The sequence below is a fragment of the Phyllostomus hastatus genome, unplaced genomic scaffold (assembly GCF_019186645.2).
Source record: "Phyllostomus hastatus isolate PE091 unplaced genomic scaffold, TTU_PhHast_1.1 phas_scaffold_1066, whole genome shotgun sequence".
Taxonomy (NCBI): domain Eukaryota; kingdom Metazoa; phylum Chordata; class Mammalia; order Chiroptera; family Phyllostomidae; genus Phyllostomus; species Phyllostomus hastatus.
In genome coordinates, this window is record NW_025334004.1 from 3,902,441 (window position 1) to 4,046,619 (window position 144,179).

Below are 144,179 nucleotides of genomic sequence, written 5' to 3' on the forward strand. Positions count from 1 at the left end.
TCAAGAATTGCTTGGTAGTGTGAGGAAAGTCCACAAACATTGAAACTGGGGTGCAGTTCCCTCACTCTGTCTTTGAATACTCTTTTGACTACTCAGAACATTTTGACTACTCAGAACATTTGTGAAGGAGGTAACTTTCTATTTACTATAAATTCAAATGTATAAAAAAGTTGGAAGAAACTCTTTTGACTACTCAGAACATTTGTGAAGGAGGTAACTTTCTATTTACTATAAATTCAAATGTATAAAAAAGTTGGAAGAATCATATAAGCAACTATGCTTTACCTATTCTGCTTACAGGTTTCTCCCTTCACTTTACCATCTCCTCACTATCTATTTATCTAAACTGCATCTACATGTGATAAAGAGACTCACTGTCTAGACAGCTTATTCAAATGGTTTAAGGAAAATTATCTAGATAATTTCTTTTTTCCCCATAGATAATTTCTTTTTTCCTTAAGCCATTTGAATAAGCTGGCTGGATATATTGCGTCTCTACCACTAAATGCTTCAGTATATATTTTCTAAGACAAAAGATTCTCTTAACCACAGTCAAGTTATCAAAATCAGGAATTTAAATTAATATAATACTATTATCTAATCCATAGTCCATACATAATTATCATCAGTTCTCTCAGTAATGTCCTTTGTTGCTTTTTCTTTCTGCCTAAAATCCAATCTGGAATCATATATCACAGTTAGTTTTCATATCCCTTTAGCTTTCTCTCATCCTCTCATTTTTCTTCAGTTTGACATTTCTAAGGAGTATAGGACGTTTATTTTGTAGAATTATTCTTAATTTGTGGTAAGCTCATGCTTCCTCATGATTATTATGGTTACACAGTTGTGGCAGAAATGCCACAGGAGGATTGTTGTAACCTTCTGTATGCATCAAATAAGTGGCATGTAATGTTGATTTTTCCTAATTTTGGTGGCCTTATCTTATTGGGTTGGCTAAAAAGTTTGTTTGTTTTTTTTTCTATATGATGGCTGTAGTAGCCATTAGTTGTCTTTAACTTCATTTGAAGCAGATTTGTTAGATTGTATTGTGACAGCTGTCACATCAACGTGCATTAAAGAAAAACTTATCAAAATTGGCGAATTTTTGTGTGACATTTTAATGTTGAAGATGTAGAAATATGCAACATTTTCAGCATATAATGCTTTATTATTTCTAGAAAGTTGTAAAAATGCAACTGCAATGCCAAACAAGATTTGTTCAGTGGACAGAGAAGGTGCTGTGACTGATGGAACGTGTCAAAAGTGGTTTGCGAAGTTTCATGCTGGATTTCTCGCTGGACGATGCTCCATGGTCCAGTAGACCAGTTGAGGTTGATAGTGATCCAGTCGAGACATTAATTGACAACAGTCAATGTTATACCATGTGGGAAATAGCCAACAAACTCAAAATATCCAAATCAATAAAGTTATTGGTGAAAAAGAAATATGTCTTTCATTTTACAGAAAAAACTATATGAACTTTTTGGCCAACCCAATAGATTATTGGTGAAAGTAGCATCGACAGATTTCTCTTGTATAAAGTTACTATTCTCCTTTGTAAGTAATAAATAATCTGAGGGGAGACATTTTGAGAATATGTAAATATTTGTCAGGAAACTGAATGCTGGTTCTCCAGGCACACCCTCAGCCCAGCAGAAATCATTGCTGGGCGCCTCAAAAAATCCTGAGCTGGCCATCCTTTTCTTCTTGACCAACAGGCTTCTATCACCTCTCAGTCTCTACTCATCCTTCAGGGTCTCACCTTATTCCAACCCACCTTTCTTCTCTCTTGTCAATGTTTGCATTTTCTTCTCCAGCCGTTTTTCCCTGCTGTATCTCCAGTTTTTCCCTTGACAGTGTCAACAAACCTCATCTAACTTCCTCTCTTCCTGAGGTCTTATGGGCCGACCACAGCTTTCCCAGACTTTGCTTCCCAGTTTTACACCTGAGTTGCCTAAGTGATGTTGTTTGCATGTATTAGCATCCACTAAAAAGTGCAGTGATTTCTGCACATTATAAAGAGGGGTATACCCTGTTCTCCATGCAGAGATGAGGTAACATTCTTCCCTCACTGGTTTATTCCCCCCTATTGGAACTGTGCCACCCAGATTGTACTCTCCTTCTCATACATGCCGAGCCTACTGTGGGTAGCTCAGTGGCTTATTTCTGCCTTAGGACAACATGTAGGCTCGGAAAGTTCAGATCCTGGATTAGAGAAGTAGAGCTCGGCTTACCCTGGGCATGGGGGCCTGAGTCTCCATCACCACCAGCTACGGGCACATTAACTCTGCACATCTGGCTCCACAGACAACCCACTGTTCCCTGAGTGGTGCTGTCCTCAACGTCTTAGCCTCTGAAGACACTGTGATACTCTGACATGCTCAATCAAAGCAAAACATTATACAGTTTATTCGAGTAACAGTGACTGTTGGGGCTAGGGATAGTTGAGAAGTGAGTGACATCATCAGCACAGAAATCAAAAACACAGTAGTAGACCAAGAGGATGTAAAATGAAAGGTGTCTGGTGAAAAACTATTTGACCATTTGAATGGTGCCTAGAGATGCAAAGGGCTTAATTAAAAGCCAAGAACATAGTGTCTTAGATTTGTGCAAAGAATAGTACGAGTGGCTATGAGTGTGCAAAGCCTATTATATCCCTTCTGAATAGCAAATTAGAAGTAATCCAGTTTTTACAAATACACACACACACACACTCTAAAGAGTTGCTGGGGGTGGGGGGGTGGGCATTCTCGACATTTGCATTTCCTTTCAAGGAGAAGTAAAACCTCAGGCATGAGGTGAACTTTGAAAAGTTGTTCATGAAGGGGATGTGGTTTTCTTATTGCCAAGTACAAACCCAATTAACCAGACTTCCCAGGAGGACCTCGTCACAGGGTGGAAGGACTGCCTCTTGCAGGCAGCAAACCAGTGACATGCTGTCACCTGGCAGAATGAGTGTTTGGTGCCTGAGGTTCTGTGTCTGAAAGAAGCAGCATCAGAAATGCAACCAGACCATTGAGGGATGGGCTGGCCAGGGAGTGGAGCCCTGTCAGCCATCCTGGAGGCCTATGTGAGTTGAGTGTGCACAGGTGTGTCTGGGTGAGTGTGCATGCGTGCATAGTGAGTGCATGACCACCAGTGTTCCCTGAATGAGCTTCCTCTGGAAGATCTCGTTCACAGTAGACTGGGCATCTCCTTCTTTTGAGTATGAATCAGTTCTGGAGTCCCATTTACCACTCTCTCACCTCCTAAGCCACAGACAGTCCATTCCTGTTCAGATCTGTGTTTCTGTAGAAAGGAAAAAGGAAACCGTTGAGCCTGAGTGTCCTTTGTTTTTTGATGCTAGTCTGTATTCAGTGCCTGACACTTACAATGTCCTTGTTATGGGCTGATTTGTGTCTCCCCCTAAACATTTATGTTGAGGTCTCAACCTCTAGTACCTTAGAATGTGACGGTATTTGGAGAAAGAACTTTTAAAAAAGTAATTAGGTTAAAATGAGGCCACGGGAGTGGGCTCTAATCTGATATGACTGGTATCCTTATCAGAGGAAGGGATATGGACACAGGCAGAGGGAAGATCATGTGAAGACACAGGGATAAGACAGCCGTCTACAAAGAGAAGGGCCTAGGGAGAAGCCAAGTCTGCCGACACCCTGGTCTTGAACTTCTAGCCTCCAGAACTGTGAGACAATAAAGTTCTGTTGTTTAAGCCTATTGTTGGAGTCTGTGGTATTTTGTTACGACAGTCTGAGAGCAAACTAATACAAATGTTTAATAAGTACTTACTGAAGTTGTCAATTGTTTTCTTTTTTCTCAAGGACTGAATGGAAATGGAATTTCTTTGTTGTCATGCAGAAATCATGCTTTTCTCTACAGACCCTGTGAATTATGGAAGACAAAGCAGGATGTCTGTGGGTTATTCTCAGCTACTTAAATTGTTTCTAGATTCTTTTTAGTAGAATTTTGTTTGTGGAAAGCATGAGCATTTTATTTGAAGTACAACATCATTTAAGGCTACAGCCTGGAATTGGTTCACTACTCCCCCCACCACCCAGTTTGTTCAACACCGTGGTCTCGTGAGTCATGCTGAGACTTCATTATTACAGCGGTTTGGATTTAGAGTTAGGTTTCTGTTACGAAATCAGCTTCAGTGGTCCCCAAATGTGGAAAGCATATGTTCCTCTTGTAACATGTTTTGCAGAGTTTTCTATCAAGAGCATGTCTTCTTGTGAAAAGAATGCTTGAGAAATGTCATGTATATGGTTGTGATGGAGGGAGAAAGGTAAACTTACAGCTCCTTGATCGTACTAATTCTAGCTACATTCTTAGCTTGTTATTTATTGTGAAACAACAAATATGCAAAGAATTCATCTCTTTCTTTAAGAATCTCTTTCCTTTTCTAGAGCTCTTCCTGAGCTCTCCCTGAGGCAAGATATAGGAGACCGTTCTGTGTGGCGTGGGCCCAGCCCCCACTGGGAGATGTACAGGACCCACGCCCACGGATAGGGTCCCCTGTGGGGAATCAGGCCTGTATAGTACCTAGGCTACTTTGTGGCTTGCTTTTGCTAAAACTCCCCACCCTGAATTGAGGCATAAACATTTACTGCATATCTTTAAAGTAACTACCTAAAATCCATCCTAAATCTCAAGGGAGGTGAACTACATATCTGCATCAGATAAACAGTTCAACCGCTTTTCCCTTTGCATTTGCAAGTATCCTTCTTCTGTATTGTGATTAGTGGTGTCCTCTCCTTTGTTTTCTGTAAAAGGTAACCACCTAAAGCAAACCTGTGCATAGTAAATGAGGACCATCATGTGAAGTGCCCAGAAAAGCAATAAACGCCTGTCAAGGCAAGGGCCGAGCCAATCCTTTTCCTCCACAGGACTCGGTAGTTGTGTGAATTTGTCTTGTTTCGTCCATAATACCGCAGACCCCATGAGCCGGGGTTCACATCAGCAAAAGTGTATTTTCTTTGGGGACCACTGACAAGAACATTGTTTAGTGACTCTTAGAGATTCATCATACTAATATCAAAAACGACTTTCTAATTATCAAAAGACATGCCTTAGTTTGGGCTATTATGACAAAAATACTATAAACTGGGTGACTTAAATAACAAGTATTTTTCACAGTTCTGGAGGCTGGAAGTTCAGGTTGGAGCGCCAGCCTGGTTGGGTTCTGGATAAGGGTTCTTTTCCTGGTTTTCCAACAGCCCCCTTTTTGCTCTGTCCTCCCCTGGCGGAGAAAGGTCATTTCTCTCCTGTCTCTCCTTATGATGGTGCTAATCCCATCCTAAGGGCTTCACCTGTAGCACTGCATCAGCTCCCAAAGGCCCCCACCTCCAGATGCCATCACTTAGGGATTAGGCTTCAACATTAGAACGGAGGGGCGTGGGTACACGAAGATTCAGCCCACGGTAAGGCAGATGCCAAAAAACCTTTTTTGCTTGTGTGTAATGCTTTCTAGAAGCGCCGCTGTACCTCTGGGATCCCATAGTTATTATATAAAAAATTGTCATTCATATGAATATGTGAATACCTATTATATATAGTCCCTCTGATCTGGTGTTAAAATGCCTTCAAACAGATTTTAGAAATCACTCATTAAGAGAGTGTTCAAAAAGAATTGCCAATTGATTGAATCACACTAGGTATTAGATTCCAACTACGGCAGCTCAAACTTCTTGAAGAGAAAGAGTTTTTTTCAATTAAAGTAATATATTTTTATGTCAATAGTGTTCTGTAATTATGCTTTTAATTTCATAATTTTTAAAATTAAAGGAACTGAATAAAATCTATGTTGATTTGTATGTTTGAATAGTCGAGAAAGAGCTAGGGAAATGGGAAAAATGAAGACAACTGGGGGAGAGGACACTATTCAGAAAGGAAACGAAGATCTGAAGACTCTCACAGATCTGACACTGTGGTCTCCCGGAATTCAGGGTGCAGCTGGGGAGACGCAGAGGACGAGGGAGAGAAAACAGAAACAAGAGAAGGACCCGGGGGCAGGAGGGGAGAATGAGAGTGCCCCGGACAGGCTTTAATTTGTCTGTTTGAAGTAAATGTTTGGGGCATTCCCGGACCAAAAGACTTTCTAAAATCAAATGGAGATGATTAGGTTAGTTTTTTTTTCTCTCAAGGAAGGTTAACTACGTATCTGCATCAGATAAACAAGAGTTGACTGGGGAAAGGTAAAATGGTTTGTTCGTATCTGTCATTGTCTCAGTGGGCCCTGGATGCAGCAATGGGATGAGCAGTGAACCTGCCTTCTTGAGTCTGAAGAGGATGTTTAAAATTCCTCTCCACGCCTTTTGCAGAAGAAAAAGCACTTAAGGTTGTTCAGGAAGGAAGCTTCATTATGTTTCCTCCTAATATAAAGGCTGATGACCCAGAAAACGCAAACAAGTAACTAGACGACAATTGTCCTGCTCCTGACTTCCGGCCGGGTTCCCATGCAGAAACGAGGTGTGTGAGCACCGACTTAGCAGGCTGTTGGCAGCAAGAACATTTTTTGCCTATCAAAGTATTTTTTTTCCAGGGAAATACACTACTTTTAATTTGTTTTATTAAAAAAGGAACTTATTTAAGTGAAGTTTGCATAACATAAAAATTAACTATTTTGAAGTGGAATATTAGTGACATTTAGTTCATTCACGATGTTGTATAACCATCTCTTTACCCAGCAACTGGTAACCAATCTGCCTTCTGTCTACAGATTTATCTATCCTGGCGGTTTCAAACCACGGGATCATATAACTTCTGAAGTTTTGTGTCTAGCTTCTTGTACTGCACATACCTTTTTGTGAAGGTCCGTCCACATGGTGCCGTGTATCACCCATGCTGTGTTCCTTCTGTGGCTCAGTGATACTCCATTGTACACACGTACACAATTTGTCCGTTCAGCCAGCGACGGAGGTTTGGGCTGATTTCACTTCTTGGCTATTGTGAATAATGCTGCTTTGACCACGTGTCTAGTGCACTTGTTTGAGCATGTTTCCGGTTCTTTCTGGGCATGTATTTAGGGATAGAATGGCAGGGTCGTATAATTCTATGTTAACTTTTAAGGACTGCTGAAGTGTTTCCCACAGCAGCTGAACCATTTTACATAGCAATATACTAGGGTTCCAATTTCTTCATATCCCCACCAACACAATTTTTTAAAAATTATAGCCATCCGCCCTGGCTGGTGTGGCTCAGTGGATTCAGCGCTGGACTGCAAAACAAAGGGTCCGAGATTCCATTCCCAGTCAGTGCATGAGCTGGGTTGTGGCCAGGTCCCCAGCAGGGGGCGCATGAGAGGCACCACACATTGATGTTTCTCTCCCTCTTTCTCTCTCCCCTCCCCTTTCTCTAAAAAGAAATAAATAAAATCTTTAAAAAAAATTATAGCCATCCTAGTAGGTGTGAAGTGGTATCTCGTTGTGATTTAGAGCAATACATTATGAAGTTAATTATTTTAAAGTCAGTAAAAGTCTGATTTTATTTTGACAATAAAATCAGAGTTGACAAGGATGCCTGGGGCTTCTAGAACCCACTCTCAGCACACTCACTGTTTGGGACTCTAGTCTTCGGCTTTTATCCGGTTCGTTGGAACCACGTGAAGAAGCAGAATTTTATCAAGGATAGTCCGTTCTGACTGGGTAGGATTAGAGACACAAAAGAGAGAATGACCAACAAGAACCTCCAGCAATAACACTCAAAAATGCTACTTTGCTTTCTACTGAACTCAATGTTTTATGCATTCATTAGGGAGAAGACTGACTACTTTGGAGTACACATCTGAAACCACAAACTTCTCTTCTTAAGAACAGGCAGTTCTAAATTTGTAGAATAGGACTCAACTGCTTAACATATTTTTTGCCTGACTAAATGGTGCCAATTTTTGAAGAAAGACTAAATTAAATGATTGTAGGCCATTTCTTAAGGAGTTTTGGGTTGTGGCGCATGCAGAGAGATCTGAGGAGGGGAGAAAACAATTGATCCGATGAAAGGACAGAGGAATAAGTTTCAAAACTGATATGGAGGGGAAAAGTAGAAAACATGATCTAAGAAAGATAAGAAAAGAACGTCTTTTGGTTGGGTGTGTCCACAGTGTCACACATTTCTCTCCAAGGACAGGAAACCCACTTCAGGACACCCGAGCTTTGGGCCTCTGCAAAACGGTGTCATCAGCTGCCCTGTGCAGGAGCCTGGCCTGTCACCTGTTGTCTCTGAAGATAACATGTTTATAAACCCAATCGAGCAAATGGTTATCATTTATATTCCTTTCAGCCTTTAGGGGGCACAAATTACTACACAAAGGACATTCTGGAATAGCTCTAGCCATCAGAAACAAATTCGAGTGAGAGGTGGTAGTGTTTGGGTGTTCACTTCCCAGATACATTTCTGAAAATGAGATGGAGAATTTAGCCTGCCAACACAAAAAAGCCCAGGAACAGCAAATGAATCAGACGTACCAAATTTCTCACTCAAAATTTCCCTAATTGCTTATAATTAGTGTCTGATTGCAGGACAGACATTTCATAGAGAAAATGCTATGAGCTCTACTTTGGGAATTACAGTCAAGTCGGAGACCCACTTTCAAAGTCTATGTGTGGTCCAATTTTGGGGGTTCTCTTTTCAGTTCCACATCTGCAGCACTCTCTCCCACCTCTGGGCCTCTGCCCTGAACAGGGTCTTTACACCCCTACATCCTCCACCCCAACCTCAGCCCTTCGTGCCCCTCCTTTCTTTTCCTAGTCAATTCTTAGTCTTTTAAAAAATATTCATTATATATGTATTTTTACATTCAGTATTATTCTGTACTAGTTTCGGGTATATGGCATAGTGGTTAGACAATTGTAAACTTTACAGAGCAGTCCCCCTGCTATTTCAAGTACCCACCTGGCGTCATACATAGTTACCACAATAGTATTAACTATATGCCCCGTGCTGTAACCTCCATCTCCGTGACTGTTCTAGAACTACCAATTTGCACTTCCCAATCCCTTCTCCTTTACACCCAGCCCCCCAACTCCCCTCTCCTCTGCCAACAGTCAGCCTGCTCTCTGTGCCTGTGAGTCTGTTTCTATTTTGTTTATTTTTTTCTTTAGATTTCGCATATAAGTGAAATCACACAGTATTTGTCTTTCCCTGTCTGACTTACTTCACTTAGTATAATGCCCTCTAGGTTCATCCCTGTTGTCACAAATAAGATTTTGTTCTTTTTAATGGCTGAATAAATATTCCATTGTGTAAATAAACCACAGCTTTTCAACCCAATCATCTATTGATGGGCACTTGGGTTGCTTCCTTATCTTAGCTATTGTAAATAAGGCTGCAGTGAACACAGCAGTGCATATATATTCTTCCAAATTAGTGTTTTGGGTTTCTTCAGCTATATACCCAGAAGTAGAATCATTGGATCGTAATTGGCAAGAAATATTTAACTCTTACTCTTTAAGCCTCTGCTTATGCACCAACTCCTCAGGAAGGCTTCCCCTAATCCCCAGGCTATGTAAGACCTAGTATCACATTTATTTCCCCGTTTATAATCCTCACAGTACCCCCAAGCTACCATTCATATGTATCCATCTTCCTCACGAGATCGTGGGTTCTAGCCAGGCGGAACCGAGCCTCCTTCTCTTTGTGTCATTCACACATCCCTCTGCTAGCTCCTCAAATACTACTTGAATTGACTTGGCTCTCTCAGGAGGAAACATTATTTAAACATCTGCTTTGTATACTTTAATGTGGAAGAACCACATTCCACTTTTATTCCCCCCTTTTTTTTTTGTCCCTTTTTGAATAAGCTTAGGTGCAGCAATGGCTTCTGGTCGGACTGGGAGCTGTGTTTGCCCAGAGAGCCACACCCCCGCACCCCCACAATGGGAAGTGCTTCTTGAGGCTTCTCTGTGTTGTAAACCCTCCTAAAGAGACTCACACTCAGTCTGACTGCACAAATGATGTTGCATTGACAACTGAGAATTATTCACTTAAAAATAAGTCATGAAACTACTCGAACAATAATAAATAAAAATAAAAAATAAAAAAAGTCATGCTTTCTCCCACGCATCTGCTCACAACAAAAGCTGCACGATGTGGGTCAGTTTTACTATAAACCCATGTCGTCCTCGGGGGGTGCATTCGCCTGTTGTGGGAAAATTGGTGATCACAGAAGAAGGCTCGTAAGGGTCTGGTTTGCTATTGTTAGTGAAGAGAAGAGGATTCAGGAGGCAGCCAGGCCTATATGCTGCTGGTTTTAGCTCCCCTGGAGATTCACGTGTGGCTCGTCAATGGGACTCTGCGGCTTGTTCAGCCCTTCCAGTCTCTGGACACCTTGTGTCATCAAGGGAAGGAGTTACTGACTTATGACTGGGAGAAGGTGTGTAAGCACTGCAGCTGGGTGCTGGCAAGGAAAGAACATCAGGTTCTTAGAGACTAGGCCAAGCACCCATTCCTTTACCAGAGAGCTCGCGCCCTCTACTGGTAAACATCAAGTAAAGCAACACACAGACGTATTCCTTTAGTAAACACTGTACTGATAACGGAAATCGTTGGGGCTTTTTGCTTAAATTATGAAAGTGATTTGTTGCGAGTATCTATACACTAATCCTTCAGTTTAAGTCTTGTGGGTATGAAGTTTCCTTGAACAATCAGCTTACATTTGCAACTGGAAAGTTTCTCTCAATCATAGCATGTTATAATGGTTCTCAAATTTTGGTGTGCATAACAATCATCAAAGAAATCTGATTAAAACTCACGTTCTTAGGCTCAGTTCCAGAGGTTCCATTCAGCAGACTTTGAACGTGACCCAGGAATCTGGCCATTTAAAGTGAGCCCCTGATGAGGTTGAGCCCCTGTGCGGCTTGTTGTTTGAGAATGCTGGCCATGGCTGAGTATGGCATTAGGTATACTCCTTAACCACTCATAGCCTCAGCTGCTCTCTCTGTTAAAAGACAGCAAGAATGCCCACTCCATAGGGCTGCTTAGGATAGGAGGATATCCTAATCTACAGGGCTTGGTACAGGATCTGGTCATGACAGGTAGCCAGTACATGCCAGCTCTTATTATTTGTAATATTAATTCTAGTTTGCTCAAACTACAGGACCAGAGAAGACCAGGGGGTGCTTGCAATGCCTAGACCCCATAGGCATTAACCTTGGCCCCAAGGTCTTACAGGGAGCTGCTGCCCAGGGACAACCAGTGGCTGTTTACGCCACTTGGTCATTCACACCGGTTGTGAGCTGCCCAGGTGGCTAAACTGCCAGGGTAGAAAAGTGCTTTGAGACGAAGACCCATAAGCTCAGAGAAGGTGTTTTTACACATCTTTGTAAAGGTAAGATGGGTGAAAGAGAAGTTGAACTTGGCAGCTCCCTTATATAATAATATTAAGGGAACAACTTCTGTTTCTTCATATATAAAATGGGCATGATAATAATATTTTCACCACACAATTCTGAAGAGCAGGTGAGTGAGATTATGTGCAAAACCCTCAGTATGATGATTGACACCAGTGATCCTTGAAAAATATTGTTATCTGTTCCATCCCTTCTGGTGTAAATATATCTTTAGTATCCTTTTCAGAGACAGATATTGATCAGGAGAAGGGAAACATGATCCAGATGCATGATGAGATTTTAGAAGAGTACTTAATGATTTTTTAAAAAATCTGTTTCCTCTGATAAATGTCATACCTTCTATTAAAATACATTTATTAAGTTTAGTATGTTTATATATTAAAAGTCATATACATGTGTATATATAATACATGTATGAATGTATGTAAACACATACACTCCCATTAGGTAAACTGAGGTTTTAAGAGAGCAAATATGACTATTCAAATTGTGAAATCAGTGTGGATTATCCTATTGGTAGACTTGTATCTATGCTTATATTAATCTCCTGTGTATTTGCAATTCTTTTTTCCCACCAACAGCATTTACTTGGAACTTCCCATGTTTATGTGATTCCTCTACCCTGTGCTGAGAAACTTACACATACATTTTAGTCGTGTCATGTACTTGGCTTCACCACTAGAGGGAGCCACGGTGTAACGGGTGAGGTCAATCTAAGAAATATGTGATAGCTGGGTGTCGATCAGAGGCCAAGGCCACAGGTTAAAGGTAACATATTTCAGATTTATTAAAAAACACATAGGCAATGAGTCAGAGCTTTGGCTAGGAATGATATGGAGAAGAATTGAAGGTATTAGTCCACAAAACATTCACAGTTGTGTGCAAGAAACAAAGAGAGGAGGGAAGTATTTTAGAAGCATTTGCGGTGCACAATGGATGGCCCGGCCTCATCGTACTCCTGTTTGCTGATCCACATCTGCTGGAAGGTGGACAGAGAGGCCAGGATGGAGCCGCCAATCCAGACAGAGTATTTGCGTTCCGGAGGGGCAATGATCTGTTGGTCAAGATGAGAAAGAAGGGCCATTAGTGTACTAGGGCAGAGCCTGGGCTGCCACCAGGGTCCAGATTTGGTGGGTCTGGCTGAGGTGTCAGGGACACTGGGGACAGTCTGGACTGTCAGATGCCCAACCTTAACCCTAATCCAAGGGGGTGCTCATAGCTTGTGGATTTAGAGATTCTTCAAGGAGCGCACTTGCTTTTCTGGCTTCCTTTACTCAATCTATTGCAAAGCATTCATCCCACCTCCACCACATTCAGTCTGCTGTTGTGCACATTGGAAGTTGACCCCAAATCCTGCAAGGCCTCCACTTAAGAGCCCTGATGATGTCTTTGATTTCCGTAAGCTGTGCCTCAGAACTCGGCACAGCACACTTTGTACAGAAACAACCACCAGGGCCTTCAGTGAGAAGTTTGATTGTGCCAAACGTGCCGCGCAGGGTTTTCCCACCTGATCAAGTCCACTGAGGTGCACCGTTTCACAATGAGGAGCTCAGGGCTCCCTGTTGGGAGGGCCGTGTGCCTGGGATAGGTCCCAGTTACAGGCATTGCCTAGCCTTACCCATAGCACAGGCCCAACATGCAAGGGGATGCTAAAAACTTTTTTAAATGATTTTATTTGTTTATTTTTAGACAGAGGGGAAGGGAGGGGGAACGGGAGAGAAACATCAGTGTGTGGTTGTGTCTTATGCGTCCCCTACTGGGGTCCTGGCCTGCATCCCAGGCATGTGCCCTGACTGGGAATCAAACCAGCGACACTTTGGCTTGAAGACTGGTGCTCAGTCCACTGAGCCGGGGCTAAAACTTCCTAAATAATTGAATAATTCAGGCACAGAGAGCAGCAAATCAGGCCAGGGTTCTTGCCTACCTGCAGTAAATCCCAAAATGGCCACAGTTGAACAATTTTAAATTCCACCCCAGACTTGGATATTTGGGTAGAAATGAATATGGATATTTCAGTCAAACAGACAATTTGTTTCTGAAACCAGGATAAAAAGATTTAATTTCTGTTTATCCTCCAAGCTCTGGTTGCACATTTATTTTTAATTTATTTTTAGAGAGAGGGGAAGGGAAGGAGAAAGAGGGAGAAACATTGATGTGTGGTTGCTTCACATGTGCCCCCTACTGGGGACCTGGCCGGCAATGGCCTACTGGGGATTCCTGGACCTTCCCAGTCAGCATGTGCCCTGACTGGGAATCGAACCAGCGAACCTTTGGTCAATTCACTGAGCCACACCATCTAGGGCTGAACATTTATTTTGAATACAAGGAGTTAATATTTACTGAGCATGTTTTATGTGCCAGACACTATGTTAAGAATCTGTTTTAACATGCGTTATCTCATTTAATTTTCATAACCACTTCTAAGAGTATTAAATTACTCCCACAGTGCAGAGGAGGAAAGAGAGACTGAGAGAGGTTTAGGTAATTGGCTTGGCTATCACTGGTTGTGTGCGTGTTAAACCCAGTATTCAAACCCAGACCTCTCCCAGGTGTTTTCTGGTTTTGTTTTGTTAAGTTTTAGAGGTAACCTTTTGGGGGGATAATTTTAGATTTACAGAAAAGTTGTAAAGAGTATGCACAGAGTTCCTGTAAACCCCTCATCCAGTTTCAGTTTCCCTTAATGTTAGGACCTTACTGTCCTAGGCTTTTAATGATTTTCTCTTACCACACTGGAGCCCAAAGTTCCACATTCATTTCTATTCAAGAAGCCAAGTTTGGAGAACTAGGAACTCTCCACTTGAGCAAGCCACAGTCTCTCTCTGTAATTTACCTCCAGTCTAGGTTGGCTTTGTCAGTGAGCCCAGCAGCTGGCTTCATCCTCCTCCATCAGTGTAGGAGGGAAAAGAGGTCAGAGCAGATCAGAGGGGCACCCAAGGAGGCACCAGTTCTAAAAAAACAGTCCCTTCTCTCACTGTGAAGCCTTGCAAAACTGATACTGCAGAGAGATTATGTGCTTCGGTCTAGCACGCTTTTATGTGACCTGCATAGCCTTTCCAAAGAGAGAAAGAAGAGAGGGAGAGGGAGAGAGAGAGAGAGAGAGAGAGAGAGAGAGAGAGAGAGAGAGAGAGAGAGAAGTGCAAGTAATGGAACCTGTTAAAATACTTCTTATGTGTGTGAACTGCACCTGGGCTGCCCCCTCACAAAGCAATAACAGCTTCTGTGAAATCACTAGTCCCGTGCAAGGTTGCTTCCAAAGAATGATCTGTTTAATCTCTGGGCTCCCATAACTGGGACTCAAAACTCACACAATACAGGGGTCCTGGGTGGCTCTGGAGTCATCCTGTGCTTTTGAGCCCTTGTATCAAAAGGTGTGCAGAGAGATAAAGATCGAATTCTCCTTCCTGGCCACTGAGATGTGATCGTGTTTTGTAGTGGGAGAAGAGTATACGATATTGAGTCTACAGGGCTTAAACCTCTTCAGAAATATATCTGGATCCTCTGTAATTTTTTTTAAATGTTCTGCACTCAAGATGCACTATTTTGTGATGAGGAAACACAACAAACTATGTAGTTTAAAGAGATTGGGCACATGAGCAGCTCTGTCGACCTCTAGTGCAGCTGCTAAAATAGCATATAAACAAGGATGATTATAAATTAAATTTTGTACAAGATAATTTGACATCTTTTATGAACTGGATTGACTTATATCCCCTAAGGTATGAAACTTATGGTCTTGGACCCACTGCCTAGCCCTAAAACCTGTGAGCACAGGTAACCAAGATATGGTCTCTGAAGAGTCCTTCACATCTGGTGACAGGATCAGCATCACCAGCAGCATAGCCCTGGGGCCTGTCACTGAACTATACCTTGATCTTCATGGTGCTGGGTGCTAGGGCCGTGATCTCTTTCTGCATGCGGTCGGCAATGCCAGGGTACATGGTGGTGCCCCCAGAGAGGACGTTGTTGGCATAGAGGTCCTTCCTGATGTCAATATCACACTTCATGATGCTGTTGTAGGTGGTTTCATGGATGCCAGCAGACTCCATCCCTGGAAAAGAGACACAGGCCATGGTCCTTGGTTGGAGGGTAGAACCCACATGGGACATGGAAGACCTACATGGAAGATCTCACCCTGACCGGAACTAAGCAGACATAATGATCTAGGGACCACCCATCTCGGAGACCAAAAGGTCCTTGTAATGCTCAACGTCCTCCTACCTCTCATCTAGTGTGGGGGCCTCTAGCAACACCCCTGGGAGGGTGGGGGCTGCCACATCACATCACCTATTTTTAATAGACTCACTGCTGTCTATGGTTTAAATCAGGGAAATATCTTGAGTCTCCCTGTAGGAGGTTCCACACTGAGCCAGTGTCACAGCCATTGCTCAGAAGGCTCCCAAGTCTCTTAGGCTGCCACATCGTTGTCACTCATCAAAGCAACATGGAGCTGAACCATCAGAAAAGTGCTTCATCCTATTTGGACAAAGACTCATTTTTCTTCAGTCTTGATAATACTTTTTAATCTGAACTTTTTTGTTAATTCCTGATGTGTGTCTTTTGAAAAGAACCTCTAGATGGCCCTTCGTCTTTTGCTGTGCTGTGATGAATAATAAAAAAATAGTAACAGCAATAGTAGGAATAATAATTCCTAACTATTGGTTACTGGCAGTATCTAGCAACTGTTGTGTGCTTGTTCTGGTCAGCCCCTGGGCGAAGTGCTCCGCACACATCTCAGGTGGTGCTCGCAGCCACCCTCTGCCCTCAGCACAGCTACAGTCCACCCCTTAGCGACGAGGACACTGAGGCGTAGGGAAGTTATGCAACTTTCCTGAGAACCTGAAAGTGGAACCAGCACTCAAACCCAGGCTCACCGCTCCCAGAGCCTGCCCTCTGTAAACAGCTATGCTAACCTTTCTCTCAAGATCAATGCTAATTTAAGAAGAGGTTCTTCTGTTTTCCTCTCCTTCTACCATTTCCAAACTCGCAGCATTCAGCACACCGTTCCTACTCACCCGGTGGCTCCACTCTGTCCTAAGCACAAATAATACTCGCTTTCATCCTACACCAGACACCAAGAATGCTTCTGGCTTAACTGCAACATAGTGTTTTCTTGGAAAGAAAACTCCTTTCCTGGCCTTAAGTCTTCTCACTTGACAAATGTGACACTTTTAGCCTCACCCTGGTTCAGAAATGGTTTGGTCTTGTGGCCCCAGCACATGCAGAAAAGCGCTGATGGCCAAAGGCCAGCTGTGTAGGGGCGGGGAGGGTGATCCCCCCCTCCCAGGGCGGGACGCTGCTGCCTACCGATGAAGGAGGGCTGGAAGAGGGTCTCGGGGCAGCGGAAGCGCTCATTCCCAATGGTGATCACTTGCCCATCAGGCAGCTCGTAGCTCTTCTCCAGGGAGGAGGAGGACGCGGCCGTGGCCATCTCATTTTCGAAGTCCAGAGCTACGTAGCACAGTTTCTCCTTGATGTCTCGGACAATCTCACGCTCAGCTGTTGAGATGCAAATATCAGGGTTTGCACAGGTGGTAAAAATCCACCTCTCTTACCTGTCTCTCCCACAATAGTGGTTCCTTCAAAACAGTGTATAAGTTCAATATTCTGCAACCTCAAATCCCTGATAGTAATTAAATTATAGGTCCACCAGGGAACCACTTCTGTTCCTAGCAGAGTGCATCACGCATGGTAGACTCTTGGTAAATAACATCTGGCCAATGCATGATGGGAATGAAATAAGCTGGCTAGAGAAAGGCGCAGAGCAGGAAATCTTCTTGTATATTGTATTTTTGCAAGGTTAACTGATCACCCTGTGTTATAATTTTTTATAACAGTTAGTTATATTGGATTGCTTGGTTGACCTGGAAGTTATGCTGAAGCAGCCCCTCTGGGACCCCCACAGTTTTCAAAAAAGCTCTGGTGATCTATGTCACCTGGTCCAAGTAGGTTCCAGTTCTAATCCTTGGCATAGCCATCACCTTCTGGAGAGGGGCAGGCCCTGGCCAGGGGCCAGAGCCATCCAGGAGTCTGCAGTGGTGCATATAGAAGGAGGTATGAAGAGTGGACAGGTGACACCTCTCACACTCCCACACTCTGAAGTTCCCAGCTATTGGTTCCCTCTGGGAACCTTTTAGAGGTATCTGGGGGGTTCTTGGTGGGGACCAAAGTCAGCAACAGCATTAATTTAACTCTCTACTCCTAGAGGAAGCTTCAGCAACTTCAGGCTCAAACTTGGAGTCTAGAATAAGCCACAGGCATGTCGAGAAACATAAACATTTAGACGACACCAAACTGGTGAGGTGAAGGCAGGCAGCTAGGGCCAAGGGCACCGAGGAGGCCCAAATGTCTCTACAACCTCTGCCTCTGCCTCTGCCTCTGCCTCTGCCTCTGCCTCTGCCTCTCGTGGGTGGAGACCCGGCGGTTCCGGCTCAGAATCCAAAGCTGAACATCTCACTGCCTGCTGGGTTAGTGGTAACACTGGCTAATAACTCCTTCCTCATGCTTACTCTGTGCTGGGTGTTCCACGTGCATTATCTCACTCAGTACTCTGGACAGTCATGCCAGAGATGGGCCTCGACCATCTCCCTTTACAGATGAAGAGACTGTGGCCTAGTGAGGCTGTGACACTTGCTCGAGATCACACAGCGAGTGAGTGATAGAACTGGGCCCAGGCCCTGGCTGGGTGTCTCCAAAGACTGCCAGTCACCATGGCCTGCTCTCTCTGGTCCCTGCACTTTCTCTTTTCTATTTGTGAGTGGAGGGGATTTAAAAATGCTCAGAAAATACAACTCTATCATACTAGATGGTTATTACTATTCTTGTCAAGGAAACAGTATAATCATTTTGCAGTTTCACCCAATTTAAAGAAAAAAAAAGCCACACCTGGCTCTGGGTGGTGCAGTCAGTCCCGGCCACCTGCAGGACTCCCTCCCGCCTCTGCACCAGCCAGTCACTGGGGTCCTGTAGTGATGAGGAGGAGCACACTGCCCCTCCACCCTCCGCCTGCTGTTCCCACGGGCCTCACCTGTAGTCACGAAGGAATAGCCACGCTCTGTCAGGATCTTCATGAGGTAGTCAGTGAGATCTCGGCCAGCCAGGTCCAGACGCATGATGGCATGGGGCAGGGCGTAGCCCTCGTAGATGGGCACGTTGTGGGTGACACCATCTCCAGAGTCCAGCACAATGCCTGGGGGACATTAGGCACAATAAAAGTCACCACAGTGACTGGCAGGTGGCCACTGGCTGGCCTAGTAGAGGGGGAATTTCTAAGCCTCTTATTTGAAAGAAAGAAAGAAAGGAAAGCATTTGGAAGGTCAGGAAAGGGGGAGAAGACTTGGGGAAGAGAAAGAGTAAGAAGAGAGGAACAATAAAAGTGCTACTGGAAATAGAAGCTCAAGGGCTCATTTTTGTAGATGATGGGAAGACCTGTGAGGGCTGGGATTAGCCCTGTCAACTCTGAGTAACCCTCAGTGACCTCAGCACACGCAGGTATAACCATCCAATTCTGTAACTGCTGGTGTCTTCAGTGGAGGCTCCCCTTCCCCCCAGGCACCTACCAGTAGTACGTCCAGAGGCATAGAGGGACAGCACCGCCTGAATCGCCACATACATGGCCGGGACGTTGAAAGTCTCAAACATAATCTGCAAAGCCATCCAAAGAACTAAGTTAGTGATGCTGCCAGACTTACCAAGAATGTTCAAGAAAGTGCCTTCTTGTTGATAAATACAGATCTTAATTTCTCTGGTATAAGGAAAGAGGCCTTTTAAACCTGAAGCTCAGACTGGTTGTGACCAGCCTAGTTCTGTGGTTTGTCTGAGGTTTTACTTAATCAGTTCTACTTTTTCATGTAGGGGCTGGGTCACTGCCAGCCCTAGAATCTGAGGCCACTCTGGTTGCAGGGGAAGGAGCCCTATTTCCTGCCAGATGAGAATTGCTTGCTGGTAACAGAGGGACCGCATGTGACCAGAGCCCCTCCAAGTCACTCATCATGAGTTTGTGTACACTGAGATGCCCAGCCTCCATTTCTCCATCTGCAAAACCCTCCCAGCTCTGACTGTTCACTAGAATGTGTGAGATCATTTGCTGGAGAGCCATAATTCTCAACTAGTTTCCTGCCTTCACACCACGCACAGGAACAACAATGCCCATCAGAAACAGCATCTGGCTACGTGGAGCGATTCCCCAGCACGCAGGTGTTTCCCTGCGCCAGAGTAACTGCTGGTGTGTTGCTGTCAGCACCGGGAGCTCCTCCCAGGAAAGGGCCTTGCAGTCCTTAGGGTCCACTCCAGGCTCTGCCATTTCTAGCTGTGTGACCTTAGGGTATTCACCTAATGTATTTGAGCCTTGATTTCTTCATTTACATATTTGATAATAATAGATCTTGCTTCACACGTTGTTAACATTTAAAGAGACAATGCATGTAAAATACTTAGCCCAGCGCTTAACCACAAGTGAGTATGAAATTGACATTAGATGTTTTTATTGCAAAGCTCCTCCAAACCGGAAACTTTGTCTGGCTGGTGGAACGAATGGTTTTCTGCAGTAAGGCCTTTGGGGTTCAGACAAGTCACAATGAAGACAATAATAACTATTGCTTGTTAAGTATTTAGTACACCAAACACCAATATACATTTCACATTTTGCCTCACTAACCTTCAGATCAACCTTTTGAAGAATAATAGTATAACTTTCCCAACTGTTAAAGGAGGAATCTGAGGCTCTGAGAAGTTAAGTGGATTGCTTAAAGTCATATGGCTAACAAATGACAGATCCAGTTTTCAGACCTTGAATTCCAGAACCAAAATTCCCCACTTTGTGTCCTCCTACATTTTCAAGTGACTTCTCCTTAGATGTTTTTAACCTGAACTTGTCATTTTTTGAATTAAATCTTTTACATGTCTTATTGCTCTCGGAGGTCGAAGGGGTGTCATTTCTGCAGTAAGAACATGAGCACCGTTAGGATGGTCCTGTCCTTTGGAGTCCGCAAATGCCTGGGAAGTTGTCAGTCTCTGCTGCCCTGTGCAGTCCCTGCCACACGGACTTCCCCAAACCCAGTGTGCCGGGTCCGGGGGGTGGGCATTTACCTGGGTCATTTTCTCGCGGTTGGCCTTGGGGTTCAGGGGTGCCTCGGTGAGCAGGGTCGGATGCTCTTCAGGGGCCACACGAAGCTCATTGTAGAAGGAATGGTGCCAGATCTAGGGGGAAACAGGGCAGAAGCACAATGAGGGGATGCTGTGGGGGTACTGCAGACCCCAAAAAGGGACCAGAATGAGCTACACGAAACCAGGACAAAGTACTCATTGTGTGGCCACAGTTCTACCAAAGTAGAGACTGAAGCTGCAGACTCTGAGGAATTCGCCCAAGGATTTATGGCTCGTAGCTGAATGAACAAAAACCCAAACCCAGGTCTGCGAGGCGGGATGGAGTAGTGGTTAAGGGCGCAGGCTTTGGCATCAAATCTGAATTGAAGTCCCAGCTCAACCACTTGTGGATGGTGCGAGCTTAGGCAAATTTTAGCCCTTTTCAGCTCCAGTCTCACCATGGCTGATATAAAAATCATCAGCATGTCTTTGTGAGATTTAAATAAGCAAACCCCAGAGTTACTATTTCACCTAGCATCTGGCCCAGAATAAATGCTATTATTATTCAACTGTCTTCTTTACCCCTTACTTCTTCCATTTTAGTTAATGTTGACAGGGAAATGACTTAGTTTAGTCAAGTAAAAGGACAAATGAATGAAAACATAAATGGGTGGATGAAGCTGACCTGAAGACCTAGTTGCCATTTTTTAATACTTTCGGGAAATCTCCTTCTGCAGTGTATGCTAAGAGAAGACAGGTCACCCTGCCTCCAGTCTCCATCCCCTGCACCCCTTTTGCTCTCCGGGCCTGGGGAAAGCCTGCCTCCATTGGGACACTCTGGTTATTGCACTCATGGGTACAAGTCTGGCCTTCGGGTGTTTCCAAAGCCAGCACCTGTTTATAGTGTATTTGTGTGAATGTACTTTGGACACAAGTGTGCTTTTGCTTTCTCTTTAAGCCCTGCGTGCCATGAAGAACAAACCACTGTACAAAAGGGATAAATTGATTATTTTTTAAAGCATGAGAATTCTCCTCTAGCATCAGGAATATTACATTTATCTAGAATTAAGACAAAACAAGAACTGTGGTGAAAGATTATAAATTAACAAAAGCAAGATCAACTTGATACACTCTTTATCTTGTTCTAGTTTCTTCAGTTTTGAATTTGTGGTTCCTGGAAAGGAAATGAAAGACTTCTGAGAGTTCTTTGATGGAGCAAAAGTATCAGACAGAGTATTCGAGAAATCCTGCCAGTCATGTTGCTGTGGTTACTCTAAAACATCATTTAAAAAACGACCAATTCCCTGCAGCCACTTTGAATTTGAATATTAGAAATTATGAAATGCTTTATGCATTCTAAAGAACTTTCTCCAGGGGCACATATTCTGTCTTTTAAAAATCCTTGTCCAATGATACAAGGATATGTTTATTGTTTTAAAGGGGGTGGGAGGCAGAGAGAGAGAGAGAATGGATATGAGAGAGAAACATCAGTCAGTTGCCTCCTGTAGGCATCTTGCCCCAGGATTGAACGTGAAACCTAGGTATGTGCCCTGACAGAGAATTGAACCTGCAACCTTTTGGTGTACGGGATGATGCTCCCACCAACTGAGCAATATGGCCAGGGTTGGGTGTGGGGTGGGGGTGGGAGACATTCTGAAATGCTGGCAGCTCCATGGAGAAAATCTGAAAAAATATTTGCTCCCTGTTATTAATATCCTCTCCTCTGTGCAAACCACAGTGTTAACCAAGTCCAGTCTCTTAGAGCAAGCAAAGCTAACGAAATGCAATTTTTGTGGAGAGGCCAAGGTTCCAACATTATTATTAATAAATTCTAGCAACACTATTTCTCTTTTAAACTGCTAAGTGTGTGTGTGTGTGTGTGTGTGCACAGAGCTGATAAATAAAAATCCAGATGTTGTGGTTCTAATATATTTTGCTGCATTTAAAACATTTTATGTCACTTTCTCATTATTTCTTCCATTTTTTCTCTGACCACTTGTGTTTCTATGATGCCTAATAAAACATCAAAATCCCAGAATTTGACTCATCTCTTCATTAGCTCTTTTACATGAGCCTGGGAGATAAAGACTTTACTTAAATGTAACACAGAGAAACACTTTTAAAAATGTATCTACTTAAAACCATTGTCAGTTGTTGTGCCCCAACACCGTTGAGGGACAAACAGGAAGGTGCTGAGCCCACAATGTCACAGCCTTCTTTTCTGTAATGAAATTAAAATACTTAAAAAAATACTCAGGGTGAGTTCATGAAAAGCTTTCACGAATGAGTGGGGAGAGGTTACTCCCAGCACTTCCTGGGCTCTGTGGCTGCAGAGCACTGGGAGCCACGCAGCCTCTGAGGAGACAAGGGCCATCCTCTTGGCGGCCACTCAGCTCAGGCAGGTGCTAGGAGGTAACCCACGCAACTGAGCAATAGACCACTAGTTCCCACTGCTGGCAAAGGACGACTGTTCTCACCCACGGAACTGCCTTCCTCTGATTAGTTTATAAACCCTGTTAGGCAAGGAATTTTTTTTAAAGAAATGCTTCAGGATTTATTTTTCCCAGTCAGTGATCATCTAGAAAAAATATGAACAAGTAAAAGCACAGTTGGGCCTTGGTAGCACCGAGCTTTGAATCAGGGCCCGCAGGCATTACCCAGCCCGCAGGCTCAGCCCGCAGGGAAGCTCTAGTACCTTTTCCATGTCGTCCCAGTTGGTGATGATGCCGTGCTCTATCGGATACTTCAAGGTCAGGATGCCTCTTTTGCTCTGTGCTTCATCACCCACGTAGCTGTCTTTTTGTCCCATTCCCACCATCACTCCCTAAAAAGATTCAGTGCATTAAAGTCAGCCTTTCCCAGAACTGATGAATTGATGACAGTCACAAAGTTAAATTATTAAAAGATAAAGTTCCTCTTTTGGCACCAACAACAATATGCCAAGTCTTATGATCACTATGTTCTTTTTTTCCAAACTTTGTTTATTGTTTGGTTACAGCTGTCCCATTTTTCTCCCATTACTCTCTCCTGCCCTACGCACCCCTCACCTCCCACATTCAGTCCTCCCCCAGCCCCATTGTCTTCATCCGTGGGTGCTTCAAACCTGTTCTTTGACTGACCTTTCCCCTCCTTTCCCCTCTTATGCCCATCCCTCCTCCCCCCTGGTGATCACTGTGTTCTTGAGCAACATCCCTCAGTTGATTGGAAATTGACCTGAATTGGCCTCTAGATGACAGAGGGCCACATGGGTGATTTACGAGTGTGCTGTGGCTTGTGTTCCTTGTTGAGTTCTGGCAGAGATTGCATTTGTCTGCTTTGGCACTATAGCCTATTGCCTGGTATATATTTGTCCTGCAATAATGACTTGTTTAATGAATGTATGAAATTTTACATATAAGTTAAATGGCACTTCGCCTCTTATAAGGAGGCAACTTTTAAAGTTGTCACCTACTCAAGAGTATATGAGTGTTGTTTTTTAACCATTATGAGCAAAAGCACTAGATCTACAAATGACCATTCAGTGCTTGGTTTCTGATGGATAAATTCATACTGATCAACATTAAGACATCTGTCAGATGTATTGTTTTTCACCATGAAGGTGATGCTTAATAAAAGAAGAAAAGAAATAATTCTCCTCATTCCTGGAATTTTAAATTGCCCTAGAGTGACTGCCCTAGAATTACAAAACATTCACGGCCACTATAGATCCATAAAACATCTCTACAGCACCTTCAGCAAAGAAACAGAGTTTGTTCACTGAGCGAAGCATCTATCACTTGTTGTTGTGTATACACATAAAACTGAGAGCCGTAAATATCAGTCAGGTAAGCTCGACGTGCAAAATGCATTTCTGATGTGAAGGATGATTTCTGAGAAGAAATTCTCAGTTTTACCTTGTGGCTGTCACCAACATTTTGTTTATATATAACATTATGTAAAAATTTACCATATTGCTGTGCAGATATGTTTCATTGGCAGCTAACTGTAAAATTACAGTTGGTAAATCTTACGTTCGTCTAACCTCAAGCTCTTTGAGAATGAATGACCTGAGCTTTCAGTGCAGTTTCTCTCTGAAGAGTAAGTATGGTGTACATCAAGCAACCCATCAGTATTTCTGATGCTGGTGATGATAATGGCAATGATTATATTTAGACAAAAAAACTTATGAAGATGGGGCAGACTTATATCTGATAGACACTCACCAGATAAGTTATGTTGTATATAAAATTGGCACTTACTCCTTGACGTTAATCATCAAAGGTATATTTTTAGCAAGGTTACATAATTTGGGGGCAGCAAGCAATAGGCAATCTGTGCACACCGGCTGACACACAGACATAGAGGGACCTAACCCATAGTGCTGTTTCTCAAATGGAATTGACAGAATTGTGCTCACCTGATGTCTGGGACGTCCCACAATGGATGGGAAAACAGCCCTGGGAGCATCGTCCCCAGCAAAGCCGGCCTTACAGAGCCCAGAGCCATTGTCACACACCAGGGCGGTGCTGTCCTCTTCTTCACACATGTTGGCTGAAGCCGAGTCACAAGGTCCTGTAGGAACAGGGGGAAGTTGCCCCAGCTGTAACCTGGCAGCTGCAACACTTACCCGAGTTCTACCTTCCAGGCCAGGATTGGGGACCCCTCTCTACTCCTAGAGCACTCTTGGCTGACCTTTATCTAACACAGCATTTGTCTCAAAGTACTTTAATTAAATTTCTGGCCGTTTATAAGTCAAGAGTCAGACTTTCACATTCACACAGGTGGCCTCCAGCACAGTGGCTGGCATGTCTCTCGAGCTCGTAAACATTGACTGAACGCGCACATGAATGAACAGCTGTAAAGCACAGATGGGACTGTCAGACTGTGAGACCCAGTCCTCAAAGGGACAAGTCACTTGTCGTCTGTTAAAGAAGTATTTGAAATTTGCTGTCAGCATCCACCCAAATTCATATTTTTAAAGGTATAACTTAAACTTTTTTTAAATGTAGACTTTGAAGGATGGGCAAGCATGTAAAAATTTGGAAATGTTGAAAGGCTGAAATGTTTAATATAAAATGTCTAAAAGAAAAATCTCTTTTGAATCCCAGCAACTTTTATTTTGCCCTTGGAAAAACATTGGAAACAGCAAAAAATCTAATAACAAGGTGCTTTAAATCACAGGGGCTGAAGTTACTCTCCATTAATAAAAATCATAGCTAACTTAACAGTCCAACAAGATGGGGGAGAATCCAGTAAATTGCACATCATTCAGTAGGATGCTTTGCTGCCATTAAGAAGGATTAATAAACGGATAAGCACAGTTATATTCTATTATAAGAGTAATAGGTTAGAGAAAGTAAAATTGTATGACCCCATTGAAATATATTTTTATACATTGCCAAAAAATTAATCATATTCACCAAGATACTGATGGGAGTTATTTTGAAGTAGTGGGTTTTATAAGTGTTTTTAATTGTCTTCCCTGGGGTCTGTATATTTTCTAAATTAAACATGTATTCTTTAAGTAATAAAATAACATTTTAAATAACCTACTCTTAAGCTTGGATCCTACGACAAAGTCAGAAAGGCAAGGGCAAAAATAACAGCTTACCAATTTGGGATATTGAAGGCCTATCAGAGAACATTTTTACCAATGCCCTTATTTTTACAAATGAGAAAACCCAGGGGAAGTGATTTGCTCAAAAGCAAACGGTGTGAGGGGCAGAGTTGCACCAAGGCTACCACTACGCCTTGGCTTTCAATCCAGATTCCCTTCTGTTTTTGCCAAGCAGAATGAGGAGGGAACATCTGTAAAGACATGGACCCCCCTGACTTGGAGATCTTAGGATTTCAAGGCGAGGAAGATTCTTCTCAGTTGGTGAACTCACTGTACACCCAGACCTACATATAAAAGGCAACACTTTAAAGGAAATTTCTGGGAAGTAAGAAAAGAAAGACTAAAAGCATGAAATCAATGCGTCTTTTCAAATGCCTAGAACTTCCACAGGAAGGCCTCAGGTCACATGACCCTTTGCAAAGGGCAGGAACCTCAACTGAGACGTTATATTTTAACATGCAGGGCACACACTATTATCCCCAACTGACATGCAAGGAAGCCAGTAGCCAAGGAGTCCAGGTGACTTGTCCGAGATCCCCAAACCAGTCAAGTTAGGGCAGCAGAGGCCCCAGAACACGATGCCGACCAGCACGGACTCTGGAGTCAGACTGCCTACCTTTGCGTCCAGATTCCACCACTTAGAAGCTGTGGCTTAGTGAACTACATAACATCTCTAAATAACAGCATTTTTTAAAAAACCTCTAAAACAGCCATAAATCGGTATATATCACATAGTGGTTTTATGAGGACTAGATATTTTAAAAGCATTTAAAGTAATTTACAGTGTCTTATACATTATGAGTTCTCAATAAATATTTGTTTCCCTTTTTAGGAAATTAATACTTTTAAATATTTGTTTTAAATGATTGGTATAAATATCATTAGATGACTATGATTATTATTCAGATCTTTTTATTCCTAGTCTTTGCTTTCTTTCTACACTGCCTCCAGGCTTAGGATGGAAACCCCCATCTTTTGGGTTCCACTTGCAGGAATGGAAACTGGGCCTGGAGAAAGGATTGCCTTTCTTTTCTCACCCTTCCCTTCCCTCTCCAGACATTGCATTCGTGGGGTTCGGCATCTTTCCTAGCAAACTAAGAAGCTGGGAGAGAGGTGAGAAAAGAATATAAGGAGACAAATCTGAGAAGCACTTAGGGGCCCAAGGCATTTGTCAGAGGCATCAGGCCCGGGTCACAGGCCGTCTTTGGATGTGCTAAGCAGACTTTCCAAAGCAAAAGTAAGAGCTGAAAGCAGGATGAAATATATCAACAGGACACTTTAAAAATACAACAGGATGCTCAGCATGAATACCCGTTCTTAACAACCCTTTTCAACCCTTAACAACCCTTAACAACCCTTAGGGGCAGGGAGGATTGGGGGAGTGTTGGAACAGACTGCAGGAGTAGGCTGACCCTCAGCATCAGCTAGCATGTAGGAGAAAAGCTCAAAATTCACTAAATGTTCTTTTATTTAGTAAAAATGTCCCAGAAGTATTTTATCATCTCTGAAAGGAGCACTGTCATTACAGAAGAGGTCTGTGTGTCCCCGGAAAGGAGTTGCCTCAGTGGTTTACAACCTTTATCTAACCTGCCTGAGCAAAATGGTCTGGAGCGCAGCATTTCCTAATTAGGTAAAACACACTCGAATGTCTGCTTTTGGAACTGCACCCGGGTCAGAGGGTTTGCTCCGACCGACCGGGTGCATCTCATGCCAAAAATGAGTAGCTGGTGGGAGGGGAGGGGAGGGGGGAGAAGAATGTTGCTGTTCCCAGCTCATTGGTCTTGAAAAGCAAACCATATTTAGTCATGATCACAAAATGGAAGGAAAAATCTCAGCATGAAAACTCCCAATTTCGGGCTGAAGCTGCCAAGCCCTCATTTACAGCGAAGTTCAGCCTGGAGTGGCAGGGCTGGCTCCACCTTCCCTCTGGCCTCCTGAGGCCGACAGAAATGCAAACCAGACACCCAGAAGGCTGACACCAGAACAGCTGTCAGATGATCGCCCTGCTCCCTCCCTCTGATTTGCAGAAAAAGATTCAGTTGGTTTCCTGCTGCGCTCTGCTGCAAATGACCCAGCTACTGTGCTGCACATCCTAAACCATAGGCTCGCAGTTGCACACAAGAGACATAACCTTCTCACAGAAGACACTGCCAATTAGAACCAGAGGAACCCAGAAGCAAATGCAAACAGCCAATACCAAAGACTAACCAACTAAAATCCACTTCCGGACACTTTTGCTGCACTAAAAATCCAGTCCAGTGAAGACTCCCTTCACCAAATCTGAACCACAAATACTGGAGTTTCCAGTGCCCAACTATAAGTAAGTGTGTAACTTATGCAAATTATAAAAATGCAGACAGGTAGATTGCATCCCTGAAACATGTAACAAGATCTGGGCTTTTGGCTCAGTATAAATAGATCTTACAGGTGACACAGAGATTTCATTCCATCTTCCTCTCCCTCTCTTCCTTCTCACCAAGCTGCTTCTTAGCCTTCCTTTTAATGTCAGGTAATTAGAGCTAAAAGCTACAATCATTTTAGTAGTACAATTTTCATTCAAACATTTCAGAGGACATGAGCCCAGCCAAGTCCCTTTGGATGAGGTCCGGTGATCCTGGATAACATCAGAGCTGCTGGAATCTGTAAGTCACATCCCTGGGCTCTGCCACTTACCCTGACAGTGCTGGCTGGGCTTCCCGGCTCTGGGTGATGTTCAGGGAGGCTGAACGCCGAAGGGTTATATAGTCCCTTGGCCTGTTCTCCTCCCACTTGCTTCCCAAACAAGGAACAAAGACAGACTTGAGCCCGTTGTTCAGTCTAACACAGCCATATAGGGACCTCAGCACAAAACTCTCTAATCTGGGTGGCCAGAGGCCTGGGTCTCTTCCACTACATTCCACTGCACTGCTCATGAAACGGGAGGCAGCTCAGCTGCCTGTGGGAGATAAACACCCCAAGCCTTCAGAGCAACTGCTGAACCTTCCAGAGACACCGAGCTGGTGTAAGGGGACAGGCAGATGCAGGCATCGGCTTGTGGCACATTCCTCAGAATGTGCCAGCCTGCTGCCCCGCTGGCAGTTTCTAGTGAGCTGAGAACAGAAAGAAGTGGCCTTTTAAGAACTCTCCAACAAAGGTGGCCAGCAGTAAAGAAGGATATTGCTTCCACTGTTCATAAATAGATCGAGGGAACGGTGATTTTACGGTAGCCAATGCTGTGTTTGTAAATCAAGCCCATGACCAGTGTGAAGGGGGTAGGAACTGAAGTGGAGACAGGGCTGAAGGGCTGTGTTTCACGGAGGGACTTGGCAGCCTGCATTCCCATAATTACTTTAATTCTTTGCTACATTAGATATGTCTGCTAATTTGAGCAGTTTCGCAGCACGATTAGGGGATATCCTTCGAGTAGAATGTCCATGCAGGATTCTGTCACAGAAGCAGTTTGAGAGAAAAAAGAGCATGTTTAAGGGAAATCTCTCTGATCCTCCTCTCTCCCCGCTGGCCCATGTGACAGGTGATAGAAGAGCAGGTGACCCAGGGATTTCTCGAAGACAGACACTGAATGAACGTAAATGTGCATTTGAGCTCTCATTCCCAAATGTCAACCATCAGCTTCAATAATTTTACATTGGTCTGCTTTCCGCCTCCCAGCTGAAGCTCTAACTCAGTTTACGATAAAAATACTTTTGATGCATGCCCTGAGTATTTCTAGACTGCTGACGTCTGACATGTGAAAAAGAAAATCCCAGAATGAATGGCTTTATTTTACAGCTGTGGCCATCAATGCACTCATGCTCCTGTGCCTGGTCTGTCTAGTTTGTGGCGTGCATGCACACACACACCCACACACACACATATGTATATATATACATATATATATATATATATTTCTCTTTAAGAAATTGCACCGTTGGTTATTTACAATTTTCAAGTAGCTTAAGACTAAATGACAACAGATTTCTCTGCTTTTTTCAGAAAGTTGTCAACTGTGTCTAGTTTTTATCAACCAGAAAATAGAACTGTCCGAATGTTCAAATATGAAGATGACACAGTACAACATAAAGCCGAATATTTGGATTAAGCCTGTGGTTTTTCTAACAGGGATCATGTGAAGTAAAAATTCTATATTTTCCTGATTAAGGGACAATTTGAGTAGAGGTGGGATCCCACTCCCCTCGCCTCTGTCTCGAGCTGTGTCTGTGTAGTCCTTAGTAACTTAGTCCTTTGCAAAGTAAACGTTCCTTTAAACACCAGAGACAAGCGTTCGGGTGTTTACTTTTATGATTCTTATTCATTTTCTGCCTTGACTGTAGTGCACATCTACAGCCCTGACAGTACTCAGGCCACCATGACATGAACATGCTGGAAGATGCCTCAAGGCTTAGTTTTTCTTCCAAGCTTCTTTCCTTTTTCTTCCCTCTCCCCCTCCCCCTTCCCTTTCTCCTACCCTCCCTCCCTCCTTTTCTTCTTCCTCCTTTCCTTCCTCCCTTCCTTCCTTCCTCTTTCTTTCCTTCCTACTCTCTCTCCCGCAACCCTCTCTGAAAATAAATTTCTGAGCAGGAGATTAAATTGTCTCATTGTCTGAATATGAGATTTATGCTTTTATACCCCATCCAACTGTCTTCAGTGAAAGAAAGCAGCTCTGGGTGAGAATGTGCATGTGCAAAGAAATCTCTCTAGTGGCCAGATACTCTCTGGGGCTCTGGGCCATGTATCCAAGGAGTTACCCAGCAGTTAGAAAAACAGTAGTGTCTGATGACTTGGTTGAGTTCAGAAAAACTATAAAATAAATTCCAAACTATAAGCACATACTCAAGAATCATCTCCAGATGTGTTGTTCTTAAAACATCATACGCCATTTTGGTAGCATTATTCAGTGATGATTTATTGTAAATTCTTTGAGATCTGGGACAATTTTAAACCTTTTTGGGGCACAGTTCAGAGCTGAGTAAGCAGTGAGTACTCAACAATTGCCTGACAATTTCTTACTTTTTATCCCCAGTACCTTATAGATTAGGCCACAGCAATACTGGCAAACATCTCTATAATATGGATATCTATTAAGGAAAATGATTTTCCGTTGCTGTTGAAAATTTGAGCTGTAGGAGTTGTTTCCTCTAGCCTGGTCACACTCATTAGCTCATTTGCTCAGCTCATAAAATTCATTTTGTCTGAGAAGACAGTGAAAGCCAGGTACCCTTTCCTTCTCCCATGCTTGAAATTCTCGAGGTTCTGGAAATCTCAGAACCAAAGGCTGATTCTCCTAAGGGAGTCAGCCCACACAGATGAACTCGTCAAACCCATGCCTGCACGGTGCTGACTCTCACCGCATCTGCAGGGATTTGCCAGGCTCTGTTCCATCCTTCGCTGGAGCATAACCCAGATTCTTCACTGCAAATTTGATTTGATGCCTCCTGTGGGGATGTAAGGACTGGTACTTGGGGAATATGCTAATTCTCAGTAGATGGTGTTTATTTTCATAGTGTTCTCACTCATTTCAAAATCTGAGGAACTCAAAGGAACCCACATACGAGAAGACAGTATGCATACTAAAGGTGAGAGAAACATGCAACAGAAGGATGAGATGCAGCCAGTGGCCACTGGCTCTCAGACCTTATCTTGTATAAAGGCAACAGCGTTTGGATCCATACACAAAGGATTTTGATTCAGAGTTCAAATTCTAGGTCTGCCCCTTACTCTTCCTGTGCCCTCTCTCTGCCTTAGCTTTCTAGGAAAAATAGGGTTAATAATTATACCTTATTGCAAGGTGGCAGTGAGATGTGAAGAGTTAATGAATAAGACGTACCTAGATCCTGGCCTCGCCCCTGGGGAGCACTGTGTAATTATTACCTATTAGTGCTATGGGGTGTTCTGCAGGGGGAGGCGGAAGTAGACGTGAGAGACGCACTTTCTCAAACAGCCGGAGTGCAGGGAGGTAAACGCTGAACCGGGGAGGGTGACACCCTGTGCTAGTTTCCTGTTGCTGCTTCAACAAATTACAACAGACCTACTGGCTTCGAACAATAAAAGTTTATTATATTACAGTTCTTGTGGTCAGAAATCCAAAATAGGTTTCTCTGGGCTAAAATCAGGGTGGTGTCCTTCCTTCGGGAAGCTCTGGAAGAGACTCTGTTCCCTCGTCTTTTCCACTTTCTAGAGGCTGCCTGCCTTCTTGGGCTCCGGGCCTCCCTCCGTCTTCACAGCCTGCAGGCAGTGTGGCACCTTCCAACCCCTCTTCCAACTCCGGCCATCCTGCCCCGGCCTTAGAAAGGCCCTTGTGGTTGTATCAGACCCTGCTGAGCCATCAGGATAATCTTTGTACTTTAAGATCATTCACTTAATCACGTCTGTAAGTTCCTTTAAAAAAGAAATCTGTTTCAGATAACACGTGTACGGGCTTGGGGGAGGCCATTGTTCGCCGTAGCGCGGGTGCCCATCCCATCACACACACGTGTATTTCCTGTTGCATGCCACGCACTTACAACAGCTTCTTGGTTAAAAATTCTTTCACCAGTAGCATTGACATGAGATATATTACTAACATTTAATGGATAATTAAGAAAGAGCATACAAGTCCTGTCTTAAGAAAGGGATCGGAAAACTAAAACTGTTTGTCCATGATCTCAGAAAGGACAGACAGAGAAGCAGAGTAAGCTTGTTCACTTCTTTAATCTTTCAGAGTGTCTAGAATATGTAATGTATTTCAAGATTAAAAGGGCACCTTTAAGTGCCTTATTTTATTTTATTTCTGTATTTGTACAAGAACAAAATACATGTCGAATTGCAGAATAGCACCTTGTCAGATTTGGGAGCCAGAAAAACTTTTAACATTCTTGTTGTCACCAACAGATAACTTGTGAAATTAGATTAACCATAAAGAGAAGAGCACTTTAAAAACAGAGTTAAATTCCTGGAGGACGAGGGCACTGTTTACTGTCCCTTGCATTTTGCCTGAGAAGTAGTGTGCTCCAACATTTCTCCGAAAGTACTGAGCAGTGGACTTTGCCACTAACAAATCAGATTAACTCCCAGCTTGGACCTTTACCCATGCTGTTCCTGGCTGGAACCATCTTTCCCAATCACCTCTCTAACTCCGTCCCTCACTCAAGTTTTCTGGCACGTTTTACTCATCCTCAACTCAGTCAGGTGTCACCACACCCCAGTAAGCCTTCCCTGCCCACCTCCACCCCCAGTTTTGATTAAGCGGCCCCCCTCTGTTTGCCTGTACCACACCATGTCCATCTCTCATAAGACTTACTACATTGTTCTATAATAATGCTGCCAACTCCCAGTCCAGACTATAACGTGTTGCAAGGCAAAGACTAAGTTGAGTTCATCTTTGCCTCCCTAGAGCCTAGAACAGGCAGTAAGTGTTTCTTGAACTGAGCTGCATCAAACACAGAAGATGCTTAATAAATGGTTTTTAAACAAAGAGGTCAAGGGTACTCTGAGGAGAAGGTAAATAATAATAATACTAATTTGTGTTTATCAGATAGTACTATGAGCTATTTTCTCTACGTACATGAACTCATTTGATCTTCACGGCAACCATAAGGGACAATATTGTTCTTTTTTTACGGGTGAGGAAATAGAGGCTCAGATAAGCTAATGTCTTGCAAAAGGCTTCACACCTAGTAAATAGTGGAGCAGGGATTCAGACCCAGACATGCCTGAGTTCCACCAGACTGAATTCAAGCACATACACAGAGGTGTGGCTAGTGGCCTAGGTGTCAGCATTCGCCAAGCTAACAGGAAGCAAGCACTTAAGTCGTCATGCAAAGGCAGCTGACTTCACTATTCAGTATCCCGGCCTCCTGAAATTCTGGGCACACAGACAATGCTGGCACCAGCTGCCTTAAGTTACAAAAAACATCCCCAGCATCAGCTCCTCACTCCTAGGCGGACTGGACTCAAACCTCCCAGCTTCTGACTGGCTGGAGCTCTCCCTCACAAAGGCCTGGATCTCTAGTGACTGGCATGGTTTGCCCATGACTGAGGGGTATCCTGGGATATGAGACTTCCAGTGATTGAGGAAGTATTGGGCAAACCAGGATAAGATGGTTATTCTCCACCAATGATAAGAATGGCTCATCCTATGGATTTTTGATAGAAAATGTTTAGGGACTCTTCCTCTTGCACAAGACCCCAACTATCTCTTCTATACCAATGGTATAGACCAGCTTTGTCCAACAGAACTTTCTGCAATGATGAAAATGTTCAGTATCTGCACTGTCTCATACAGTAGCCACTAGTCACATGTGAATACAGATCACTACAGTGAAGGTAGGAATTGAAATTTTTATGTTATTTAACTTTAATTAAATTTATATAGCCCCATGTCACAAGTGGCTATCATATTGGACAGCACAGGTATAGAAAATTATTACTAAACTTGACTCCGACTCAAATCACCTAAGGGGATTTTAAAAATTCTAATGCTGCCTGACTGGCGTAGCTCAGTGGATTGAGCGCGGGCTGTGAACCAAAGGGTCGCCAGTTTGATTCCCAGTCAGGGCACATGCATGAGTTGAGGGCCAGGTCCCCAGTGAGGGCCATGTGAGAGCCAACCACACATTAATGTTTCTCTCTCTCTTTCTCCCTCCCTTCCCCTCTCTCTAAAAATAAATAAATAATTTAAAAAAAAATTCTAATGCCCAGGCCACACTTTAGACCAATTACACTTGAGCATCTGGGATGAGACACAGGCATCAAAAGCGCACCCAGCTATGAGCACCTTCAGAGCAGACCGGGCTTCTCAAAGCACCGTCTGCAAGTTGACGGCCCTGAAGTCAACAAGAGAGTGTGTTAATAATGCAGAAAACCGACCCCGCCCCCCAAACACACCTCCTAGGTCAAAATCCCTGGGGAAGATCCCAGGTTAATTTTTTTTAAATAAACTTTTCATTTTAGAACAGATTTGGGTTTACAGAAAAGTTGTAAAGATAATACAGTTTCATACACCCACACCCAGCTTCCTCTGTTATTAACATCTTACATTAGTGTGGTGCCTTTGCCACAGTTAATGAACTGACAGCGATACCTTGTTATTAACTGAAGTCTGTATTTTATTCAGATTTCCTTCTGTTTTTTTTTTTTTTGTTCTGGGATCCCACCCAGTTGACACCACATTACATTTAGTTGTCATGTCCCTTTAGGGTCATCTTGGCTGTCACAGCTTCTTAGACTTTTCTCATTTTTAACGACCTTTACAGTTTTGAGAAGTACTGGTCAGGTACCTTGCAAAATGGCCCCCAGTTGGGAATTGCCTGTGTTTCATGTGTGTAGGCTGAGGTTCTATGGTTTGGGGGGTAAAGCTCCATTCTCATCACTTCCTTTCAAGCGTCTGTGCCATCTAGATGAACCATCACCAGTCACCCGGCTGAGACTCATCGGGTTTCCCCTGCTGTAAAGTTACTCCTCACTCTACCCCTTCCGTGCTGCTCCTCCCCGATAGGAAGTCATGTGCACAGTCCACAGTTGAAGGATGGGGAGTTATACTCCATCTCCTCGGGGACAGAGAATCTACATAAATGATCCAGAAGAAAATCTATTTCTGCCAGGATCCTCCGTGATTCTTATCCATACTGAAATCTGGGAATCACTGGGCCAACTGGGCAGAATCACATGATGTCCCGGGGTTCTTTCCAACCTGATGACACTCCCATTCTGAGTGTGGATGGCATGGTAAATGGGTGGATTTGCTGGGTTTCTGTGGAGACTAACTGAGAGTCACTTATTTAGTCTGGAAACCAAGCCACAGATCTTCTAGACACAAATCAGTGAATAAATATAGAACTGTTGATATTACCACCATGCAGTGTTTTGGAATTGGAACCCAGCATGTCAGAGGAGGAAAAATATATACCCACGAGGATATATATATATATATATATAATGCTTTGGAGCAGAGTCATGGATACAGACAAAGAGTCAGCTAAAGAAGAGAAACTATCTGTCGTATTAACTAGAGAAATGGTGTTATGGTGGAGCAAAGGATCCTGGGATATGGAAGACTGTGTGAAGAGGTTCACATGGCTGTGAGCAGTACAGGGCACTTCAGAGCTACAATAGCATTACGAGCAACGACAAACATTTATTCATCTGTAAGCAGGTATTAGGCATCAGTTTTTGCGATTAATATACCCATTCTTGAAATTAGGAAACTGAAGGCGAGTTTAAGTAACTTACCCAAGGTCACACCGTTATTGACTAAAGGGTTTAGGATTCAAATTCAGGTCTGTATGACTTTGAGCTTGATGTTAAAACAAAGGATTAACCAGCTGAATTCTTAGAGGATGATGGCATTCCCAGAGGTGTCCAAAGGACGTGCTGCACACACAACAGCTGAGAAGCAACCCTGTTCCCGCTCAGGAAGGTGGAGCAATGAAGTATCTTTATTAAAGTCACTGACTTCAGTGAAACGACAGAGGAAAGGCAAACTGAAAATGAAACCAGCAGCAAGAGTTTTGGGACATGAACTGTGGAGAGAGTTCATAGTGTACACGATAATTCAGAAACTCTTTTTATCACTAACGAAAGCTTTGAACTAGTAACAAAGTTCCAGGAGGACAATGTTCTATTATTGCCATTGGTAAGCCATAGGTCTGGATCCCTAGTTGGCTTCAGCAAAGCTGCAGTTAGCAACTTGACCTCTTGGTTTCTTAAAGCATTGATCAGCAAAATGTTACATTTTAAATAACCGAGGAAATGGCCGCTGGTATGTGGCAAGGATGGGAGAGGCACAGAAGCCTGGCCACACACAGGAACCACTCTGAGTCACTGAGAAGGCTGAGTCAGAGGCAGGGGCCCGGGGGAGACACGAGGGCTGCCCGCTACACTGAAGCGATGAGGGGCAGAAAAATGGGTGTCCTGTGTGCTCCTTGTGAAAGTATAACCAGCACCATGGGTTACCTCTGCAAGGAAGCAGACTTCATTCACGTTCACCTAGAAACCTTGGTTAAAGTTTCTAACAACCCATTAACAGGGGACAAATTGCTTTATGGGACAGAGAGTGCCTTGTCCATTGAATTAATTAACTGAAAGCAATACGGTTTCAGGGCTGTGACAGAATGGCTTCCTGCACTATGTGGGAAGTTTGAAGAGACCTGTAAGTGCCCTTTAACTGTTTGACTCAGCGCAGTGACACTGCGCTGTGACACTGCGCTGTGCCTTGAATGCGTGCCACTGCCCATCAAGGGAGAGAGGTCAATCTTTGCTGTTAAAAACATGCAACATGCAGCTATAATGGTGTGACGCCTTTCCCAATCTGGCTGAGTTACACACATCAGAGGAAACCTGAATACGGGCATGCAGAGAGCTGCTGCAGTGTCTAAGAAAGACCCCTGGTGTGGGCATTGCTGTCCTGACTCTGCCACCAGAAAGCTATTGTGACTTGCACAAGATCTTTGCATCTTTGGTTTTCTAACTTATTTCTAAAATGAAAGTCTGAGCTATTTTGCCTCTCAGTTTTCTCCTAGTTCTGACATTCTGTGTGCTCTTCCCTTGTCCTTATCTTACAAACAGTGTTTGCTAAATCTCAGTGAGAAAGCATCGAGGGGTTGGGAGACTGAGTGAAAAAGGTGAAGGGATCGAGAAGTACAGGTTGGTAGTCACAGAACAGCCACAGGGATGCACAGTACAGCATAGGAAATACAGGCAGTAATACTGTAGCAACTATGTATGGTGTCAGGTGGGTACTGGAAATATCAGGGGGTACACCTGATAATGTATATGATTGTCTAACCACCCTGCTATATACCCGAAACAAATACAAAATAATATTGAAAGTAAAGAGTAATTTTAAAAAATAATAAAAGTACCAGTCTTTATCTCCTGACTTTAGTGAAAATCATGGTTCTTAGGATTAGGGTTTGCTGATAGAGTTTCAGAAAATATAAATGGCAGGATTACTACTACTGGGTTCATTGACCATTCTACTTCTTCATTTCTTTCAACGTGCATAGCCTGACTTTAATATTTTTGCCACATGTTGGTCATCTGTATCCAAAAATCTAGGGCAAGTTTTGCAAATCCATGTGTGTCTAGCAGTAGAAAGGCCAAGCGATACCTCTGATGAGCAGGGACCCAGGTATCCTGTAAAGGAGTCAACCACCACTCAGCTCCTGGCTATTGTTGATATGCTAGTTCAGAGTTGCTCCATATTCCACGTTTGAAGAGAAGGCAGAACTTGCAATTTTTATGTGCAATCCCCTCAATTTTAAATGGCAGCAATGAACACATTAAAAGAAACCTGAAGAGGTTATGTCAATTCTTTCCTGTGGGCCTTCACAGGAAAGGCCTTCCACAGGCCTTCCTGTGTAAATTCTGATGTACAAATGGTAATAATGACCGGTCCCATGGCAGCTCCAGAGGTTTGGGCTCTCCACTCCGCAGCAGTTCAGTGGGTCATCGTTATAGAGCAGGGGGAGTGAAGCATCAGCGCCATCAAGAGTTAGTTTTAAAAAATGCTTTCCATGGTATAATGGAATAGGGGCTACAAGAGCAACAAATTCAGGGAAGGGGCAGTCTCAGCCAAGAATATTTCACTAATATAAAATAATATTGGCTGTAAACATTAGTTCAAATATAAAATTAAAAAAATATTTCAGATGCCTCCTCCTGTCTGCTTTACTATCAGGTTTTAAAAAAATACTTATTTATTTATTTTAATTTATTGATGTGAGAGAGAGAAAAGGGGAGGGAGAGAAACATTGATTTGTTGTTCCACTTATTTTATACATTCACCGGTTGATTCTTGTATGTGCCCTGATCAAGTGTCAAACCTGCAACCTTGGTGTATCGGGACAATGCTCTAACCAACTAAGCTACCCAGCCAGGGCCTGTTATCAGCTTTTTAGCTGTGATTCTGCAACTTTCAGTTCGGAAGGAAGTAGTAACAAAAACTCTTAGGTCAGTGTCTTTGATAATAATACCATAGATGTAATACTCTGAGTGTGTGAACATAAACGTGTCAGACATTATTTCAGTGTCTAAAATAAGGAAACCAGAGAGTGAAATCAATTTCATAAGGAAATCTGGGCAAATATCCAGGAGGCCAATCCTTTAGGCAGTGTTTGAGGCTCACAGGATTTAAAGCAAATGCTCGATAATGTTTTATGTGGTCTGAATTTAATCCCAAGGATTCACAGGGGAACAGAACTTACATTTAGGACCTGTCATGTCCCCAAGGATAGCACTTATTACATAGATAATAAGATGCATGGAACAGTTTCTTATCCTTCTGAATTAAGGCATTAAACAACAAGTCTGGCTTACGAGGAAAAGTATGACTAGAATCTAATGAGAATTTTTATTTTTTAACACTCACGTGAGTTTATACAGGCAAGACATTTTTGCCCCTCTTCTAGAAGTCACCTTGGGTAGTTAAATTATTTCAGCAATGCCCAGCACTGCTCAGATCTCCCAGACCTAGGAATCAACCCAAGAAATGCTTTTGCATCACTATAGTATCGGCAAATCTCTGTCCTTTCAGGGTGGATTTGTTATTTGTCCACAGTTCAGTGCCTTTCTCATCAAAGAATGGTAAAGGTGTGAATGAGCAAGCTTACATATTACCACTTTTGGTCAAGATGGACATATGAGGGGGTCCCCCAAAACACAGAATTTATTTATAAAAAATTGTCTATTTATTCTTACATCTTTAAACTTCACTCACCTTCAAAGTACTCTCCATTTGATGCAATACACCTATCAAGATATTTTTTTCCACTGCTCAAAATAGTTTTTGAACTCATCAATTTTGATGTCTTGTAGTGCTTCTAGAATTTTTTGTTTCAACTCGTCCACATTGGCAAAATGTTTCCCTTTGAGGACTTTTTTTTATCTGGGGAAAGAGAAAAAAAGTAGCTCAGGATGAGTAGGGAGGGTGGGATATGAGGGTCATGCTGTTTTTTGGTCAAAAGTGTTGAACACTCAATGTGGTGTGGGCAAGTGTGCTTGTAAACCATCCATCACAAAATGGGCAAGTGTATTGAGTCTTAAAAAAAAATTTACTGAAGCCGAATGCAGCCTCTCACAACACCACCAGCTGGTACACTGATACAGACAGATTTCTAACACACTCACCTAGCAAGGGAAGCCTGTACTATAAGGGGCCTGCCTTCCAGAAGATAATTCCGGGTTTTTTGGATCTCCTCTCTTAGGTTCTGGAGTGATCAGACTGATATCCTTGCATAGCTTGTAAAGAACCAGCTACAATATACATTTAGCTATACATTTTTTGCAGGTTTTCTTAAAGGCCTCCTTTTTCTTCATGCTCATACTTTATTTCAATGCTATAGACTCTGATTACCTTCCAGCTACTCTTAAAGTTTCTTTCTTACTCTGCCATCTCACTTCTGATATCTGTTTTCCCCAATAGGCCCTCTCCAAGTCTAGAGTACAAATCATATATTTTCATATAATACCTACATAGTTTGTGCCAGCTGGCCTCTTTCCCTCTGTGTAGCTAGAACAATTCAACTGTTAGGAAATCCGGAACATCCAAAGGGAGCTCCCTTCCATGCCTCTCATTTGCTTCCCCCTTGCAGTTTCACTCTGAGCTTCACAAACATTTTTAATGTCACTTTTCCTTTCGCCATGGTCCACGAGCCCTCATGCATCCCACTTCCAGAGCCTGAGTTACTTCCCCACTTCTTGTCCTGCCAAGTCATGTTCTTGTCTTATTTCAAAATCCTGCTCAGATAGACCTTCTTAGGTTAATTTTTTCATGCACAGAAAGCTCCTTTACTCCAGTGACTTTTTTAAAATCACATTTCCTTGTTGTAAGGTGTTGCCTTTTTTCATATGTACCCTACACTCACCTTTAGGTTGCAAACTTGGGGAGGCAGAGAGTGTGACGGTATTTCCTTAGGGCGCACTGTCCTTCCACATAGAGTGGGAACTAAGGAGTGCTGTTAGTTCAGCAACTTCTTATTTCCCCCAAACTTTAAAAGAGTTGCAGTGACCATCCCAGACATTGTTATTTTCAGAAAGTTTCCCTAGCTTATTTAAAAAAAAAAGAACACATAAAATATGCCAGATAAGAAAGTAGTCTGGCTCTAGGCTTTCTTTATTTAGCACATTTTAGGATTGCTACAATATGACAGCTTCGCCCTCTTATCCTTGATCAGAGTGTATCCTGGCCTCGGAGGTCAGCAGGTCTGTCAATAGACACCCGCTACCACAAGCCAACACACAGAACATAGCCCTTGGCCAGCAGCCTAGACCCGGTTGGGAGAGAGGTGATCAGGCAAAGCAGCCTAGAGGGGCCATCACTCTTCTCTTGGCTCTTCCACAGAGGATAGATTTCCCTAGCAATTTATTTATTCATATTTAGTTTACATGAGTATTTATTTTTTTACTGAGTTCATTGGGGTGACATTGATTCACAAAAGCACACAGGTTTCAGGTGTACAACTCCATAAAACATCATCAGCGCACTGCATTGTGCACCCAATGCCCCAAAAGAAGTCTCTTTCTATCCCCCCATCTATCTTCCCCTTTCTGGTCTTCTCTTACCCTCCCCCACCCCTGTCCCTTTGGCTAGCACCATGCTGTTGCTGTGTGTATGGGTTATGTATATGTGTGTTTTGGTTAATCCCCTCACCTTCTTTCATCCAGTCCCCTAAGCCCCACACCCCAACAGCTGTCAGTCTGTTACATATGTCCATGACTTTTTCTATTTTGTTTGTCAGTTTATTTGGTTCATTAGACTATACATAAAAGTGAGATCATATTGTATTTGTCTTTCTCTGACTGGATGATTTCACTTATGAGCCTCTCTCTTACTATACGCTGCTGTTTGGGCTAATTTTCTGCTAACCAATTATCAATCACCATTATGGCTGGTCTCCAGCACAGACTTACAAAAAGTAAATTGTTTCTTAAATGTAATTAACTCATGTGTTTCCCACCCCAGTCCTTGAAAATAGTGAGTTACAGCAGAGTTTCTTAAAACTGGTGGCCTAAACTCACAGGACCATAGTCATGGGTTCACGAGAGCAATTTGTCAATGTGCATTCCAGGGACTCACCTGAGCCAGAGTCTCGTGGTGGGGGCAGGAGATGGGGTTTAAACAAAAGCCACCTGGAAACTCTAGAGATGAGGGTAAGAGGATAGTCTGACACAGAACTTTTAAAAGTATAGAAAAAGAGTGAGGGCCAGTTTATCATTAATATCATCATCTTCTTCTATTAGATTACAGGTCCGCAGCCTACGTCCTCAGAGAGCGGTGTGAGTAGCAGATACACAGGAAGGGGTTGGGGGCAATTGAACAAGAACAGAGGCTTTTATTCTATTTTAGGCTCTGCCACTAATTGTCTGTGTGGTTTTGAACCATCCACGTGCTCCTGTGGCCTTGGTTTTTCACTGTAACTGTCCGTGTGTGTGCCTATAGAGTTTATGCCCTTTTTACCTCTGTCTCTGACTAAAATAATAAATTTGAACATAACTCTCCTGATGGTATGGGGCCAAAGAGATTGATAGTTTTCACAAGAAGAAAGTGAGCCTCAGATACAGTGGTTGAAATTCTGCCCCAGGCGTCCGCATCTGATAACAGACAGGCTATGAGTGTGTGACTTGCACTTCACTTTCCTCATTTGCAAAATGACAACAGATGCCTGCCCAACTGCTTCACAGGGTTCCTGAGCTTGTGGGACTTACAGAAAGACAGAAACTTCTCAAGTGTCTTGAAAACTATAAAGTGCCAAAGGGGCACATTATTACTTATCATCTGAATTGATTCAGGTGAGTGTCAGGTGTCTGGGAGAGGCTTAAATGCTTCTTGTCCAGGGTGATGTGGGAAGTACTGGTGACTTAGTTCCCATTGGAAGATCCCGAGGCTTGAGTGAGAAGACTCCATAAAGAGCAAAGTGGCCTGAACGGAACTGAGGGAGGGCAGGCTGTGTGCCAAGATCAGCCCGGGAGTTTACACAACACTCTTTTTAGCATCAGACATACTTTAGGCCCTAGAAAAGAAGGGGCCTGTGAGATATCTGTGCATGCTTCAAGAATTCTAAAAGCTGCAACTCGGAATTTGAGGCATTCCCTTCCTTTTCCAGCAAAATTGAGACCCTATAGGGTAATTTCCTACTGAGGAGCTCCCTCTCTTTTCAAACCTGATGGGAATCTGAGACAGTTGGTGCAGGCCAAGACGACTCTTCTCTATGATGAAAGGCAGTATAAAGCAGGAGCAAGACTGTCAGCTTTGGAACCAGGTTGGAAGCAACTGCCAGTTCTTCAACAACTTATTTCGAGTCATTTGGCAAATCATCCAGCATCTCAGCTCCGCAATTTTCTCATCTGTCAAACGGGAATGAGGTCACATCCTCATCATCAGGTTGTGAGGACTGATGAGAAAACCCGGTGGAATACCTAATTCTGGCGACTTCCATGTTATGTTCCTCAGCGCCGCTCCATTCTCACATGCATCTTATCGTAACACACGTTTCCTAAACCCAAGCTGCTAAATGCAACACATTCTGGTAACCTGCAAACTAACACAAATGCCCACAAAAACCCTTATTTCCTAAACTTTCAAAGAAAGGTAAACACATAAAGTAGAGCATATTGTTTCCTTCTCTTCTCACTCCAAACCATGTCTCAAGGTCAAATAAAAAACAAACAAAACAAAACAAAACAGGCTGAATCTCTATGAGTCACTTCAGCCAGTCCAGAGCAGTGAAGGCTTACATAGCTGCACCCATTTTAACCATCACTGAATTAAAGACAGGAAGATGGTTGACAAAGATTTCTTTCCCCCATCCCCCACCTTGGGACACTACTTGGAACAAACATAAACTTAAGTTCTTAAATGAATGATATCTCAAGACTTTGTTGTCATGATCATCATATCATCATACCACGAGCTTATATTTTATCCAGAACTCAGACAACTATAGGGCCCCTATAACAATTGGTTTTCTGCTGTAATGTATAATGATAATTGAGGCGTTCCAGCTGTGACCTGAAGGTGTGTTGCGGTCCTGACATTTTCTCAGAAGTAAAATATTCAACTCAGTAGTGTAGTGTTTTTTTATACACAATTATTTGCATCTGACTTATATGCTATATATTACATTTGTATTTAAGTTTTTGAAAACTTATAAGTCAGATACGTTAAGTTTAACAACTCTCATTTACCCACAATATCTCACTAACCACAATATTTATGTTTGTGTGTGGTCACCTCTGTGCATTTCATGAACTTCCTTATTTTGCAGCAATTTCCTTCTACGTAATATAGGCGATTCCTTTCAGGTACAGAAACTCAGCAAAACTACATTTGGGGTTTTTGGTCACCTTGGGTTTAAAATTCATAACAGAATAATTGAAAACATGTTTGTTTTCCTGAATCCATGACAATGAGAACTCTATCCAAAAAACCAGCTGTGGATGCCGGTAGCCCGGGCACACCATGGACCTGAAAGAATGCAGGCAAGGCCTGCACTTCGCACACACATTTGTCCCTGGAGGACCGGAGGACTTTTTTGGTAGAGAGGAACAGAAAATTCTGGCATCTTAAGAGAACTGGATGCAGGCAATCCCTCCTCCAAAAGTAGTCAAAATACCACTCCAGAGAACCTTGACTTTATAAGGGAAGGCAGCTTCTGAGTCACAGAAAGTCTGTTCCTGTTTAATTCTCACTGGCTAGCCTGGAATGAGGCCCTGCTAAAAATGTTCCAGGCAACTGTTGATTTAGGAATTTCTGTCTTCTTTTCTAGTAACAGAATGTGTACATGTTGTGGACATCCTGAAGGTCCCTACACCTCACTCACCCCTTTTAAAGTCTTCTTGCACAGGGCATGTGGATGGAAGAATTCCCAGACTTAGAGAAGGAAAAGTTTCAGCCAGTCAGGACTTTGTAGAAGTTTGGTATTTTGGGTAAAGTATTACATTATTTTATTTTTCCCCAGACTACATACAGATGGATTCTGAGTAACTTCCTCTGAATCAAGAGAAACTTCCCAGAAAACATGAGGTGTTGAGGGTTTGGAAAGCTATTATCTGTGTTGTATTAGGATTTTATCTTTTCCTCCCACATTGGATGGCACTCAAGATAGTTTTGTGGATGAGATCTTGATCGTTGAACCAGAAAAGTACAATACTAAGTGGCAGGAGTGGGGGAAATGGAACACACTCTCTTCACCAGATTGAAATAGATTTTTCTAATGCCCTGTTCACCCTGCTCCTTCTCTCATCTCCCCTCCCACTAGCCCCCACCCCCAGATTTATTGACTTTAGTGTCAGTAGTCCATCTTAAAGAAATCTGCTTTGGAAGAACTGCATTGTTTCCACATTCTGGCACGTTTGGGGTGTCAGCTGCACCTGAACCCACATTGCGATCTGAGAAGTCACTCTGCCTCGGTGTGCCTTTGTTGTCTCTGTCTGGAAGGAAGAAACATGCTCAGAATGGCATATTGCTTGTCATGTAAAGGGGACTTTCAAAGTTTAGGCTTCATCTGTTGCGATCACTTTTTTTTTTGGCTGGTTTACTCCTACTCAGCTTTTCCAGATCAAGGAAGCTTTCCCTGGCTACCACACACCTTCTGAGCTAGATCTTGCTATAAATTTTAATGGCACTCAGCTTTCCCCTTGTAGTATTCATCAGTGCTTGTGACAGCGTGTTTACGTGTGGTTGTTTCATTACTGGCCGCCTTTCTCCCAAGCTAGGGAAGGGCTCTGATTGTACCTCCAGAGTCTACCACAGTGCCTAGGACATACAAGGGGCTCAGCAAATGTCTCTCGTGGGGATGTTGGTAAATTATAAACTCTGCCTAGGCCTTTATGGTGACTAATCGTTCAGGAAATAGGCACTTCTTGAAAAATATGCTATCAACTTCTATTCTACCCATAGGCAAAGTCACCACTCCATTCGAGTAGATCTTTCTCCAAAAAGCATCCCTCCAGTCTCTGCCTCCTATTCCACTCTCCAGAAACACCCTAAAAGTAGTTCTGTGGATGGGCTTGTTCTCTCCGCTGAGGTCCCTTTGACTTCCAACACTATTTTTATCGCGAGTTTCCTAGGAGCTCAGACCCCTGATCTTTGGAGGGGGCATTCAGTTAGCAATGCTGGGACCACTTGAACGGATCTAGCTCTAGCTATGCACAGCTCACCCCAGCAGGGAGTTCTAGCGGGTGGGAAGGACATAATAGCAGAACAATAAAAGTGAGTTTGTGTCTGTCATTAGGATTTCACCACCAAAGATAAATTTGTGTCTGTCATTAGGATTTCACCACGTAAAGACAAACTTTGTCTTTCTTTGGCCTTGTCCTTCAAGGGTATAACCATCATAAAACAGAGACCTTTCTGAGTAATGGAGTCTGATTTTCAATCACTTCCCAGACAATTGTGAGTTCTAGCAGGAAAGGGTTTTCCAGAACACCAAAGCTGGAGAAGGCAGACATTTTTTCTTACCCTCACTCTTCCTCAAGTTGAAGACTTCAGCTGCTTCAATGAACATCTCACTTCCAAGTATTTAAGATAATAGATTATGTATTTGTTTTAGACCCTCAAATTGTTAACTCAATGAAGTAAGTCCAGCTAAGTACACACACAAACACAAAATGAGCCAACCCCACACAGGATGTTTTGTGCCGGTGACAACGGAATGGAACCATGTAATTTTGTCTCAATCTTTGTCAACATGACCCGTTTCAATTCACGTTAGGGTCTGAATGTTTGGGCAAACAAATAAACTAAGAATGAATGGGAGACATATTTCCTTAAACTCCACCTGCTAAAAGTTTAGATCCAAATCCCGTTATTTGATTAACTCCTTCCTCTCTGGACTATTTGGGTTTGAATTTTTTTCTGATGGGTTTGCCAGATGCAGGAGGAACAATGCTAACCACTTGAAGAGTGTTTGTTGGTTGGTTTTTACTGGTAAGACATTTGTAAAAGCAGGGCTATAACACAGACAGAAACCACAGCATGCAGCACCTTCAGTAGTTTCTGCAATCTCTCTCTTCCTGTCCTGGCTGCACCATTTCTCCCTAGAGAACAGCCAAAAATGGATGTTCAGAGGAAGGCACTAATGGGGTGAGCTTATCTGTAGCTTCTCCAACCATTTATTTAAGGCAAACCTAAGGTTTCTGGAGAACTAGAAAGTTCCTGTTAATGGAACCACTTATTAATGATCTATTTCTAATGAAACAAAGCAAAGTTGTTTGTTGTTAATACTTAACAGGAGTTTAAATTCAGCTATTGGCTGGTCTTCAGGCAGCAGGAAAAAAAGGAATTGGCTATTGTTACTTTTAATAGTGACCGATGTCGTCATTATTTCTCTGGGGATTACAATACACATCCTTAAACTTCCAGTCAACTTAGATTTACTATTGTACTATTTCATGGAAAATTTGGAAACCTGACAAGTATATATTTACCCCTCCTTTTTTTGCAATATACACTGTAAATCCCATACAATGATGTGATTTGTGCTTTAGTAATTCTGTATTTCTATTTTAGTATATGTACTGTGCAAGTGAGTATCCCCTTACCTTTTGATCTATTTCTGATCTGTTTCCTTAATAACTATTTGAACTGAGAATCCTAAAAGCAACTTTGTAGCATTGCAGGTATTTTGGACAGCAGACAGGAAGACTGTGTGTGTATGTGTGTATACTGCACTGTTGAAAACAGCCATTGCAGAATACTAGAGCATATTGAACCCATATGGATTTTGTGGTTGTTTTATTTTAAAAGCTAACTTTGTAAGTCTCTAGTATTTCCAAAAATAAGTTGTAACTTTTCTAAGTTTCATTTTTCTATTTTCATTTTGCCTGGACCTTCCCTTCTGTTCCCCTCCTCCTTTCTTCTGTGCGACCCATAGAGTCAGAAATTCCTTAGTACTGGGTGGATGTCTAGAGCTGCTTTAAGATAGAGCCCATGGAGACTGACCTTGGAGATCCCTGCCTGGACCTAGTGGGTTGCCACCCTCAGGGACCTCCAGATCATCATCACCATCTGAACAGCTTTAAGGAACACAGGAAGTGGAATGTCCAGTTGAGGAGAGTGATAGGGCAGCCCCAGAGATTGACAGAGGGGAAATTAAGAAATCTTTTCATAGAGTTCACAGTGTTCTCCTTACTCTTAAACACTTAGAAACAGTGTCTTTCTGATTCGTCAATTTATGAAGCACTTGGGGATATAAGGCAATGGGCCCTGTATGCCCTTTTTGGGATGCAATGCTGTGCTTATCCCCCATTCCCTAGCCTCCAAAGCCTCATTAAAACAGGCCATTCTTTCCTCAGGTACAGTGTTTAATGGAACAAATCCCAATCCGTGTGAATTTACAGACATTTGAATAAAATTTATATTCATTTTGCAGCTGAACCAAAGTCACCTGGCAAACTAGTTTTTGTCAGGCTGTCAGGCCAAACATGAACAAGTATGTATACACATGCATGCATAATTACCTGTTTGTTTTTCATATTTACATTAACATACTTTTAGAGCTTTTTTTGTTCTATGTTAAAATTAAGACTAAACCAGGCATTGAGATGAACTGTAAATATAGCCTGACTAAAGTGATTCTTCATGTGGCTTGACTCTTTACTAAAGAAAACAGTCTCTCAAGGCCCTTATTTAGGAAACCAACAGCAAATAGAAAAATGTTCTTGGCATTTTGTCCAAAAATAGATGTCCAAAGAATCTGCACTTCAAATTGGATGTTTTACGTATTAAAAGTGAGACTGACGCTAAAGCCCTACCCAAGTAATTTGAATATATGAGAAAAGAAATTGCCATAGTATGTAATTTACTAAATGTTAGTGATCTTTTTCAAAATGAATTCCTCTGGTACCCAGATGGTTATTAAGTTAATAAAAATATTTTTGTTAATTCTACCTGACTATTGACCTTTGCATAGCTCACTTAAGACTCCATTTGTTTGGTAAAATAAATCTTTCTTTCTATTTAGGAAGCATTTTAGGGGATTTGACAAATGGTCTGTTGTTGTAGGGTCAAAAATACATGGAATGTGGCCCCTCTTTTAAATAATATCCTCAGTGAGAGGCAGGAGCAAGGCATCTTTCTGGGACAAAGCGTAGAGGGTCCAGAGCAGCAGTTCTCAACTGGTGTGTTGCAGAATTTTTAACCATGCAATACCTGACTATTTTCTCAAGGGCACTGACCTCTTTTCCATTAGATTGTCAAATAACAAAATAACAACAGTTAACACAATAATAGCTATCTGATAGGAATGGATCAAAATGATACTTATTTTTGGTTAGGTTGGCAAAAATCATATTTGTTGTTGCACTGCAAAATTATAATTATTAGTTTGTGTGTGCCATGTGATGAAGAAGGTTAAAAATCATTGGCATAAACATCAGTCTTGAAGTTAGCTGAGCCGGTTGCAAACCCCAGATCAGCGACGTGCCGGCTTTGTGGCCCTGAGCACTTTACTTCACCTCTCAAAATTGCATCTTTAATGTGGGGGAAATGATAAGGTGATTTTGGCCATTAAATAACATAATGCAAATTGTTCAGTGTATTTTCTACCATGTAATTAGTGCTCATGTACTTAACGATTTTTACAGATTGTATTAGTTGCACATTAAGTCACCAAGTGAAGTCAAAGTGAAACAGTGTTTTAAGTCACCAATTTAAAAAAAAGGACAACTCAAGCAAAAGCAAGCAATGGCATTGCCTCTACATTTTCCAAATCTTTGAACACCCGGGTATTTTAAGGTTTAGGAAGAAGATTTATAAAAAAAGAAAGTGGTGAATCAGAGGCAGAATAAAACTCCTGGACATCAGCACCTGTGCCTCAGTGAGGTGCTGGCCCTGTGAAGAGAAGTCAATTTAGAAGGACAAAAGTACTGTGATTTTTTTGGAAAAGGAAACTGATAATATCACCTGCTTGTGCTTTTCTTGTTACAAATTAAACATTAAAGAAATTTCCTGTCATTCTTAGTTTCCCAGAACTATGGTACGGTTACAGAGGGATGGGGCCAGACCACTGGGTAAAGGGAAGGGACCCCGAAGGTGGGTCAGGAAGCGCCCAAGGTGTAGAATTGAAACGGCATGTGGTACGTGATAGATTTCCATGCCCCTGACAGGGATGAACAAAGGAGCTTGCTCGTGACACAGCAGGAAGTAGCTTGCACAGAGTATGCACGACTGAACAGGTCACAACACAGGTACCATGGAGGTTATCATGGCGGCAGGAGAAGGGACCGAGACGCTGTGCAGTCTGGTGAGCATGATGGACGCTGGCCCGATGAGCTGGGAATTCGGACACTTCTGCTGCTCATTGGATTTTGGGGCCAGACTTTTAAACGGAGGGCGTGTGAAGACTCACTCCCTTTTTTCCTTGCCCTCACTCACCAGATCAGGGTGCCAGAGCACTCGTGCTCTTTTCCTTCCACTGCGCCTCGCTTGCCTGGTCAGGAGCTGACTTGCGCCCGAGGGAGGTCCCCGTGTGCAGCACCCCGGGGCCCCGTGCCTCACAAGTGGTGGCCCGTGAGATGCCGTGGCTTCCTGCCACACAGGTCCTGGACTGTGCCTCTTCACTTGCTCTGAGATCAACACACAGATGCTTGGGCTGGAGTCCTTGCCAGCCCTCATAGTGTCAGCAGCCTCAGGTGCTGAGGGTCTGGTGAAAGGAACCCCCCTGCACAACTGGCTGCAGTGGTCTAGAAGTGGCTCCAGGCTGCAGGAAGGGAAAGAAGCTGAGGGAAGGCAATAGCGATGCCAGCCCCACAAGTGTGCACTCCTGGCAGAGAGAACCTGAAACCAGAGACCCATTCACATACTAGCCTTGGGCCACAGAAAGACAGGTAAGAATGAGTGGGGTGCCTGGATACTGACTCTGGCTCTGAGGGTGGCTGGGTTCTCTGTTTTGTGGAAGAGATTGGCCTGGAGCCAGGGAGTCCCCATTGCCCCAAATTAGGCAACCTTTTAACATAGATCTTTTTCCTTCCCCATCAATCTTTGTGTTATGCCTGTGCTTGGCATCCCACTTTGTTTGGTAACAATATGTCAAGAATCTCAAATGGAAAGGCAGGGAGAACATAGACAGCAGCATGGAAAGGAAGAGAATGGAACCATTAGAAAACAAACGTGTGGGTTCTGGACTCTGTAAAACATGGGCCTGGCCTGCCTTCCCCCTGGATTGTAAGCTTCATAAAGGTAGGAGTTTTCTTTTTTCATTCCTGCATCTCTAGGACATAAACCAGTGGCTGGCACACAGTAGGCTTTCCATAAATATTCTAGGGTAAAAGCAAGGACATAAACAGAGAGATACTAAACCGCTTGGGCAGTGAAAGCCTGTCTTCTCCCCTTGGATGTGGACGATGTTTGGTGTAGTGTTAGTGTATACTGCTAATACTGCAATCCTATTGCTACGGTGTTACACCACAGTGCTGTACAGCTGCAATTCAATGAGTTTAATTTAGAATCGATGTTTGTGGCAGAGGCCTTATCTAGCTCCTAAAGGTTCTCCAGGTAATTGTTGCCAAAAGCTGTGGCACCACCTAAGCATGCAGCTGGGGCAGAATGACCCAGCCAATGAATCCTACATCCTTTCCAGAGTGGAACTCTATCACAGATTATTATTATGAATTTTATTAATAAATAATTCTATTAATTATATAATGGGCAAATGATAAAATGTAATTAATATGTTAATATATAACAGTGTTATCAAAATGCCAGGGCAAAGATGGGAGGGTAGTATTCAGTCTCAAACAAAGAGGCTGATGAGGTTGAGGTCAATATAGTGGCTCATTTTCAGAGCCGTGAAAAGTGGAAAGAAAATTAACCACATTTAAATATTTCTTCCATTGTACTGATCTAATTCAAGTTTTTTTGACTCTCAGTTTTTTTGTCATTCTATAGCTAAAATAGACTTCCTCTTCAGTGATTTGAAAATGGCTAACATATGTGTAAATAATCTTAAATATAATGAGAAATAATTTAGTGACATATTGTGTTATTTAAAAACATATGTTAAGTATTGAGATTGATTGTAATTTCAAATTAACACAATTGTATTCTATTGACATTTGAAATTGTGAATTTATAACTAAAAAGACCATGATAGTAAAAAATGTTGACCAGAATGGCTTAAAAGACTTTATGAAATAAAGTAAAATATAAATGTCCAGGCACTTGGTTAAAGTTGAGGCTTGAAAATTGAATAATTCTTTCTCTTATTAAATATTATTAGACCTTATGATGCCAGTGTTTGTGGAGTATGTTTCCCTTGTTTCAGGTGCTTCACTTGGGTTTACAGATTGTTGCCTAGGTCCCCAGATTCCTTTGGATAAACAGAAAAATTATTCCTATGGATCCCAAAGGAGAAACTTCATTCCTGCATAGTTGACATTTAATGAAGTAATACTTTCATGGATTGAATTTTTTTAAAATAGTTTTAAAAAGCCCCTGCTCTTCTTTTCACATAAGTAGCTGAAGCTGAGAAAACCTGTCAACACATCTGCAGTAACTGCACGAATCTTGCATAGTCCTGTTTCCTTGGACACTGGGAGAGCCTCCGTCATGCCTGCTCTGACCTGTCAGCAAGTGATGGGCGAGAGACAGGTTCTGTTCTGTTGGACCCAACCACAAAGGAGAGAAGAAATGGCCACGCCCAGTCTGCGCACTGGCCTGCCAGCTCGCCCTCCTTACCGCCAGTGAGCCTAGGGACCACGCCCAGAAGGGGATTTGTTAAAGTGAGTCTTCTCTCCCAATAATGCATGCTACATTGTTCACCTCTAGAGGCAGCTTCTCCATACAGCCTTCTGTGATACCCAGAGCTTGAAGTGACCCCTCATCCTCTTGTCTCTCTTAACAATTTTGCCTCTGCAACACCCTTGCCCTGAATTGCAGATACCCTCCTAACAAGCATATAAAATACATTCTGTTGTCATCACCTTCTTTATACAGATCAGGAAGCTAAAATACCAGAAAAACTAAGTAACTGCTCCATGCCCACATAACTAATGTGTGTGGAGGCAGGGTTTGATTTTCAGAGTCCGTGCTGTTAGCCCATAAATGATAGAGTAGCCTCCCTGTGTTCTCCTAGGAGACAGGACCCACATCCTATTCACATCTGTATCCTAAATCTTCCTTTTCTTCTGTCAGTGCAAAGACAGCAACTTGTCAAAAATGCAATAAATATTTTTGAAAGTAAAGCCTGGAAGTGAATTACGCTTCAGGTTCACTTCCAGGCCAGGACAGACTGGCTTGCTGCTGCTTCCTCACTGAGGGATATAAAAGTGGTGTGTAGCAATGTGAGCTATTTGGGTGCAAAATTGAGGATGAAAAAGTTGTCTCCATACACCATATACCTTCAGAGTTATAAACCAAGGGAAAACCAAACCATGATAACCTAGAATGTTCCTCTTTTCCCTTATCCTGTTTAATAAACCAAATCTGTTTTTACTTTTTCACTCTATTGTGTGTACCCAGAATCCCACCATCTTCCATAATAAGGTAACAGTAGAGAAAGGCGCTTTAATTCAAGCTAGCCTTTGAAGGCAGAGAGGGGAAAAGTGGCTCCTTCAGACAGAAGGTTCAGTCCTTAGAGGATGCCCACCCCGACAATCTCCCAGAGGAGACCCAGGCACACAGTCCTGATCTACACCCACGCCAAACTTGGCCCTTTGTCTTTTCTGTTTATTGGAGGGAAAGGTAGGATGACCAGAGGCAGGAGAACAAAGAAATAAAGAATAAATGTGCATAAAGATGGTCACCAGTGAGAAAAAAAATCAATGCCATGTTGTTTTATGTTTAAGAACAGGGTCCACTGTTATTAAGCTTGTTCTACTGAACGATACCTGTGTGCGTGCGTGGGGCAGTGGAAGGGAGGTGACAGCTGAGATAAAGAAAAGAGAAAAATGAGGCTAGCAAGTTTCCAAGCTCTGCAGAAGGGTGCTTTGGCAGCCTGGGCTCCTAAAGAAGCCAGGCCTTGTGATTCATCCTAGCCTAGATTCTTTCAGACTTCAAAGAGAGATGTTCACGAGGAGCAGATGCCAACATTCAGGAGAGATGAGAGTCTGGCCAAATAATTGTCAAGAACCCTTAAAACGCGGGCTACTCAACTTGGGATGGAATTAAACTCTGGTGCAGCAATGACCCTAAAAAGAAGGGAGAAAAGAATATCATGGTCACAAGCTAGGGCTGATTCGTATTCATTTTCATTCTCTCTCTCTCTCTCCCCTCTGACTTTCTATTATTGAAAATGACATTTTTATTGTTATTCTTAGTGTGTCTCCAAACTTTGCAAGATGGGAAGGGCAGCATAGATGTAATTGTTTTGGTCTTACAATCACAAATCAGGACAAAATCCAAACCCTATTCCATCATAAAAACTTAAAGGTGCTTGCCCTTATAATTTGCTAGCTATCTAGTCCTGACTCCACCATCAAATGCTGGGGAAGTCCATAAAGAAACGGTAAAGGTTGTTTCTGGTGTCTGTGTCCTCATCACACACCTGCTCATGGATGTATAAAGTGCCTGTAAGACTTTGGGGTAGACTCTGGCCATCTGGAATAGTTGAAAACACACCTTACTTTCAAGGAGTGTCCAATCAAGTTAAGGGGATTGGCAGACACAGAAGAAGCAAAGCACACTGAGAGGTCTGGGGCATTGGAAGAGGGCCAGGTGGGCCCAAAGACCAAAGTGGACTTCTCCCACTTAAAATGAAATTTTACCTTTTATTTCATTCACTGCATCCAATGTTCTGACCTTCTGCTGTGGATGGAAATCAAAGAGCTCAGTTTTAGACGCATGAAAGTTGGAGGTGGTGAGTGAAAAATCAGAAGGAATCAAGAACAGTGCACTGGAAAGGTAAACTGAAGTCAGAGCACGAGGCAGAGATCTGAAAGTCATCTGGGAAAAGGTGATGCTTGCAGCGTTAGGCGTCTTTGGAGAAGTGAGGGGAACAGAGGACTGAGAGACGCACTTGAGTAAGGATGCTGAGCATAACCAGCGTGGAGACCAGAACAGTGGTGTCTAGTGGACGAAGAAGGGAAGCCTTTCCCGAGGCAAGGAGAGGCTGGGGCTGACTATTACAATTGCTTTAATGTCTTGCCCCCCCTGGTTTTTCAAGTCTGTGAAGACAGGGACTGTGCTTGTCCTTCTCACTGTTATTCTCAGGGCCCGTTACGGCCCCTACCACAAAGTAAGTACTCATAAATATTCATTTAATTAAGAAGATTATTGGGATACAGACTTAAACTCAAAGCCTCCATTCAAAGACAGTGGAAAATAATGCCTTCCTCTCAAGCAAGTTGCTTTCTGATTAGCAGTGTTGTCTCTTGCCACCCAAAGTCAAGTACGGTGGCAGGACAAAGAGAAGTCAGAGAGGGCTAGCTCAACTCCAGGTTGATAGGGGTTTATCTGAAGTGTAAAATTTTTTTAATCTTCACCTGAGGATATTTTTTCATTGTTTTGTTTGTTTGTTTGTTTTGTGTTTTTAGAGAGAGAGGAGAGGAGAGGGGAAGGAGTGAGAAGAAACTTCGATGTGAGAGAGAAACATGGATCAGCTGCCTTCCACATGCACCCAGACCAGGGACCGAACTCACAACCCAGGCATGTGTCCCAACCGGCAATCGAACCCACAACCCTTTGGTTGCTGGACAACACTCCAACCAACTGAACCACACTGACCAGGGCTGAAGTGCAAATTCTTAAGGAGGGAGATAATTTTCACAGACTGCAAATACAAAATTAGACTCACTCCTCCAAAGTGCTGAGAAAGTTCTAAGTTTAGAATGGTGGCAATGGGGTGAAGCAAGTGAGGGAAGGCTCTGAGTTTTCAATTTTGCCTTAACGAAAGGGGGATTGGGATTGTTTCAGTGGAGGTGAGGGTCCTTCCTGAGGGGCAGTTTGGATGACAAGGCGAGGACAGGGTGTGTGGAAGCAGACGACAAGGAAGTCAGCCTAGGAAAGGGCACAGACACACCACCAAAGAGGGAGTGGGGTCAGTTGGCACAGGATTAAATTAGGAGCCACGAGACCTGTCTTTTATCCCAGCTCTTTCATATACTGGTCTCTGATCTCAGGCAAGTTACTTAAATTCACGAAACCTAAGGTTCTTAATCTGCAAGATGAGGATAATATGAAATACAAAGGTAAAGGGAGGGTCCAATGAGAGTGTGTGTGGGTAAAGCACTCGCCTAGTGCAGCTGCAGCCTTGATAAATGCTAGCAATGTGTTCCTCACTGGGCTAAGAGATGAACAGCTTTTCTTGAAGGAACTGGCCACTGCTTTATCCTTTATCATCGTGCTTCATGGACTTTTGCTATATTTACAAATGGAAAAAAAAGAACATTCTATTTTGGGTATGGGTCAGAGTAGCATGCAAGGAAAGAACAGCAAAATGGAGAAATGTGACATTAGGGCATTGGAGGATGCCCAGGGAAGGCAAGCGAGGGGCAGTTCCCAACTCCATCCGATGTCGACTGTGCTACGAGAGCCACACAGAGGTAGATGGGCAGGTAGAGGTAGAGGCAGTGGGAGACATGGGATCATAGGAAGAAGGTGGGAGAGGTGAGATGGGGAAAAGGGTGGCAGAAAGTTAGGCAAGGTGTTTTAGACCCTTCCAGAAAGTGTCCCCATCTTAGATTATATGACGTGTTCTAGGCTGTGCTCTGGTTTTTTAAAAAAGACCGGCACTCTATTAAAAAAAAATGAAATAAAACAACAAAACAGGAAAACTGTCTCATCCACCTAAAAAGGCAGGAGGAAAGGATATTGTGCAAAAACCCCTGGCTTTAGAGTCAGGCAGATCTAGCTTCCTTCACTTGCCTCAGGAATTTGATCAAGGTACCTGTTTACGTGAATAAGAAAAGTTATTCTTTCCTCATAGATGTGGGCATGGAAATCAAATGGGATAACATGTAACAGGGTCTAACTTATAGTGAATGTTTAATTAGCTCATACATGCTGGGTCAGAAAGAAGGTAGCACATTGTTAAAGGAAAGAAGCAATTGTCTGGTTCAAATCCTAGCTCTGCAACTCGCTCACTGTATGACTAAGGCAAGATCCTCAACTGCCTCAGTTATTGCACCTATGTAATGGGCATAAGAAGACCTACCTCACAGGATTTGTATGAGCATTAAATGGAATCCTATGTATAAAGCCTTTAAAATAATACCCAGCTCATATGAAGTGTTCTAAATGTGTTTGATATTATTAAAAGGTCATCAAAAGCTGCATGTGTACTAAGTTACCAGCTTTTAACATAAAAGACAATAGATTTTTAGAGAGATCCCACTGAGTTTTTTTTTTAAGGAGGGGAAATTTAGACATAAAAGGCAGAGTATGTGGCACAGAACTGCAAGGCACATGGCCCCACGACAGAAATAAAAGAAGCAGAGATTCACTGAGGGGGGAATTCATGGACATTTATGGTCACGTTTTTCTGATTGGCTGAGAGAATCAGCAAGCTTGTAGCCAGTTTTTTTTTTTTTCTGTTCACGGAAATAAAAGCTCAGTGTGTTTGCAAATGAACTAAGTTTCTTTTTTTTTTCTTGATGGGAAGAAATTATTTGTGCAGTCAAGGCAGGCTTGTTCCTGCTGTGTGAAAATTGGGCCTAAGTAGTAGAAAATAGTAGGCTAATGGACAGTGGATAAAAATGTGTTTGTTATGACATGATTTAATTTGTTGATTTTTCTACATTTCCTAACAATTACCACAAAAGAGATCCTTGAATAATAATGCAACTGGCCACTCTGTTCAAAGTACAGTCAGCTAGTTTTTATCTGTATGAGGTCCAACCAGACTGAAGGGTGGTGTCCCTGAGCTGGGTGAGCCTCGCCGACAGGTGTCCTTCCCAGGTGGTGCCCTCAGCATCACATGGGAGCTGGTGAAGAATACAGCATCTCATGCTCTCCTTCATACCCACTGAAACAGAATATGAATTTTAATAATGTCACCCAGTGATTTTTCTGCATATTAAAATCTGGGAAGCACTGAGTTAGAATGTGGGGTTATGACCACACAATCTTAATTATCACAGTCTTTATCTCAATCCAACCTGCATAAGCAAGATTGTCAGAAAGGAGAACAAAATTTCCTGCTCGATAGAATCACTCAGTGCAACAAGGAGTCCCTTAGCTCATGAAATTGTAATCTTAGGAAACAAAGCCTGACATTAAGAAAAATGATAAAAATATGATTTTAATCAATAATAGGACAGCATGTGTTCAACAGAACAACACAACAATTTGTACTTCCTTACTTAGGGAGTTTACGACTTAATCATAAGGCCACTGATGCAACTTTTTTTGAAGAGGAAGTGGATCAGCCCAGGCTTCAGAAATTCACTTCTGCCACCTAGTACCCACGTGACTTTGGGCAAGTCACTACGTGTTTCTCATCTGTCAAGTGAGAGGGAACAGGGCTTCCTCTTCCTGAGGGAGGTGAGAGGTTTAGATGAGTTAGCAGGCACACATAGCACTCACAAATTTCCCCAGCACTGCATCAGCATTAGATATCATTATTATTAATTAAACTTTATTTTTGTTTGACTCAACAATTCTATCTCCTTAAATGATTCCTCCCAACGTATTTTCATGGTTTAAGTGAAAATAAACTTGAAGAGCACTTAAAAAGAATCGTGATACATTCTTGGATAATTTAGAAATCCAAAGGGGATTTCACAGCCCGAAGGAGGCGGGGAATGCCTGCTCGTGTCTTTCCCTGGTGTGGAGGCTGCTAGAAAAGTCTCAATTCCCCTTAGTTTCCTATGACTAGGGAGTCAGGCTGACTCATTATCCTTGTTACCTGGATAAAAAAACAAACAAACAAACTCTTAAGACACAGGTTTGTGAAGGACTATGGGGAGGTTTTAGATTGAAAAATGCCCCTTCCAACCTGGGGTGGAGGGGAGATTCACCACTAACGCCTGCTCTTCCGCTTCTGTTTATAAGTGGGGTCCTTTGCATAGAGGATATTGAACAAACGCTTGTCAAACTACAGGAAGGAATGGCCTGGGGAGAACATCCAACCACTGGAGAGTGTTCTGCCAGAATGAATCGCCTTGGGAGGCAGGGTGGCCAGTGCTGGAAGGATCCAAGCTAAGGCTGGTGCTTGGGGCTGGTAAAACAGTCTGGTTTAGAGTGGGAGGCGTTGAGCTGGTGGTCCCAAAGGTGTGTCCCACCCATGGATTCTGTAGCTGGAGGTCAGAGGCTATGAAGCATGGGTCAAAATGGCCAGGCCTGACATCCCTAAAGGGCCTTAAATATAGATTTTGACACTAGCCCCACAGGAGATTTTGCATTGAAATCTAAAGTGTGAAAAGCACCAGTTTGCTAAATGGAAACACTTAAGACACCACAGTTTTTGCCAACCCATTTTGATGTTTGTGCTGATTTTTGTTTGGCTTCATTTAATGCACTAGAAGAACTTCAAGTTCTTCGAGCCAGATTGGGCCCATGTTCTCTGAGCAGCCAGGCCTTTCTCGAGCTGTGACAGGTCTTGTTCTAAGTGTGTATAGACCTCTGGATTCTGCTGTCCCCTGACTCCATGCTTCTGCTGGCCCCTTTCCCCCTGCCACAAGAAATCTAATCCAACCAAGTGTATTGTGATTGTCCACAGAGAGCAGACCCTTCGAGCAGGGCATAACAAAGAGCATTTCTTTGGGAAAAAATTCCATCATACATGTCTTTCCCCAAGTCATTTCTCCCGATCACATATTGATATCACCTCCCTGGCTCCTGTCTTGACTTACCCCCCTTACCACTCGCCCCTCTTACCACTCGCCCCTCCCCCCATATAGCTGCACTCCCACCCTAAGTCCCCCGCCCCTGTCTCATGCGAGGTCATTCTGTCACATCCAGCCACTCCGTACCCACTGTGACACTGAGGAGAATCTTCTAGAGAGAATGATCCTTCCTAGAAAGCATTGTGTATGTGAAGAAGGGGTGCTTAGAAACTTAAAACAATTTTTAAAATTGTATATCTGTGCCACCTTCCTTTATGGGGGCATTTCTCATTATGGTTTAGAACAATGCAGTTTGCATTTAGTTATTCGTGAGATCATTGGGCCAAGTCATGTATTTATACAGAGAGAGGTCTCTTCACCTTCAGACCACACATGATCAGAGTGGACACTGGGTAATCATGGGAATGAAGAGCCTGATCTAATGATCCCGTTTTAGTGCTTTCCAGAAAATTTCTGAAATTCTGTTTTCTTTGGGGAGAAGCCAAGATGGTGGGGCACAGGCAATGTTATACTCTCTCACCTGGCGAAGGAGGAGAGCAGCACAGGTAGCTAGAGGCACTGATGTTGGCAGTCATGGGCAGGCCCGCCTAAATGGTCACTTATAATAGGTGTTGATGGGCCACATGGCTTTGAAAAGGCCATTTGCAAATTGCAAAAATAAGATAAAATAAGATTATAAAATGCAAGGCCAATTCCCAGGCAAATCATTGTTGCTGAAAGGGCCTAATGTTGACCAGGTGAGAAAATTGAGTCTGAGGGAGGTTAAATATTATGCAAAGTTTCTCCCACCTAGGGAATTAACTGGACTAGGATTAAAACCCACGTGTCTGTCCTTCTCACTATTCTGTGTTAGTTGACCATGGTCATCTTCTGCAGAAAACCATCTACTTCTCCCTTCTGTCCAAGAACTATGTGCTCTAAACCAGCCTCCAGCTTCCCTGTCGTCCTTCCTCCAACATCCCACTCCAATTCTCCTCCTAGCTCTGCAGGAGTACTCTCCTCTTCCCCATGCATCATCTCCCTTAAGCTGTCACACAGCTTGTTTTAGTGGGGAAAGGCTGGTGTCATGGGAGAGGCCATCCCCACCCCCAATCTCACTCTTCCAGCACTACATGGGCATCAGAGACAGTGACTTCTCTGACAACTTCTCTTGCTCTTACACATCACCTCCCTTCCGGTCTCCTGGGGAGGATCTGAGGCCTGGGCTTGTTGGTCTTTTCTCTGGTGGTCATCTGGGAGCAGAGAAGAAGGCTAAAACAGAGAGCAAACTGCTATGGCCTTAAGTCAACCTTTCAGCAAGTATAGTGCCTTTAGCATTGGTGGTTTGGGAAGCACTGTTTAGAAGTATGCAGGCAAATACTTTGTTCAGTGGTTGTGTATTCATTTTTATGGATACTTTCTATCTTGGAATGCCGATCTTCCATTTAGAGTTATAGTGTAATATTTCATCTTAAACAGAACATTGGTTAGAAACAAAGTAGGCTGATTTAAATATATATATATATGTACATACTAATATACTAGTTAAATGAGAGTATGAGTGGACCACAGAAATAGCAAAAGGTGGGCTGATGTCTAAAAAACATTGCTTTAAGCAAAGCTTTGAATCTCAAGCACTTCTTGACAAGCAGTCTCTACCATTTCATGCATGGGTTTTAAACCCCTGCGGGTGGGTACACTCTTCTGTGTGGATTCTTAGGCTATTTGTGCTTTCAGGGTACTCAGGGGAGGAGTGCCTGACTGGATTACAAAACCAGGGCCTATGCATAAAGAAGGGTTTTATCTAAATGCTTGCTGCTCAGAACGCTCTCTGTGTCCTGGCTGCTCCATTCTAACAGTGCTCTGTAAGCAGTCATCTTCTTCAGGTTCTTGTTCAAGAGGGAGGTTGGTGTATCCGTTTAACCATGGGAGAAGTTGGGAGGTTGAATAACTTGCTCCACATCTCAGGGGCCAACATTTGCACCCCGGTCAGCCAGGTGCCAAGCCCATGCTGTGTGCAGCACCGCCGGGCCGGGAACACATGCACACAGAATATGGTACAGGAGGGGGTTGTAAACTACTTACCTTGGCTTTCATTCAAACTGTAACCCCAAATTAGCGAACTGGCCTGGGAAGGCACCTCATTTAGGGCAAGCAATGCAAAAGTAGTAGCTTGTATTTGAATGTGGTCGGTGCTTTGCATACAGTACATCATTTCTTTAACTCTGTTAGAAATATGTTCTCAGGGAAATGAAAATGTCTCTGTGAGCAGGGGCACAGGTTATCTGTCTCCTTTTTCTTCCCTTTCCTAAGAACCTAAATATAGGGGAAAAGGGTAAAGGGTTTGCAGGAACAATTATAAAGGACACATGGACAATAACGAGGGTGGGGGGAGTGGAAACAGGAGGGAGGGGGGACGGAGGGGGGCTTGTGCTGCTGGGGGGAAAGGCAGAAACTGTACCTGAACAACAATAAGAAAATAAAAATAAAAAATTGAAAAAGAATCTAAATATATTTCTAATAATTGACAGGAATTACATAATTTTCTTCCTCACTTGGCTGATGTGGTATCTGGCACCCTCTAGTGATAGAAAAAATTTTAGTAATGTCCCTCTGTATTTTAGGCAATTATTCTTACTTAAGGTGGAAACTGTAATAGATAACTTGTAACAACTAATTTTGGTAACAGAGGATTTCTTACGCTGATCATAAACTCTGGTGATGTATGTTAGGATTCTATTAGTTGTAAGAATCGGGCTTAAGCAAAAACTGAGAATGGATTGAATTGGGTAACTGTGGGGAGCCCAGGGTTTGATTTCACGATGAAGGTGGGACTTGGGTGACACTGTTAGGCTCTGCCTCTCAGCGAGGTCTCCTCTGAGCGTGGGGTGCCTCGGGCTCCAGGGCTGGCAGGTTCTCGAGTTTTCTTCACGACCACATGAGTCCCATACTTCACACATTCCCACTCCAAATCCAGTGGAGGAGGGATTGTGTCCTCCTGTTTCCAGCAAACACCACAAAGTTTACTCCAGTTGAATGTGATGTGCTGGCTGCCTCAACCAAATGGAGTTCCCTGTCCCCCTCTTCCTCTCACCTGCCTGCAAACAAAAGCCTTGGGATTGGTGTCCATGCTCCTGTGATGGTCAACTCGGCTAGGCCTCAGGACCCAAATATTTGGTGGTAGTTTAGATGTTTCAGTGAATGTATTTTTTGGTTGGGATTAGCAATTAAATCAATAGGCTGTGAGTAATGTAGTTGTCCTTCATACTGTGCATGGGCCTTATCCAGTGAGTGGAATGCCTTGCGAAAGAGCTTCCCTGAGAGAGAGGGACTTTGGACTCAAACTGTATTCTTCCCTGGATCTCCAGCCTACCAGCCTGCCTTGCAGTGTTGGACTTGCCAGGCTCTACAATGACAGAAACCAATTCCTTAAAATACATCTATCGGTCTATCTACCTGTCTAAGCATAAATAGAGATCTCGATATACATTGCAATTCATCTGTTCCCTTGGTTCTGTTTTTCTGAAACTGACTAATACAGTTACACACACTAAATAGTTCGTAAGAGGGAAGAGGGGCAATTTTTCCAAAGACAACTTGGAAGTGCCATTACCAGGAAGGAGGGGGAAAGATGTAGGAAAAACAGTCACACATGTTCACTACAGTTGGGAATTAATAAAGTCAACATATTGTTACAGCAATTTGGTTAACAAAAATATTTAAAACATGAGGTCCATGGGGAAGGGGAATAAAAATAAACTCGGCGGTAGAAAGGTGTTGAAGGTTTTTTCTCCCCAGTATTTTTACATATTCAGATGTGTTTAAATGTTACTCAAAATGAGATGTTCAATGGCAAGGATATCTTCAGAGGAAAAGGAAGCTTTCACTTATATGGTATGTTTTGGGTCCAAAATATCTCCCACATCTGGTAGAAGGCCTGACATTCTATTATTAAAATTGTATTTTTTCCTTTTGAAGGATTGGAGGCCTTAGGAATGTGTTATTAAAATAAAAATGACCTTTAAAGATGTCCAAACTGTTCTCCCCAGAACACCAGCATTCAAGAAGTGATCATTCAATAGGTCCTCTTCAAAGGACTTTATAAAGAAGACAAAAGTTTGGGGGGAAGTATATATCATAGGCACCTCTTAGCTATTCGCAGTGCATATCAGCATGCTAAGAGCTCTGAGAATTTTTGGATTAAGAGGTCTATTTGAATTAAATTAACCCCAAATTTCCTAAAATCATTTGACCATGAAATATTCCCCCCATCCCACAGCACCTATTACTGTCTCATTGAACTTGAAGGTAATTAGTTGTAGGAGTGGGGGTGGTTGGAAAGGCCAGGGCCTCAGGAGCAAGAATATCTACCTTTAATTCCTGGCTCTGCTATTTATTAACTAGCCAATGTTGCCAATGTTGCTTAAACTTTTTTTTTTGGCTACAATTCTTTACTTGTAAAGTGATTTTAATAGTCACTCAACTCACTGGGCTAAAATGATAAATATTAAGAAAGAACCACCTGTCAAAGTTGCTGACTTATAATTTACTCACAAGAGATGTTGATTTTGTTAATTGCCCTCTCTCTCTTCCCCCTTCCTTCCCCCCTTTCGTTCTTCTTATAGATGTCTTTTTCAATTTTCAGCGAACTGTTTATTTCACAATAGCTTCAGATGCACAGTAAAGCTGCAGAGATAACATTCCATCAGCCTTACCCCCATTCACTTCTTTTTGTGTTGTGTGCTGGGGGCTGCAGGAATAGGACTAGCACAGCGGGGTCTTCCTCACTCACGTCCGCTGGTAGAAGGGGCAGAGAGGGCAGATCAACATTTACTGGCCTAGCAAGATAAGTGCGGGGCGAAACCCAAGTCATCATCCAGACTTCCCTTTCTGTAAAATTCTTGCAAAACCACCCACACGGACAGATTCACATTTGCAAAACAATAGTGACTTTCAGCGATGTTACCCAGAGCACCAAAGAATCATATTAAAAAAAAAAAAAGAAAGAAAGAAAATCTACTAGGAAATAGTGAGTAACAAAGAAGGGGAAGTAATTGTGAACGTTCAGTACAGCTGGAGCTGTGTGCTTCGTCATAAGTGGTAAGAATTATTTCTCCTATGGAGAAATAAGAGCTAAAGGCTCCTCTCTTTTCAGAATCCCCATAGCACAATGTATGAATCTTCTTCGTTGAAAATTGTCACTGCATAAAGTAGTCAGGACTCCCGGGAGCCTCTCCTGAAGGCCAGGTCTTCCTCTGACGGTCCGCGGCAAAGAGCTAAAGTTCTTGCACCCCGGCAGAACATTTGAAGTTCAAGTTCTGCCCAGCCTTCCCGGTGAAAACTACAAAGGAGTAGGGATAGGACAGCAAGCCTCTCTCAGGGTCCTCCTCTGAACGCGACCGACCGGGCGACTGCGGAAATGCCCCGAATGGGGAATGCCCATTTGTGCAATAAAGCCTGACTCTTCACCCCAGGCTCCCCGCGACGCCCCCCGCCCTCCCCGCCCCGGCCGCCGCAGGGAGGTTCGTAGCTGAATCAAAGGCGCCGTCCCCAGCCCAGGAGTTCCCCCAGCAAAGCTTCCTTCCCGGCCTTCACCCGAGCCCCCGGGGCTGGGGGAGGGGCGCGTCTTGTTCTGCTGCCTGCGGCGTCTCGGAGGCGCGGCGAGCAGGTGCTCGGGCTCCTGCAGAGGAGAAAGGGACTTCCAGGGCCTGGCGTCAGCGCCCGGGGCGGGGCCTGGCTCCCGGAGCGACCGGCATCTGGAGCTACCCCGCGGGGTGTCATTCTCCCGACACCGCTGACCAGAGCTGCCGGGAATTTAAGAAGCCATGTTCCCGGTCCGGGTTCTCCTGACCCTGGTGAGTGTTCTCCCGCCCGAGGCGAGAGCTATCGGGCGGGTGGCAGCCGCGCTCCTGTTGGGGGCCTGGAGATGCGCGCGTGGGGGTCCGGGCTGTGCGGGCCAAGGCTGCCGGCGGTGGACAGACCGCCCCCGGGGCTGCCAGGGCTTTCCCTCTAGGGCCGGCCACGGGAAACCCAGAGGGAACTCGCTTTTCTTGGGGCTCGGTGCCAGGCAGACGGGGTAGACAGTGCTTCAGCTGGACGGCCGGGGGCCGCGCCCAGAGGTGCCGGCGGGGGGCGGCAGGGGCCTGGGAAGTTTCGGGTCGCGGGAGGGACAGCTGGGCTGCAAAGAAGAGGGGGTCTTCTGGACAGGTCCAGCTAAAGGTCCGCTCTGGGCGGGTGGGTGTGTCCGCGGCCGGGACGGGGCAGAACTGGCGCTCGCGGGAACTGACCTCGCGCACTTTTCCGCAGCAGTGAAGTTTAGGGTGTAAATCGCCCGAGGCAGTGGTCACACCCAAGGCTTTGGAACGCACCGCTTCTTTCTTGCAAAAGTCGTCCGGGCACTGCCTAGAGTCTCAGCAGCTTTGTTTACTCTGGTTGCGACGGAAAAAGAAAGTTTTTGTTTCCCTTCCGGGAATCCCTGTCTTTGAGACAGTCAGTCCGTCTCAATTTTTAAAAATTTCTTTCTGCTCCTCTTTTCTTCTTAGAATCTTTCTAAGCTTTGCACTCCTGTAGTTTGCGAACTTGGCGCCCGCCTCCCCCCCCCCCCACACCCCCCCGGCCCACACACACTCCTCACGCGCCCTGGTGTGTGTACTTGGCCTAGAAGCCTGAGCAGCACCCACGTCTTGGGGAGAGAGCCCCTGTCTCAGAAATGCCAGCTTGAGGATGGCTAACGCAAGAGTCTTGGCCTCAGGAGGGTCATTTTAGTCCCGAAGCCTCTGAAAGCCAATGGACTCATTTCACTGGTCTCACCGACGTTCCAGGCACCGTGTCCGGAGTGTCAGGAGTGTCAGTAAACGTCATCTCAGTCAATTCTACAGCGGCCGTGTAGCGAGGAAGGTGTCCTCATCTCCATTTTAGAGATGGCAAAGGGAGGTTCAGAGAGCTTCATTCATTCTAGTAAGATTCTACAGATAGTATGTGACAGGGCTGGGCTTTAATTCATATCAAATTCCAAAGGCAGTTTGTTGATTGCGCTCGTTCCCAGACTACACCAGGTTGAAAGGAAAATATGTGCACACAATAATGTCTGGCACCATCTTATGATGGGAAAAATATTCTCCCCGATCCCTTCAGAAATAAAGTGCAATATTTGGGTTCCTTCAGAAACTTCCTTAGAGAAAATTTAAGATTCAAAATGGAGACACCTTTTATAAAATCTCAAACTCCAAACTTCTCGCCTTGGCCAGGTAGTTCAGTTGGTTACATTGTCGAGATAGCCAAGGGTGTGGTCGGGGCACAGACAAGAGCCAATCAGTGAGTGCTTGAGTGAGTGAGCCAACAAATTGGTGTTTTTCTCTCTCTCTCTTCTTTTCCTCCCCTCCCCTCCCCGCCCCTTTCTCTTTTCCCTCCCTCCCTCCTTCCTTCCTGTCTTTTCTTTCTTTCTTTCTTTCTTTCTTTCTTTCTTTCTTTCTTTCTTTCTTTCTTTCTTTCTTTCTTTCTTTCTTTCTTTCTTTCTTTCTTTCTTTCTTTCTTTCTTTCTTTCTTTCTTTCTTTCTTTCTTTCTTTCTTTTCTCTTTCTTTCTTTCTTTTTCTTTCTTTCTTTCTTTCTTTCTTTCTTTCTTTCTTTCTTTCTTTCTTTCTTTCTTTCTCTCTTTCTCTCTCTTTCCTTCCCTCCCCCTTTCTTCCCTCCCCTTTTCTTTCTTTCTTTCCTTCTTTCTCTCTCCTTCCTTCCATTCTTTCTTCTCTCTCCCTCCCACCCCCCCTCTTTCTGTCATCAATAAATTAAAACACGTACACTCATATACCCTTCTCTTCCTTGTAGTTAATGACTGAGTTATTGCAGTGTTGTTTGCTTTGGAATCTCACCTTTTTCTTGGGGCAGCAACACTAATATGTGTAGCAAAATTATCAAAGCCAAGAGCTATGCTTATTTAACTTTTATAGTACAGCATCTTTAGTAGAGGTGCATATTTAAAGCAAAAAGGAAAGCTTGCTTTTCTAAAAAAATATATTAATGTACATTCATATACATGTACATTTATTAATATTTATATATTATAATACCTATAATTTAAATTAAATACAATTTCTTTATAATTTATGTAATGCATGGCCTAGGAAATTAAAGTTTATTAAATAAAATTTATAAGTGCAGATGAGTTAAAAGAAAAACAATCTGACATAACCCTATCATCTAGATAAACATTGTTTGTATTATGTAGTCTATCCTCTGTGTCTCCCTTCTAAATGGATGGACTCTTTTCAAGTTGAGTTACACAGAGTCCTGCCTTGCATCAACCACTTGCCCAATATCACACCTCTATGCTGAAAGCAGTTTCTTTCTTAAAAAATTAATTTATTGTGGTAACATTGACTAATACAATTATATAGGTTTCAGGTATACAATTCTATAATGCATCATCTGTGTATTGTACTGAGTGTTCACCACCCAAGTCAAGTCTCCTCCCATCACCATTCATCCCCCCATATCCTCTTCCACCTCCCCCTAAACCCCCTTTCCTCTGGTGATCACCATACTGTTGTCTGTGTCTGTAAGTTTTCGTTTATTTGTTTGTTTGGTTGGGTGGTTGGTTTTGCTTAATCCATTCACCTTTTTCACAAAGCCTTCCAAGCCCCATCCCCTCTGACAGCTGTCTGTTTCTTTTCTGTGTCTATGAGTCTGTTTCTATTTTGTTCCTTTATATTGTTCTTTAGGTTCCACATGTAAATGAAATAATATGGTACTTGTCTTCCTTTGACTGGCTTATTTCTCCAGGTCCATCCAGGCTGTTGCAAAAGATAAAATTTCCTTGTTTTTTTACGGTTGAGTAGTATTCCACTATGTAAATGAACACATTTTTTATCCATTCATCTACTGATGGGTGATTGGGCTGTTTCCAGATCTTGGCTATTGTTAATAATGCTGCAGTGCCCATGTTTAATTTTTTGAGGTATCTCCATGCTGCTTTTCACAGTGGCTGCACTAATCTGCATTCCCACCAACACTACATGAAGGTCTCCCTTTCTCCACATCCTTGCCAACAGCTGTTTGTTGATTTATTGATGATAGCCATCCTGACAAATGTGAGGTGATATCTCATCGTGGTTTTCATTTTTATTTCTGATGATTAGTGATGTTGAGCATCTTTTTTCATATGTCATTGACCATCAGTATGTTGTCTTTAGAGAAGTATCTATTCAGGTCCTTTGCCCATTTTTAAATTGGATTGTTTGTCTTTTTGGTGTTCAGTTATTTAAGTTCTTTATAAACTTTGGATATTAACCCCTTATCACATATATCATTGGCAAATATGTTCTCCCATTCAGTGGGTTGGCTGTCTTTTCATTTTGTTGATGGTCCTTTGATGTACACAAACTTTTGGTATGATGTAGTCCCACTTGTTTATTTTTTCTTTAGTTTTCCTTGCCTGAGGAGACAATCAGAAAAAAATATTACTATGAGAAATGACTGAGATTTTACTGCCTGTATTCTTCTAGGATTTTTATGGTTTTGAGTCTTACATTTAAGTCTTTAATCCATTTTGAATTTATTCTTCTGTATGGTGTAAGAAAATGGTCTAATTTTCATGTATCTGTCCAATTTTTTCAACACCAATTATTGAACAGACTATTTTATCCCATGGTATGTTCTTGCCTCCTTCATCAAAAGTTAAATGATATGAAGGCATAGGTTTATTTTTCAGTTCTCTACTATGTTCTATTGATCTGTATGTTTGTTTTTATGCCAGTACTGTGCTGTTTTGATTACTATGGCCTTGTGTATAGTTTGATCAGGAAGTGTGATTTTTCCCATTTTGTTATTCTTTACATTGTTGTGGCTTTTCAGGGTCTTTTGTGGTTCCATATAAACTTTTGAAATATCTATTTAAGTTCTGTGAAATATGCCATTGTTATCTTGAGTGAATTGCATTGAATCTACAGATTGCTTTGGGTAGCATGGACATTTTAATGATGTTAATTCTTCCTATCCATAAACATGGTATTGTGCTTCCAGTTATTTGTATTTTCTTCTATTTCTTTCTTCAGTGTGTGCTGTAATTTTTCAAGTACAAGTCTTTGCATCCTTGATTAAATTTAGTCCTAGGTATTTTGTTGTATTGTATTGTATTGTATTGTATTGTATTGTATTGCATTTATTTATTTTATTTTATTTTTTACTTTATTTTATTATTTTATTTTAATTTTATTTATTTAATTTTATTTTACTTGTTTGTTTGTTTGATGCAATGGTAAATGGGATTGTTCTCTTAGTTTCCCTTTCTGAGAGTTCATTAGTACTATGTAAAAAAGCTCTATGAAAATGATTTCTGGATATTTATTTTGTGTTTATCAGTTTTAGCAGTTTTATGTTGAAGTCTTTAGGGTTCTCTATATATGAGGAGAATCATGTCATCTGCAAATAATGACAGTTTCCAATTTGGATGCCTTTTATTTCTTCTTGTCTGTTTGCTATGGCTAGGACTTACAGTGCTGTGCTGAATAAGATTGGTGAAAGTGGACATCCTTGTATTTTTCCCAATCTTAGGGGGAATGCTTGTTGTTTTTGCCCACTGAGTATGAGATTGAGGGTTGGTGTTCATAATTGGCCTTTATTATGTTGAGGTGTGTTCCCTCTATTCCCACTTTGCTGAAAGTTTTTGTCATAAATGGGTGCTGGAATTTATCAAATGCTTTTTCTGCATCTATTTGTACGATCATGTGATTTTTATTCTTCATTTTGTTTGTGGAGTGTATCACATTTATTGATTTGCAGATATTGTACCAAACTTGCATCCCTGAAATAAATTCTACTTGATCATGGTCTATGATCTTTTGAATGTATTGCTGGATCTGGTTTGCTAATATTTTGTTAAGGATTTTAACATCTATGTTCATCAGGGATATTGGCCTATAGCATTCTTTCTTTGTAGTGTCTCTATCTGGCTTTGAAATTAGGATAATGCTGGTCTTGTAAAATGAGCTTGGAAGTTTTCCCTTCTCTCGAATTTTTGGAATAGTTTGATAAGGAAGGATAGATGTCAGTTCTTTAAATGTTTGGTAGAATTTACCTGTGAAGCCATCTGTTCCAGGACGTGTGTTTGTTGGGAGTTCATTATTGCTTTAATTAGTTGTAATCAGTCTATTCATATTTCCTGATTCCTCCTGATGTAGTTTTGGAAGATTGTATGTTTCTAGGAATTTACCCATTTTTTCCAGATTGTCTAATTTGTTGGCATATAGTTGTTTGTAATATTTTCTCATGATCCTTTGTACTTCTTTGGTGTCAGTTGTTACTTCTTTAATTCCTGATTTTGTCCATTTGGGTCTTCTCTCTTCTTTTTCTTAATTAGCCTGGTTAAAGTTTTGTCGATCTTATTTATTTTTTTAAAGAACCAGCCCTTTGTTTCATTGATCTTTAGTACTGTTTTTTTTTTAATACTCACTTTAATTTATTTCTGCTCTAATCTTTATTATGTCCTTTCTTCTACTCACATTGGGTTTTGTTTGTTGTTCTTTTTAAAAAAATTTTATTTATTTATTTTTAGAGAGAGGGGGATAGGGGAGGGAAAGAAAGAGAGAAACACCAATGTGTGGTTGCCTCTCCCGCAGCACCCTGGACTGGGGACCTGGCCCGCAACCCAGGCATGTGCCCTGACCGGGAATAGAACTGGTGACCCTTTGGTTTGTGGGCTGGCACACAATTCATGAGCCACACTAGCCAGGGCTGTTTGTTGTCCTTTTTCCAAGTTTCTTTAAGTGTGAAGTTAGATCGTTTGATATTTTTGCTGTTTCTGCAATTCTATGAATTTGCCTGTTAAGACTGCTTGCATTGTTCCATAGACTTTGGGTTATTGTGTTCTTATTTTCACTTGTTTCAAGTTATATTTTGATTTCTTCCTTGCTCTCATTATTAACCCATTCATTGTTTAGTAACATGTTATTTAGTCTCCATGTTTTTGTGTGTTTATCAGTTTTTTTTTCTTTTGATTGATTTCTAGTTTCATGCCGTTATGGTCAGAGAAGATGCTTGATGTGATTTCAATCTTCTTAAATTTATTGAGACTCATTTGGTGTCCTAACATGTGGTCTATCCTAGATACTGTTCCATGTGCACCTGAAAAGAATGCATATTCTGCTACTTTGATTTTCTGTCTAGAAGATCTATCTGCTGATATCAATGGGGTGTTAAAACTCCCTACTATAACTGTATTACTATTGATCTTTCCTGTTATGTCCGTCAAGATATGCATGATATATTCAGGTGTTCCTATGTTGGGTGCATGAATGTTTAGAAGGGTTACATCCTTCTGTTGGATTGCTCCCTTTATCGTTATGTAGTATCTCTCTTTATCTCTTACTATAGCCTTGATTTTAAAGTCTATTTTGTCAAATATAAGTATTGCTATCCCAGGTTTTTTCCCTTTCCATTTACATGAAATATCTTTTTTGATCCCTTTACTTTCAGTCTGTGAATGTCTTTTGTTCTGAGGTGGGTGTTTTGTAACAACATATATATGAGTCTTGTTTTCTTATCCATTCAGTTATCCTACGTCTTAGTTTTAATCCTCAACCAAGGATACATTTATTGATTTGAGAGAGAGAGAGATAGTGTGAGAAACATTGATCAGTTGCCTTCTGTGCAGGCCCTTACAGAGGACTGAACCTGCAACCTAGGTATGTGCCCTGACTGGGGATTGAACCCACATCCTTTCTGGTGTACAGGATAACACTCCAACCAACTGACCCACCTGCCAGGGCTACCCTATTCTTGTGATTAGAAAATTTAAGCCATTTGCATTTAAAGTGATGATTGATAAATATGTATTTACTGCAATTTCATTCTCGTAACTATCCCCACTGTTGTCTTCTTCTTTTTCTTCAAGAAGACCATTTAGCATTTATTATAATACTGGTTTGGTGGTAACAAACTCCTTTAATTTTTTTTGTTTGTTTTATTGCTTGGGAAGCTCTTTATTTCTCCTTCAATTTTAAATGATAACCTTTCTGGGTAAAGTAGTCTTGGTTCTAGGTTCTTGCTTTTCATCACTTTGAATATTTCATGCCAATCCCTCCTGGCCTGAAATGTTTCTGTTGAGAAATCAGCTGACAGTCTTAGTGAGCTTCCTTGTAGGTAACTGCTTTTCTTTTAAGATTCTTTTTGTCTTTAACTTTTGGCACTTTAATTATGATGTGTCTTGGTGTGGACCTCTTTGGGTTCATCTTGTATGGGACTCCCTATGTTTCTGGACTTGTGTGTCTTTTCCCTTCACCAGGTTTGGGAAGTTTTCAGTTATTATTTCTTCAAATTGCTTCTCAGTTCTCCTGGCTCTCTCTCTTCTCTTTCTTGTACTCCTATGATGCAAGTGTTGTTATGATTCATGTTGTCCCTTAAACAATCTTTATTTTTTCAAATTCTTTTTTTCTTTTTGCTGCTCTAGGTGTTTTTTGCTACCTTGTCTTCCAAATCACTGATTAATTCCCCTACTTCATCTAATCTACTGTTTATTTCTTCTAGTATATTGTTCATTTCAGATACTGTATTCTTAATTTTGACTGATTGCTTTTTGTGGTGTCTATGTCCTCTTTCATGCTTTTGAAGTTTTCAGTAAGTTTCTTAAGCATCCTTGTAACCATTTTTTGAACTCCATATCTGATAAATTGCTTGCCTTCATTTCATTTATCTTTTTATGTGGAGATTTCTCTTGTTCATTCATTTGGGTATGTTTCTTTGTCTCCCCATTTGGTTGCCTCTTTATGTTTGTTTCTATGTATTAGGTAGATGTGTTATGTCTCTCAGTATTGGTAGGGTGGCCTGATTCAGTAGGTGTCCTGTGGGACCCAGTGGTGCAGTCTCCTTGATCATCTGAGCTGGGTGCTTCACAAGTGTCCGTTGTGTCAGTTATGTGGGCTCTCCTGTTGTAATTGAGCCTTGATTGCTATTGCCCATTTATGTGTGGTGTTGATCCTCAGGCTGGTTGACAGTGAGGATTGACCCTGACCACAGTACAAGCTACTGTGCAGGTGTTGCCTGCATGAAGTGGATTTCGCCTCAGCAGGGTCTGGTGCTTGCCAAGATCTTCCTTTGGATACGCTACTCATGAAACAAATCGGATTCTGCTCTGGTGTTGTCTGAGTTATCCTCTGGGTGTGTCTGTTCTGGGGCTTCTTGGGAGGGCCTCTGGTGCAGGTCAATGTCAGACACTGACTGTGACTGGCCATGGATAATGTGTTTGGAACTATAAAGTGATGCACAACTTTTGGCTACCTCTACTGTGCCATGGCATATGTAGGAAGGACAAAGCTGCGCACCAAGTCCAGCTTCCACTAGCACCAAGCCCAGTGGCAGCTCAGCAAAACGGTCAAGTGTCCTTGAGATCTCTCTCTGCATGCCTCTGCCTACTACCTGCCTGTTAGGCTCAGCCACTGAGCCTCTAGTGATACTTGAGTTGCATGAGGTACGTTCTCGGTGAGTCACCAGGTAGGGTCGAGTGGTGTTCATCAAACTGATACAGGTTCAAACTCAGTGCCAGTGTTGGGTCTGAAGCCACTCAGGAAATGTCCCAGGGTATACTTAGTCTGGCCGCCATCCTTTGTGATGGCGCAGGGTCTCAGGCAGTTGTCAGAGTGAGGCCAGAAGAGTTAATCAGGCCCAAACAGATGAAGATTTGGCCGTGTGATGGGAGGGCTCTTCACTGGTAGGGTGAACAAGGGAAAAATGGCTCCTGTCCTAGAGACACACAACTTTGTCTGTTCCAAACTCTGTCAGGAGGTTAATCTCAGCAGGATGGGGCTGTCAGGTGTCAGGAGGATGGGACCAGTGAATCTCTTGTGAAGCAGAAGTATCAGTCAGGCTTGGGAGAAGGTTGGAGAAGTGACCCTTGCTCCTGAGCTGCACAACTCAGTCTTTCCCAGAATCTGCCCACAGATCCCAGAGATCAATGGGGAAGAGCCATTAAGAGTCCTGAGCATAGAGCTGTGGGGAGCCCCGGGGGTGGGGCTAGTGGATCTTTTGTGGTGGGAAGCACTACCGGTCAGTTTCATGGGAACATGGGTGGAATGGCTCCTGCTGCAAAGCTATACAGCTTAGTCACTGACACCCCGAGTCTGCCTAGACCAGTACACCATGACCCAGGCAGCTGACTCCTCAGTAGAGCATAAGTTCTTCGGAGTGGGGCAACAGATAGTCCAGAGTGTAGAGCTATTTCATTTCCTGATGACTGATGCCATATGGAGGGAAGCTATCTACCCGAGAAAGATGATGTCTGTAGTATGGGGGAATGACTCAGCATAAGAATCCTGGAGGCTATCCCTTCAGCTCTCTCTCCACAGCCACAAACCCCATTCCCTCCTCAATCAACTCTAGTCCCTTCTGACCTCCCTCTGCTGAGCCCAGGGTGAGTGGCTGTGAATGAGATTTTGTGCTTTGGCCCTTTAAGAGGGCGCCTGTGTCTCTAGCACTCTCATCTCTCCCTGGCAAACAGAATCCCTACTGATTTTTACACAGCCAGATGTTATGTGGATGCCTCTTCCCAGCTCTGGTGCTCCAGACTGGGGATCCTGACCTGAGGTGGAGAGCCAGTACTTCTCAGAGGGAACCTTTGCAGCTGAGACATCCCTCTGGAAAAGAGGACCTGGATTTGGATGCTGTTTCTGAGGAAATTTCTCTGGGACACTAGCCAAGTAATTTTCTTCTAAATACTTTTTGTTGTGGAAGCATCTGTATTTCAAAAGAATCTCTCCAAAGGCTACTAAAATGCTTTAGGGATGCCACCTCACTATAGTACAACTGCCAGTTAGACAGAGTAACTGTTTTCTAAGAAATAGTTCAAAACCTGCATAAGGAAATCCCCCACTTGAAAACCCCTAGTGAGTTAAATACCTTTTTGGCAAATTATCTTGGGTCCCAAAAGTCCCTTAATGAGCACATGTTTTCTAATAGGTACTAAAAACTTATGATAAAATACTTATGATGAAAAATAATAAAATGGCATAATTTAAAACGATTCACAAGATAAAAAACAAGTTAAACCAAATTAGGATGGTAGCTCTATCTTTTTTTAATAGTTAAATATAGAGACATTATCATCTGATGTGACACAAAAAATGTTTTTTCTTCTTTTTTTAAAGATTTTATTTATTTATTTTTAGAGAGAGGGGAAGGAAGGGAGAAAGAAATATTGATGTGTGAGAGGTACATTGATTGGTTGCCTCTCGCAATCCTCTTACTGGGGACCTGGCCTGCAACCCAGGCATGCGCCCTAACCTGGAATCAAATTGGCAGCCTCCTAGTTTGCAAGACAATGCCCAACCCACTGAGCCACACCAGTCAAGGCCAAAAAGTAATTCTTGAAAAAAAAAAGCTCAATATTTCACCATCTAATACAAGTCTTTTTGTTTTACTTATAGCTTCCTGGCCTTGTGTGCACACATACAAAGTTGCATGTTTACTCAGTGCTACTTATAGTCTGCCTTTTGTCACTTTGTGTACATATGTGTGTATATAATATACAATATATATTATATATTATATACATATAATATACAATATATATATTATTTATATAAATATTTTTCTATTCCTATATAACTTTCACCTCAGAATTTTTACTGGATGCCTTACAAAGAGGGCATCTATTAAATAAACTTAGATTACTATAATTCTTATCACATTATTTTATTACTTATAATTTATTACAAAAACATTTTTTAAAGATTTTATTTATTTTTAGAGAGGGGAAGGGAAGGAGAAAGAGAAGGAGAGAAACATCAATATGTGGTTGCCTCTCGCACAGACCCTGCTAGGGACCTGGCCTGCAACCCAGGCACATGCCCTGGCTGAGAATTGAAGAGGCGATCCTTTGGTTTGCAGACTGGCGCTCAGTCCACTGAGTCACACCATCCAGGACAAAAGAAACATTTCTTAAATGTACTGAGAGATGTATACATATAATGATTGTGTGTGTGTGTATTATATACATACACGCACACACGTAATCATTACCAAACGTTATAGATATTAATATGTATATATTAGTACTTAAAAATTATTTTAGAAATATTGTAAGCACCTTATAAAGAGCTTCTTGATCCTAATAGTCTGTTCTTTTGCCTGAGTGTCTATACAAATTGAAGCCTGATTTCAACCATCGGGCCTACACTGCCCTGGTCCGTACCTTGTTGGCCCACACAGTATTGGCACTTCCAGTGTGTACGTGTTGTCTTCTTTTTGCTGTGTGAGCGCATCCATTCACAACAGTGACAAAACAGCATTTAACTTTCTAATGAATTCTTTTCATTTTCTGGAAGATCCCTGCTTTGAAAAGAAAAATAAAGTCACTTGCTTTTTTATGTGGTTGGAATGCTAACACCAATTATCTTTAATTCAGTCTTAAACAGGAACAAATAACTCAACCTACTTGCATACTTTGTTTGCGTTGAAGTGAGGACATGAGTAGTAAAGCTGAAATTAGAAAGAAGTTGATCATAGTAAGATCGGTGACTTCATCCTCCCCAAAGGAAGTGAACAAGACATCCTCTTTGATCACTGCTCCCTTTCTGATTTGGAATGAACTTTTGTGCCACTCCCTCTAAGGGCATTTAGAATCAGCGGTCACAGCAATATTGGACAACTGGCACACATTCTACTAAGTGGGGATGATAGTGAACTAAGTGTGAAGTTATGCATTTTGAGCAAGGAAATCTTGTAAATTTGCAAATCTTACTGCACATTTCAATCAGCAGATAGCTGTACTCAGTCCAGCAGTAGAGCAAAAGACTACTGCAGGTTTTGTTAAGTTGTAAACTGGGATAAATTTGCATAATTACAATAAACTTGGCATTGGATTAATTAACAACAGACTGCCCTCTAGTTAAGACTTGCAGTATTATAGATTTGTGCACCTCTGTGTTCTGGGAGGCCATAAAGATATAAGATGTGATTAAAAAATGGGAGGACTGGGCCTACGTGCTGCACGGCCCCCCGGTCCTCTGGACCAGATGGCCGCCCCTTTTGTCCAGGGGCACCTCCCACTCATTCTTCTCTGTTCCCCCTGAGTGCTTTACTCCTGTGTTACCACTGTGGCTCCGCTGGGCATGAGGACTCCAGGGCACTAGTTGAGGATTTTGAAGCCCTTCCACTATCCTTTCCTTCCACCAAAGATAACTTGGGGTTTTTTGGTGTGTGTGGGGGGGGGGGGGTGGGCCGGGGGGTGGTTAGGCTTATTTTTGGAAGGGTCATTATTTCTCCATGAAAAGTCAAATTCTGATTTCCAAGTGCAGAACACAGATGTTATTAATCTGTAAAGCTCATGTCCCCTCTGATGTAAATGTAACCTGCTAACCTTTGATTTTGTTTTGCCAAACTGAGCCCAGTTTTTCTCCAACAGCAGCGCACATCACAGTAAGTGGGGTACTTGTTTAAGATAATCACAAGGAAAATTAACTCTCAACAATCTTGATTCTTTAGCTCTGTGGTGGGACCTACACATTTTTTTTAAAAAAGCATCATTACTTGATTTTGATGTTGTCAGGATTTTGAGAACAATGTTTCAAATGCTAAACTCAAAATCTAATCCCCAATGGAACTTTCAGGGTCCCTCATTTTATTTTATTTATTGCTTGATGAGTCAGAGGTTTAACCAGTCACTTCTCCACCTGCCTCAATTATCTTTCTCCTAGTCTTCACAGAAACTGATCTTAAGGAAGAAAGAAGACATTACTGAGATAAGATTCCTGTGTATCTTTATTTATACATTTAGAAAAAGAGAACATGGAATCTTCACTTATCTCTTTCGTGCGGAAAAATTTATTTAATTTATTTTTATATCAGTCTTTCAATAATGTACCTACTACAAAATGTCAGTTTTTACGCAAATATGTTAGAGATGCATTATTTAATTGGAAAGGTGAACTATTCATGGTATTTTTTGAACTTTTTCCTCTAGCGTTAATAAGTAACTAAAAGTCTAGAAAGCAAGTGAGCAGAATTAATCAGCTGAGCTTCTTGTATTTTTCCATTTGTGTTCTTGGCAGCAGAAGACAATGAGAATTCAACCCACCTCATGGGGCCTGGGAGGCTGATAAGAAACAGTTCAGGTTCCTATCAGCCCCTGATGATTCCTGATCTAGAAACCATTTGAAATCTTTTGTTTATTGAGATCAGAGATAGTGCAAGATGAGAAATGCTTGTGCTCCCGTAAGGAATTTCAAGTGCATATGCACCATGACATCCTTCAAATCCAGAATCCGAGTGAATCCAGAGGCTGTAGATCGGTCCTTGTATTAATTTTCTAGGACTGCCTAACTGAGTACCACAGACTGGGAGGCTTAAACTACAGAAACTCAGTTTCTCACGGTTCTGGAGGCCAGAAGTCTGCAATTATGCTGTTGGCAAGATTGAATCCTTCCAAGGACCATGAGGAAATGACCTGTTCCAAGCCTCCCTCTGTGGCTTGGGAATGCCCTTCTCCCTGTGTCTACACCATCTTCCCATTTGGTTGCGTCTGCAACCAAATTTCCTGAAACAGATTCTTTCTTACAGGGACACTAGTCATATGAGTTAGGGTGTACCCTAGAGACCTCATTTTTTACTTAATTACCTCTTCAAAGATCTTTAACTATGGTAATATTCTGGGGTACTGGGAATTAGGACTTCAACCTAAGAGTTTAGAGGTAGGGGAGACACAGTTCAGACCATAACAGTCCTGAGTGTCTTGAGTGAGCAGAATACCGCAGACCGGCTTCCTCTCTCAAATGACAGGCTTGGGTTGAGTCGTCTTTAAACCCCTTTCCGCTCTAAAATTGTAAATACAATGATATTAAATTTCAGGTTATATGTCTAAGATCTTAGGAATTAGCTGGAGATGACTAGTGTTAACACTAAAATATTTTCTCACTTTCTGTTTCTACCATCCAAGTAACCCATTGCCTTCTGTTAGCTCTTAGCTGAATTCTGAGAGAGTCTGCGTGATGGGGCAAGGGGAGCTCGTTTCCCTAGAACCCCATCATCCACCCATTCTCATCAATCTGTGTGAAGTTCTGAGTGAGGAGTGAAAATGTCCACTTTCACTTTGAAATATCTAATTTTAAGTCACTATTAACATGCAATTTTAAATGACTAAGAATTTTATTATACTTTTACATTGGGATAAGTACTAGACCTGTATTATAAGGTACAATTTTAAAAACAATGCATTAAAATATAAAATAATATTTCTGGTCTTTTAAAACATAGTTTTTGGAACTTACACATATAAATGAATGTACCCCACAATCCCCAAAGTAGTTAGTCTGTATGGGTGACTACACATCCCTGCTTTCCTCAGTTACCACAGTCAACCGTGGCCTGAAAAGGTTAAATGGAACATTCCAGAAATAAACAATATATAGCTTTTAAATTAAACACTGTTCTGAGTAATGTGATGAAATCTTGTGCCATTTCACTTCATCCGACCTGTGATGTGACTCATCTCTTTGTCATGTATATCTGTGTTGTACATACCTGCCTGTTAGTCACTTGGTAATGGCCTTGGTTATCAGACTGTTGTGGTGTCTCAGCGCGGTGTTCAAATAACCCTCATTTTATTTAACAATGGCCTGAAGGCACAAGCATAGCCTAGTGCTATGTCACAATGCCTGCATCATTCATCTCGTTACATAGGCAGTGTGTCACCCCACAGCACAAGACGAAGGGTGAGTACAGTACAAAGAGATACTTTGAGAAGTAGAAAGACCACATTTGCATAGTTTTTATTACCATATATTGTTGTAATTGTTCTACTTTATTCTTAGTTATTATTGTTCATCTTGTACTGTGCCTAATTTATAAATTAAACTTTATGGAGGAAAAGTCAGTATATATAGGGTTCAGTACTACCTGCAGTTTCAGGCAACAACTGGGGGACTTAGAATGTGTCCCCCTTTGGATAATCAAGGACTGCATTATTAGATTTTTTTTAAAAGATTTTATTATTTATTTTTAGAGAGAGAGGAAGGGAGGGAGAAAGAGAAGGAGAGAAACATGAATGTGTGATTCCCTCTCATGTGGCCCCCACTAGGGACCTGGCTCACAACCTAGGCATGTGCCCTGACTGGGAATTTAACTAGTGACCCTTTGGTCCATAGCCCATGCTCAGTCCACTGAGCCACATCAGCCAGGGCTGCATTATAAGATTTGTTTAAGTCAGTTTATCAGCCACACAAGAAAGTCAGCCCATGTTCTCTCAAGATGTGTAGAAATAGACATCATTCTGAGAAATATCTCTATTTATTCATAGTTCAGCAATAGCACAATGATGCTAAATTATGAGAGACTTTGGGTTAGTCTTTGTGTTTATCATCTCTTTGACAGTCCAGCAACTCATGATGCATTCCCACCTTAAGAATCCATCAGGGTGTGCTTAATAAGGTATTCTTCTCTGGCAGTGTTGCTTCAGGAAGTACACCAAGATTTAATCAGGGCGAGTATTTACTGCAAACTGTGGTCACCATTTTGTGGGGATATACAACCAAGTTTTCAATTTCATAAATTAAAAAATTAGGTTCTTTTAATGTGAGACCTCTTTATGTCCAATTTTATTTAAGAAAGAAGGCAAAATTTTCTTATCAAAGAACTCTGCCATTATAAGTGGTGATATATTTAGTCTCAGTTGAGCAAAGAGAAATAAAATAACCCTGATGACACTACTTTAATGAAGTATATCAAGTTAAAGGTGGACAGTTATGATGATGGATTTAGGAAAATTATAGTACTACTGTTGAAACCTAGAGTAGCAAAAGACAGAAGATTTATATGAAGGATTAAATGTTAATAATTCAAAGACTTAGCGCATTTTCCACCTTCCAAATTCTAGGCTGCTATTACAGATTCACCACTGTCATTACCCAGACTTTCTAATCTTATTGAGAAAGAACAGCACAAATGATAAATCAATAAAGATCTTTAAGTTTAACATAATCCGGCTGCCTCCTAGCTTTAATCCTAACTTTAAGTTGTCCCTTTTGATTTTTTTCATTATACAACTAACAGATGTCCAGTATGGGAAAAACAGATGAGTTAAGCAAAATAAAATAAAACAAAAAAATCAAAATAAAAAAATAACCCCACAAAACACAAAAAATAAGTCACTTATAGTCTCTCGAACTAGAAATGAACTCTTATTTGTTGTGTTAAAATAATTTCTTGCTGAAACATTTTTTTTCCATGAAATGTTCCCCCTTTCCCTGCTTCTTTCTGTTTTCTTAATCCCCGACCTGCAGCACCGAACCCTCTGGGTGACCATTATTCAGAGTACTCTGGCCCACACAGCATTTTTCTGCACCATCCAAGCACAGTGTATTCAATAAACTCCCTTCTGGGCTTCTGCCACTTCCCCCCAACTCTCTGCTACTTCTTAAAATCCTTTTCCAGTTTGCTTTGAACTTCACGAAGAATAAAAAAAGGTAATTTTTTACTTTCTTTTTTAAAACTGTTGTTCAATTATAATCGTCTCAATTTCCCCCCCACTGCTCTCCCCTGCCCTACCCCCCAGTGACCACCCCCCATGCCCCTGCTCCCTCAGTCAGTCCCCGTCCTGTTGGCCATTACCGTGGGTCCTTTGTACATGTTCCTTGATGACCCTTCCCTTCTTCCCCCCCATTATCCCCCTTCCCCCTCCCCTCTGGTCACTGTCAGCCTGTTCCTTATTTCTACTTCTCTGGTTCTATTTTGCTCACTTGTGTGTTTTATTCACTAGATTTCACTTATAGGTGAGATCATATGGTATTTGTCTTTCACCACCTGGTTTCTAGCTCATCTCTCAGGGCCAATTGCTTCACTGATTTTTTGGAATAATCCTAAATGAGAGTTTCAGTTTCTTCAAGTGGTTTGTTCAATTCAGTCTCTGAGATGGTACTGTATTTGTAACTGCCATGATAGATCTCGAGTGTGTGCAACTCCTGGGAAAGTGTAGAGAGCTTGTCAAACGAGTGATGTGCATAGGGGTTGCCATCAATTTCTGGGTCTGGCCATTCCTGCTTCATTCCTTCTACTTAGTAACCTTGTTTGCTATGAAAAGTGATTCATCACTGATGCAGATAATTAATGAATGTCCATTTGTTCTCTCAGTTTCTCATCATCTAAAACAAGCTGCAAACTCTCAGGCAGCCCTGTTTGTAAGTGTTTCCAAAGGAGAAAATTCAAAGATTCTAGTGCAGGAGGATTTCCGGTCTCTAAGTATTTGTACTTTTCAGGTCCCCACCCTTGCAAGGGACTGCACTCTCCGGGAACACCATCGCTGTTGTCGGACAGTCAGTGCCCAGATTGGTCAGAGGGAAACTCTTGCTTCCTCCCAGACTGCAGAGCAGGGCTGGAACGTTCTGCCCTCTTGCCAGCCAGAACCCCAGCCTTGGTGATCCTGCCACAGTTTTCCCAGACCAGAGGGCTTGGGACTGACTTCTGCCAGACCACCCTCACCGCCCCCACCCCACCATCCCTCCCTGCACCTACATCCAACATGCATTTGCTTTGAAGGTTCATTGTACACTAACACTTAGGCCCTGCCAACTCTGCCAACCACTGTCTAAAAACAAATTGAGTTGTCTGCGTGCCTACATGTAAGAAAAATAATTAGGAAACTAATTGTGAATCTGAAACAGAGCCCAGATTTGGGCTAGAAGTGCCAAATCCTCCCGTAACCACTCCTAATTATGGATTATTGGACAAGTTAATCTACTCTGTGCTCAGCTTTCTCAACTATAAAGTAAGACACTTAGAATTCTCATGCATAGTAGCTTATTGTAACTACCATGAAGCGATCCATATATGTCAATGGACTTTGTAAAAGGCCGGACAATGTCATGAGAGAATAGGTGAACAACTCTGTTAAGGATTGGTGCTCTTGGCATTTATTTTCATAAATGATTCAGGAGAGATAGAAGCACATTTTCTGGTTTGCAGAAAATATTAAAATCCTGCAGATAATGAAAAACTCAAGGAAATTCATTTTAAAAAAACCTATCTGGAAGTTGAACAAATGTTTATGGCCCCTTTCTGCTTTGACATGTCAAGATTCTATGCGATTGCAGCATCTGTGGTTATGGTTGGCCATATGATTCCACTACGGTGTCCAGTGTTAAAATGTTAATTACCTGTGTGGTTCCAGAGACACTAATGTTTAGTTATCCTGATAGCAAGCTGCTAATGATGTTTCTGCTGAGGACCTCAGATACTTCTCCACTTTGGCCAAGCCAAGTTCCTCTGAGTGTGAGCTGCCTAGAAATTCCTTCCTGGATATCCACCCCCACAGCTCACAACCTGCACTTCCATCATGTAGCTGCCCAAACATCCTCTTGTTTAGTGGCCTTCCCAGAGCACTCTTTCTGAAACAGCATTGCACCAGCCCTTGAACTCTCCAGGACATCACACTTGCTTTATGCTTTCAAATAGCACGATTCCTCTCTGACAAACTATGTATTTCTTCCCCTAGGGGATGTAATTTTATGTGTCAGTGTGATTTGACCATGGTACCCAGCTATTCAATCAAACATTATTTTGGATGTTTTGAAGGTATTTTTTAAAAAAGAAATTAACATTTAAATAGATAAACGAGTAAAGCAGCTTACCCTCCATAATATGGGTGGGCCTGATCCACTTAGTTAAAGGCTTTAAAAGGACAACTGAGGAAGGAATTTTGCCTCTGGACTGCTTTCTCTGAACCCCACTGGCTGGCCCACCCCATTGGATTTTGGATTTTCCAAGCCTCCAGGATTACAAAAGCCAGTTCCTTAAAATCTCACTCTCTGTCTCTTTGTCTCTCTCTCCATACACACATGAACCCCCTCAGTCCTGTTTCTCTGGAGAACACCGACTAATACATTTCACTCACAACACACTCTACGAGAACAGAGTCTTTATCTGTTCCCTGCTCTGTTCTGAGATATCTCTCTGACACGTAGTAAGTACTCAACTAGTTAATTGATTAATGGAATAGCTAATGTTTTTATTCCCAGCAGTATATACAATTGAGGTTTCTCTTTTTAATCTTTATTACCATGACTATTTAAAATTATTTTTATTTCTCATGTTTTACCCCATTTGGTTATCATTTACCTTAGTTTATTCACATTTCAGAGATTTGATTTAACCAATTTTCTGGCTTTTTCAAAAGCCTTTCTGATAAAAATGTTTCGAACATTCAGATCATTTAGTTCTTTGTGGGTTTCTGGCCTTGTCACAGCCCAAATGCCCCAGTTTCTGCCTGGACAGTTCGGGTTAAATGTTTGCATACTGCAATTTTGAGTTAATGCAAAAAAATAGTTAAGAATACAAGCTGTGTGGAGCACCGCTCACATCGTATAAGGAAGGCAGCAGTCACAATGTGTTCTTCAGGCCCATCTTTCTTTTTCATTCTTGACATAATTTTTGGATGCTGAACTAAATAAAAAATATTTCCAGAAATTTGACTCTGTGAGGCAGAGGTGAGCAAATATGAGAGGAGGTTGGTATCTGTGCTTCACAGTCCAGACGTTCGCAGCTCTTCCCTGCTCTGCTCCAGGTTTCGCGTGTCTCAAATTCTGATTGTATCTTGGTCAGTAGATTTTGATTTTCAATCAAAACCTTCAAAAATAAAACAGAATGAATTGGAAAGTACATTTCTTGTAGCCAGCCCCCAGAACGCTGAGTACATGCACAGTTTTTCAGAAATAGCATTAATGCAACACTCCGCAAATGTACACCGTGCTACTCCCCTGAGCACTTGATCATTTTAACCCGGGGGTTGTGGGCCTGCTCATGCTGTAGTCTCGTGAATAGTAGATGAAATTAGCACCCTCTGGCCAGAGGACACACACATTCACACACTGTTGGGTATCAAGTCTGAGTGCCTTTGACTTGTCAGTTTTGGCGAGCTCAAAACCTATAAACGTCTTGGAGTTTAAATCTGTGCCATTTTCTCCAGTTTCTGGAGAGAAAGGAGAATTGAAAGAGAAGTGATGTCTCACTGTTAACACCCTCTTCACAGCAGCTGAGGTGGCTGCTGACAGAAGAGAATTGCTCCTACTCAGCTCCGTTGCTTAGAGCCTCATTCCCTCTGACTACTGTAAACCAGACTCACAGACCTCTTCTAGCTACAGAATGACTTTTACAGTGAGTGGAGAATTTTCATGTGCTGTCAGTGTCCAGAGTGTTAAATGGTCAGTATATTTAATTTCAGGCTGTCAAATAGAACAATGAGGTAGTTGTGGAAAAAGTTCTTAAAAATTGGAATGATTTTCATTTGAAAGCCCTTCCCATTTTAGCGATTAAACAATTGGTATGCTTTCAATCACATTATTATTTTTTAGAGTGACCAATTTAATTATTATTCATTAGCTATACATTTTCTGATCTAGAAGAAGGGCTAACATTGTTAGAATGATAGGATGACCTGTAGAGAAAGTAAGAAGTAGCGAACTATGATCCTGAAAAGATAAATAGAGGCTAATAAAATTTTTTGTTCAAAGCTGCATGAAAAGATCATCGATTCAAACGTGTTTAATGAGTCATGCAAATGTAATGTGTAAAACATTCCCAAGTCATTAATCTATTACACATATCATGCCCATGTGCAAATCTACTTTTGGAAACTTAACGTTCGTTTTTGGTTACAATCTATGTTTTTAGTCCCAGAACGTGGCACATAGTAGGTGCTCAAGAAATGTCAGTTGGATTCAAGAGTTAGCTGTTTGAGAGGAAAGCCAGCATATTTCGGCATAATTCCTTAGATCTGTGTCTTAGTACCAGTTGTTCTCTACATGGAGTTGTTCACATACAGAAAGTGAGCTGTGTTCTGCAGAAAGTTCACCTGCCTCTTGGGTGCAGGGGTAACAACACTGTCATACTAGTTAGGAGACTTAGAAAAGCCCAGCTCTCTATCTGTTGCTAATGAGCGACCCCAAACAAGTCAGCTATTTTCTTGATATTTTGGTGGCATTTTCCATCTTGAAAGACTGGATTTTAGTATTGCATTTTGAAATACCTTCATCTCAGGAAGAAAAGTGGTCAGCCACATCTTCGTGGCTGTGTAATCTCTCCTTCTGTGTAAGTCCCATGGTATCCCGTAACGTGAAGGGAATACAGGCATTGATAACACAGGGCAAAGGGCTAAAATGGGAGAGGTAGGGACCCCTGTGGTAGTGACTTACATGTGTGGAACATTTAGTTCTCTTGACTCAGAAGATGTCAGTATTATTATGGTACCATAAGGTATGAAAACATATATACACGATGAAAACTATGAAAAATAACCTTGAGAAAAAAATCCTCAGAACTAATAGATTTTGTGGTACTTAGCAATATAATTTTCTTATTCCATATAAGATGAGAGATTATTTGAATTTATGTTTGGAGAGATAAAAAATAAATGCTAGGGAACCTGAGAAAAGAATCAACTGGAAATCACTCCCAAGTGCTTCCAAACATTTTTAGGGGCTGATTTTTCTAAGGAGCTCTAGTCTGTAACAGATAAATTTGACACAAATATCATTTAGACTTATGTGCATTTGTCTTCAGAAGAAGGGAATAAAAACAGATTAAAATTGGTTTTCTATTAAGTGAAGTTCATTTTTTTTTCTGAATAAAAGTGAAGAAAATTGTGTTGGCTTTATCGCATGATTTGGTAACTAGGAAGCATGAATTAAAACTGTTGGTTCTATGGCCATGTATAGAAAAAGGAAGAAACAGAACATGCTATAAACTAAGTACCAGGTTTGGAAGAAATGATCACTTTTTATCTTCACAAGAACCCTTTACCTTTCACATCTATAGATCAGGAAATTGAGCGTCAGTGAAGTTATATAACTTGCCTGAAGCAGCACTGTTGGTGGCAGAGCTGGGATTCAAACAGCATTCATACTGAAATTTCATGTTTTTCCCTACCCTACTATGATGCCCCTCAGCGGAACTTTATGATAATAATAACGATAATAATTAATAATAGTGCTTACCGGGCCCATGTGTATTATGAGCCAGAAATTGTGCTAAGACCTTTAAGTACATTATTCCATTCAATTAACAAACCTATGAAGAAGAGATTATTTCTACTTTACAGACTGAAAAAAAAAAAGAATTTAAGTGACTTTACCCACTGTCACCAGACCTCCTACCACTTATGATGCTGATTCTAGGGTAGCTTAGAGAACCCGAGATCTGGACTGCCATTCAATGGATCTATCTGCTCTGTTTTTGGAAGTGAGTGGGTAGGAGGATGGAGCCCCAACACTGATTTTGCCTGTGTACCACGGCAAACACAGCCATTTTGGGCGATGTGTCCTTGCTTACCAAGTTACTTAGTTCAGAACTCAATAACATTTTCTTCATGCTTTTTTTTTGCAGATACTTACTTCTGAGCTGTTGGAATCCAGTCAGAATGTTACTAAAAGGGAGGCTGGGTGCCCAGCCGGCCAACAGCGTGAGGGCGAATTCTGCTGTCAGCCATGTCTTCCTGGTATGTTACACATACATCCGGCAATCAGAGTGGCAACCGGGGTGGAAAATACCGTGTGGTAATAATGAAAAATATTTTTACAGTGTTTGGCTCTCCTGCATGATAGCATTACTGAAAAAATAGAAAACTATGAAATTATTTTCTTGAGACCAGTTCAATTCATCTTTATCACACCTGTTTGACGAGGGAATAAATAAATATACTTTACAAATGATACGTATGTCTGAAATGAGAAGATTTATCTACCTAGTTTCATTTTGCATTAACAAAAGGAGACTCATTTGTGAATATTAAGGCTGGTCACATCAGAAATGATGAGAATGCATCATAATTGTGGCACTCTGAAAGCAAGTATCTCAGTACTTCTCCTCAATTAGAAAACACTGAAGCCTGCAAAATACATTTGCATTTTGCAGCTTAATAACTAGCTGAGCTGGAAAAGCAACAGACAAAAACCGACGGTTTTTTAAAATCAGTATTTTGAAATGCAAACCAGTTTCAGATCGGAAATCCTTTAAACATCAGCAAAATGGAAGCTAAACGAAATGCAATTGCACAAGCTTTTTTCAACATGGAGTACATTGACCACTGTTTCATACAGATATGAATCTTTTCTTGCTGCTTTGTGAAGTGAGACAGGAAGGTAAAGGAAAACAATTCACGGATTTATGTGCCAGGCTGCTGGAACTATAAAGGGTTGTCATACGGGGCCATGGTTGGCCTCCCAGGATTTCAGCACTCAGGCTGCTGTACAGGCATGGGTCCTGTTTATAAGAAGATTCTGCCATTCTTCCTTGGCCTCCTGCCCAGGTTTTAATAACCCTAATGGAAGCTCTCTCTTATAATCCAATCCCTTTATACTTAAACTCATTTACTCTTCCATAACTAGGAACAAAAAATGTGGAATCTAATGAACAAACTGAACTAACAAGGAAAATGGGGGCAGACTCATAGATGGAGAGCAGGATGACAGCTAGACAAGATGGAGTAAAAATGGAAGAAGCACTCAAGGACATAAACAACAGTGTGGTGATTGCTGGGGGGACGGTGTATAAGGGGACTAAATGGTACTGGGAAAAAATACAAGAAGAAAGAAAGAGAGAGAGAGAGAGAGGGAGGGGCTTCTTGACTTTTTATAACTTGCTAACCACAATCAATTTGTTCTGTGAATTCAAATCTTTCATATTTTTTGAACCTAAAATGCAAATTAAAACAAAGATAACATGCTTCACATTTCAAACTGTTCAGGATTTTTGTCTGTTTGCTTTTTCTGTTTTGCTTTCTTTTACATTCATTTAAAGAGTGCTCTCAGCCCTGGTGAAGTTTGCTTTTGAGATAAGAACTCTCATATACCACCAGCTCTTTTTAAGAAAGAAATTTGGATATGTGGATCAAAAACATGAAAAGTTTTTACCTACTGATACAGTACTTGATTAACAAGAAAATGTCTTAGGAAAATAGTCAAAATAAAGGAAAATATTGAACAAGTGACATTTCCTTATGTCACCCCAATGATGTGCAACCCATCGATGTGCAACTAAGTAAATTTTGGAGTATTCAAAGGCTGGAATATTATGTTCAATCACAGTCTCATTTTCTGTTATATTTCTAATATAATTCTCAATGGACACAGATTCCCTTAAGGGATTTCTAACTGATCTGCTGGCTGAATTAACTAATTCTCTCTGCTCCATCTCTAAAACACCCTGGGTGGCACCCCACACCTGCTGAGCATGCCTTCTACTTCTATTCCCTCTTGTTCCATTTTAGGTTGTATCAGTATTCAAACTGCTTCCACATCTCTTTATGCTTATTGGTGTTGTGACACAAATATGTTATAATTAAATATTATATAACCAATGGTATATAAATACAAAGAAATACAGATTGTATTTCTGTGAAAACTAGTTGGAATGCTTTGGAGAACTTCACTAAAGTTGATAAACTGAGCTGATGAATTAAGTGAGGGCAAAATCAATGGAAAATCATAAAAATCTTGAAAGCCTTTCATACAGATTATTGGTGTCTTTAAATTTTATTTCCACCAATAAAGAAAGGGATGAAGAAGGGAGGAGAGAGGGTACGAGAGAGGAAGGAAGGGAAGGAGAGAGAGAAGAAGAAAGAAGGAAAGAAAGAAAGAAAAGTCATTCGTCAAAGAGGACAATTCATTTAGATACCAAGATAATACCACTGGCAAGCAAATAAAGTTGTGCTTTGGCTTGGTTTTCTTTTAAGTATTGCCACAATGTTATAAAGCCCCGATGCACTGTATTTGAATTCGGTTCCAGGTTTCCATGGCTTGCCTAATTTTTCTATTGATGGATATTATCTTTATTTACTAAAATATCATATGTGTCTAAATTAATTTGATTATGTAGTAAGTATTGTTTTGTTTTATCAAAACCAAGCCTCTGAGGTTGTTGAGAAATGGTGTACCTAGGAAAGATAGCATAAATTATTCCTGCTGCACATGTGAGAAGAGCAGATTGGACTTTGCTTATTCTTCTTAATTAGTTATGCCATTAGTAATTAGAGTCAGTAGTCCTGCTTTTCTCTTTGATTCCCCATTTTATTTTGTCTCCTTCTTTCTCATTCTCTATTTTTGTGACCTAATCTAGTTTTCCCCACAGCACTTATCACCACTTGATGTCATATATTTATTCGTGCGTGCCTTCTTCTCCCGTGAGAATACGAAGTCCTGGAAGACTAAGGCTTTGTTTACTTCCTGTAGTGCCTTCAGCTTCCAGGAAGTGCCTGGAACACAATAGGCCTTTAATAAACAGCTGTTAAATACATAAAATTTCCAGGAGGGGGCACTGTTGTATAATGCTCACTAATAGCAATATAATGACTTGTTTTATTTTTGAAGTAAATGAAAGCAAATATGAATATTATTTGAAATTGTGTGCTTTATGATAACAAATCTGATGATAGAGTTTGTTATACGTTCCTACCTGCCCATCACAACATACTCTGACCCTTACTGGCAAAGGAATAGAAAGAAAGGGGAGAAAAAAAGGGCTGTGAGCCTTTGCTAGGCAGGCCCTGTGCAGTTCTGGAAGCAGTGCAAGAGAGGGATTATTGTCTCCATCAAAGGCATGAAGAAATGTAGGCTCAGAGAGAGTAGGCACTTTGTTAGAGATCCTAGGGATACTAAAGATTAGGCTGAGGCCCTTAGAACCCAATGCCCTTTTCCCTGCACTGCACTGTCTCTCACCATAATCTGTGGACTTTGGAAAATAGAATGAGGAGCCAGAGTAAGGTGAATGCTTTAGGTCATGGCCATTGGCAACCGCCATGAATACATACCCATCAACCTCTCCTCTCCCCACCAAAATGTAAGTAAGGCATTCTTTTCCCCAGTGCATTTGGTCACTCTAGCCTCTTTTGTTCCCCTGTCCCATGTTCCTATTGTTAATCATCCTATTTCTGTGTCTATCTTCCTTCAGTCATTCCTTCAGCTGTTGTCTTTGGAGACTTTCTGTCCCTGGCATGATTTTTACAATGACCATCTCCTCTATTATATTCATAGATTAGCCAACTCCCCCTGTGTTAGCAGAGTTCTACTGCCATCCTTACATATTCCCCATGCTGTGGCGTCCAAACTTGCTCCATTCTATTCTGGGCAGGTGAACGGAAACGCAGTGACTGCAAGGCTGACGGGGACAAGCTATTCTGTGAGCCCTGCCCAGAAGGGCGGGAGTACACAGACACGAAACATTATTCTAACAAATGCAGACGATGCAAAACTTGTGATGGAGAACAAGGTAAGTGTCTTACAAAGCAATTGAAAGAGACCAGTTGTAGTACTCCATGTAGAATCATTTGTAATACAATTGGAAATGGGGACCTACTCTGGTGCTATGTTGGCATACAGGGAGGGACAGGATGGGGCCGACTGGGGTGAATGAAGCAGGACCAGGGACTGAGGTAACCGCTGGTCTAGACACTTAGGAGCCAAGCCTAGGCAATTCTCCCAGACGTAGCAGACTGATTAAATATGAACCCTGTGAACAAAGCTCCTTAGCTCCCATCAAAACTGCAGAAACCTTTCTTTTCTGCCTTGATTTATGTTTTTTATGTAATGGCTCTTGTTTATGGCCAGAAAGAGCTCAGAAACCTTCAAATCCAAGGACAGAGGATCCCGAGAAGAGGGTGGGATGCTTTACCTTCTTTGGGGATCTGGTTGTTCTGGTCATTCCAGTTGGGGCCCTGAATTTTCATGAATATCCCAATCTATTTTGATAGCCCCAGATTAAAATATAGTGGAAGTACTCTCAGTTCTGGTTGACATTAAGGACTCTCTGGGGATATGTTTTTCTTGTCTCAAGCTCTAAAGCAATATTTCTCCAGCTTGGCTATACATTAGAATCACATAGGAGCTATGAAAAATGCCAATGTTTAGGTCCCGCCTTAGATCAATTAAATCAGAATCTCTAAGTGAGAGCTTTGGCCTTGGTCTGCTTGAGTAGGTCCTGGGTGGGACCCAGCAATCTTCATTTCTAACAAGCTACCAGGTGGCGCTGATGCTGTTGGTCCACAAGCCATGCCTGAGTAACCTGGCTTTAGGCTGGAAGAGCAGGGGAGCTATTAAAGCAAAGGGGGGGCTGTCTTGGTTGCTGGATTGTCTATCCACTTAAAACTCTGCTAAATGTTTCAACCATTTCAACCTGGAGTTGCCTGTTGTGCATTTAAACACCAGTTGCGTCAGTAAAGGCACGATGGTGCGGCGGCTCTGGTAAGTGGCGGATCTCAGAAGTCTACGCAGCGCCTGCCCGTTATGTTCCTAGTGCATTTATAACTAGCTGCTGTGGTTAATAGTCTGCAAATCGGTCTTCTAGGCTTTGAAGTGGAAATAAACTGTACAACGACCCAGAATACCAAATGCAGATGTAAACCAAACTTTTTTTGTAACACTCTTCTATGCGAACACTGTGACCCTTGCAGCACGTAAGTTTTAATCTTTTTTGATGAAAACACTAGATATACCTTGAGAGATAATGCCTTGCTAGTGGGAAGCAACATGGGCTGAGAGCCAAGAATTTGGGATCTAGGCTTGCTTTGCCTCCAAACAACTAGATACCCATCTGCTCATTCAGACAGCCAGTCTCCAAACAGGTATTGAACCCCTCTTGTGTTCTTGACAACTGCTGGCTGCTTAAACTATCAATATGAGCAAGACACATTGCTGGCATCCAAGCTCTCAGACTAGGGCAGAGAGAACCAAAAAAGGCGTGGTTATTGAGTCAAGGCCATGTGGCAAGCATCAGGAGCGCCTAGGGTATTAGGAGTTATATAGAACCTTTCAGCCCTGCCTGGGGAGATGCAGTGAAGATATGACACATGGCTTGAGTCTTGAAGGAAGGTGCACCTGGATCCAAAGGACACCTCAGACAGGGAAACAGCAGCTACAAAGAGACAGAGGAAGGTCTGGAGAACACGGTACCCGTCTGGAGCATGGGACAGATAGCAAAGGAGCCAGGGCCTGATCATGAAGGGCCTTGTCTTTCATGCTGAAGAGCTTGGTTTTGACCCAAAGTTAGAAAACCTGATTTGTGCGCCTCACTTTTCTTCTGATTAACTGAGTGAGCTGACGCACATCACTAAACCTCTCTGAGGTTTCAGTTTCCTCATTCATTAGGACACAAGTAATGCTCACTTGTCTCATTGGTCTCATTTCTGTGAAGATCAGTTTGCGTAATATATTATAAAAACAGCTTTTACTTTGTTAAGACATCAGTGTGCCTCTTTTTCAACTTGTAATTCATCTTAGGAAATATGTAGGAGTTACCTAGTAGGCTTGAAATGTAGGGGCATCATGCCTGATGTCTGTTATTTACTGGAAAAAATGTAGGGCATGTGCACTTACCCTTGCCTCTCCTTTCTAGTGCCAAGTGTCTGAGACAGCCTTCATGATGCCAGAAAAATAAGTGGGGATTATGGGTAGGGATTAATATAAGTCCAATAATATTAGTTATTTCATAGTCTTGATTTAATTTTCTTCTCACCATAACCCCTTCAGAAGGTAATATTATCTCCATGTTATTGGTGAGCAACCAGGCTCACATTGGTTACGTAACTTGCTGAAGCTCACCTGGTTAGATAGTGGGCGGAGCCAAGCTTCAATTCAGACAATCTGACTGTCAGTGAAAAGGGAAACCTGTACAGGCCAGCTGAGTAGGCTCCCTCGGCAGCATTGTGGGCATTGATTATTGTCTGGCCATTTTTATTCTATGACACTTCTTTGAAATTGCTTTTGTAGTTTATGATTGCCTCCTGGTATTTTAAGAACACAGTTTATTGCCAATTTTATGTTAGGGTCTATTTCAGCCTTTTTCCTGTCAATTCTTTATTACCTTCCTTTAACTCTGAGTATTTTAAAACATAGTCTTTCTTTCTTCATCCAAACATCCATATTATGTTATAAATTTTTACCAGTGTTAGAGGCTGCTCTAGAAATATTTGAGGGAATGTGTTTGATGGAGATGCAAAAATGAGCGTAATGGCCCCTTATTTATAGTGTGTCATTGAAAATGATCAAGGACTCAGTCCGCCAGGCTTTTTGAATCTCTTCTATACTTTTTCTAGGTGTGAATATGGAGTCGATGAGAAATGCACACCAACCCACGACACCAAATGTAAAGAAGGTTGTTATTATGAGTATATTCTCCTTTCTCCTATTCCCATAGTAAAATACAAAGAAAACCCAACCCCTTTGGCTTCTTTGAGAGAACCTTGTTTGATCTTACAGACTGCTTATTTTCATGTAAAATGTCCAATGTTCCAATCTACAGGATCCAGAACCTACTTACTGTGGTTGTTACTCCCCCTGGGGATTCTAATATTCGGACTAATTTATTGGTGTAAGTTCTCATTTTGTTCAAATTGCACCTTGAAATAACTTGGGAAATACTTGTTCAAAGAATTCCTCTGTCTCCTACCTATAAGAAAGCTTCTACCAGGTAGGTAGCTAGCTCTGTTACATTGTTAACTCCTGACACTAAATGCACCCATGAGAGCTAATATGAATAGATTGTATTATCCCTCAGCTACTGTTTTTGAGCAGCCATCTGGGGACACTGGGTGGGTATTCCCGGTGTCCCTATGTTTTCATCCAGGCAGCAGCCGGGGTGTCCAAGAATCACCAGCAACCCTTCGCTGTTCACCGAGATTGCATTATGAGAACACGAGATGCAGGGGTGCTCCTGGGAAAGGCATTGCAGGGGACACTTGATACATCGTTTCTCTCAGTGCTTCCTCAGCCTTGTTCAAACTCCATGATCTTTTTATACGTTCTCCACCATAATTTAAAATACTGTGCAATACATTTTAGGCAAGTTAAATACCAAGTAAAATCAGCCAATAAGCCAAAACTGGATGTAATCATAATTCCTACAGAAAAATCCATATAAATCATTTGCAACACACAGGGCGGTGCAGTTTCAGTCACTCAGAAGCACCCCGTTTTTCCTTCTCTGTTTCTTCAGCTCCACTGAAGGTAAAGAGTGGCCTTTAGAGGCTGTTCAGCCAAAAACACACGTTCATTGTCTAAACACCACGAACATGCTCGCAGACCTGCAGATTCCCTTCTTCCAGCCCCTAGTGACTTCAGGACACGTATTTATTAAGTGTGCACACTTGAGTTGTTTGTGAGTGCATGTCCTTGAATTTCTGGGCATTAAATGCCACTTCATGGCAAGTTGATGTCAACTTCCCTGTCCTCTGCTTCTATGCCCTGCTGTAGCCATGACATCCAGCTCGGAGTTGAACAGAGGTAATGTTGATGTCATACAACACATGACATCAATGGTGAAGTCAAAAGCCAGCTTCAGGCTAGGCCATTGGGAGGTAACTGGACATGTCAACTAAGATGTGACATATCTCTAGGACACTTGACCTGGTGGGGTGGGATTATCCAGAATCAGGATAATGCTGTCTCTTGGGGACGTTTGGTCACTTTAAGCTTCAATGAACTTCTCCTTCTCTCTCACACTTCTCTAGTGTTAGAGTAGTGCTTCCTCCAAGGCTGAGTCGGGGTTTGATAGAAATTTCTTTGATCTTTTAGTTGTGAGAAAATGCCTCCGGAATAAAAATGGTCACCATGAATCTGTACCTCCAAATATTGTAAGTGTTGAAATGTGCATCAGCTTTCTTAGAAACACAGAGAAAATAGTAATTCAATTTTTTATATGTTACTTTTTAAAAGTAAACATTAATTGTGTTTGTGTGCTGGGGCATCAAACGTGATTAGGGGCATCAAATGTGATTAAGGTGTGAGGCCCAGTTTAGGAGCCAGCTCCACATGGCCTAAGAGTGAGCAAAGGCCTTCAGTGGGAGGGTGTTTGCAGTGAGTTGGTAAGGGGATGTGGCCAAGGACCATGTTCCACTCTGGTGTTATCCCTGCAGAGAGATTTCAGAAACACCCTTTCTCAGGGCATGAATTTGATATCCAAGCCCAGGCACAGAGAGAGCTCTCTTAAATCCCGTTATAAATGTGCAGCTTAACTTTATTCAGCCACTTGTTACCATCGCTCTTGCCATATTTTTTTCCAACATGGCATCAAAGCATTTCAAGTAGCAAAAGTTACACAGGGGAGAAAAACCAGGTCACTTTATGAATAATGAATTTCTTATTTGGGGCTAGGGCTCAGTATAGCTCCCTTAAATCTGTGTAGAACAAAACAATTTTAATTTAAACCATTTTCTGATGTCAAAAATAAGAACAGTTATAGTAAAGAGAGTTTTGGAATGAATGCGTTTATTGTGTTTGTTTTTGCGAGTCTCTATGAAACGTCACTGCATCACAACCCACGAATTCCCTGAGTTCCTTAGTGTATAAAAAATAAGCCAGTATTCTTTAGTTTCTGGCAATGCTGAGATCTTTCAGAATAAAAATTTGAGTGGTGAAAGAATCCTTAATCACTTAGTCTAGCTAATGTTATGTATATATCAAGCAATTGATTGAAGCAATTGATTGTACTTCAGTATTACGGAAGAATTGAAAGATTACATTTAGACTATTCTATTTTTATTTTTCTCTCTCTCCATCCCTATTTTTTTCTCCCCAGGAAATGATCCCAATAAATTCAACAGGTAAGGCTTTTATCATTTTATTTCACAGAGGTGGCTTCCAAGGGAGTAACAGGCTAATTTGAGAGTAAAATAAATGTTCCTAATTTCAGTGACATATTGTGGGGTCTGCTGTTCCTTAAGTTCACAGATCTTCCTGCTATCATCAAGGGTCTTTTCAGGTGGTTTAAGTTTATAACTCATATTCCTAGTTAAAGGTGAATCAGGTAGCAATAAGACACTAAATGCTGAGGCTTAGGAAAAATTTCCTTTAGAAACATTTAGGTGTGTTATAGAACTCCTTCTTATATTGACTTAGAGGTTACTCTGAATTGTATAGACTCAGTTACTGTTGGTGTATTCCAGCTCTGTAACAACATTTATGATTGTACTCAGCTCCCTTTTTTGAGCTGTGATTCAAAGATAAGATGATCACAAACTCTTTGGCTGCATCTTAGGTTTGTGGGCCATGGAACATCAGATCCACAGGGGATGTTAGAAGTGATCTTTTCCGACCTTGTTATGGATGAGAAAAGAAGATACAGAAATGCTATGTTTCTTGCTCAGGTCATAGAGCAAATTACTGGGGATATAGGAGGAGTCGGGTTAGAAGGCAAGGCTGTTTCTCTTTCCCTATCAGCTCTTTAGATCTACAGGACTAATCTGTATTCTTAAGTACTTACTGTAAGAGGAGAAATATACAAGGTTTTCAGTGACGGTAATTTCATTTAAAAAAACAAATTTTCAGAAGCTCTTCTCTTTCTTTCAGACATTAACTTGAATGACTATATTATCACTATTGCTGAAAAAATGACAATAAATCAAGTGAAAGAGTTTGTTCGGAAGAATGGTATCAACGAAGCCAAAATTGATGAAATCAAACATAACAACCCCACCGATACAGCTGAACAGAAGGTCCAGCTGCTGCGTAATTGGTATCAACTTCACGGGAAAAAAGATGCATATTCCACTTTGATTAAAGGTCTCCAAAAAGCTAATCTTCATGCTCTTGTAGAGGAAATTCAAGGCACAATCCAAAAGGACAATGCTGATAAACATGAAAATGCTAACTCCAATGAGGAAAACGAAAGCCAAATCTTGGTCTAAAGTGAAAAACAACTAACTCCATTCCGAGAATAATAATCAACAGCAAGGAAAATTAGTGTTCAAATATGTTTTCGACAAACAGAGGCTTCAAATATTGCTTGACTGTTTAGTGAATATGTTTTTTCCTCACTTACTGGACATGTACAGCTAATATATTTACAGGTCTAGAGGACCTCATGTTTGTGTCTTCAGGGATGTTTAAAATCTAAACAGACCTGGTGAAGAATAAATGCAGGGGTGTGTTAAGTATACAAATAGGAGTGTTTGCAAAGACAAAAGACTGGGATCGTGGTGTGGTATCTAATGTGTGTTCTGTAGATATGAACACCATTACTGTGCGTGATGACAAAGATCTGTCTACAGGCTGATCCCATCCATGAATCAATAGAAGCTATGACCTCCTGAAGCAATGTCACAATTACCGGAGAGACGACTTTGCCTCTGAATTGCCTCCCCAGCCCCGGGGTGAGGCTGGAGATTCTACTGTATAGGTAAACTTTGTTTATGACTCAGTATATTTAGGGAATGCTGGTGTATACCTCTGAGTGCGGAATTTCAGTAAGGTTCTACTTCGAAGATTTTTTCATAGATGATTGGCATTTCATTGTGAACTGTTTTAATTTCGCATTCACGTGGAAAATGCAGACTCGATTATCATGCTTGAAATTTTATATTTGTGTGGCATTTTACTGGCATACAAATATAATCAACTTCTTTCTCAAGTGCCAAAACATTTTGATCAGGGATGAGTTCCTGGAGCTCTACCACCTCCCCATTGTTTTCCCTGGATGTACATCTCGAATGCCTCTACCTCTCACACTTGGAAGCCTCATCTGTGAAACATGGACAGCCACTGAGATCTGTTGCTGCTCTTCGAAGCTTCTAGCCTGGGTTGGAGAGACTCAGAGTCTCTGCTTGCACGGAGGTCATTTTTTGGCACGTCATGAACCCGTGTTCTACCACCAAAGCTGGTAAAGTGGGCTCTTCTTTTGCTCTGTCCCCCACAAAATAGTCAGGACCTCCCCATATTTCTCTTGCTACAAGTGCAGCTTATGCATCAGGCTTTAGGGCTTGTTTTTGCTATGTCCTGCAACTTCTTAGACACATAAGCCCCTCTCCCCTTCTCAAGAACTCACAAAATGTGTGTTAATTTTCATAAAGACTATTTATATTTATATTGATATAAATGGAAGGGGATTAAAAACTAAGACAGATGCTTAGAACCACCTAAAGAATTTTCATTGATGGGAGATTTTTGCTCCTTATGTTTGAAAATGTAAAATAGATGTAAAAATATTTAATTAAAATTATGTTTTTGATATTTCTGGTTATTCTTTGTTGTTGTTGTTGTTGTTGTTGTTAGGGCCTTTGGTTTGTTTTTTTGTTTGTTTGCATTTTCTCTAACTACAGCTAAATATAACCTATTTATGAGTCTTCAGTGCTTTCTTTGGTCTCTCAGGAGGCATTTCCCTTTGAGACCCCTCTTAGTCGTGAAACTCCCTTCACAGGCCATCACTGCCAAGAACACGGCTCCCGAACAGCACGCTAGTATTCATTATGTGCGGATTTATTATAGCAGGATTATATGTCAGGCACTGGATAAGAAAGTAAATATTTCAAAAGAAATATATTCATAAGAAAGCTAAACAGGATTTTTGAAATATTCTTTCCTGCAGTCTTTCCATTGTGGCTGCTTGGTGGCTACTGGACTCTCTCCCTTTTTAAACACTTAATTTTAATAATATATTTTATTAACCCACTACCCCCAAAGTATTATCATTTTAAAAGGTAATCAATATAAAACTATTAATGAGATGGTTTACATTCTTTTTCTCATACTAAAGCCTTCTAGATCTGGTTTGTATTTTATTTATACTGAAAAGCACATTTCCGTTTGGACTGGACACTTTTCAAAGGTTCAATAGCTGCGTATGGCCAGTGGCTGCTGCACGCCAGATGCTTCAGGTCTGCATCTTTGTCGGGACGGGGTCAGCAGCCTTGACTCTGTGGGGGCTGGTTTAGCCCTGCCCTGCAAACCCAGCGTTTCTGCGTCTGTTCAATGACATCTCTTCGCTCTGGTTGGTCGGCCAGTCAGCGCCTCTCACCCCTATGTTAGCTTTGGGGATTGCTGTGCCTACAGCGCCTGGTAGTTCTCCTCCTGGCTCCTGGCCTCTTACCTCTGCACATCCAGAGACACCACAGAGTCTCCAGCCAAAGGCCCCAGAGACCCTCTGTACAGATGTCTGGAGCTCTCTTGCTGCACAGCTTCCTTCAGTACTTTTGCTCTGAAAGGCCTGCCAGCCTCTGTTTCTTCAGTTTGAACCTCTACTCCTCCCTCAACAAGATACCAATGCTCTGCTGAGGGTCCCCTCCTGGGCCAGGTCTGGAAAGTGCCTGCGGGCAGAAAGTCCAAGTGGTCGTAGGGTCACCTCCTCAGTCTCTCTTCCCCGAAGAGGCGCAGTCTGTGCCACCCGTGGCCCTGTTTTCAGGTGGCAGACGGCACTGCCTATGTTTCACAGCCAGGAGTGGAAGTCCTGCTTTGCAAGGTGAAGTCGAGTTAGAGAACGTGCTGCACCCACTCTGAGTTTCTGCCAGGAATTTGGGGTTCCTTTAGGAGGAGGACAGAAGTTGAGAAAGTCTTGGGACTTGGTGGTGTGGCTCTTTCCCTCATTGTTTCACCTGAGCAGGAAGGCTCCCACGTCAGCATGTTCCCGAGTCTGAGGTTTGTAACTGGTCCTCTTTCCTTCCCCTGGCCACTCCAAGCCATACTCCAGACAACAGCCACCAGGATCTTGCCAAGTGGCAAACTCCATTGTGTTGCTTCCCTGCTGAACATCCTCTGTGATTTCCCATTGCCCTTAGAATAGAGTCCAAGCTTGATTAAGGAGGCCCCATGCACCCAAGGGGTATGTGCCTTTCCAGCATCCTCTCTCAACGCTTTCCCCTCTCCCAGTCTAAAGCCACGGAAAACTACTCGATGCTGCTGTCCTGTTCTCCCTTGTCCCTGAGTTCTTCCTCTCTTGCTCCTTCGCCCATTTGACCTTGTTACTTCCAACTTACTCCTCAGATCTCGGCTTTCAGTGCCATTTCCTGGGGAACATCACCCCAGTGTCTCAACCACACACCTCTGATGTGCTCACGGATCATGCTGTCTTCTATATGGTTGTTTGTCTCTCCCTTTTGAGGCCACAGGCCACCTGAGCGTCGAAATCAGGGTTAATGTAGAGCAGGTGCTCATGCAGTCAGTATGTCTTGGATGACTCAGTTAATGACGGAATAAATACGTGCACCAGCGGTGTGTGTGGGTTTGTGACTGTGGGTAGGAAAGCTAGCGGTGAGTGCCTGGCCACTCACTGTATGGGGAGCCTCATCTTTTTCCTAAGAAATGATCATGTCATTAAATTTATCACATGTATCCAAGGCCTTTCAAGCTGCTTCCCCTCCCTCTGCATCATTCCAGCTCTATTTCCCACTGCTTCCTTGAGGCCGCACACTCCTTCTTTCTCACACCATTATCCTCAGTCCAGATCCTGTCCTGGACTATCCGTGCCCTGTGCTCCCTCTGCCAAGAAAATCATGTCGCCAAATCCCACCCCATCCCACTGGCTCCCCCAAGAAGCCACCACCAACTCTCTGACAGCCTCGAGTCTCTTCTGAAGTTATCGGCGACTGTCTCCAGGACCTCCCCTGGCACTTCAGCAAGTTCTCTGCACCATTTGACTTTGTGTGTGTGTGTGTTCCCCATATATACACTAAGGTCCTTCAAGGCAGGAAAGGAGCAATAAAGAAGTGGTTACAAGGGCTGGTTCCGAAAACAGTACATTTGGAGCTCTGCCATTCTGGGAGTTGAGACTTCCCCACCTCGGGCATATCACTTAACCTCCCTAGGTCTCAGTTTCCTTGCTTCTAGGACAGGGATAGGTATTAATAGCTGTTGTGTGGTGCTTGCTTCTCTGAGGTTAAATGAGCTATCTACCTACAGCACTTGGGGTAGTGCTAAATATAGCTTTTCTGTAATTACACTAACCTGCAGCATTCCACAGGTACAAGAGTGACACGGACAGGTCATCCATGAAGTTGGATTCTTGAGGAGACCACACAAAGAGCTGTAGCTGTTAGGAGATGTCTCATCTGCTTTAGAAATAAAAATGATTCTGTGGCACAATGCAGTGAAATGGCAACCAGAGGGCAGTCAAAGACTGACGGATGAAATGGTAACAAGGAAAAGGAGTTAGGACTGCCCCTCATCTCATGCTTTCCTTTCACTCTCTTCTCAATGATGCTGTGGCAACTGGAGCAAATGTGTTTGTGTATTAGTCAATGCTGCTCGAGCAGATAGTGAAGAAGCTATGAGAAAGGAAGGGCCATCAGTGTAAGAAACATTCTAGCTACCGGAATGAGGATGACCAGAAAGCATTTCTTTTCCCGTGTGCCATCCTCCCCGCACCCGCCACACACCACTGTATGAAGTATGCTGCCCAGACTAGTGGCTGCAAGAATTTAGACTTGCCTCCTAATGCTGGCACCCAAAGCTCTCATTTCAGTGGGCTCCCTGCCAAGCTCACCTCATTTGAAAATCTCCCCAAGGATTCTAACAAATGGTCCAGCCACCAGGCCTAATGGTTGCCTTCCCCTCTGCACCTTTTCTTGGACAGCTTTTGACATGGAACTCTCTTCTCACCATCTACAAAGGTCAAATGCCATCCCCTTTTCCAGGCTTAGCTGAAGGCCACCTCTTTATGAAGCCTTCTCTAGTATCTCGAGCCAAAGGCACCTTCCTAACTCTAGCATTTGTTGAGCTGGGGTCCCATCTGTGTACTAGGGCTCATGTGCCTGCTTCACTTTTTGTGGTGTGTGTTAGAGATGATTGTGCAAAGTGCCTAGCACAGTGCCTGGTTCACACACAGAATCTGCTACCGTATTATAATCACTCTCATTGTCATTAATAACGTGAAGTTTATCACCCTAAAAGGCAGGAGGGTAGGAGTTACATCTGACTCATCATGCATGTGTAAGCACTCACAAAAAGTTTGTTGCACAAACAACCACAGAAATTAGTGACCTGGTCAATTCTTAGCTCATTCCCGGAACAACATTACGAGCAAAGGACTCCTTGTGGTTTTGTGATTGTGACTCTGAAACACGGCCCAGCAAGTATATTCATTGTCTCTCCTCCCTAGTTATGAAGCCACACATAGTCATTTAGAAAATTCAGGCAATACAGAAAAGTTTATAGAAGAGACTGCAAATTCACCCAGTCTCACAGAGGAGAGGTAACCACTCTCATGCATTTCCATGAACACACACACACTCAGAGATAAATAAAAGTGATCACACTATATATACATATAATCTGCTTTTTACTCAATAATGGGTCATGGATGCTTATCCATATACAGATAATTTCTTTTTAATATTCCTTGACAATAAAATATCAATGTAGGATGCATAGTATTCCTCCAGTTTGAGGTATCATGCTTTATTAAAATATAAATGTTACCATTTATTTTGCTAAAATATAAATGGTACATAGGAATGTGAAGACATTTAGCCACTATGGCCATTAACACTTTAGTTCTTACTGGACTTGTTTAACCCTAAACTGAAGACTTGGTGGGCAAGTGCCAGAAGGCAATGCCTCAGAACTTGGGCACTGCTAGGGCGGCGGCCTAGGTAAGCACGGTGCCTCCAGGTGGCGGAGGAGTGGGGCAGCCCTGGACCAGGACTGAAGGACAGGTTGGCGCTGAGAATGCACTTTTCTAAGTAGACATACTCGGGCCAGCCCTGACAGATGTTTCAGGCCTCTTTCACTCCCAACCCCCAACACAACAAGGCTTAGCCATGTTCGAAGCTGCCAGAAGACATTTTTTTTTCATATTATGCAGTGCTGGCCAACCAGCTAATGAGGCAGTTACACGGAGGAGGGAAATGAAAGGTGGTTAGAGAGGGAGGAACTTGCTTGTTTGAGTGCTCACTGTCAGCCATGCTGCATGCTTATGTGACACAACATTTGACACTATTCAACATCTATTCTTGACACAATTTTCATGAAAGTAGGAATAGAAGAGAACTTCCTTCATTTGGCAAAAATGCCTGGGAAAAACCCACGACTAACAATAGCTAATGGGGAAGATTAAATGTATGTTATCTGGTGACTCCTTCAATGGCCCTGTTATCCCCAGTTTGTAGATGCAGGAGATCAGGGATTATAAGATCTGTAAACTCACCCGAAGTCACACAAGCAGCAGGAGCCAGAGTACTCAAACATCATCAGGCTGAAATGCAGAAATGTAATTTTTCAAGGTCTTGCTAGGACTCTAACATTCTGTCTAACCTTCCCCCTTCTTGAAGTTTGGATTTAGATAAATAGGGTTTAAGCAGCAACTTTGAGATATTTGGCACCAAATAATCTCACAAAGATAGTTTGGGAGATATGATTTGAGGGAGTGAGGCTGAGATTGTTAGACCAGGATTACCGTCACACCTATCTCTTCATTTATTTGTCCGTTCATTCATTCATTCATCCACGCATTCATTCATTCACTCCTTTATTCAACAAATGCTTGTCACACATCCACTCTGTGCCAGACACTGTGCTAGGCTCTGGCCTATCAACATGGTTTCCTCCTGGAACCCCCAGCAGAGAGGCGGACATCTATGGGGCAGTGACACAACCAAATGCTAAATCACAACTTTGACAGGTGCCATTAGATAAAAAACGGTAGAGGGGTGGCAGAGTTGGAGGATTTGACCCCGTGTGTGAGGTCAGGAAAATGACTGATGTTCTGAAATCTAAAGGAAGGCTCCCGTGGCAGGAGTGGGCAGGAGGAATGGGGAGGCAGGAGGAGGGGCAGTCTTGTAGAGCAGGGGAACTGAGAGAGGCAGGGAGCCCTGGAAGGGTGGGCAGGGGTCACCAAGTGTGGCTCTACTGGGTGGCACCTTGGGAAGTTCGCCCTTTGAGGCAGGGGAAGTGCATGTGAAGATTTCTGAGGCTGAGGGCTGAGTGGTACATGACAATTTGCACAGATGCCTCAGATAGTTGAAGTAGACTTTTGGTTATCTGGGAGGCTGAGTGTTTCATGTATCCTTGACCAGATACCAGGCTTTTTGGGGGGTTTCCAGATGGTTCTGTGGTCTGTATGCTGCACCTGCCCTGTGGCAGCTGCTGTGATGGTTTCCATGTGAACTTGCAGAGGTCAAGGTGCTGTGGCTGAAGAGAGGAGAAGATTGGGGGTGGGGGGTTCAAGTCACCAACACTGAGATCACACGTTGGTTCTGTCAGGAAGATTTTATCATCATGACAAAAAAAATCTTTTAAAATTAAAATTAAAAAATAAAAAAAGACTAAGGATCTAGACATATAAAATACACTGGTTCCAGAAAGTATTTCACCAGGGTTATTGTTTGGCACTAATCTTGTGGTCCCTGACCTAGATGAGTAAATTAAGTTCAGCTAGGAGAAAAAAATCTCAGCTACAAAACCAAAGGCCAAAGGCTAAAGGACTAGTCAGGTGCACCAGTGGAAAGTGAGGATGGCTCAATGCAAATCCATCAGTGAAAGAGGCAGAAGGTGAAGCAGAAGGAAATGACCCTGAACAATAACAGGGCTAGACTTTGCTTTCAGGTGGCCACAAGATGGCAGTGTTTCTCCTCCTACTAGCTTGGCCTTGCTTGTGTAAAGCTATCCCCATGGAAATATAATCTTGTCAAATACATTCATATTTTGAGTCTTTTAAAAAAGATTTAATTTATTTATTTTTAGAGAGAAGGGAAGAGAGGGAGAAAGGGAGGAAGAGAAACAGTGATGAAAGAGAGAAGCACCGATCAGTTGCTTCTTGTACTCGCCCCAACCAGAGACCCAACCTGTAACCCTGGCATGTGCCCTGACCAAGAATGGAGCCAGCAGCCTTTTGCTTTGCAAGATGACACCCAACCAATTGAGCCACACTGGTCAGGATTTGATTCTTTTATTTTCTAGCAAAAGAGCAACACAATGTGGGGTAGGTCAAGGGCTGCATCTGAAACCATGCAAATCCTGGTTCAAATTCTAACTCTGCTACAATGTTGAGCTGTATGACCTGGGATTTCACATTTCTAAGTTTTTGTTTTCCATCCATACAATGAAGTCCCGTCTTACCTGCCCCTTGTTATAATAGCAAGGCACAAAAAGAACACCTCTGCAAGTGTAATAAATCATAATGCATGACACTGTCCCTTAACCATTATTGTGTGTGAGAACCAACAGTGTAAATCTTTTAAATGCATGTTCCCAGGTCCTGCTTCTTGAGATGCTTCAGTAAGTCAAGCACTGTGCCTCGGAACCCACACGTGACCAGGCACCCTTAATCACTGTGATGCTAAAGGCCCTTGGACCATGATTTAAGAAACTGCGCTCTGCAAGTACATCTCAGTGGAAGGAGAGAGGTGAAGAAGGCACAGAAGCTATCCTTAGTTTCCCTTATAATGCGATCTATTCTCTTCCTTTCTGAATGAACATTTTACAGCATCTCCACTACTTGTGATTACCTAATGAGGAAGGACATCTGCGTCCTGGCCCTTCTCTTATATCCACAGCAAGTCTGTGGAAATGGGTGACAATCAGATGAGCAGAGCATTTCCAGACATTTCACCTCATCTGTGCGTATGTTTGGGTACTAGGACTTGGCGGACTCAACAGAATTGTCCTCGGCTTTGTCCTTGTACCCTGCCGGGCTAACTTTTGCTACAGAATAAGTGACCTGTGCCTTCTGGCAATGGCTGAAGCCCGGGCCTCTCCCTGCTGTGAACAGCCTCTTGTGCAGGGTCAGCCTCGGGAGCCCCCCACCACTATGGCTATCTCCAACCACCAGCACTTCTTTGACCAGTACTAGCAGGGGTTTTACCACTTCTAAGCAAAAATTCAGCCTCCCTACCCCTCAGAGGATGCTGCCCCAATGAGCTGTTTCCCGAGCAGAGAAGGCTTGTTTCAGTGAGTAACTAGAGCAGCAGAGATATGCAGTGTGGTCCCTTGGCTCATGGCCAGGGGAGGTGTAATGGCTTGGATGTGATAACCTCAGCACCTGGACATGGATGTCTGCTCTCCTCGGAGGTAGCAGCAGACTGGGCAGTTAGCAGAGTTTTCAGAAATGGCTGTAGAAACTTGCTTCCCTCGCACTGCGTTCAGACTTCGTAATAATAGAGAAGGTGCTCACATGGAATTGCAGGATTATTAGTCTTTCCACAAATATTTACTGAACAGCTGCTGTTTTTGAGCCAGGCACCACCCTAGGTATTTTTTTTACTGAAATATTAATAAAATATTCAAAAACCACCCTTATGAACCTGAGAGTCTAGCAGCAGGAAATGGACAATAAACAGTAAATGGATTTGATTGCACTCTGGAGGGCCTACAAACACCACTTGTTGAATGAGCTGAAACCCAAGGCAGCAAAGAAAAGAGTCTCAGTGCAGTGCCTTCTGAGCCCTGCATGGCCATGCCAGCCCTGCACTGAGGGCATGCTGCCTGCGGGCACTCCCCCCCGCCACACACACACAGCTCTGCCAGTGGTGGACTATGCATCACACCTTACTCAGCATTTCACTGAGAAAAAACTTTCTTAAGAGCTTGAAATTTGGAAAGTCCCTTTCTCCTCTGTCCCCTTTTTGGTCTGAATGAAGCTGAAATTTACATACCATAAAATAACCATTTTAAACTGCACAGTTCAGTGGTATGTGGTATACTCACAAGTTGTGCAATCACCACCTCTAGTTCCAAAACGTTTTCATCACTCCCCAAGCCCTGAAACCCATCAGTGGTCACTTCTCACTCTCCTCCTGCTCCAGCCCCTGGAAACCACCAACCTGCTTTCTGTCTCTGTGGGTTTAACTCTTTTAGATATTTCATATAGATGGAAACCACATGTAATACGTGGTTTTGTATGTCTGGCTTCTTTCATAAAAGTGCATTTGTTAGTGCTAATAAAAATACTCAAGTGAAGCTGCAGATTTTAATTACTGCAGAAAATAAAATGCTATCAAAGGCTTTTCTGATTTCTTGGCTTCCATAGGTGATATGAGGAAAATAAAACATATAATGATTGCTAGACTTCCATTTCTTAGGGCTGGTTTGCTTAGGATAAAGATCCAGAATAAGATGACAATAGTTATAGTTTTAATAGATTGTCTCAGAGCCTTACCTCAGTTTCTGCCTTTACTAGTCAATATGAGCCAGGTGTCTGAACAGAGAAGTTTACAGAGGTGGTTTCCTGCAGGCAGTGGGTACAGGGGTTCTCAGATGTGGAGAGGTTTGAAGTGGTCTGTCTTTTCCATTTACAGAGTATTATCATTGGTCCATGCAAGAACCCTCCTTAATTTTATTTTCATCAAAGCAGTTTATTCCCAGACTTTGAGATAGGTATTATTACCCTCATTTTAAAGATGATGAAACTGAGGCTCCAAAAAGATTAAGCTTCATGCAAATTCATACATCTTTCCACTGACAACTCACACTGAGTTTTTATACTCTTGAGAGAAGATTCCTAAAATAGTGAGCAATGGCATTTGCAGGAACCCATAATAATGCCACCACTAGATGCCCAATGAACTTGCAGTGAAAGCCTGTATGGATCTGCCAGGGGATCTAGAGTTAGACTGAGGGGGGCACCTGCCCCCATGTGGAGGAGGATCTGAGTTGACACCAGATAAGATGACCGGACCAGGCTCACGTCGGCCACGTACCTCCTATGCCTCATACTGCTTTTCATAAAGTGTCTGTATGTGTGTGTTTGTGAATTCTCTATTCTGTTTCAAGTTTACAAAATGTAACGGTTCCTAATGAGAGCTATCATGGCATTCTTTGTTTCCACATGATTCTTTCATGATTCCATTGGCTTTAGTATCACACAAACATATACACACACAGACCATTGAAATTACATTTTGTTAACTCAAGAAATATGTTTGGATATTTATCCAACTATATGTCTGCACTCAGTTAAGTGCCGGGGATATAGCAATGAATAAGATAGACAGTGTCCTTGCCTCACTGAGTTTATCTCATGGTGGAAATACAGAGCAGAGATTACAGTCATTAGATTATAGTCATTACATTACACCTATAGTAATGAACTAAATAATTCCGTCTCTGATAAGGGGTGTCAAGAAAAAGCAGAGTTCTGGCCAAGATGGAGGCATAGGTAGAAACCCTTCGCTTCCTTGCACAACCAAAAGGAGAAAAACAAGCAATCTAAAATCAGTAAACAACCAGAAGTGCCAGAAAATCGAACTACATGGAACTCTGACAACCAAGGAATTAAAGAAACAGTCAAACAAAACAACCAGACCGGTGAAGTGGCAGACCAGGCAGGTGGAGCTGGCTGCAGCCAGGTGGCAGGCTGCATGGGAGGGGCTGACTTAAGGGGAAACCGGGACTGAGAGGTGGCTGTGGACTACGGAAGATGCCAGGGTGGGAGAAACTCCCAGCCTCACTTGAGAGTTCATTGAAAAGTGTGCTACAGACGAGCAGCCATTGTTCCCTCTGGCCCCTTCCACAGGCAGTGCAGAGGCACAGCAAGGAGGGTTGCCCTGCCTGGGTGGACACCCAAGGCCCCGCCTCCTTACAACCTATCAGGGGCCCGAGACCAAGAAATATGGCCCAAATGAAAGAGCAAAACCTCAGGAAGAGAGCTAAACAATGAGAAGATAGCCAACTTATCTAATGGAGAATTTAAAGCTCTGGTAATCAAAATGCTCACAGAACTGATTGAGCTTGGTCAAAAAATAAAAGAACAAATGAAAGACACCCAAAATGAAGTAAAGCAAAATATTCAGGGAACCAATAGTGATAGGAAAGAAACCAGGACTCAAAGCAACAATTTGGAAGAAAAGGAAGAAATAAATGTCCCACCAGAGCAGAATGAAGAAACAAGAATACAAAGAAGAGAGGCTGAGGAATCTCTGAGACAGCCTGAAACATTCCAATATCTGACTTACAGGGGTGCCAGAAGGAGAACAACAGCAAGAAATTGAAAACTTATTTGAACAAATAATGAAGGAAAACTTTCCCAATCTGGCAAAGGAAATAGACTTCCAGGAAGTCCAGGAAGCCAAGGGAGTCCCAAAGAAGTTGGACCCAAGGAGGAACACACCAAGGCACATCATCATTAAGTTCCCCAAGATTAAAGACAAAGAGAGAATCCTAAAAGCAGCAAGAGGAAAGGAGAGAGTTACCTACAAAGGAATTCCCATGAGACTATCAGCTGATTTCTCAAAAGAGACCTTACAGGCAAGAGGCTGAAAAGAAGTATTCCAAGTCATGAAAGACAAAGACCTACATCCGAGATTACTCTATCCAGCAAAGCTATCATTTAGAATGGAAGGACAGATAAAGTGCTTCCCAGATAAGGTCAAGTTAAAGGAGTTCATCATCACCAAGCCCTTATTATATGAAGTGTTAAAAGGACTTATCTTAGAAATTGAAGAAGATCAAAAACTATAAACAATAAAATGACAATGAACTCACAACTATTAACAAATGAATCTAAAAAAAGAAAAACAATGAAAACAAAAACTAAGCAAACAACCAAAATAGGAACAGAATCAGAGAAATGAAAATCACATGGAGGGTTCTCAGTGGAAAGGAGGAGGTGAGGAATGGGGGTGGGGGGTGGGGAAAGGTACCAGGAAGAAGAAGCATAATTGGTACACATTAAATAGGCCAGGAAAGGTAAAAACTGGTATAGGAAACAGAGAACTCAAAGAACTTATATGTACAACCCATGGACATGAACAAAGCGGGGGGAATGCTGGAGGGTTGGGAGATGCAGGGTGGAAGGGGGATAAAGGGGGAAAATTGGGAAAACTGTAATAGCAAAATCAATAAAATATAATTTAAAAATAATAAAAGAAAAAAGTATAGGCGATATGAACTGATATAACAAGGAAATCTAATCTAGAGTGAGAAGGGGGAAGATAAGGGGCGAGGACATCAAACCGTGCATCCATCTGTATCTGAATGTATCTCTATATAGATATGCACAGATACTCATGAAAACTTAAACACGATTCTCTCCAGACGATGGAGATTGGAATTATGTGGGATTATTGATATACATGTATATGTACAAAAAGTTTTATATGTATGTGTGTACGTATATATATAATCTGCATTAAAGTTATTTTTATTTTATTTATTTATTTTTAGAGAGAGGGGAAGGGAAGGAGAGAATCATCACTGTGCCAGAGAAACACCAATCCATTTCCTTTCTCACGCCCCCAACCGGGGACCTGGCCAGAAACCCAGGACCCGGCCCTGACTGGGAACTGAACTGATGACCTTACTCTCTCCGGTAGGATGCTCATTCCACTGAGCCACACCAGTCAGGGCTAAAGTTATTTTTAAAAGGAATTTTCTATGCAGATAAGGTACATATGCACTTTTTGAAAGTTAGACTTGAACAAAATCAAGTCAAGGCTATTGTTGGGTTGAACCTTGCTGTCTTGTATCTTTGACGTTGTAGCTTTGACTTGATAAAGTCAAGCCTTGGCTTGATATTCACAGGAGACTGAGGAAAATCTCAGATATTTCACTTTTCCAAGGAACAGATTGCAAAATATTCATTACAAACTCAGAAGCAGGCAGCACCTGCTGGATCCTAATGGAAGCCATCTCCGGAGGTGAGGTTTCCTGTAACGCTAGTAGTGAACCTCCTTTACGAAGCTCCGTCTCTCAGGTCAGGGTCACTCTGCAGTGGAAGAGGCTGGGCGGACCTTCCGCTACTCGGGAGCTTGCTGGCTGGTAGGGAAGACCAGTCCAGCACAGAAACACACATTCTGCTGCACGTGGGCTGTGTTCTCTCATTCCTGTGCATAACCCAGAAAGTCAGGGAACTTTAATAGGTCATTTAACCTCTGCAGCATTGAACGAGCATGAATCACTCGGCAGCGTTAAGTTTACAGTGTGGAGGATTCATCTCGTGCCCAGAGATGCCATGCACAATGCAGAAACCAGAATTCCTAACATCTCTCTCTAGGAATAAATCCCAGTGACGCCCCCGGGAAACAGTGACCTAGAGGACCTGTAAATAGTCTTCAAGGAGCCTTGAATCCTCTAAAATTATGTATTAAATTGAGCTTGCATGTAAACTGGTTTAGGACACAGTCTATTCTGCTTAGCAGCTTCTCTGAATTCATGTTGAAAATGGGTTAAAACTCAATCTCCTTGGACAGTAAATGTTGCTGTACACTTCCCAGTGCCAGGCCCTCACCTGGGCACTTACGTGCCTTGTCATTCCAACAAAACCCTGTGGACTATGTCTTTTACAAATGATGATAAATCTGAAGCTCAGAGAAATTCAATATTAGCTCCTCTCCTTCAACACCCCACGCAATTCACCCATTTAAAGTGCATAGTACAATGTACCTTCACAGAATTGTGCAGTCATCACCATAAACCACATTTACAGTGCTGTCATCACCGTAACCATCAGCAGTGAGTCCTCATTTTCCACTTTCTGTTTCTGTGTCCTTGCAAATCTATAGAGTTGTGCAGTATGCTGCTTTTGTGGCTGGCTGTTTTCATTTAGCATGCTTTCAAGGCTCCTTCGTGTTCTACCATGAAACTGTACTTCAGGAGATGTGCAGGAAACCATTACAACACCCCCCGGGCGTGCTCTCTGGCTGCTGCTGCCACCCCCACCCTCACCTCTGGGACACGTTAAAGAGCCAACACCATGACGGACTCCAAGTCCTTCACAACCAACCAAAAGGGAGAAATCTTTGAATTAAAGGCTCAATTCAGCAGTGAAGAGAAAAAAAGAGAAAGGAGGCTGTGAGGAAAGTGATCACTGCTGTGACTCTGGGCAAGGACGTCGGCTCTCTCTGTCCCGATGCAGCGAATTACATGCAGACTGACACCCTGGAACTAAAGAAGTGTGTGTATCTCTGCTTGATGAACAATGCCAGGAATCAGTCAGACATGGTCATCCTGGCTGGCAACAGCTTTGTGCAGGACTGTGATGATCCCAATGCTCTGATTCGGGTCTTGGCAGTCAGAACCATGGGGTGCATCTGGGTGGGCTAGATGACAGAATGTGTCCATGAGCTCTTCCACAGTGCTTGAAGGATGAAGATCCCTCTGTCTGGAAAATAGCAGAGGTCTGTGTGGCAAAACTCCACGATATTAATGCTCAAATGGCGAAAGATCAGGGATTTCTGGATTCTCTGAGGGATCTCATAGCAGATTTCAGATCCAATGGTGGTGGCTAATGCTGTAGCAGCGTTATCTGAAATCAGTGACTCTCACCCAAACAGCAACTTACTCCATCTGAACCCACAGAACATTAATAAGTGCTGACAGGCCTGAATGAGTGCACTGAATGGGGCCAGACTTTCATCCCAGACTGCCTGCCCAGCCATGACCCTCGAGATCACTGAGAGGCTCAGAGCGCCTGTGAGAGGGAGACTCCCCGGCTGTCTCATGCCAACTCAGCAGTGGTGCTCTCAGCAGTAAAAGCTTTAACGAAATTTCTACAGTTGTTGCCCAAGGACTCTGACTACTACAACACGCTGTGGAAGAAGTTGGCCCCTCCACCCGTCACTTTGCTGTCTGGGGAGCCACAGGTACAGTAGGTTGCCTTGAGGAACATTAACCTAATTGTTCAGAAAAGGCCTGAAATCTTAATGCAGGAAATCAAAGTCTTCTCTGTGAAGTATAGTGATCCCATCTGTGTGAAACTGGAGAAGTTGGACGTCGTGATTTGTTTAGCATCTCAAGCCAACATTGCTGAGGTTCTGGCCTAATTGAAGGAACGTGCCACACAGGTGGGTGTTGACTTTGTTCACAAAGCTGTGCGGACATTTGGACGGCGTGTCATCAGGTAGAGCAATCAGCACAACATTGTGTAAGTACACTGCTTGATCTCATCCAGACCAGAGTAAATTATGTGGTCCAGAGGCTATTGTTGTCATCAGGGGCTTCTTCCATAAGTACCCTGACAAGTTCTGCTACTCTGTGCGAGAACTTAGACTTGCTGGATGAGACAGATGCTTGAGCAGCTACAATTTGGATCGTGGGAGAAGATGCTGAATGAGCTGACAGTGCACAAGGGAGCTACAAGAGAGCTTCCTGGAGGGTTTTCAGGATGAAAGCACCCAGATGCAGCTCACTGTGCTTGCTGCCACAGTGAAGCTGTTTCTTAAGAAACCATCAGAAACACAAGAGCTGGTACAGCAGATCTTATGTTTGGCAACACAGAATTCTGATAATCCCAACCTTTGAGACAGGGGTTATATTTATTGGCAGCTTCTCTCAATGGACCCTGTCACAACCAAAGATGTAGTCTTGTCTGAGAAGCCACTGATCTCTGAGGAGACAGATCTTATTGAGCCAGCTCTTCTGGATGAGCTAAGCTGCCACATTGGTTCTTTGACCTCTGTGTACCACAAGCCTCCCAAGGCCTTTGTGGAAGGAAGTCATGGAATTCATGAAATACATCATGGGATGCTGGTGACAGCCCTGTTGGCACCACCACTGCCACCAGCCTCCAGCAGCCTCAGGTTATTCCCTCTCAAGGTGACTTTTAAACCTTGACCTTGGTCCCCCAGTCAATGTGTCACAGGTATCCTCCATGCAGGTGGGAGCAGTGGATCTCTTGGGAGGAGGACTAGATAGTCTGCTTGGCAGTGACCTTGGCGGGGGGCATTGGAGGAAGTCTGACGGTGGGACAATCCTTCATCCCATCATCAGCGCCTACAACCTTTGCTCTTTCCCCTGCTCCTGCTGTGGTCAGCAGTGGTCTGAATGATCGATTTGAGCTCTCCATAGGAGTAGGCATGGCACATGGTGGGCATGTGGCTCCTAAGGCTGTCTGGCTGCCTGCAGTAAAGGCTAATGGATTGGGGATTTCTGGAAAGTTGACTCATTGTCAGGTGCACATTTATATGGAAATGAACTTCACCAAAAAAGCTCTGCAGCTCATGACAGAGTTTGCAGTCAAGTTTAACAAGAACAGCTTTGGTGTCATCCCCAGCACTCCTCTGGCCACCCACACACCACTGATGGATGCCAAGCCAGAGCACTGGTGTCTCCCTGCCTCTCAACACCGTGGGCCCAATCATGAAGATGGAGCCTCCGAATAACCTGCAGGTGGCTGTGAAAAGCAATATGGATGTCTTTTACTTCAGCTGCCTCATCCCATTCAATGTGCTTTTTATAGATGGCAAAATGGAGTGTCAGGTCTTCCCTGCAACGTGGAAGGGTATTCCCAATGAAAATGAACTTCAGTTCCAGATTAAGGAATGTCATTTAAATGTTGACACTGTTCCCAGCAAATTGCAAAACAACATTTGTACTATTGCCAAGAGAAATGTGGAAGGGCAGGACACACTGTACCAATCTCTGAAGCTCACCAATGGCATTTAGATATTGGCTGAGCTAGTATCCAGCCAGGAAACCCCAATTATACACTGTTGCTGAAGTGTAGACCTCCTGAAGTCTCTCAGTATGTCTGTTAGGTCTATGACAGCTGTTTGAAAAACTAATAGACTGGTCTGGTGCCCTCCAGCCACCCTGTGATTGGTGCAAGCCAGGGATTCTTAACTGGAAGAAATTATATTGCTGTATAGAATTTGAACCCAATTATACCAAGGTCACACACCAAGGTAGTGACCAGTGTAACCTAAATTAGTGTAACTAGTGCTAAATTAGGGCATGACCTGTTGGATAGTTTTAGCTTCCTGTGATCATTTGTTAACCACTGCTTCAATTACTTTCCTCCTCTTGCCACCTGCTGCTGCTATCTGTCCTCATTTGTGGGTTTCTCCATACTGTGCCAGTTGAGGGCATTTTTTAGTGTAGGTTGATATTTTATAATTGAGAGCTCATTTCAAAGTCAGGAAAAGACAAAAATATTAAAGCAAGGATAAGTGACACTGAAACAAAAAATAAACTGTACTTCAGTCCTTTTTGTGGGTGAATAATAGTCCATTGTATAAATACATCACATTTCATTTGTCAGTTGATGGACATGTGGGCTGTTTGTATGACTCGGTGTCATGAATAATGCCGTTATGAAGGTTTGTGTACTAGTTTTTGCACGGACACATGTTTTCATTTCTCTTGGGTATATACTGAGAAGTAAGCAGAATTGCCAGATCATATGACTCTATGTTTCACATTTTGATGAACTGTCAATATTTTGCCAAGTGACCTCATCATTTTACATTTCCAACAGTAATGAAGACAGGCTCCAATTTCTCCACATTCTCCCTAACACTTGTCTTTTTTATTATAACCATCCTAAGTGGATATGAAATGGTGGGTCATCGTGGTTTTGATTTGTAACTTCCTAATGACTAAAGATGCTGAACAGCTTTTTATGTGCTTTTTTGGCAATTTGTACATCTTCTTTGGGGAAATGTATATTCAAATCCAGTGCTCATATTTTAATTGACTTATTTGTCTTTTTATTATTGAAATGTAAGAGTTCTTTATGTATTCTGGATATAAGTCACTTACCAAATATATGATTTTCAATATTTCTCCTATTTTGTGGGTTGTCTTTTCACTTTCTTTTTAAAGTGTTTTATTTATCTATTTTAGACAGAGGGAAAGGGAGGGAGAAAGAGAGGGAGAGAAACATCAATGTGTTGTTGCCTTTTGCATGCCCCCTATTGGGGCATGTGCTCTGACTGGGAATTGAACTGGCAACCCTTTCGTTCATAGGCCCACGTTCAATCCACTGAGCCGCACCAGCCAGGACTCTTTACCTTTTCTTAATGGTATTATTTGCAGTGTTAAAGTTGTAAATTTTAATGTAGTTCACTTTATGTTTTTATTCTTGTCATGCTTTTGGTATTGGAGCTAATAGCCTATTGTTTAACTCAAGGTCACAGATATTTATTCGAAGTTTTCTTCTAAGAATTAATAGTTTTTTACTTAGTATTTAGCCCATGTTCAATTTTGAGTTAATTTTTCTGCATGGTATGAGATAGGAATTCAACTTAATTTGTTTGTATGTGGGTATCCAGTTGTCCCAGCACCATTTGTTGATGAGAGTATCTTTCCCCATTGCATTGCCTAAGCACCCTCATCAAAAACCAATCGTTGGTAACTGTAAAAGTTTGCATATGGACCCTTAATTCTGTTCCATCTATCAGTATATCTGTATTTATGCCAGTACTACACTGTCTTGGTTTCAGAATATTTTGAAATAGAAAAATGTAAGTCCACTAGTTTTACTCTTCCTTTTTAAAGATTATTTTGGCAATTTTGTGGTCTTTGTATTTCCATATAAATTTCTATAGGATCAGCTTGTCCATTTCTGTCAAAAAAAATGCATATAACTGTAAAGTACATTTTTATTCTTTCTCTTTCTCTCTTTTCTTGTTATTAGACTCAAAATATATGTCATTGGCAGACATTCATATTATTCAAGATGTTCTGTTGTTAAATAATGATTCCATATTCAATTCTCACCAAAGGAAAACATAGTTATAGCAGTCAAAATATCTGCAATATTATGGTTGGTTTTAAAGTTTCCAGAGCTTAAAAACTTACTAAGTGTTGTACTTCAAAGGCTTTTATACTGCCTTGCTGACTGATTACTGAATAGAATTAAGGTTACATGCTTGAGTCTAACATTTGATATTAAAAAGTCAGCTGGTTTATTGTTAGCATTTTAATGATTTCCTTTTAAATGATGAGACGAGGATGAGTTTCCTCTTAGTAAGCACCTTTTCACAATAATGTATTATAGATGATAAAAATATTGCTTCCAATGAAAAGTCAGGTTGTATATCATTGAGACTCCCTTTTTTCTCTTAAACTAACTTTTTTCAGCATTCAAAAGTTGCCCAGAGTCCTGTGGTTTTGAATAATCACACAGTAGAAAAACTGAGGAGAAAGAATTGCATTGATAACATTTTTTTTCAGTAATGAGTATTTTACTTATCAAATTAATTTAGACAACACTATCCAAAAACAAACAACGAGGCAGGCACTGTGCCTATCTCCAGGAATGGAGTGGGAGCAAAGCAGACAGACTCTGCTCCGTGACACTGGTCAACTGGAGACTTTCCTCTAAGCTTGCCAATTTAGTACTGTGACCTGCACGTTCCTTCCAAATCTCTCTGCATTCCTAGCTGTGTGGCCTTGGCCAACACATGTAACTTCTCCGAGTCTCACTTGCCTTGCATGTACAGTGTGTATGGGATTGTGAAGATTAGATGATGTGATTCAACCACCTGGTGTGCAGCAGTGACATAGAAACAGAGAATGGATTAAGTATAGGGCACAAATCTTATGCACCTCTTTAAATTCCTTCAACTCGACATATCTCCCAGGACCCCAGCTACTCCACCTATCAATATGGCACCCTAAACTCTGCTTAATCCTATCATTCTGCTGCCTAAGTCCACCCAGACTGTGTTATCTCTGCCTTGGCTGGCTACCTACACACTTGGAGTTTCTGGTTTTATTCACTATTTCTGATTTTAGGCAGAACACCACATACCAGGGCTTTAAATCTAACAAGAGGTCATGGAAGGGACTGGATGACACAGCCCAGGACTGTGGGGTTTTATTTTCTTGTGGGGAAAACTTGACCATTGGGAAACATCAGTTGGGAGGAATCTGGACAGAGAAATTCTCTCTCCTTCCTCTTTTCTCAAGAATAGTTTCTCCTTACCACTCAAATGGAAAAATACCCAAGTAGATATGCCTGCTGATCAACCCTCTGTGTCTTTTCATGACTTGTGATGAAGCAGTAGATAGTCATTTCAGATGACTTCACATTCTTCTTTGCCCAGAATTCTCAGACACATTTCAGCAGAGTTCACATCTAAATTGTATTGCCATTACATCCTTTCTTGGTTGAAGGATTTTTTTTGTGTGTGTGTAGACATTGGGTAAGAAATTGTTAAGATCTTTAAGACATTGAGCAATTAGTTGGTAAACTAATAAAAAAAACTCATGCCTCGAATATGTTTCTGGAAGCCTCTTTTGCACAAGATTGGGCTCTCTGAGAAGTAGGAAATGGTAACTCATGAAACATCCCAGCTGTTTGCTCCATCTCAGTGAGGAATCATTTAAGCTAGGAAACTCAGACATCCTCACCTTCTGTTTCTCCCTCATTTTCCAGATCCTATCTATCACCCATGCTGGTCCATGGAACTCATTATTTTTTATCCAGTACCTTGTTCTTTGTCCCATTATCAGTTTATTCAGACTCCACTTACTACTCTTCTAGACAAAAATCCTCAGAACTGTTCATCAGCTAGCATCCAGTCTCACCCTACTTGCATCCATTCTCCAAATGGCAACCAGATTAGTCTTTCTAAAACTTATAAGGTAGATTATTTTGCTCCTCTGGTCACATATCCTCAATACCTTTTAGAGAAAGTCTTCAGGTTAAACTCATTCTATGACCATCTGCCCCTCCTCTACCAGTAAGGTACTATAAGTCCTCACTTAACACCATGAATAATTCCCTGGAAACCATGGATAGTTCAGATGAAACCACATATACCAAAACCACGTTTGCCACAGGCTAATTAATATAAACAAGAGTTAAGTTCCTACAGCACATTTCTGGTCACAAAAACTTCAAACTTCCAAATAACCTCAAATATCTTTAGTATTAAACATTGAAATAAATGTGAACTCTACAGACATTTAAGAAAGAGGACGAGCCACCTGGACTGAAGGCTGAGGCAAATGCAGCGCCATATGGATGGCCTGAGGGTGCAGAGCCCACAGCCCGGCGCTCCTTGTCCGCGCTCCTTGTCCTGCTGTGGAGACTGTGCATTGGGAAAGTAGCCGCTGCTTTGTTCCAGCCTCACCTGCCACATGGCCTGCTGGGCCATCCAGTTGGGTCCTGGTGCCCGTGGGTCCTGTTGCCTGTGGAGATGGCTGCCCAGGGGCCTGGAGTGGGCTCAGGGGCAGTGCCAGGCAGCTGCCATGGGGAAGGACTGATGGAAGGCTCCAAAGGAAAGTGGAATCACTGCAGTGGAAGAGGATCCAAATATTTTAGAACATGCTCAGGAGGTGAGCATTGGACACTAGAGAGTTTGAGAACCTAGTTGAAAGTGATGAAGGGGAAAGCCCCGGGAGCAGTCATAGGCTTCTTACTGAGGAAGAAATTATTGACCTAAGAGACCTGAGGCATTATGATTCTACTGCCGAAAAACAGAAGGACCTTTTTTTCAGAGAGAGAGAGAGAAACATTGATTTGTGTTCCACTTAGTGTATGCATTCGTTGGTTGCTTCTTGTGCGTGCTCTGACCAGGGGTGGAACCCACAGTCTTGGTGCATGTGGATGATGTTTTAACCACCTGACCTACCCGACCATGGCCCAAAAAGATCTTGATATGAAAATTAGAAAAGAACTGACCTACAAGAAGAGAAGTGAAGACTACAAGAAGAAGCTTTACGGGCTGCACAGTGTGAAGCGGGCAGGGTAGCCAAGCAGCAGAAGCTCTGGGAGGAAAGGCCACGCGCTGTGCCTGGGACGCCCTCCAATGGTGCAGAACGTCAAAGCTCAGGACCTGAAGATCACTCTGAATCTTGTTTGATAAATATAAAGTCACAGTATGAAGTTTTTCTATGTAGCAGACTCTCATCACATACCGCAGTTTTGACACCAAATACAGAAACAATCGTGATTTAATGACCAAAACTAAAACAGGTAGTGGAAGTGATGATAGCACATCCTTAGATCTCGAGTGGGAGGGTGAAGAAGAATTGAATTGAATGTTTCCATTGAGAGAGAGTGTTCTAAGACAAGGAAGACACTCCTGCCAGGAAGTCATCCTGTGGCAGCCCCTGATGATGCCAAGAGGCTACAGTGGCAGAGTGATTTTGTGAGTGCTGACACGGGCAGTGACAGTTCCGAGTATTCTGGATTTGTAAATCCTGTACTAGCACCACCTGTTTCTACCATGAATCAGCTTGATGGAAATGAACAAAATGAGAGGGTAAAATTTGTGTCACCCTGCTTAGCAGTTAAGACCAAATGGTGCTAAAAATCAACGAGAATGTAGAAGCTGTGGTGAGCCTTCTCGTCGGGAGGTGGAAACCGTGTTGGAAGCGCTGTTAGAGAGGACTAGGAAAGACAGGATGCCTCTGAACCGCTTCTGTGTTCGGCGCAACATCGTCATCTGCCCCCCGTTTCAAAGGCAATTTAGTCATTCTGTCATGTTATCAATTACACTTGTTTTAACTCTTTTGTAGCATCCCTGTTCAATCTTCGTAGGTTTTCACTTTTTAGTTTTATTTAGTGTGTTTTCATGAGCTTATTTCAGCAGCTAACTATGAAAATGTTAAGGCATTCTGCGTTACTGCTCAGCACATGTGAGAGCACGTGACTGACTACCAGATGCAGATTTAGACAAGTGTTCCCTTTCCAACATTTTTTATTCCTACAACTGATATAAACTTTATTATCTAATAGCAATCAAAATTAATTTTAGTAGATGATTCTAAATCAATGCTCAAGTATCATTTTCTTTCTATATTTATTGCATATCCAAGTATGATAATGTTGATTCTGTCTGAAACAAATGATATGATATGGTAAAACACACTTTCAGAGTTTGGACACTTAATGTTGGTAATCAAAAGTAATATTGAAGAATTTCACTCCCTTTTACATGCACTATAAATGATTATTGACTTTAAATTCATTTATATATTACATTCCTACATGTCATTTTAAAATTTTTATATTTCCAGTTACTGAACTTAGGAAGATTTTACACTGAGCATATTCCCTGTGCATGATTTACTGAGAAAGGAAAATATAAAAAGGTAATATGGGTATTGCAAAGTAAATAAAATCCTTTCTGGTATGAAAAGATCTATAGATTTTTATTTAGTTTTCCTTTGCCTTGTAATATAAGGTGCATTTATGGGATAAAACTAAGTTTATCTACTTATATGTGTAAAACTACTTTTTGTGATGTACAATGAATCTTAGCTCTAAAATTTAGTTATCAATTTAAAAGGTCAAGAACATAAAACACTCCCTAACTGCTTCCTGATTTTGCTGAGGACTGATATGATTTCAGTAAGCAAACTCTTTTGAGTTTTTCCTTAGTGTTTTCTCTTTTCCTTACAAAAATGACAATGCATATTCTCAAAAATACAGGAAGTTCCAGATATAAGTAGCAATGGAAAGTTCTTGCTGTACTTAAAAAAATAATGTAGTCCTTTCAATATTTGTACTGCTAGGCAATGACACAGTTTCATCTTTTTTTTTAATCTCATAGAAATACATATGACACTTTAAGTAATATTTATTTTTGGTTTAACGTAATTTAAGTTGTAGCTAGATCATGGAAAATATTTTAAAGGTAATCTATATCCACACTGCCTGTGTTATGCTTTTTAAAGTTTATATACATCAGATGTATATTTTTGGTTTGGCATAAGCTACTATTGTATTTTCTTTGCATTTTGTTCATAAAGAATTTTTTGAAGGAATGGTAACTTCTTAAGGATTGTTAATAAACACAGTTTTACATTTAAAAACTAGAAAAAAGATGATATAAACCAAGTAAGATAATTATTTTCCAACCCACTTATTCCAGTTCAGGGTCATGGGGGCCAGAGCCTTTCCTGGAAGCTTAGGTAGGACCTGACCCTGGAAGGACCTGGAAGGCCCTTCCATGTCAAGGCCACTCACACACACATCCACTCACACCCATACCCACTCACACTTAGGAATGAGGAGTATCTGCAGCAACCTTCGCTGGAATTATTTTTCTGCACAGAAGACTTGTCTCCTTAACCTTATTTATTGCTTTCTTCCCTCATGTGTTTATATCAGTGTGAGCTGTGTATGGCAGCTTTCCTTCAAAGGGTAAGGCATGGAAGTGGCGGGCAGGAGTTACCTCACAGCGGAGAAACTGGGCAAACCCTTTCTAAGCCAGGTGACATGGTGAACATCCATTAAACATATTGATAGTATGTAGCCTTGATATCGTGTGATAAAAATGGCACTTTACCTACCTGGGATCTTCCTTCCCCAAACTCATAACCCCTGTTTGATCATGAGACAACCTCAGACAAATCCCATTTAAGAAGCATCCTACAAAATACCCGATGAGCACTCCTCAAAACTGTCAAGCTCACCAAAAAACGAAGAACTGCCGCAGCCGAGAGGAGTCAGTGGAGACATGTGACTCAGTGCGATGTGGTATCCTGATGGGATCCTGGAACAGAGTAAAGACATTCAGTAAACCTAAAGAAATCTGAATAAAGTATGGACTTCAGTTAATAATAATGTATAAATGTTGTTTCATTATCCTCATTTCAATTTTTCTGCAAAACTGTAAATTGTTCTAAAAAACAAAGTCTAGTCCTAGCCAGGTGATTTGGTTGGATGGAGCATCATCCATACACCAAGAGATTGCAGGTTTGATTCCCGGTCAGGGCACATACCTAGGTTGTAGGTTCAATCCCTGGTGAGTTCAATATGGGAGACAACCAACTGATGTTTCTGTCTCTCTCTCTCTTTCTTTCTCTACCTCTCTCTCTATCTCCCCCCTCCCTTTTTCTCCCTCTCTCCTACTCTCTTTCCTCTCTCTTTAAAATCAATACACATATTCTCAGGTAACATCAAAATAAAATAAAAAACAAAATCCAATTTTTTTTAAAAAAAGGTTTCATTGTCTTCCAAACACAAAAACAAAAATAGTTCATCAACTATTTGGATGAAAGTCTGGTTCCAGTGCTCAGAAAAGAGGACGAACTATGTGCTATGATCAGGGAGTGACTCCTGCAGAGTTCACACCCCAGTGAGCCAGCCACCTCATTTTGTGAGTTCCTAGAGGCTTCTCTGGGCTTGAGCTAATAAAAGCCTCCTTGAGGATCTAGGCCTTATGTGTTCGGAAGCCTTAAAAAGAGGGGCAGCAAAAAGTGTGGAATTATACTATTGCTTCTGTTTCTTCTCCGGGTGGTGCATTTAGTTGTAAAGCAATTTGATTATGTTGTACTGAAGTTAGAGCTTTGCCTTCCCTTTCATGGTAAAACCAGTTTTTCAAGCTGACAGGTTAGCTGGTCAGCCCAAGCTAATCTTTTTCTCCTTTTTCATTCTTGCTGGGTTGGATTTAAGTTATCTTGGAATTTGCATCATATGTTGATGGTGAATGTTGTGTCGTAACTGTGAGTAGTGTTCCTAGTGCCAACATTTGGAGTGCTAAAACTGGGCAAAAAGTTTGTTTTTACTTGAAATTTTTAAATATAATATAATTATATATGTATTATATACTGTATATATCTGATACATAGAAATATAATACAACATTATGGAATGCAACAGGGCAATATAGCATTCATATACTCATCTTCCGAGTATAACAAATACCCACAGTTTGTCATACGTGTTTCACATATTTTAAGAAGGGAAAAAATGTTAAATATATACCCCCCAAAAAGCACTACAAAAATAGTCACTACAAAAGCACTACAAAAATTCTATTCTAAGAATATTTCACTGTATCTTCAACCAAGTAGGAAATTAATATGCCCAGCCTTAAGGGAAGAAAAATAAAAATTGTAGTACAAAGCACGGAGCAATAGAAAATTACTAGAAATGTGTACTTTGAAGAGGAGGGGAAAATATCACACATTTCCTCTTATAGCATCAGGAAGTAATTTACTTGAAAAAATGTGGAAAGGCGAAGCCACACCTCGAGTCTATGTTTCCTGGAAGAGGACAATCGTGCACACACACACACACACACACACACACACACATACTGACCAGCCCCAGTGTTTTTTTCCCCACAGAATTTCCAAAATCACTCAGAGGCCAAACACACTTTGTTTCTGATTTCTTTGGCTCGTATATCTAAACAAACATCACCTTATCATTTACTATCATATTCCTTGATTTAGACGGTTGAATGGCCTATTATATAACTCCATAGTGCTGTTAATTCTTATCACTAATCACTTTATAATTTCATATCTTATACCCCCAAATGGGTTGCAAACCCTTTAGTAAGACTTTGGGCGTTAATATGATTTCAGAGCCCTAGCACTCAGGGAACTGAAAAGTTACACCCACTATAAATCTTCAGTGAATACATGTGGTGTGACTGAATAAACTGATATTTTTTATTTTTTTTTAGATTTTATTTATTTATTTTCAGAGAAAGGGAAAAGGAGGGAGAAAGAGAGGGAGAGAAACATTGATGTGAGAGAGATACATCAATTTGTTGCCTCTCACACACCCCCAACTGGGGATCTGGCCCACAACCCAGGCATGAGCCCTGACAAGGAATTGAACCAGCGACCCTTCTGTTTGTAGTCCAGTACTCAATCCACTGAGACACACTGGCCAGGTCTAAACTGTATTTTTAATGTATGTATTATAATTAGTGATTTGTTTGTATTTTTAAATTTTCTGTTAACTCAGAGTAAATGCCCTCTATTCCTGAGACCATCGCCAAATTCTATTAATTTTTAAAAGCCCATCCCAAGCCCATCCTTCTGAAAGAAGCCTTTCAAGCCCTCCCAACCGTAGACATTGACGTTTCTAACCCATACAGATCACTTGGAAAGTTTGGAAATAACTCATATTTTCCTTTAGGTAGTACATTGTGCTTACATTTCAGTTACATTGTAACTTATATTTTCACATTTGTACCTTTTGTAACCATACTACAGGGTGGGGCAAAAGTAGGTTTACAGTTCTTCATATGAAAAACCCCAATAATTAATAAATAAATAATACAAGAATAAACTCTGGGTTTCTCAAACTCACAATTGTGAACCTCTGGCTACATCAGCGTAGGCTGTGCTCCTGAGTCACTTGTGTTAGTCACCTCAGGACAATAGGAAACTATCTCAGCTCCCACTCCATCCCAACAGTGAGATTAGGGGAGTGAATCGTCCTTTCCTCTGAGGGGTGTTGGAGGTACAATGCCAGGAATAGATGGGAAATTCCTCCCATGGGCTGGGAAGTGCATTGGATCCTCAGGGAGGTCTATTAACTCCTTTAGGACAAAAGGGCCTATTTTATAAGGGCTTTCTTAAGCAGGAGTTTTCTAACATGTGAGTGCATAGATATCATGAGTTTGTTAAAAATGCATATTGCCTGGGTCCCACTTGCTTGGGGATTAATTTGTTGTGGATAGTGCCCAGGAATCCGCATTTAACAGTCACAATTCTCCTCCTTCCCACTAAGTTAATACAGATAATCCTCTGGCCCAAATTCTGGAAGGATTATTAGGCTACCAAGAATTTTTGTCTCTAAATGGGATAGCACCTTTCTTGGCAGAGACAGGTAAGTCCAAAGCCACATATAATACTGATTGAGCTAGTAGGATGATACCTTTACTGCTTTGGCAACATGAATTCTAGTAGAACCAGAAGCAATAAATAGATGTGGTAATTTAAATCCTCAGCGGTTTAAAAGATGAACTCATCAACCTTTTCTTGGTGTTGTGTGACCATCCAATGAGTGCATACTGAGGGCAGTACTGCTAATGCCTAAACAACACAATTGCATTAATAATAAAGTAAAATAAGAAATGAACTTAAGACTCCTGAATTCTGTCTAATTCTAGATGACACACATTTAGAGTGTTTCAGGATAAGTCCAGAAAAAGAAGATCAAGATGAAGAATTTAAAAACTATGGCATGTGTGGAGTGGCTGAAAGACCAGAAGCATCTGAAAGCCATGGGAAAGGACCCACCTTCACGGAGCGGCCGCAGAGCTTTCACAAGGTGGGGTGGGAAGGGGAGCATTCATTCTGTGTGGCTCCAAGAGGCGTAACGTACTCATCCCTGCAGAATGGAACCCTGGCCAACAATCCCTCATTGAGTGCATTTGGCACAATGGTTGACCTCACAAACATCACTGTGACCACAATGACATGAACAGTAGCATAAATAAATTTAAATGGTGATCAGAATTTGGTTAAATCTTTGAAGCATCAGAAAACACTTTACTCTGTAGGAACTCCAAATCATCCTTGTGCTTTTCCTTATTCTACCTCCATGTCTTCTTCATTCACTCAGTTTCCACTCTCTCAAGTACCTCCCCTCCCACTTCTCTGCCTGGTGCTCAATTTATTCTTAAAATTAGGCAATTCCTTTAGGAAGCTCTCCTCAATTTCCAGACAGAGCTCTTGTGATTCTGCATGTCTTGTGAGTGAAGCACTAACTATCCTCTTGTTTCTGCCTGTCTTTTCAAGGGCATTTATAGGAACAGCAGCCTTGGAAGATGAACACAGTGCCTCCTTCTGAGGGTCGTGGCAGATTTGTTTTCTGTGTAGTGTCAGAGACTCAGGTTCCCTAAACTCAGGGACCTCAGCTGTGACACATGCCCACCGCTTGTGCAGGCTTATGTGGCTCTCTCTGTGTCACCCTTGTGGGAATTGCTGGCTAATGGGAAGTAATGCAGACATTTGCTTATGTTTGTGTCATGAGTAATAGAGTCCTTTGCCATTGATCCAGGAGAATGGTATCTTCTGCCAGTATCCATGAAGCTGTGTTAGATAAACTCATTAGCTTACAAGGAGAGTAATATCTCAGATCCATCACAGCTCTTGATAAATGGTCTCCCTGATGACTCCTTTTATCATTGGAGTAGCCATCTCTTATATTAAAATTATTAGCTTATATTGTGAGACCCTCACAATATAATATTGTGAGACCCTAGGGAAATAAGTGATCATTCCTGATGCATCTTTGCTTTCCCTGTACCTAGCACATGGCGAGCACTTTTGTGATAAGAGTATCCATGTTTAAGAACATGTGAACTTTCAAAAGCCTATATATCTAAGTCTACTTGCTTCAAAGTTTAAACTGTTTACTGAATAATAGCAGTATGTGTTAGTGGTGGAAAGAGTTACTGTAATTTTGCTTTTTATCCCCACTTCTCACTGTAAACAAAGTTAATCCTAGATGGACAGATGCTATTACAGATAAAATAATAAAACTTCTATATTAAAATACAGAATTTCTTTATAACCTTGAAGCAGGCAAAGGTTATACAAGTAAAGTACACTCAAAAGTACTATCCATAAATAAAAACAAAGACGCATTGGACTACATTATAGTTTAAAATGTCAGTTCTAGTGAGGAGCAGGTGTGACAAATGACGGCCCCCACAGAAAGCTGCTGCCTGATGACACTTGGAAGAGTGTCTTCAACATCACAGGCCCAACACATTGAACATTGTAGAGATACACAAATAGTGGAACTTAAAAGAAGCTTTATTGGCTTTATGTGATAAAGGAAGCATTTTTAACTGAAAAAAATGAGAATGTCAGTTAATGAGAAGACATTGCTAAGGCAGTGAAAAGACAAGCTGTGCAATGGGAGAAGATATTTGCAAAAGAAATAGGTCAAAAGCACTTGTATGCAATATAAAATCATAGAAACGAATAGGAAACATCAGATGATACAATAAAAAAGGGTAAAAAACATGAAAAGATACTTTACAAAAGGAGATATTCAAATGCCAGATCAATATAGGAAAAGGTACTCAACTTTATAGGTTTTTACAGAAATGCCAATTAAAAACAATTTAAACACCATTTCACACTTACACAAATGGCTCAAATGAGATAAGCACTTGTGCAAGTGTTGTTGATATTGTAGATCAAGCTGCATTCCCCTACCTGCTCCTGGTGGGAGGGCGCACCGGGGCAAGGGCTTTGGCTCACTGCCTGGCAGCATCTGATAAGACTGAACATGAGCGTTCTCTATGACTCAGCAGTTTCTTTTGTGAAAATATACCCAGAAGTAATGCATACAGATAATCATCATAAAATACATACAAAAATGTATGCAGCAGAATTATCTGTAGTCTCAAATGAATACCAACTCAAATGTACATTAAGAGTAGAATAAATATATAAATTATGTTTTCACACAACAGCAGTGAATCATATGCAACAATGTGGATGATTTTCACAAATATAATATTGAACAAAAAAGCCAGTATATGCTGTATTATTCCATTTATGTAAAATTAAAAAACAAGAAGAGTAATCTCTGTTATACATCAGGATAGCAGACATTCTTAGAAGGGTAATTCCTGTTAAGGGGCATGAAGGTGTTAGTAATGTTTTATTTTCTGATTTGGGTGCTGGTTATGTGGTATATTCATTTGTAAAAAAGTTATTAAGCGGAACACTTGTATATGTGTTACATTTTAATAAAATGCATATTTAAAGAAATGTTGCTAAAGAAAATATTTACATGTTTTGTTACATTATCTGGTGGAAAGGTGAGTTAGAATAAGATTAAAAGTAAACTTAGGCTTCCAGTCAAGACGGAGGAGTAGGCAACCACTGTACTTACCTCCTTTCATGACCACATCAAAATTACAGCTAAACTACTAGAACAACCATCACTGAGAACTTCCTGAGACCTAGGTGAACAGAAGCTCCATAACTAAGAATATACAGACTCAAGATGGAGAGCAGGATACAGCTAGTGGGGGGCAGCAAGGGGGTGGAGGGATTGAACAAAAAGGAAAAAGGACTCATGGACATGGACAATAGTGTGATGATTGCTGGGGAGAAAGAGATATAAAGGGACTAAATGGTAATGAAAAAAAGTACAATAAAAATTAAATTTTAAAAAATATACAAAAGAATCAACATGGAGACTGGAAGTAAAGATGGAGACAAAAACAAGATGACCCAACACCCACTTGTAGCAGTTAATCTAGAAAGCTATCTTGGTTGTGGAGGTACCCCCTAAGTAGCATGGAGTCCCCGCCCCACACCAGTATTCCTAGTCTGGGGTTGCAGTGCTGGAAAGAGAAGTCCCCATAACTTCTGGCTGTGAAAACCAGTGGGGACTGTAGCTGAGTGAGATGTAGGGTTGTTAGAATCCCAAGCATTCCTCTTAAAGGACTTACTCATTGAGGAACTTATTTGCTCTGAGCTCTGGAGCTGGGGCAGCAATTTGAGAGGTGCTAGGGACATATAGGGAGGAACTTCATTGTCTGGTTTTGGGGTGAGGGCTTGAGAGGCATCATTCTCCCAGACAGAAGTACTAGCAGAAACCATTATTTCTTTGCTGAGCCTTCCCCTTGCAGGTGCAGGCAAGTGTTATATCTGAACCTCCACCAACCTAGCTAACACTGTGTCTATCCCCCCTACCCTGTGATTCCCTGAGATCCACCCCACTCAGCTTGTAGGCTCACCCAAGCTATTTCTGGTGGCTTTTCCATACAAATAGCCTATCTTGGTTCATGCTATGAACTCCTAAAATCTCTCAAAGTTCCAAACCCTAAATAAGCATTATCTGGTCTCAAAGTACCTTGTGCCTATGGATAGGCAGCTCTAGACTCAACACTAGTGGCAGCCAGCCAGCCTCTGTTTGAAGCTTGGCCTCTCTCAGACACCTCCAAGCCTAGCACAAATGGCAACCATTTGCAGATGATTTTGTAGCTCATGCTTGGTAACCATGGGCAGGGCACAGGCAGTGGCTGACCTTGGCCTGAATCTCCTGGGTGGGCCTCACAGCTAGCACACCCAGTGTGCAGCTTCAGACCACACTACAGTACCACCTAAACACCTCCACAAACAACACACTCAAGGGAAGGACTTGGCAGGCACCAGAGCCCTGCTGAAGCAAGTCCCGCTCTGTGAAGTTAACTCCTGCACAGAAGCTCCTCCACTGTGATCTCAACTGGTTCTTGCAGTTTGGGGGCAAATCCCTCCCACTGATATGCCAACAGTAATCTAGTTTTAACTACAACAGGAGGATGCACATAACTTATACAGCAAGGAGCACCTGGAGCACCTTGCTCAGGTGCCCTGGGATCTGTATCACTGAATCCCACAGGACACTTACTACCTGAGGCCACTCTGCCAAGACTAGAGAATGCAGCAACTCTACCTAATACATAGAAACAAACATAAGGAGGCAGCCAAAATGGGGAGTCAAGAAAACATGTCCCAAATGAAAGGACAGAATAAAAGCCCAGAAAAAAAGAACTAAACAAAATGGAGCCAAGCAATATATGAGATGCCAAGTTCAAAACAATGGCTATAAGGATGATTAACTAACTTAGGGAAAGAGTAGATCAATTCAGTGAGAACTTCAACAGAGAGATAGGAAACATAAAAAGGAGCCATCAGAAATGAAGTATACAATAACTGAAATAAAAAATACACTAGAAGAAACAAACAGGAGAATGTATAAAGCAGAGGATCAAAATATCAAATTGGAAGATAAGGTAGCATAAAACACTCAATCTGAACAGCAAAAAGAAAAAATATTAAGCTGAGATAGTTTAAGGGGCCTCTGGGACAACATAAGCCTACCAAAATTTACATCATAGGGACACCAGAAGAAGAGAGAGAGCAAAGAATTGAAAACCTATTTGAAGTAATAATGACAGAAAAGTTTCCTAACTTGGAGAAGAAAGTAGACACTCAGGCCCAGAAAGTTCAGAGACTTCCAAACAAGATAAATCCAAAGAGGCCCACACCAAAACACATCAAAATCAAAACACATCTTCTTTAAAAAGAAGAGGAAAAAGATAAAAAATATAAATAATACAATGGCAACAAATACATATCTATCAGTAATTACTTTAAATGCAAATGGATTAAGTGCTCCAATCTAAAGACACAGGGTGGCTGAATGGATAAGAAAACAAGACCATTACATATGCTGCCTACAAGAGACTCACTTCAGATCACAAGACATACAAAGACTGAAAGTAAAGGGATAGAAAAAGATATTTCATGAGAATGGACATGAAAAAAGAGTCAGGGTAACAATACTTATACCAGACAAAATAGACTTTAAAACAATGGCTATAACAAGAGAAAAAAATCCCACTTCTGCATATTTATCCAAAGAAACCCAAACCATATTTCTAAACATATTTCTAAAATATATTTCTAAAAGATATATGTATCCATGTGTTCATTGCAGCATTATTTACAATAGCCAAGATATAGAAGCAACATGAGTGCCCATAATAGATGAATGGATAAAGAGGTGGTACATATATACAAAGAAACACTACTCTGTCATAGAAAAGAATGTGCCCTGGCTGGTGTGGCTCAGTGGACTGAGCACCAGTCTGTGAACCAAAGGGTTGCCAGTTGATCCCCAGATAATAATAAATTTATTATTTAAAATAAATAAATAAAATCTTTAAAAAACTGTAGGATTATGAGCATCAGATAACCCTCTGAACAGACCTACTACGAAAAGCTGTGAATTACATCATTATGCACACTTTCATTACTCAGGCAGCTAAATTTTCTATTGTTCTATTCTGATTATCTATGCAGAAGATAAATTTCTTCTCTGTTTCTGTGACAATGGAAACATCACAAGCATTAGATGGTCAGTGTGGTAAACACAAACCAAACCAAGGGGGCTGACAGATACCCAACAAATACATCTTCAAACCCAAGTTAAGCCAAAATGTTTAACATATAAAAATCATGTTCCCAGCTAAAACAAAAATACTTTGTGCACGATAGTGGGCTAACTTCCACAACTGCATTTAATAGTATATCAAATGTCCCCTACATCAGCTATGATTAATTAGTATAAGGCAATAATTATACCAATGATGTGAAAACACCAAGATATTATCGGAATGAAGTAGTAATTATATCGGAAAGGATTTAAGAGATAATTCTGCCAGAAATCATGTCATCAGACTTGCTGGACAAATGATCATGACTGAAGCTGAGTGATACTTGGAGCTTCCAGTCTCTACTTTTGTGCATCTTTCAAAAGTGATAAGCATATACCTCAATAAAAGTGGTATTAATTTTTAAAAAGTGATAAGAAACAAGAAAATTATGGAAAAATCTAAATCATTCTTTTTACTTCCCTAGAAATAAGAATATAGTTTTAAGTAACAGCATATAGAAAAAAGTGAGTAATTCTTCACTGAGTATAACTGGCCTTTACCACAAATGCAGTTCATAATCATTGAAAAAATTTACAGTGAAAAATAAAAAGTAAACTTAGTTGCAAAAAAAAAAAAAACCCAGACAAACCCAACTTGTCCTCAAGCAGAGCGTGTGCTGAAGTCCTGAAACCTAGGCAGGACAGGAGCTCCAAACATGTTTTCCTCTTTGAGTTTCCTGAACTCTGACTTGGTCTTTACAGTAAATTATTGACTTGGCTCCTCTTGGTAGCTCCTCTTGGAGATCCAGCCCTCAGCTTCCTGCCCAGCTCCAGCTTGTCTCAGCCTCCTGTGTGATTTCAGATCCCCATCCCAGCACTGGTTCATGTGCAGTCTATGGCCTCATCTCCTTGATTTTTGCCTTCACATCAGCAGTCTCTAATTAATTAGCTTACAGTCTGAGTTGATGAAATCACTATTCAGATAAACCTTGGTAGGATACATAAAATTATTAAAGAAGTTTAGCCCTGGCTGGTGTGGCTCAGTGGATTGAGTGTGGGCTGTGAACCAAAGGGTCACCAGTTCAATTCCCAGTCAGGGCACATGCTTGGGTTGCAGGCCAGGTCCCTAGTGGGGGCCACATGAGAGGCAACCACACATTGATGTTTCTCTCCCTCTCTTTCTCCCTCCCTTCCCCTCTCTCTAAAAATAAATAAAATATTTTAAAAATAATTAAAGAAGTTTAACAACCAATGGAATTGAAGCAGTAATCAGAAAGTTCCCGACAAATAAAAGCCCTGGACTGAATGGCTTCACAGGTGAATTTTACCAAATATTCAAAGAAATAACACTTATCTTTCTTAGACTATTTCAAAAAATTCAAGAGGAGGGAAAACTCCTAAGCTCATTTTACCAGGCCAGCATTATCATAATTTAAAAGCCAGATAAGGACACTATACAGAAAGAAAATTACAGGCCAATATCACTGATGAACATAGATGCTAAAATCCTCAACAAAATATTAGCAAACAAGATCCAGCAATACATTCAAAAGATCATGCACCATGATTAAATGGGATTTATTCCAGGGGTGCAAGGTTGGTACAATATCTGCAAATCAATAAATGTGATCCATCATATAAACAAAATAAAGAATAAAAATCACATGATCATATCAATAGATGCAGAAGAAGCATTTAATAAAACCCAGTACCCATTTGTAATAAAAGAAAAAAGAACTCTCAACAAAGTGGGAATGGAGAGAACACACCACCACATAATGAAGGACATAGAAGATGAATGCACAGGCAACACCATACTCAGTCTACAAACGCTAAAAGTGTTTTCCCCCTAAATTTTGAAACAAGACAGGGATGTCTGCTTTCACTACTCTTATTCAACATAGTACTGGAAACCCTAACCATAGCAATCAAAACAAGAGGAAGAAATAGAAGGCATCCAAATTGGAAAACAAGAGGTAAAACTGTCATTATTTGCAGATGACATGATATTGTATATAGAGAACCCTCAAGATTCCACTAAAAAAAAAACCTACTAAAACTGATTAATGAATTCAGTAAAGTAGCAGGATACAAAAAAATAAAATCCTAAAAATCTGTTGCATTTTTATACACCAATAAGAAACTATCAGAAAGGGAAAGTAAGAAAACAATCCCATTTATAATCACATCAAAAATAAATAAATAAAATATCTAGGAATAAATTTAACCAAGGATGTAAAGACCTGTACTCAGAAAAATTATAAGACACTGAAGAAAGAATTTAAAGAAGATACAAATAAGTGGAAGTATGTACCATGTTCATTAAAATGTGCATACTACCCAAGGCAATATATACATTCAGTGTAACTCCTATCAATATACCAATGGGATATTTCACAGAACTAAAACAAATATTCCAAAAATGTATATAAAACCACAAAAGCCCTCAAATAGCCACAGTAATCTTGAGAAAGAAGAACAAAGTTGGAGGAGTCATGCTACCAGTTGTCAAAGCATACTACAAGGACATAGTAATCAAAAGAGTATGGTACTGCCATAAGAACAAATATATAAATCAATGGAACTGAATAGAGACCCCAAAAATAAACCCCAGACTTCCAGCTAAGATAGAAGTATAGGTAGATACACTGTGCCTCCTTGCACAACCAAAAGAAAGACAATAGCAAATTTAAAAACAAAAAACAACCAGAACTGACAGAAAATTGAACTGTATGGAAGACCGACAATCAAGGAGTTAAAGAAGAAACATTCATCCAGACCAGTAGGAGGGGTGGAGACAAGCAGCCGGGCAGAGAGGACTTGCAGCAATTCAGTGGCTAGAGGACCGGGGTGGGCAAGGTGGCAGCTGGCAAACAGGGTGGTCCCATATTTGAATGCTGGTAAACAGGGAGGAACAACTGGGAAGTTCCAGTGTGGGGAAATAAAGCCTCAAATCTCTGAGTGAAAAAACCTGTGAGGGTTAAGGCTGACAGGAGAAACTCCCAGCCTCACAGGAGAGTTCATTGGAGAGACCCACAGGATCCTAGAATATACACAAACCCATCCACCCAGGAATCAGCATCAGAAGGGCCCAATTTGCTCGTGGGTAGTGGGGAAGTGACTGAAAACCAGCAGAGGGCAGAATAAGCAGCATTGTTCCCTCTTGGACCCCACCCCCACACACAGCATCACAGCACAGCCACAGGGGTTGCCCCACCCTGGTGAACATCTAAGGCTCCACCCATTATAATGTAATAGGCCCTGGGAGACCAAAAAATAATAATAATAATAATAATAAGGCCCAAATGGTAGAACAGATCAAAGCTCCAGAAAAAATATAGCTAAGCAACAAAGAGATAGCTAACATATCAGATGCACAGTTCAAAACACTGGTAATCAGGATACTCATAGAATTGGTTGAGTATGGTTGCAAAATAGAGAAAAAGTGAAGGCTATGAAATGTGAAATAAAGGAAAATACACAGAACCAACAGCGAAGGGAAGGAAACCAGGACTCAAGTCAAGTTTGGAGCAGAAGGAAGAAATAAACATTCAACCAGAGCACAATGAAGAAACAAGATGCAAAAAAATGAGGAGGAGCTTAGGAAGCTCTTGGACAACTTTAAAGGTTCCAACATCTGAATTATAGAGGTGTCAGAAAGAGAAGAGGAAGAGCAAGAAATTGAAAACTTATTTGAAAAAATAATGAAGGAGAACTTCCCCAATCGGGCAAAGGAAATAGACTTCCATGAAGGCCAGGAAGCTCAGAGAGTCCCAAAGAAGTTGGACCCAAGGAAACACACACCCAGGCACATAATAATTACATCACCCAAGATTAAAAATAAGGAGAGAATCTTAAAAGCAGCAAGAGAAAAGGAGACAGTTACTTACAAAGGAGTTCCCATTAGACTATTAGCTGATTTCTCAAGAGAAACCTTACAGGCAAGAAGGTGCTGTAAAGAAGTATTCAAAGTCATGATAGGCAAGGATCTAGATCCAAGATTACTCTATCCAACAAAGCTCTCATTTAGAATGGAAGAGCAGATAAAGTGCTTCCCAGATAAGGTCAAGTGAAAGAAGTTCATCATCACCAAGCCCTTATTATATGAAATGTTAAAGGGACTTATCTAAGAAAAAGAAGGTAAAAAATATGAACAGTAAAATGGCAACAAACTATCACAACTATCAACAACTGAACCCTAAAAAAAAACTAAACAAACAACTAGAACAGGAACAGAATCACAGACATGAAGATCATATGGAGGGTTATCAGCAGGGGAGGAGAAGGGGGAGAAAGGGGGAAAAGACATAGGGAATAAATAGCATAAATGGTAGGTAGAAAAGAAACAGGGGGAAGATAAGAATAGTGTAGGAAATGTAGAAGCGAAACAATTTATAAGTATGACCCATGGACATGAACTAAAGGGGGGAATGTGGGTGGGAGGGGGTGTGCAGGGTGGAGGGGAATAAAGTGGGTGAATGGGACAACTGTAATAGCATGATCAATAAAATATATTTAAAAAAATAAACCCACAACTTTAAGGTCAATTAATATTCAACAAAGGAGGCAAGAAAATACAATGGGGTAAAGATAGTCTACTCAATAAATGGTGTTGAAAAAATTGGAAAGATACCTGCTAAAGAGTAAAAATAGACCACCTTCTTATACTGTACAGAAGGATAAACTCAAAATGGATTAAAGACTTACATGTAAGACTCAAAACCATAAAAATCCTGTAAGAAAATAAGGCAGTAAAAATTCTATCAATTCTCACAGCAATATTTTTTTCTGATATGTCTCCTCAGGCAAGGGAAACAAAAGAAAAAGTAAACAAATGGGACTACATCAAACAAAAAGAACCCATCAACAAAATTTAAAGACAACTCACTGAATGGGAGAGTATATTCACCAATGATACATGTGATAAGCAGTTAATATCCAAAATTTATAAATAACCTATGCAACTCAACACCAAAAAAACAAACAATCCAATTTAAAAATGGGCAATGGATCCACATAGGCAGCTCTCCAAAGAGGACATACAAATGACCAATAAACATATGAAAAGATGCTCCAAGTCACCAATTGTCTGAGAAATGCAAATTAAAACCACAATGAGATATCACCTCACACCTGTCAGAATGGCTATCATCAATAAATCAACAAAAAACAAGGGTTGGTGAAGATACAGAGAAAAGGGAACCATTGTGCACTGTTGGTAATAATGCAGATTGATGCAGCCACTCTGGAAAATAGTATAGAGTTTTCTCAAACAATTAAAATGGAACTGTATTATGATCCAGCATTTCCACTTCTGGGAATATTTGAAGAAACCTGAAACACTAATTCAAAATAACATATGTACCTTTATGTTCATAGCAGCATGATTAACAATAGTCAAGACCTGGAAGCAGCCCAAGTGCCCATCAGTAGATGAGGAGATAAAAAGATGTGGTACATTTACACAATGGAATTCTACTCAGCCATAAAAAGAATGAAATCTTATCTTTTGCAATAGCATGGATGGACCTGGAGAATATTATGCTAAGTAAAGTAAGCCAGTCAGAGAGACAAATATCATGATTTCACTTACATGTGGAATCTAATGAACAAAATACAAACATACTCATAGATAATAAAAAAACAGACTGACGGCTGTCAGAGGGGATCTGGGTTGGGGGAGACTGGGTGAAAAACTTGGAGGGATTAAGGTAAAAAACTCACAATTGCAGATGACCATATGGTAAGCATCAGAGGGAAAGGGGGTGAGGGGAGATAGAAGAGGGTAAAGGGGGATAAATGGTGATGGAAGGAGACCTGACTTGGGGTGGCGAACACACAATACAATATGCAGATGCTCTATTATAGAATTGTATACCCAAAACCTGTGTAGTTTTATTAACCAATGTCACCCCAATAAATTCAGTACAAAATTTTTTAAAAGAAACTTTATTTTGCAGACAACAATAGCTCTGTCTCTCTCTGTTCTGGTTTTTATAAAGCTACCAGAAATAAAAAGTAAAGAATCTTCATCACAGAAGAAAGACAGTAAGGCAAGAGTTATGAACTCAAATGCCCAAAGGGTCCAAGCAAATGAAAATGATTAAACTGTTGTGAAAATGTGTTTCCTTATTAAAAGAAGAGCATATGATCTTTTTCATTTTTCTAAAATTATACAGCTCCCTGCCCTTTCCAGTATGTCTCAGCTGGTTGGGCACCATACTGCAAACCGAAAGTTCGCCCGTTTAATTGCTGGTCAGGGCACATGCCTGGGTTGAGGGTTCAGTCCCTGGTTGGGGTGCGTGCAGGAGGCAGCCAGTCCCTGTCTCTCTCACACATAGATGTTCATCTAACTCTATTTCCCTCCCTTCTCTTCTTTCTAAAAACATAAAATAATTAAAATCCTTTAAAAAATAAATTTATACAGCTCTCATTCTAAACTTGTGGTACAGAGGACATGCGTTTACTATACATATGAAGAGTAACTGTGTAAATTAAATCAATAAAGGCAATTCCTCTTAGAGCGGGCATGTGCTGTCATAAAGCATAAGGCTCATGCCTAGCCTACAATAGACAGCCGACACTCTGTCTCACCTTTGTGGAGCTGTGGAGAAGTATAGAGATAGAATCTATACTTTTGGGTAAGATCTTCTGCCTGGTAAATTTTAATTAAGAAACTTAAAAGACCATGAAAGTCAAATAAAAAGTGTTTGGGCTGGATTCAGCCCAGAGATCATTAGTTTGTAACCTCTCCTATGAATTAATTGTGTATTCATTAAACTCATCCCTTCATCAGAGCAATTTCAGAAAACTACTTGAGACCCTGGTGCTGCATAGTGTTGGACCAAGCAAGAATGAATCAACGTCAACCACTTTTTATCAGATTCAGAGACAGAACCAGATTTAGGTGGGTAAGCCAATTCATTCATTTATTTATTTACTCACTGACCATTTACTAAGCAGCTGCTTTCCAGATGTACTTCAATTTGGTTAGGTTTGAATTATTTATTTTCTAATGGACAACCAAATGTAAGCAGATACACAAACCAAGAAAGCTTTTGGTCAAATGACAACCCTGGATTTAAGATTCAGACACTGTGACCCCTCCCTGGGAAAACCATTTGGCACCAGCTTTTATGGTGGTTACTCAGGGATTAGTCGTGGAGTCTAGAGGAAATTAAAAGCCTCTAAACCACATCGAAGTCTTGTCGGCTCACGAATCACAAACAGTTAAATTAATTAATTCACACAGAATATTTGGAAGTAGAAACAGCAGTTAAGGCTAAGGTTCTAAGAGTTAAGGCGAGATCCAAGAGCAAAGTTTCATGTACACCTAAGTGGTCCCCCATTCCACCCTTTCAGTTTGCTTTTGTTTTAAAGGGAGAGGCATAAAGAATAAAATTCTGCCATTCCAACAGCCTTTTATTTTTTCCCCTTAATAGGAGGAGTGTTGAAGTCACTACTTTTTTTTTGTTGTTGTTGTTGTTACTGTGTCTGGGGTCTAGTTTTGCCTTACATACATACAAGCCAATCTTAAATAAATATTTTTCTTCTCACAATATCACCCAAAGAACCCAAATGTTAATGTTTCCAATGACAGCAATTACCCTTTTATGCAACAGCCCCTGTGTTCTACTCAGGGGGTTCCCAGAGATGTTGAAGCTGCCAACTCAACCCATATTGAGTGCAGGGTCAAATTGAATCCTTTCCTGGAACCAAAGTGCGTCTTTCTGAGCTTTGTTTACAAAATTTAATTTCTTCTTTTTTTGGTTCCAGCAGAGCTTGTGACAAAGGCATAGGAGCACATTCTTTAGCAATTCCAAGGTCAAGATCATAGGACAAAAGGGCCCTGTGGTTTATTCCTTCTTATCAACATTTGTGCAGATGAAAAAGGATTACTGAATTTCCCTGTATTGAGGTAGTCAAAAATCATGTGTAATTCATAAAATAAAAAAAGGATATTGGACTGGATTTTGTTTGCCTGGACCTCATCCTTAAAGAAATGGAAATGCTTGGCAAACTCTCCTTGTCTTACTGTAACCTCTCCACACCCACAGTACTTTCTCTATACCTGCTTCTTTTAGCCTAACATCTGCTGATTTATGGGCATGGGGTGGTGCCTTCGTGAACATAGCACAAGGCTCCTTGCCTTCTGGGTTTCTCAGCAGTGACATTCTCTAGAAGAAGACGGTCCCTGAGGGTCACTAGTATGATGGGAAAGTCCAAATTTTGGACTCAGAAGTCTAGCTGGACAAGTTCATCTTGGTAGCTTCAGTTTCCTCATCTGTTTAAAGGAGATAAATATCCATGTCACATAGCAGCAATAAAAATTATATTAAATAAGGAATATAAAATATCTAGAATGGTACTTAGTGCCAAAAAAAGTTCCTAATAAATGAAGGTTGAATGTGAATTTCTAATGTGAAGTTTCTAATAAATGAAGGTTGAATGTGAAAACTGGCATCTTGAATATTGATCATGACATTGTGTATTATTCACAAAACTGCAAAAGGACAGGCAACCTGAGTTACTTATCAATGTTATCTCTTTACTTGGTCTTAAAAAGCCTAAATGCGCTGGAATTTTACTAAACTAAGCATGTGTTATTTTTTTTGAAATAAACACAGGCTTCAAGCTGTGCTGCTAGGAACACCATCACAGAACTCAAACACATGTTCAAAACATAAAAGTTTTGAAATTCCAAAATCAACTCTCCAGGAAATTAATACAAAATTTAAAACAGAACAATTTTTCTAGTTGAAAATTCTGTTTATTTTTAATCCAAACATTTTATAAATAAAAAAAAATGGATTATATTTTAAATATTCATGTTGGTCCATTTGATTCTATTTGTTTAAAGGGTTATGGAGTCTGGCCAGATTTTTTTTTTTTCAGAATCAAGGGTCATTCTCTATAAAAGATCAAACCCACCTAGTCTGGACAGACTGATGGTATTATACTATTTCTTCTTATCTACATTTGTGCAATTGAGGCTGAAGCAAAAACTGAACTGAAAAATGCGTTGACATATAACATTCCTACAGAAAAGTGTACACATCATAATTGCACAGCTCAAATAAATTTTACAACCTGATCATACCCATGTAAAAAGCACCCAAATCAATAAACAGAGCAACTTCAGCATCTCGGAAACCTCCTGGTGCCCCCTCCCCAGCACTGCCTACCCCAGAGTAACTTGAGAACATAAGAGAGTGAATTTTGCCGTTTTTACATGTTATATAAAGTGAGTCATACCGTAGGTATTCTCTTTTGGTCTAGCTTCTAGCTCAACAAATATTTCTAAGTCTGACCCATATTTTTGCTTGTATTTGTCCATTAGTGTAGTATTTAATTGGGTGAATATACCATAATTTGTTTACCTATTGTGCAGGTGAATATTTGGGGCTTTTTTTCCTAGTTTTTGGCCTTTACAAATAGTGCTGCAATAAGCATTCAATATTGTCTTTTGGTGAGCATGTGTATATATTTCTATTGGTTATAGGCCTAGAAATGGTATTTACAAGTCTTTCGATGAACACATCTCTGGCTTTAGTATAGATGATGCTTAACAGTTATCTTAAATGACTGTGCCAAAATATACTCCCACCTGCAGTGTATGAGAATTCTGATTGATGCACATCCTCATCAACACTTGGTATTATGAGTCTTTTTTTATATTAGCCATTCCTCTGAGTGTGCAGTATTATTATATAGAAAATATAAATTTTGACACAAATTTATTTGTATACAGAAAAAATATATATTATTTTTGCCTTGAATAAATATTGTCAGAGAAGTAATTTTTTAGGATTAGGAATCAAACTTCCACAGAGATGAGCTTCCTATGTTTTATTCACAAAGTACAGACACATAGCGTGGAGATTTTAAGACCAAGGCTTTGATGAATTGAAGCCACAAATGAGCTGGTTAGCTTTCTATAAAGTAAAACTCTTCTGATTCAGAAGTGGAACCCCTTATGTCTGCTAGCAACCTTGTAAATAGAGGTTGGCCTGTGGAATGAAGTGGATGGATGGATCACCACAAAGCCATCAGGGAGAACAGAAAAATTCAAAATTCTTTTCCAATGGTACTGCTATAAAATTCATCACTATATACTTGATATAAAAATCCCTTTTACTATATTAAGGTACTAGTGAAACATAGAATCTGGAACCAGGCTGCTAGCATCTGACTCCTGGGTCTAATCTTACTAGCTTTCTGACCTTGCCCAAGTTTCTTATCCTCTCTATATCACAGTTTCCTCATATATAAAATGTGGATATAATAATACCTACTATAAGTGTTGTCATGAAGATTGAATGTGAGTGCAATGAGTTATATAAAATGCTTCAAACAGTGTCTAACACATGGTTGGTATTATATAAATATTTGTCATTATTTTATAGTATTATATCATGAAACTATGCTCTGTTACCTAAGATAGCCTTCCAACAGTCCTTAAAATCTGTCATCAAATGTGGACAGACTTTCCATGTGCAAAGGAGGAAAAGTTAGGAGTCATGAATTACTGAGCCAAGCACACTGTGCAGTATGAGTTCTGGGATCTCTTGCAACTGTGAGATTTTCTAAATGTGAGATGGAGCCAAACTAAGTTTTAGAATAAGAGGTGTTGTTTAATATCTGGGCTTGCTGACTTTTTCATCTTGGAACTTTTTGCTTATTTCATGGATAAATCCATGAAATAAAGGATTTACTTATTTCACCTCACCAAATAAAGACCCATCTTAGGGAAACTTATACAGAAGTTAATCAAGAAGTAAAAATTAGTCTAGCTAAGCAATTGTATCTGGTAGAATGTATTATAGAAAATAATGGAAAATCAAACTCAAAAATGCCCAATGACAAAGGGAAATTTAGTGTCTGTAGATAACAGGCTTCAGGTATATTTTCATCAGGCTCTAACTCCATTCATCTGAAATTATTGTTGCAATGACCTTCTCCATTCTTCACTGCCAGCAGAATCATGACTACATGCTCTCTGGTTCACATCCAAAGAGAGAGAGCATCTCTTCCCACAATCATTAAGCCAAAGTCCTCGGAAGTACCACAACGGAACCTGCAACACAGACTCTGAGGTAAGAGCTGTGGTAGAAAGAGTAGAGATGGTCTGGATAATCTAGGCATAGAATTGGGCATAGGGTAAGCCACACAAAAATCTTGGTGCTGCTATGTTTCAGGAAGGAAGCATGGAATAAATATGGGGGCGAGTGGGGACACAAATGAGGTTCACATGATCAGAGATGGTTATAGCATTAATTTGGATGTGGGAAACTGAAGATAAAATGGAATCACATAATAAAAGGGCAAGGAAATATTGTAGAGACAAAAACTAAAGAGAAGAATAAGAATTGGAATCTTATAAACATCATACCTGAGGCCAGCTTTATTTAACCTGGTCATAAAATATTTTGGAGGAAAGAACCAGGATTGAAGATTTGTTGATTATTGACTTACTGACTTATTCTTGTAGCAAAATACACATATTGAAAATAAACTATGTAGAAAGACTGCTTTATAG

At 41.5% G+C, this 144,179-nt stretch overlaps 2 protein-coding genes, 1 long non-coding RNA gene and 2 pseudogenes across 3 annotated transcripts; 4 read left to right on the forward strand and 1 right to left on the reverse strand.

Annotated features, from left to right (window-relative positions):
- Positions 1–12,101: 12,101 nt before the first annotated feature.
- On the reverse strand, positions 12,102–28,798 carry ACTA2 (actin alpha 2, smooth muscle). Its single transcript, XM_045854237.1, has 9 exons — positions 28,690–28,798; positions 24,817–24,971; positions 23,116–23,244; positions 20,424–20,534; positions 18,896–18,980; positions 18,364–18,525; positions 16,644–16,835; positions 15,206–15,387; positions 12,102–12,393 (listed from the first exon to the last, which is right to left on the reverse strand). Exons 2-9 carry the CDS (start codon positions 24,943–24,945, stop codon positions 12,250–12,252), a joined length of 1,134 nt encoding a protein of 377 aa, XP_045710193.1. The 5' UTR covers positions 24,946–24,971; positions 28,690–28,798; the 3' UTR covers positions 12,102–12,249.
- Positions 28,799–50,548: 21,750 nt separating this feature from the next.
- LOC123829097 lies at positions 50,549–55,492 on the forward strand. The gene is made up of 4 exons (XR_006787541.1): positions 50,549–50,796; positions 51,004–51,148; positions 52,427–52,689; positions 55,441–55,492. It is a non-coding gene; the product is annotated as an uncharacterized LOC123829097 (long non-coding RNA).
- Positions 55,493–65,222: 9,730 nt separating this feature from the next.
- Positions 65,223–99,627, forward strand: FAS (Fas cell surface death receptor). The gene is made up of 9 exons (XM_045854694.1): positions 65,223–65,525; positions 88,019–88,130; positions 91,760–91,897; positions 92,972–93,080; positions 94,719–94,777; positions 94,925–94,993; positions 96,196–96,254; positions 97,199–97,223; positions 97,969–99,627. Exons 1-9 carry the CDS (start codon positions 65,496–65,498, stop codon positions 98,304–98,306), a joined length of 939 nt encoding a protein of 312 aa, XP_045710650.1. The 5' UTR covers positions 65,223–65,495; the 3' UTR covers positions 98,307–99,627.
- Positions 99,628–113,014: 13,387 nt separating this feature from the next.
- Positions 113,015–115,823, forward strand: LOC123828957 (annotated as a pseudogene).
- Positions 115,824–116,351: 528 nt separating this feature from the next.
- Positions 116,352–121,304, forward strand: LOC123829014 (annotated as a pseudogene).
- Positions 121,305–144,179: the final 22,875 nt, after the last annotated feature.

Bases quoted from the DNA above. Each gene is read 5' to 3' on its own strand.
- ACTA2 (XM_045854237.1), bottom strand. From the start codon at position 24,945: ATGTGTGAAGAAGAGGACAGCACCGCCCTGGTGTGTGACAATGGCTCT. The intron at 18,526-18,895 runs GTAGGTGCCTGG...AATGTCCCCCAG, and splicing joins TGCCTCTGGACGTACTACTG to GCATTGTGCTGGACTCTGGA. The intron at 12,394-15,205 runs GTATAGTTCAGT...CTTGACCAACAG, and splicing joins CCAGCACCATGAAGATCAAG to ATCATTGCCCCTCCGGAACG.
- FAS (XM_045854694.1), top strand. From the start codon at position 65,496: ATGTTCCCGGTCCGGGTTCTCCTGACCCTG. The intron at 88,131-91,759 runs GTATGTTACACA...TATTCTGGGCAG, and splicing joins CTGTCAGCCATGTCTTCCTG to GTGAACGGAAACGCAGTGAC. The intron at 91,898-92,971 runs GTAAGTGTCTTA...TCGGTCTTCTAG, and splicing joins AACTTGTGATGGAGAACAAG to GCTTTGAAGTGGAAATAAAC.